This window comes from Rhinolophus sinicus, chromosome 4 (genome assembly GCF_057876585.1).
Source record: "Rhinolophus sinicus isolate RSI-liver-muscle chromosome 4, RSI-T2T, whole genome shotgun sequence".
NCBI classification, from domain to species: domain Eukaryota; kingdom Metazoa; phylum Chordata; class Mammalia; order Chiroptera; family Rhinolophidae; genus Rhinolophus; species Rhinolophus sinicus.
Window position 1 is genome coordinate 63,984,710 of NC_142504.1, and position 121,896 is coordinate 64,106,605.

General features: G+C 38.5%; 1 protein-coding gene across 2 annotated transcripts; it reads left to right on the forward strand.

Moving 5' to 3' along the window:
• The first annotated feature begins 28,909 nt into the window (after positions 1-28,909).
• PTPN2 (protein tyrosine phosphatase non-receptor type 2) lies at positions 28,910-119,683 on the forward strand. Of its 2 annotated transcripts, XM_019711366.3 has the most exons (10): positions 28,912-29,082; positions 54,916-55,006; positions 76,430-76,530; positions 87,822-87,920; positions 90,807-90,944; positions 98,649-98,858; positions 99,803-99,955; positions 106,044-106,225; positions 111,437-111,538; positions 119,315-119,683. In XM_019711366.3, exons 1-10 carry the CDS (start codon positions 29,014-29,016, stop codon positions 119,334-119,336), a joined length of 1,167 nt encoding a protein of 388 aa, XP_019566925.1. In that variant the 5' UTR covers positions 28,912-29,013; the 3' UTR covers positions 119,337-119,683. The 2 variants fall into 2 exon arrangements, with proteins under 2 accessions (XP_019566924.1, XP_019566925.1); XM_019711365.3 differs by lacking the exon at positions 119,315-119,683 and having other exon boundaries at positions 28,910-29,082; positions 111,437-111,786.
• Positions 119,684-121,896: the final 2,213 nt, after the last annotated feature.

The following is a 121,896-nucleotide window of genomic DNA, read 5'->3' on the forward strand; positions in this document are numbered from 1 at the left end:
ACCTAGTCTTTAGTCCTGGGCCGCTACCAGGTCATCCTGTCACAGAAGACTTTTTAAAAGTGGTGGACGCCCTAGAGGTGTTTACATGTCTGTCCCATGCCCACTCAGACTGCAGCCAAGGTGACTCACCTGTTCCCCAAGAAATAAATAGAAAGGAGCCTCACACCGAGTTTAGCAATGGGATTCCCCAACTAACAAAGAGGTCGGACTTTCGATTCCACCGGAAAGTAGCCTGGAAACATCAATTTCCAACTCTCAAGGGAGGGGATCCCCAAGAGGGTCTGGAGAGCTGCCGAGGGAAACCCATGGTGGTGGAGAGAAGGAGGTAGAGTTCACCTCCTGGGTTTTGGTACCAAAGTGTCCTGGTATAGAATTACCCCTGGTCATTTGCAAAATTGAAAGAATTCACGAGACTCTACAAAGGGAGAGAGCAAGAAAATGTTTATTGAAAGTCAGGCAGAGAGAGAGAGAGAGAGAGAGAGAGAGAGAGAGAGAGAGAGAGAGAGAGAGAGAGAGAGATTTCTGTTTGCAAGAGAAATAATGGCAAAAGGAGTTTGCCAGGGTAGAGTCTGTTAGGGATAGCTGCAGAGGGTTTCTGTTTAGCTGGGGTTTTGTTTTTCCATGCAGGATGTAGGGTGCTTGTCAGCTTGTCAGCTGGGGTCTGCTATCACAATTGTCTTCTCCTGGGAACTGTCCAGTTCCTATCTATGATGGGTGTTTGTTAGCTTCCAGGGGATTGCCATTGTGATTGAGAACTGTTCTGTTCCCACCTATGATGGATATAATGTGCTTGTCAGCTCGCAGGTGCAGTGCTAGCCAAGGGAGTCAGAACCAAGCAGTTAACTTTTAAGCTCGTTCCTACTAGCTCACAAGCTCTCTCCTGTTAATTCTTTGCCTGTCCCATCCTGCCAGCTCACAAGCCCGCTCCTATTAACTCTTTACTTGTCTCATCACTTCCTTCATGCATTACTCTGATTTTATGGAAATAAAATGAACATATGACTGGGGAATGTAAGGGTGAAACTTGGAAAATTAATGACTTAGTTAGGCTTAGTTAGCTTACAGCTTGATTCATCTCATAGCTTTCTGTTCACCTGTTTTCTCTTTGTTTTTCCCCCATCACTGTTCAATTTAATGATTCTGCTTCGTTCTCTTTCTTAAGACTATACATACCTTGTCGATCTAATTAATCAGCAGAGCAATAACCTGGAAAGAACAACTTCTCAATTCTCAGGCGCCTGGACACTGAGATCCATGGTTACAACTCCCTTGCAGTTTTTGCTAATGACGCATAAAACACTCCAGCTATGAGTGCTGAGTTCAAGATAACATTATGAAGCAGAGCAGGCCCCAGGAGGAGATTTCTCAACTGTCAGCAATGAAACTTACATGACTGACTCACACTTTTCTTCATTCTTTCCCCACCTGCCTGCCTGACTATAAAACCTCTTGATTATTCTCAGTTCAGGGAAGATGGTTTTTCTTGAACAGTAGTCTGCCATCTTTCCTAGCTGCCAGTGTCTAGAATGAAGAAAATGCCTTTTCTCCTCACAACTCTTATCGCTCGAGTTTTGAGTTTCATGCAACAAGTGGCACTGAATGTATGTTCGCTAACAGACCTACTAGAAGGCATTCATGAATTAGGAATTGCTTCCTTTGGCAGGCCCATATCTTCCTGGTTAGGAATAGATACAAATGGTAATATGATCTCTTGGAGACATTGCAGATTCTATCTCTAAGGTGGTAGCTGCCCAGCAAAGATCTTTAGACTCTGTGACCAAAGTTGTTGATAACAGAATATCCCTTGATTATCTTTAGCTGAGCAAAGAGGTGTCTGTGCTATGGCCAACACCATCTGCTGTACTTGGATCAACACTTCTGGAGAAGTCAAAACTCAGTTACACCGGGGCCGGCCCGGTGGATCAGGTGGTTGGAACTCCATGCTCCTAATGCTGAAGGGTGTCGGTTCGATTCCCACATGGGCCAGTGGGCTCTCAACCACAAGGTTGCCGGTTTGATTCCTTGACTCCCGCAAGGGATGGTGGGCTCTGCCCCCTGCAACCAAGATTGAACACAGCACCTTGAGCTGAGCTGCCACTGAGCTCCCAGATGTCTCAGTTGTTTGGAGCGCATCCTCTCAACCAGAAAGGTGCCAGTTTGATTCCTCGACTCCTACAATGGATGGTCGGCTGCGCCCCCTGCAACTAACAACAGCAACTGGACCTGGAGACGAGCTGCGCCCTCCACAACTAAGATTGAAAAGACAGCAACTTGACTTAGAAAAAGTCCTGGAAGTACACACTGTTCCCCAATAAAGTTCTGTTCCCCTTCCCCAATAAAATCTTAAAAACAAACACAAAAAAAAAACCACTCCGTTACATAAGATCATTGAGCAAGCCATTTAGCTTAAAAAGAATGACTCCTTCAATGAGATCTTTCTTTGATTGGTTTGCATCCTGGGTACTATGGTTCCAAAGTGCACTCCAAATATTGAAAGTTATCTTGCTTATAATTATCATAATAATCTCCCTGGCATTGTTGTATTCTCTCAAAAAGCTTTAAATGTTTATAGCCATTTACTGCCAAGCAAATGATCTCCCTAAGACTGGAACATCAAAAAGGGAACAAACAGAATTACTGATTTAAGAATTATGAACCTGGAACCATGTCCTTGTGAATGTCACAGAGATTAAGCAAAAATATCATGTCACACTGAGCATCAACAGAGCTACAGAGCAGTAGCTAAAAGTGACACTATTGCCTTAATTTTTTAATCACATCTCTCAGTTAAGCTGAGAGGTATGATCAAAAGAGTGGAATTGATATGGGCCAACAAGTAGTCCCCCCACTGAAACACTTTAAGTTTTCTTTCCTATAGAAATTTTAAGTTTCCATCTCCTTAAAGTTTCCTTTTTCCCCGTCCTTTAGATAATTACCCTAAAACTTGTGATTTACACTTGATTGTAATCATTGAAGTCTAATGTTCTTCCCAATCTGTTCTGGGCCCAGCTCCTGGACAATTGTCACCTGAATAACCGGTTAAGTGTCCACAGACTCCATAGAGCAGATGGATGTCCCATCACATAGCCACCTCACATGAATAGCTTCGAGCTCTGCTCTTTAAGAAATGTATTAATTGAAATTTATTTTTCCTCATTCAGGGCCTTGGGGATACAGAGGCTACCCCAGCAAGATTACCAATCCTAACCAGAGAATCCAACACGGTCTTCCAGGCAAGTCTCGAGACCTCTTCCTCTCATCTAAGATCAGACAGGGTGAGAGTTCCGTGAATCCCCCAGTAGGTAGGGACAGCTCTATGCCCCTGCCCAGCAGGAAGCAGACACAGAGGAAAAGACCTTCTGTCCCTCAACTTCCCATAGAGATTTTATGGGGATCCTGTCTCTCAAGGGGAAAACAAGGCAGTTAGAGATAGTCATCGGGTCTCTGCATTCTTGCATGTCCAACACAACTGACAGGATGTGACCACCCAAAAGATTTCCCTTCTCCACCTAGAACTTTCCCTTTTCATGGTAATTATCTACCCCTATGAAGAAACAAATGGGTACAAAATACCTAACTAGATTAAACCGGTCACTCACACCTGCGCAGTAAAGACACAATGACCTTCATTATACCTTCATTATAATATCATGTGTATGCCCAGGAGTTCATTAATATCATTATAACAGACTGAATTCTGGGAAGGAACATGTGCAGTTTAAAACGATGGGGTAATAGCCTCTTGTCAATCACAGATGTCAATCAAGTAACCCCATGTCCAGAAAGGAAAAGCCAATTCTAGAAAAAAAAAGGGATAAAAACTCCAAGTCCTCTCCAGTCAGTGTATCTTGAGCCTTGCCTTTGCTCGGGGCCAGCTCCAAACGCTTTGGAATGTACTTTTTCTCTTAATAATGCCACCTTGGGCCCTTGAGCCCCTTGGGCCTTTGAGCCTTGGAGTCTTTTGAACCCATCCTTTTGCTCAGCCTGCTCCAAACTCTTTGGATTGTACTTTCTCTTCGAATAATGGCCCTTGAGCCATTCTCTACTGCTCAGGTCCACTCTTATTTCTTTGGAGTGTACTATTATTACCTGAGAGCGGGCCTTCCTCGGCGCGGTGTCCAGGTTCTTTGTGCCTTGAGCAAAGAAATGATTGACACATGGTAATAAAGTGGTGAAAGAGTAGTTTATTAGAAGAGATAGTACACTCCAAAGAGTTTGGAGTGGACCCCGAGCAAAGGCAAGGCTCAAAAGGCACTGACTGGAAAGGGGAGGAGCTAAGATGGCAGAATAGAGGGGAGCTCTGCCAACTGCCTCCCAGGATCACACCAAAATTACAAATACTTTATACAACATTCAACCTCGGAATTCATTTGAACACTAGCTGAACAGAACCTCTAAACTAAGGATTTAAAGAAGGGGACACCACGTGGAGACTAGTAGGAGGACGGAGACATGAGGCAGGCTGACTCCAGGCCCACGGAGCAAGGACAAATCCTGCAAGAGGCTCCTCAGTGGCGGAGGCTTCCCCTGTTGGGCGAGGAACCCTCCGCCCCCATGTCGGGCTCCCCAGCCCAGAGTCCCTTTACCGGGAAGGAGAGTTCCACGACAGCTGGCAGTAGAAATCAGTGAGGACTCTCTTTGTTCAACTTGGTGGGGCTGAGAGCAACTAGAGAACCAGTCACCCTCCTGTGGAGCCAGCACACGGACTCGCTGGCTGGTGAGCACTCACCCGGTCCCTGGCAGAGGGAGTGACTCCGTGCGTGGGGGCCCAGGAATCCGCAGGGAAGGACTGAACTGAGCACCTGTGGCATGAGAGCTGGAGGTTTTGGGACCATTGTTCCCCCTGTGTGGAGCTTACACGTGAGTGGTATATAGGAGGGTGCCATCTTTTCAGGGTTAAGCCCTCCCATAGAGGTCAGGTTCAGGACCACATTGGTCTGGTGTGCGCGCATGCTGACTTGGGTCCAGGCTCTGCAGATGGCTTGTGTAGCAGTGCCAGGGTGGTGATTGTCTGTTGGGCTGCTCTGCCTGACCCACGGGCTGCTGATTGGGACAGGTAGAGACTGAGAGTTTTCCTGAGTGTTGGGCTGGGAACTGCGTGGCAGTGATCTGGCCAAGGCATTTGTGGTGACTTTGGGCAGGCTGGTTGCCTATGCAGGAGTGCATGCTGCTTGGACTTGGTGGGGGCCACTGACCACACCCAGTGGTGTCTTGGGGGCCTGCCCCGCCCATCTAGAACTGCGCTGCTGGGGACACCCTGGGCCCTGGTTCCTGGTCCCCACCTTCATAGGCCATAGCGGGTTTTTGCAGCAGCGGACACCCCGCAGCAAACTGTGGGGTGGGAATTTTTGGTGGTGAGCACACCCCCAGAGCCCACGGCAGCCAATTATGGGCAGCTCACTATAAGCCTGAGAGGGAGGCCAGTGCAGGAGGTGCTGGGTCCTTCCCCTCAACACAATTGGTGCAGAGTCGCCTGGAGACTCTCTATTGTTGAGCAAGTGGCCTGCAGATTAAAGTGGGCAGAGAACCTTTCTTTTTCTTTTTCTTATTTCTTTTTTGTTTTCTATTTTTTATTTTCTTTCTTTTGTTGTTGTTATTGTTGCTGTTGTTGTTTTTGGTTTTCTTTTTTCTTTTCTTGTAGTCCATCTCTTTTTTCTTACCCCCTCCCCTTTTTTATTATTGTTACTGTTTTTCCCTTTTTCATTTTATCCTTTTTTTCTTTTCTTTTCTTTCTCTTTCATCTTTTCTGTTCCTATTCGTTTTCTTTCATCTGTTTTCTTTTTGTTGTAGTTGTTTCCCAGGTTTGTTTATCTTGTTATTCTTTGGTTACTGTTTTTCGGTCTTGTTCTGCTGTTTTTGCCTCTTTTGTATATTGTTGTTTCTCCTGTCTGATAATTGTTTATCACGTTTTGGCAGGGGTGTATTTCTTTGTTGCTGTTGTTGGTTTGCCCAGCTTTGTTTTTGTTTTGAAAAGTGGACAAGGGCCTAGCACTGATTCAGGAGCTGAGACTACACCAAATTTGTAGAAACCACTGACCACAGCCTTTACCCATCTGTAACACCACCTCGCCCACCTACAGCTGCATTGTCAGGGTCACTCTGGGTGTCTGGGTGACTGAATCCACCCCCACAAACTGAAAAAGGTACAACAGCAGGTGGTCCGCAGAGTCCTGGGGTCATCTTCATGGTATTCAGCAACCCCAAACCTACACCACAGCCACCTGGGAGCAGCTCTTGGGAATTTGTGAGATTGAGGTGGAGGCTAGCTGTAGTGCCCTTGGGATGCTATACAAAGGGGTCACAGGCCACATATTGGTATAAGACCTGGATCTGCATTAACGTCTTAAAAACCACCAATCATGTCTCATAACTCATTTGAACTCCATCCTGCACAGCTAGTGCCACATTGCCGAGGTTACCCTGAACTCTGGGTCAAATAGCCAGGCACATGCTCCTAAAGAGCCTCTTTCAATAGTTGGACCTTACGGGCAACTGTAGGGTGGCAACAGGCCTAGGGGACTCTGGTTCTTTTGCTAAACTGCCTCAGGACCAATATTGGTGGCAGCCAGCCTCAATTCACAGAGATCACCCCTACATGACTCCAAGACCAGCACGGGCAGCATCCAATGGCATACAGCTCTGAGACACCTGTCAGGTAGCTACACCCCAGTAACAGACAGCGCTTAAACAGTCCTGGGTGGGAGCCTCGCCCAAGAGACACCGGAACCAATACACCCAGAAGCCAGTGACAGACCAAAGCAGAGTACTACCTGGTTGAACCTATAAGTGCACTCTCAAAGGAAATTTTCCACAGGCACAACAACCTGCAGGGGCCAAGCCTCCTCTGAGGGGATCAACCTTTACACAGCAGCTCATACACTGTGAGCAGTGCTAATTCTCCAGCTAATCAGCCTGAGGGTCAATCCCACCTCCAGACAAGCAATTAAAGATCAACTACAACAGCAACACCTTTGGAATACACAAGACAGAAGAATAGAGAGACTGTGCAATACAAATATAGAGGACACATACTACATGAGACCACCCAGCACTGACTGAGATGTAGGTGATCTACCTAATACATCGAAGCAACCACAAAGCGACAGCCAGAATAAGGAAACAAAGAAACATATCTCAAATTAAAGATCAGAAGAAACCTCTAGAAATGGAACTAAATGAAACAGAGGTATCCAATCTATCAGAGACAAAGTTTAGAACACTGATGATAAGAATGTTTAAGGAACTTAGTGAGGACATAAAGAAAGATAGAGAAATCATAAAAAGCAACCAATTAGAACTAAAGAATACAATAACTAAAAAGAAGAACACACTAAAAGACATCACCAGTAGAGTAGATAAAGCAGAGGATCGGATCAGCGATTTAGAGGACAACATAGCAGAAATCACAAAATCGGAACAACAAAAAGAAAAAAGATAAAAAGCAATGAAAATAGTTTAAGAGACTTGTGCGACAACATCAAGCACAACAACGAGCAATGTTCACATCATAGGAATACCAGAAGGAGAAAAAAAGGAACAAGGTATTGAGAACATATTTGAGGAAATAATGACCGAAAACTTCCTCACCCTGGTGAAGGAAATCAACATACAAGCCCAGGAAGTGCAGAGAGTTCCAAACAAGATGAACCCAAACAGGCCCACACCAAAACACATTATAGTTAAAATGGCAAAGGTTAAAGACAAAGAGAAAATCCTAAAAGCAGCAAGAGAAAGACAGCGGGTTACATACAAGAGGACTCCTATAAGACTATCAACTGATTTTTCTACAGAAACTCTGCAGGCCAGAAGGGAGTGGCAGGAAATATTCAAAGTGATGGAAAATGAAGGCCTACAACCAAGATTGCTCTACCCAGCAAAGCTATCACTTAAAATTGAAGGAGAGATAAATAGCTTCTCAGAAAAGAATAAGCTAAAGGAATTCATTACCACCAAACCAGCATTGCAGGAAGTGTTAAAAGGGCTTTTCTAAACAGAAGAAAGGGGAAAACAAACTAACAAACGAAGACCAGAAATATGAATAACAAAATGGCAATAAATATGTACCTATCAATAATCACTTTCAATGTGAATGGGCTAATCAAAAGACATAGAGTGGTGGAGTGGATAAGAAAACAGGACCCATGCACAAGCTGTTTACAAGAGACTCATCTCAGATCAAAAGACACACACAGATTGAAAGTAAAGGATGGAATAAGATATTTCACACAAATGAAATTGAGGAAAAAGATGGGGTAGCAATACTTATTTTAGACAAAATAGATTTTAAAATGAAGACTACAATAAAAGGCAAAGAAGGACACTAGATAACTATAAAAGGATCGATCCAACAAGAGGACATAACCCTGGTAAACATCTATGCACTCAACATAGGAGCTCCTAAATATATAAAACAGGTTATGACTGACATAAAGTCAGAGATCAACAGTAGCACGATCATAGTAGGGGACTTCAACACCCCATTGTCACCAATGGACAGATCCTCCAGACAGAAAATCAACACGGAAACAGTGGCCTTAATTGACATTTTAGACTAGTTGGATATAACTGATATTTTTAGAGCATGTCACCCCAAAGCTGCAGAATATACATTCTTCTCAAGTGCACATGGAACATTTTCCAAGATAGACCACATGCTGGGCCACAAAACAAGCTCAATAAATTTAAGAATCACATCAAGCGTCTTCTCTGACCACAATGCTATGAAACTAGAAATCAATTATAAGAAGAAATCCAGAAAACACACAAACACATGGAGGCTGAATAACATGTTACTAAATAGCAAGTGGGTCAATAATGAGATCAAGGAAGAACTAAAAAGATACCTCGAGATAAATGAAAATGAAAGCACAACTACCTAAAATCTATAGGATGCAGCGAAAGCAGTCCTAAGAGGGAAATTCATAGCAATGCAGGCCTATCTCAAGAAACAAGAAAAATCTCAAATCAACAGGGTATCTTTACATCTAAGGGAACTGGAAAAAGAACAGCAAAATAAGCCCAAAGGGAGTACAAGGAAGGGGATAATAAAGATCAGAGCAGAAATAAATTAAATAGAGACCCCCCCCCAAAAAAAAAAAACAACCCATAACAATATAAAAGATCAATGAATCCAAGAGCTGGTTTTTCAAGAAGATAAACAAAATTGACAAATCCTTAGCCAGACTCACCAAGAAAAAGAGAGAGAGGACCCAAATTAATAAAATCGGAAATGAAAGAGAAGTGAGAGCAGATAACATAGAAATACAGAAAATTTTAAGAAAATACTATGAGCAACTATATGCCAAGAAATTAGACAATCTGTAAGAAATGGAAATTTTTTCTAGAAGTATATAATCTTCCAAGACTGAGTCAAGAAGAAACAGAAACTCTGAACAGACCACAGTTCTGTTCTATCAAAGACATTGAATCAGTAATCAACAGGCTCCCAACAAGCAAAAGTCCTGGACCAGAAGTCTTCACTGGTGAATTTTATAAAACATTCAAAAAAGAATTAGCAGCTATTTTCCTCAAATTATTCCAAAAAATCCAGGAAGAGGGAAGGCTCCCAAACACATTTTATGATGCCACTGTTACTCTGATCCCAAACCCAGACAAAGACATTACAAAAAAAGAAAACTACAGGCCAATATCCCTAATGAACATAGACACAAAAATCCTCAACAAAATACTAGCAAACCGGATTCAGCAACACATTAAAAAGATCATATATCACAAACAAGTGGGATTCACTCCTGGTATATAAGTTTGGTTCAATATCCACAAATCAATTAATGTGATACACCACATTAACAAAATGAAAAATAAAAATCATATGATCATATCAATAGACTCAGAAAAAGCATTTGACAAAAATCCAGCAGCCATTTTTGATGAAAACTCTTAGCAAAGTGGAAATAGAAGGATCACATCTCAACATAATAAAGGCCATATATGACAAACCCCACAGTTAACATCTTACTCACCGAGGAAAGGCTTAAAATCAGGAAAAAGACAAGCCTGCCCACTTTCACCACTTTTATTCAACCCAGTACTGGAAGTTCTACCCACAGCAATCAGACAAGAAAAAGAAATGAAAGGTATCCAAATTGGAAAGGAGGAAGTAAAATTGTCTTTATATGCAGATGACATGATACTATATAGAGAGAACCCCAAAGACTCCATCAAAAAACATTTTTCCCCCTTTTTCTGCCCCCCCCCCACTCTGGTTCAAGCCGTTGTTTCTCAATCTAGTTGTGTAGGACATAGCTCCCTGACCCATGCTGGTATTATGAGCCTTGCCCTCCCACCTGGCTGAGGTAGTCGGTCACCGGTCATTGGTTGGCCGCTCACAGCAGTTCACTGCATCTCTCACTGGCTGCCGGCTGCTCACACTGGCCAAAAAACTATTAGAACTGATAAATGAATATAGTAAAGTAGCAGGATACAAAATTAATATTCAGAAATCAGTTGCATTTGTATACACTAATAATAAACTATGAGGAGAAATGAAGAAATCAATCCCATTTATAATTACTTCAAAAACAATAAAATACCCAGAAATAAATTTAACCAAAGATGTAAAAGACCTGTACTCAGAAAATTATAAGACACTGAAAAAAAAATCAAAGAAGATACAAATAAATGGAAACACATACCATATTCATGGATAGGAAGAAATAATATAGTTAAAATGACAATACCTACAGCAATATATAGATTCAATGAAATTCCTATGAAACTACCAATAACATTTTTCTCAAAAATAGAACATATAATCCTAAAATTTATGTGGAACCATAAAAGACCCCAAATATCCATGGTAATCTTGAGAAATAGGAACAAAGTGGGAGGTATCATGCTACACGTCATCAAGTCATATTAAAAGGCTATAGTAATCAAAACAGTATGATACTGGCATAAAGACAGACACATAGATCAATGGAACAGAATAGAGAGCCCAGAAATAAATCCATTCAACTATGGTCATTTAATCTATGACAAGGGAAGCAAGAATCTACATTGGCGTAAAGACAGTCTGTTTAATAAATGGTGTTGGGAAAACTGGACTGACACATGCAAAAAAATGAAACTGGACCACCATCCTTATGCTAAATATGAGAACAAATTTAAAATGAATTAAAGACTTAAATGTAAGACCTGAAACCATAAAACTCCTAGAAGAAAATATAGGGAGTAAATTTGCAGACATTACTCTGAGTAATATTTTTACTGATATATCCCCTCGGGCAAGGGAAGTAAAAGAAAAAAACAAATATATGGGATTACATCAAACTTAAGAGTTTTTTCACAATAAAGGAAGCCATCAATAAAACAAAAAGGCAGCAAACTGAATGGGAGAAGATAATTGTCAAAGATACATCTGATAAGGGGTTAATATCCAAATTATAAAACACTCATTCAGCTCAACACCAAAAAAACAAGCAACCCAATTAAAAAATGGGCAGAGAACGTGAAAAGACATTTCTCTAAAGAAGACATTTAGATGGCCAACAGACATGAAAAATATGCTCAACCTCGCTAATCATTAGCGAAATACAAATAAAAACCACAATGAGATACCACCTCACTCCAGTGAGGATGGCTATCATCAGTAAATCAACAAACAAGTGCTGGTGAAGTTGTGGAGAAAAGGAGACCCTGGTGCCCTGTTGGTGGGATTGCAGATTGGTGCAGCCACTATCAAAATCAGTATGGAGGCCATCTCAAAAAACTGAAAATGGAACTACCTTATGACCCAGGAATTCCACTCTTAGGTATCTGTCCAGAGAAATCCAAGATGCTAATTCGAAAAAATATATGCACCCCTATATTTATTGCAGCACTATTTACAAAAGCTAAAACTTGGAAACAACTGAAATACCCATTGGTAGATGATTGGATTAAGAAACTGTCGTACATTTATACAACGGAGTGTTACTCAGCTATAAAGAAGAATGAAATCTTACCATCTGCAATGATATGGATGGAGCTAGAGAACTGTGGGGACAGAGCCCCAGAAAGTAGTTTACAGGCTCTCGGCCTCACGTGGAGGAGTGCTGGCTCGGGTAGTAGATGGCCGTCAGCTGTAGCCAGTTAGCCAATTAGCCGCTAATATAACTGCTGCGGCTACGAAGGAGAGCCGAGGAGAGTAGAGGAGAGTGAAAGAGAGTCGTCGGTGGGTTGCAGACAAAACGGACAGCAGGTCGCACGTCCAGTGAACCCAGCCTCCAGTGAGACCGTAGTGGTATGACTCCCCTACCTATGGCTCCGTGGGTGTTCCTTTTTGGCCTCACCATATCCTGCGTTATGTGGGGAGCGGGACCAGAGACCCTGCAGGCCTCCCCGCACGACAAATGGCGCAGCGAGCAGGGTATGGCGCTGGCCAAGGCTCTCCGAGGGATGGTAGAGCAGTTTGTGCGTGTGAAAACGCAGTCTCAGGAAGCCCATGAGGAGCCGCGCCAGAGAGGGGGAGCACAGTCTGCCTGGGAGAGACGTGACCCCTCGGTGAATTGGTGGTCCTCTCGAGCCTCCGGATGGCATACCGCCCTGTTGGCCATAGCAGGCATTACCGGCTTTTTGGTGGGCTGCTGCTGTAGGCTCCGAGGGCTGTGGACATCTTACATCGAGGCCTCCACCCACTCAGACACCTGGCACGGTGAGCAAGATTCCGACCAGGTAGGAATGGCGTCTGACTCTGGGCAGGAGGATGTATGGCCCCCACACAGTGTGTGGTGTCCGGTGGCCACTGTTCTCAAGGGTTGGACCCCCAAGGAGGGGTGGGAGGACATGGACGGCTCTCCGGCCAGCGTGGAGAGGGCCCTGCAGGCTCTGGCTGAGCAGTTGCCAGAGGAGGAGAAGGCTACAGCCGGCCATGTGGGCTGGATGTTCCTCAAGGCCTTGAGTCTCAACACGGAAAATGTGCTTAATGAAGTGGCCCGGGTGCCTGACCAGGTGTCCCGGTTGGAAGCGCTGGAAGCCCGGGTCCGCCTGTTAGAACAGGGGCCCCACAGTGGAGACTCTGAGGCAGAGGCGGAGGAAGCAAGTGGAGACAATGTAGCTCCCAACCCCCAAGCCCGGCCAATCTTGAAGCAAAGGGTAAAACGTGAGCAACCTTTGGGCCCCAGGGGCGTTGCTGCCGGCAACCCAGCTGTGACTGAGTTCACTACCTACACCCCATACACTCCCACTGAGTTGCAGGAGCTGGGGAGGCAGTACAGACAGCGCCCTGGAGAGCCAGTCTCGGCTTGGCTGTTACGTTTATGGGATGAGGGAGCAGACAGCATTCTCTGCTCCCCAGGCGAGATGGAAAAGCTAGCCTTCGTGACAGTGCATCCATCCCTGCAACAAAGGTTACAAAACTGCCTTAGGTTGGCCAACAACCAAGGCAACCATTCTCTAATGGCGTGGCTCACGGCTGCGGTACGCACCGTATGGGAACAGGCTGGCGAGCTGCCAGACACTGTGAGTCAATGGCAGTCATATACAGAACTTACGCAAATAATCCGTGAAATGGGTATGAGACATGCTATTTTTAACCTCAACATGCAGGGCCCAGATGACGAGCTTTTTACTGCCAGCATGAGAGATCTGGTTTTGGACACTGCACCTGTGAGTGCTTTTGGATCCTTGGTTGCTATTCTTACACCGTATGTAGGGCGACGGATCCATGAAGTTACAACTGCCATGGCCACCCTAGGGGATGTTGAAAGCCGGAGGCGAAGGAAGTTAAGACAGGAGGTCCGCACAGTTGAGACCTGGAAGCCCAAACCAAAAGTAAAGGGGCGAGGTCGTGGGCCACAGAGAGTAACATGCGCACAGATGTGGCGTGATCTCGTGGCAGCAGGGGTCGATAGGAAGAAAATAGACCAGCAACCCAACGCACTCCTGCTTGAACTTTGGAAACAGTTGCGTCCGGAACAACAATTCCGGAGAAACATAAAGGAGGAGTCTGGCAAAGCGCGACCCGTGTCCCTCCAGGACTTCATGCAGCCGCTTGAGGCCGACTCCTTGCAGCTTGATTAGGGGTGGGGCCAAGGTACCCAGTCAGAGGGGACGAGCAGGGACCGGAGGCCCCACGTGGAACTGTCCATACATTGGTCCCCTTCGAATGTACAGAGGGTTTTGGCTCTAGTTGACACTGGTGCTGACTGCAGTCTCGTTTATGGGAACCCAGAACTGTTCCCCGGACCAGCAGTCTGCATTGATGGCTACGGGGGAAAAACTGTGACTGTGAAAGCCGTTTCCTTACCACTGGGTATAGGAAGGCTCCCTCCTCGTACCTACAAGGTTTATGTCTCCCCCGTTCCGGAATATATTCTAGGGGTGGACGTGCTACATGGCCTCAGCTTACAGACGTCGGTAGGAGAGTTCCGTCTCCGGATCCAGGTGGTGAAAGCGGTGACACGTGGGCATGCTCACCACCCTCCTCAAGCATTGCCACAGCCCTGGCGCGTGGTTACAGTGCGACAGTATCGCCTGCCAGGAGGACAGGAGGAGATCGGTCGTACAATATTGAAATTGGAGAAGGCACATATTGTGAGGCCAACGCACAGTCCCTTTAACTCCCCAGTATGGCCTGTCAAGAAGCCAGATGGGACCTGGCGAATGACTGTGGACTATAGGGAGTTAAATAAGGTGACGCCACCCTTGCACGCTGCAGTGCCTTCAATTCATGATTTAATGGATCGTCTGACTGTCCGCCTAGGGACATATCACTATGTAGTGGACTTGGCCAATGCTTTTTTCTCCATTGACATTGCTCCCGAGTGTCAAGAGCAGTTTGCTTTTACATGGGATGGGCGTCAGTGGACTTTTCAAGTCCTTCTGCAAGGATACTTGCACAGCCCCACTATCTGCCACGGGCTTGTGGCCCAGGATTTGGCACAGTGGGATCACCCATCCTCTGTGGCCTTGTTTCATTATGTTGATGACATTCTGTTAACCTCAGATTCTCTTTCTGATTTAGAGCAAGCAGCTCCCTCTCTTCTCCGCCACCTGAAGTCACGCGGCTGGGCGGTGAATGAGGAAAAAGTCCAAGGCCCTGGCTTATCCGTCAAGTTTTTGGGTGTTGTGTGGTCGGGTAAGACAAAGGTTATACCTGAGGTGATTATTGACAAAATGCAAGCCTTTCCCCGGCCAACCAAGGTCTCCCAACTGCAGACGTATTTGGGTCTGCTAGGATATTGGCGGGCGTTTGTACCCCATTTAGCACAAATGGCAAGGCCCTTGTACAATATGATAAAAAAGAGGACCTCATGGGATTGGACTGAGGCTATAGAGCAAGCCTTCGTTGCCACGAAACGGGCAGTGCAGCAGGCACAGGCTCTGCAAGTAGTGGACCCAGGCCGCCCATTTGAACTTGATGTTCATGTAACCCAAGAGGGGTATGGATGGGGCCTCTGGCAACGGCAGGAGCGTCTCCGGTTGCCAGTGGGATTTTGGTCCCAATTATGGAAAGGAGTGGAGGTTCGCTACTCTCTAATAGAGAAACAGCTGGCTGCTGTGTATGCAGCCCTAGTGGCCACAGAAGCCATCACAGGAACGGCACGCGTATTGGTTCGAACAACCTATCCTGTCCAGGGGTGGGTCCGTACATGGACCCAGGGACCCAAAATGGGGGTGGCACAGACCACCACCCTCACCAAGTGGGGTGCCTACTTGGAGCAACGTAGCACCCTTAGTGCAAGCCCTTTGAGCACAGAGCTACAACAGGTCCTGGGGCCTGTGGAGCTTGTAGCCCAGGCTGAGCCAAGTGCTCTGCCTAGAGGGGAGGACTTGGAGCCCTCGCCCTACAAAGAAGGACAGTCCCCAGTACCTGAGGATGCCTGGTTTACCGATGGTTCTAGCCGAGGGGCTGCAGCTGTTTGGACGGCTATTGGTGTGCAGCCCAAAACAGACACCATTTGGTTTGATACTGGGATGGGCCAGAGTAGCCAGTGGGCTGAATTACGGGCTGTATGGATGGTGATCAGCCACGAGCCTGGGCCCCTAGTTATTTGCACTGACAGCTGGGCGGTGTTCCGGGGCCTAACGCTGTGGCTGCCTACATGGAAACACCAAAACTGGTTGGTGGGACACCGTCCACTGTGGGGTCAAGCCATGTGGCAGGACCTCTGGGACCTAGGGCAGAAAAAGGAGGTGACCTTAATGCATGTCACAGGTCACTCCCCCTTAGTGTCCCCAGGTAATGATGAAGCAGACGCCCTAGCACGGGTACGATGGTTAGAGCGGGCTCCTGCCACTGATGTGGCCCATTGGCTGCATAGGAAATGACAGCACGCTGGAAGCCGAACCATGTGGCAGGTGAGCAGACGCTGGGGCCTGCCTTTGAAATGGCAGGAGATAGCAGATGCCTGCTATGACTGTGCCATCTGTGCCCAGGACAGCCCCCAAAGGCGGAGGCTCCCCTGGGAGACACAGCAGATTACGCGAGGGAGGGTGCCCCTCACTCGCTGGCAAGTGGATTACATTGGACCCCTGCCTAAGGCCCGCAATGCGATATATGCATTTACAGCAGTGGACACTGCTACGGGGTTGATGTTTGCTTGGCCCTGTCCGGCTGTGGATCAGCGGCACACAGTGGTCGCCCTTACACGACTGTGCACCCTCTATGGGTGCCCCCAAGTCATTGAAAGTAACAGGGGTACCCATTTTACGGGGCAAGAAGTGCAGCGCTGGGCTGCCAGGATGGACGTGCAATGGTTGTTTCACACCCCGTACAATCCGCAAGCAGCTGGCATGATTGAACGTTATAATGGTCTTTTGAAGCAAGGTCTCCGGGTGTCAAAACACCCTCCCACGATGCGTGACTGGGCCTCGTGGCTATGGGACGTCCTGAGAGTCCTGAATGAGAGACCACGGAAGGGAGGGCCCGCGCCAGTAGAAGCTCTGCTACATCGAACGGCCGCTCCCATTCAATTACAAGTTACCACCAGTGAGACTCTGTTAAAGTCAGGCTACGGCAGAAATGGGAACATTTTGCTGCCAGCACCCACATGCTTGAAAGCAGGGGAACGGCAGCAATGGACTTGGCCCTGGCAGGTCAAAAGCCCCCATTGTCGGTGGTTGGGTCTGATAGCCCCATGGGGGGCCGGTTTGACTCATGATTTGCAAGTGACGCCAGGGGTGGTGGCTGAGTGGCCACCGCAAGTGACTGTAGTATACAGAGGTCCCGATACCGGGATGATTTTGCGAGGAAACTATGTGCTCTCACTATGGCCTATTATGGGGTCCCCTGTTCTGTTACATGTTGAAACTATGCAAGGGACCCCAAGCACTGCCATAAAGGTTTGGTACCACAAACCGGGAAAGGTGCCAGTGGCAGCAACCCTCCTTTCCCAGGACAAGAAGCTGGCATGTATCCTCCCAGATGGAAGGGATTTGCCATTGTTGGTTCCTAAGACTACCGTTTCTTTTCGTCCATAGGTGTCAGTAGGATAATATGGCACAGGGACCCTCGCGGAAGATGCTTGTCACCTAGATTGTGAGGCGAGAACCTGTAGGGGTGGAGTGTGGGGACAGAGCCCCAGAAAGTAGTTACAGGCTCTCGGCCTCACGTGGAGGAGCGCTGGCTCGGGTAGTAGATGGCCGTCAGCTGTGGCTGATTGGCCGTCAGCTGTAGCCAGTTAGCCAATTAGCCGCTAATATAACTGCTGCGGCTACGAAGGAGAGTAGAGGAGAGTGAAAGAGAGTCGTCGGTGGGGTGCAGACAAAACGGACAGCAGGTCGCACGTCCAGTGAACCCAGCCTCCAGTGAGACCGTAGTGGTATGACTCCCCTACCTATGGCTCCGTGGGTGTTCCTTTTTGGCCTCACCATATCCTGCGTTATGTGGGGAGCGGGACCAGAGACCCTGCAGGCCTCCCCGCACGACAAGAACATTATGCTAAGTGAAATAAGTCAGTCAGAGAAAGATGAATACCATACGATCTAACTTATATGTGGAATCTAAAGATCTGAATAAATGAGCAAAGTAAACAGAAATAGTCTCAGAGATACAGAGGAAAAACTGTTATAATGATAGTGTGGGGACAGAGCCCCAGAGAGTAGTTTACAGGCTCTCGGCCTCACGTGAAGGGGTACTGGCTCGGGTGGTGAATGGCTGTCGGCTGTGGCTGATTGGCTGTCGGCTGTGGCCGGTTAGCCAATTGGCCGCTGGTATAACTGCTGCGACTACGGAGGATTGCCGAGGAGCCGAGCAGAGCCGAGCAGAGCCGAGCAGAGCCGAAGAGAGCGGAAGAGAGTGGAAGAGGAGAGCCAAGAGAGAGGAACAGAGGAGAGAGTGGAGAAGAGTCGTCGGTCAGTTGGTTGGTGGAAAAGCGGATGATAGGTCGGCGTCCGGTGGGCCCAGCCTCCAGTGAGACCGTGGTGGTATGGCTCCCCTACCTATGGCTCCATGGGTGTTCCTTGTTGGCCTCACCGTATCCTGCGTTCTTATGTGGGGAGCGGGACCAGAGACCCCGCATGCCATCCCGCACGACAGATAGTAATAAACTTTCGGGCATATGCATGATATTATAATGATGATATAATGAGGCCCAGGTGAAATGAAGTTTGTTGTGGCCTTTACTGCACAGGTGTGAGTGACCGGTTTAATCTAGTTGGGTATTTTGTACCCATTTGTTTCCTCATAGGGGTAGATAATTACCATGAAAAGGGGAAGTTCTGGGCAGAGACGGAAGGTCTTTTGGGCAGTCGCCTTCTGTCAGTTGTGTTGGATGTGCAAGAATGCAGAGACTCGATGCCTATCTCTAACTGCCTGCGTTGTTTTTCCCTTGAGAGACGGGATCCCCATAAAATCTCTATGGGATGTTAAAGGAGAGAAGTTCTTTTCTTCTGTATCTGCTTTCTGCTGGGCAGGGGCATAGAGCTGTCCCTATCTATTGGGGGATTCAAGGAACTCTCACCCTATCTGATCTCAGATGAGAGGAAGGGGTCTCAAAATCCACCTGGAAGAACGCATTGGCTCTTTTGGTTGGGACTGGTAAGCTTGCCGGGGTACCGTTTGTTCCCCAAGGACCATGAATGATGAAAGATAGAATTTAATTAATAAATTTAATAAAAGTGTTGACTTTAAAGAGCAGAACTCAAAGCTATGAATGTAAGGTGGCTACATGATAGAAAATCCATCAGCTCTATGGAGCTTGTGGCCACTTAACTGGTTATTCAGGTGGCAATAATTATCCAGGAACTAGGTCCGGAACAGGTTGGAAAGAACATTAGGCTTTATGATTATAATCAACAAGTATGAATTTCAAGTTTTAGGGCAATTATCTAAAGCAGAGGATAGGACATTTCTATGAATTAGGTTAAGAACAATCTATTGTCTACAATTAAGGAAAAAACTATTATAATCAGGAGTTATAAAGTTAAACCACTGGGGAAAAGAAAGTTTAGAATTTCTATAATAAAAGCCCTCTTCATTTGGCCTGTATCACTATGTCGTCTAATAAACTACTTTTTCACCACTTTATTTCTGCGTCTTGTTCAGTTCTTTGCTCGAGACACCAAGAACCTAGACACTGTGCCTAGGAGGGCCCACTCTCTGGTAACAGAATTGTTAAAGAGAAAAACACAGGCTCACATGGCATCACTTGTGTTAAAGCCCATGATACCAAACCTAGATTTAATACCTGATCTAATTTCTGTTTCAACCTCTCCCAGAAACATAGTCTGGAATTTTCTGGTCAACACCAAGGAGGTAATCTGTCGAGTCGGTCTTCTCCCTCCTCCATAGAAAGAAGAGGTAATCTACATGATAAAAACCCTTCCCCCTTCTTCCAGGCTAAAAAAATAATTTTTTCTTTTTGTGTGTGTGTTAATTGCTTCCTTACCCCACCCTTCTTCCTATAAACACCTTCCATTTTATACAACCCCTTGGAGCACCTTTCTAGTTGCTAGATGGGTATTGCCTGATTCATGAATGGCTTAATAAAGCCATTTAGATCTTTAGATTTACTCAGTTTTGTTTTGTAACAGCAGTTAAGTAGAGTTTGCCCTGAAAGAGGTATAAATTCCCAATATTATTCATTTAAGAGAAGAGGCGCTTCTTAGATAGGAAACTAAAATTCAAAAGGCAGGCCTTTTTCCAGTAAGAAGGATTCTAAACTGTTGCCATTTCTCATTCCCTTTGGTCTAGACTAGTGGTTCCCTACCAGTGGGCTGCTGAAGCTGAAGGGACCAAGACATTACTATGAATTCTGAATAACCAATCCACCAAGCATTGTCTGTAAAATGAATAAATATCTCATATTACTGTTATTTTAAAATACACAGGGCCACTTTTAAAAAAAATTAAAATTCATTTAAAAATAATTTCTAGGGGCGGCCGGTTAGCTCAGTTGATTAGAGCGCAATGCTCCTAACACCAGGGTTGCCGATTCGATCCCGGCATGGCCCAGTGTAAGCTGCGCCCTCCACAACTAGATTGAAACAACTACTTGACTTGGAGCTGATGGGTCCTGGAAAAACACACTTAAAATAAATAAAAGTTTTTAAATAATAATAATTTCTAAATACTAGAATTTGCTCATTCTGTATTTTCTCAAATACATAAAAAGTTCGTACATAAAAGTATAGCTACCATGTTTCCCCGAAAATAAGACCTAGCTGGACAATCAGGTCTAATGCGTCTTTTGGAGCAAAAATTAATATTAGACCCGGTCTTATTTTACTACAATACAAGACTGGGTCTTTATAATATATAATATAATATAATATAATATAATATAATATAATATAATATAATATAATACCAGGTCTTACATTAATTTTTGCTCAAAAAGACGCATTAGAGCTGATTGTCTGGCTAGGTCTTATTTTTGGGGAAACGGTACTATCAAGGGGACTCAACAATTAGGGGATTGACATAAGAACATTCAAACTTGTAGAGAACTTTTATAAAGTTTATTTATTTTATTTTTAAATTTGACCCTGATAACCTAAATATAAAATTTATTTGGGGACGGCCAGTTGGCTCAGTGGTGGGAGCGCAGTGCTCATAACACCAAGGTTGCGGGTTAGAGTCCCACATGGGCCAGTGAGCTACACCCTTCATAACTACATTGAAAACAATGACTTGACCTGGAGGTGATGGGTCCCGGAAAAACACACTGTTCCCCAATATTCCCCAATAAAAATTAAAAAGAAAAATTATTTGAACCAAACAAGATATACCTGAAAGCAATCTCAACAGACTGAAAAAAGTGCTCACAGAATGATGGTTTGCATCTTCTTTCATGCATTTGGAATTAAGGAGGGAACATAAGGAAGATACATGAAGATTGGAGAAACCAAAGCAGGGATTGGATCACAGGATAGTTAATAAAATTATGTGCTCTTTTTGTTGCAGATAAACAGGTTCTTGTTCATGCTTAAGGAAAGAATTGAAGGACACACTGAATAAGCCAAGCAGTCAAAGCTGAGCAAGCAGTGGATTTATTGGGGGGAAAAGGAGATAGTACACTCCCAAAATGACGGGAGCAGGCAAGCCAGAAGAGCAACTGCCTGAAGAACAAAGAAGCTTAGAATTTTATTAGAATGAGGGAGAAAAATATTCAAAATGTAGGGGTGGCTTTACAGGCATTTCAAAGTGAGTCCTTGCTGACTACTCCTTCCTCTTGGAAAGTGGGATTCCCCGGTCCTTACTTGGCCCTTGTCAGAACTGTCGTCGTGACACAGAGGTGGGGTTGGGGGTGGAGATTTATCCCTATGCCCAATACTAATGGTATTATAATCCATTGCAGTTAGCTCGAGTTCACCTTGAGGGGCAAGATGGTGTCCTGGGTCTGTTCTTGGTCACCAAAATCTAGTTTGGGCCGGAATGGTAGATGCAGCTTTTCTTATGAATTATCTCGTCTCCTTTCTTTGTCTCCCCTAACATCTTTCTTCCTTTTCTCCCCCTCTCTCCCAGCGGCCCTATTCTTTCTGCCTATGGTAACATCTTGAGGGTGGTCTGAAAAGAGGGTTGTTTTTTTTCCAGTTTTTTTCCCTTAAATATTTTAAAAAAGTTTTTTTCTTGAAAAGATGTGTTAACCCAGGTGCACAGAAAAAATGGAAGGACTTGCTTAAGGCAAAGATAAACCATTTACTCTTCCCTTCAGGGAAATACCCCCTCACCACCACCAACTTTGCTAAACTTGGAGGAAATCAGTTGATTTTAAGGGGGTAAATGAGTTGCCTTCATTTATAGAGCAGTATATACTTTCCGGTTGGAAAGCAATCTGATGAGCTGATTGATGCTACAATCATGAGGTAACCTGGGAGATACCATGCTTTTAATCTAAGTAATCAGTTTTGTTTAAGAAAAAAAACATGGGCCCAAAATGGTGTCACTCCTGTTAAAAGCCCATGATACCAAACCTAGATTTAATATCTGATCTAACTGCAGTTACAACTACTCCCAGAAACATAATCTTAATCAACCTGTATGGAATTTTCTGGTCAAGCACAGTCAGGTAATTGTCCCGTGGGCCCTCTCCATCCTCCATAGGAAGAAGAGTCAATCTATATAACAATAACTCCTCTTCTCCCATAGAAAGATGTCCCAGCCCTGAAATAATCCTTTTTCTTTCAGGCTCTTTTGCCCCACCCTTTTTCCTATAAATTCCTTCCATTTTGTACAACTGCTGTAAATGCCTTTCTAGTGGCTAGATGGGATAGTGCCTGATTCACGAGCCACTTAAAAAGCCAATTAGATCTTCTAATATGCTCAGTTGAATATTGTTTTTTCAAGTTTCAATGACATAATTTCAGAAACCAGGACAATCAGATTGTGGGGTATTTCTGGAGGCGTTTTCATCTACAGTAAGTCCTCACTTAACATCTTCAATAGGTTCTGTGACTTTAAGCGAAACAATGTATAACAAAACCAGTTGTACCATAAGGTAATTGATATAAACAAGACTTAATTTCTTATGGTACTTCATTCATCAACCTTACAACGAAACGATGTTGAATGAAACATTATTCAAGGATTTGCTGTATTCCTAAATTGCACTGTTTAAAGAAAAAGGCTGAATGACTGCTTGATATTCTGTTACTAAGACTTCTAGTTACCATCGCTTACTATTCTTTCTGATCAGTGTTTCCATTATTTTACATGTATGAGGACATTTCTTTGCCCCAAGTATTTTAATCCTCTCAGGCAGTTCTGTCCCATAGAACTTTGAAGATATATGTGTTGCCATACATTAACCACTAGCTACATGTGGCTATTGAACATTTAAAATGTGACTTGTGTCATCATCAGAAACTTCCAAACCCATAGAGAACTTTTATGAGTTTATTTGAACCAAACTGATGACATGCCAGGAAGGAAGATCTTGAATGCTCTGGAGAATGACAGTATTGCAGTTTCTTTTATACATTGGTATTAAGGAGAGAACTAAGGAAGATTACTTGTTGACAATATTATGTGCTCTTTTTTAAGATTTTTTATTGGGGGGTGGGAACAGGACTTTATTGGGGAACAGTGTGTACTTCCAGGACTTTTTTCCAAGTCAAGTTGTTGTCCTTTCAATCTTAGTTGTGGAGGGTGCCGCTCAGCTTCAAGTTGTTGTCCCTTCAGTCTTAGTTGTGGAGGGCGCAGCTCATCTCCAGGTCCAGTTACCATCTCCAGTTGCAGGGAGCATAGCCCACCATCCCCTGCGGGACTCGAACCAGCAACCTTGTGGTTGAGAGCCCACTGGCCCATGTGGGAATCGAACCGGCAGCCTTCAGAGTTAGGAGCATGGAGCTCCAACCGCCTGAGCCACCGGGCTGGCCCCTATTATGTGCTATTTTGAGAGTGGTGTAGGGGTTCAGAACGAGCCACCCCAAGATGTGCCTCAGTGGTATGTGGATTGTTTTGAGCTAAAGGAAATTTTAGCTTCAATCTCAAGAGAAATTTCTGCCCCTCCCTTTAATTACCTAGAAAAACTTGAATTAGGGGGTCTTCTCCATAATAAGAGATTGTCAGCAATAACTTTTTTTACCCCCCCCCCTCCATCTGGAAGGGAAAACTTTTATTTACTAAACATTTGCTCTTCTTATAATCCTGCATTGACCCTTTGAAGCTCCTCATTCCTAGCTCATTTCTAGCTCATTCCTAGCTCATTCCTAGCTCAGGATGTCTTATATGCCTTAAACCTCCTTTCTATCTCTGAAGCTCTCATGCAAGTGCGGTCTCCGCCTTTCTCATGTATGTGGGGTTCCTATACATATGTATATATTAAATTTGGTTATTTTCTCTTGCTAAGCTGTCTCATGTCTATTTGATTATTAGACCAGCCAGAAGAACTTTGAGGGTAAAGGAAAGTTTGTTCCTCCCCCACAGTGGTTATGCCTTTGAGGGTCTGAAAAAAGAGGATTAGTGTGGATTTCAAAGGTGTGTTAACCTAAATGCACAAGAACCGTGGACAGGGCTTGCTTAAGGCAAAGACAAACCTTTTTATAGGCCTGGGACATGACTAACAACCAGGACCTGCCCAGTTAGGAATTTTATGATTAGATAACCTTGTGAGCTTACTTTCAGTCCAATTTATTACAGAACCCCTTTTTTTGTTCACACCAGTGCAACTAAGCAAATAAAATTTTAATTTGTTAAAGAAAAAAATATTCATGATGCTTGTTGATGATGAGGTGAGGGAGACTTTATCCACGGGTGGAGGGGAACTACTGTTACAGTAGGTATAGTGAGATCGGGCTTGTTAAAAAACAAAATTTAACAAAATGGTGTCACTTGTGCTAAAGCCCAAGATACCAAACCCAGATTTAATACCTGACCTAATTGCTATTTCAACTGTTACTGGAGAGTGGGCCCTCCTTGGCACAGTGTCCAGGTTCTTGGCGTCTCGAGCAAAGAATTGAACGAGATACCGAGGTAAAGTAGTAAAAAAGCAGTTTATTAGAAGAGATAGTACACTCCGAGGAAATGGGAGTGGACCCGAGTAGTAGAGAATGGCTCAAGGGCACAAGGTGGCATTATTAGGAGAAAAAGTACACTCCAAAGGATTTGGAGCAGGCTGAGCAAAAGAAGAGGCTCAAAGGCCCAAAGGCTCAAAGGCCCGAAGGTGGCATTATTAGGAGAAAATTACACTCCAAAGGGTTGGGAGCAGGCCCCAAGCAAAGGCAAAGCTCAAGAGGCTCAAAAAAGAAAAAAGGGCCGGACTGGGGAGGACTTGGAGTTTTTATTCTTTTTTGTCTAAACTGGGCTGCTCCTCCCCCCCCCCCCCTGCGTAGGACCACTTGATTGACACCTGTGATTGACAAGAGGCTATTATTACCTCATCTTTTTAGAATGCATGTTCTTTCCCAGAACTCAGTCTGTTATAATGAACTTCCAGGTGTATGTATAATGATGGTATAATGAGGCCCAGGTGAAATGAAGGTCGTTGTGGCCTTTACTGCACAGGTGCAAATGACTGGTCTAATCTAGTTGGGTATTTTGTACCCATTTGTTCCTCACAGGGGTAGATAATTACAATGAAAAGGGGAAGTTTTGGACAGAGACGGGAGGGCTTCTGGGCAGTCGCAGCCTGTGGGTTGTGTTGGACACTCAGGAATGCAGCATCCCAATGTCTGTCTCTAACTGCCTGCCTTGTTTTCCTGTTGAGAGATGTGATCCCCATAAAATAAATCTCTATGGGAAGTTGAGGGACAGGGAGTCTTTTCTTCTGTATCCACTCCCTGCTGGGCAGGGGCATAGAACTGTCCCTACCTATTGGGGAATTCACAGAACTCTCGCCCTATCTGATCTTAGATATGAGGAAGGGGTCTTGAGTCCGCCTGGAAGACCATGTTGGCTTCTCTGGTTGTGGCTGGCAATCTTGCTGGGGTATCCTCTGTATCCCCATGGCCCCTAAATGAAGAAAAGTAGATTTTAATGTATAAATCCATTAGCTCTATAGAGCCTGTGGCCATTCAACCACTCATTCAGGTGGTGTCAGTTGTCCAGGAGCTGGGCCCAGAATGTGTTGGAAAGAACTTTAGGCTTCAATGATTACAATCTGCCTGAGGGAATGTTAAAACCTATTTGGTCTCTGGGATGGACTTATCCAAAAGTTAGGTACAGAATGGCTTGGGGAATGTTGAGAAGGAAGCAGGGGTTTTCTAGGATTCAGAAACTGATTAGAAGAGTGTCATGCGGGGTGGCCTGTGGGGTCTCAGCTCCCGCTCTCCACATAAGAATGCAGGATACGGTGAGGCCAGAAAGGAACACCCACGGAGCCATAGATAGGGCAGTCATACCACTATATTCTCGCTGGCGGCTGGGTTGGAGACACAGGAAGCAGGAGCCACACTATCCACAACCTGCTGTCCACTTCTCTGCAATCCGCAACCCACACTCCACCGTGTTAATTGCAATCCGTGCTTGCCAGCCACCATCTTCTTGCTAGCCCCTATTATTTCTGCTAGCGTAGCCACAGCAGTTATATTGGTGCCCAATGGCTCACTGGTTACAGCTGACGGCCAACTAGCCACAGCTGATGGCCATCCAATCACAGTTGATGGCCATTTACTACCTGAGCCAGCACCTTTCCACGTGAGGCCGAGAGCCTGGAAATTGCACTCCTGGCTCTGTCCCCACAAAGAGTAATCAAAACCAGGAGCTAAGGAGCTATGAAACTACATATGTATAGGGAAAAGGAGACTTAAAATTTTCTATAGTGAGGGAGCTCTCCCACATCACAGCCTCTTCCAGAAACATAATCAGAGCCTGGAATTTTCTGGTCAGTACCAATGAGAAGGAATTACCAATGAGGTAATCTGTCAAGTGAACCCTCTCCATCCCTACACCCCAGAAAGAAGAGGCAATCTGCATTATAAAAACCCTTGCCTTTCCCTTCATCCAGGAAAAAGATATCCTGGAGTGAAAATAATCCTTTCTTTTCTTTTAATAGCACCGTTGCTCCAATTTCCCTTCTGAAAAACCTTCCGTTTTGTACAACCCCTCAGAGAACCTTTCTAATTGCTAGATGGGATCCTGCCCAATTCATTAATTGTTTAATAAAGCCAATTTAGATCTTCAGATTTACTTAATTTTTAACAAACCCTTCACATTTCTTAAGGAGATATTATTGTGGGGACAGAGCCAGGAGTGCAGTTTCTAGGCTCTCGGCCTCACGTGGAAAGGTGCTGGCTCAGGTAGTAAATGGCCATCAACTGTGATTGGATGGCCATCAGCTGTGGCTAGTTGGCCGTCAGCTGTAACCAGTGAGCCATTGGCCACTAATATAACTGCCATGGCTACGCTAGCAGCAAATGGGGGGCTAGCAAGAAGATGGTGGCTGAGCTAGCAAGCGCGGATTGCAGTTTGGATGGCGGGTTGCGGACAGTGTGGCTCCTGCTTCCTGTGTCTCCAACCCAGCTGCCAGCAAGAATATAGTGGTATGACTCCCCTATCTATGGCTCCTTGGGTGTTCCTTTTTGGCCTCACCATATCCTGCGTTCTTATGTGGGGAGCGGGAGCTGAGACCCCGCAGGCCGCCCCGCATGACAGTTTGCTTCCTGTGTTTTGACCGGCTGCCATTGAGAAAATGTAAGCACCTTGACTGTGAGCTGCTGTTGTTCCAGCACGGTACCCTGAGAGGCCCAGAGAGAGTGGCAGTGCCCTGAGAAACCCTGGCTGAGTCCAGGAAGTCTGGCTTTGCCCAGAGAGAGTGGCAGTGCCCTAAGAGCCCTGGCTGAGTCCAGAAGGACTGGTGGTACCCTGAGAAACCCTGGCTGTGCCCAGAGACTGGCTGTGCCCAGGATATTGCATTCACCGCCAGGCTCCTCGCACAGGGCCCCTCGTGGAAGACACTTGTCACATAGATTGTGAGGCGAGACCCTGTAGGGGTGGAGTGTGGGGACAGAGCCAAGAGTGCAGTTTCCAGGTTCTCGGCCTCACGTGGAAAGTTGCTGGCTCAGGTAGTAAATGGCCATCAACTGTGATTGGATGGCCATCAGCTGTGGCTAGTTGGCCGTCAGCTGTAACCAGTGAGCCATTGGCCACTAATATAACTGCCGTGGCTACGCTAGCAGCAAATGGGGGCTAGCAAGAAAATGGTGACTGAACTAGCAAGCTCGGGTGGCAGTTAGCACAACAGATTGCAGTTAGTAAGCGGGGTTGGTTGGCAGAGAAGTGGACAGAAGATTGCAGATCGTGTGGATCCTGTTTCCTGTGTCTCCAACCCAGCTGCCAGTGAGACTATAGGGGTATGTACCCCCCTATCTATGGCTCTGTTGGTGTTCCTTTTTGGCCTCACCATGTCCTGTGTTCTTATGTGGGGAGCGGGACCAGAGACCCTGCATGACAATTATAAACACGAGTTCACCAACAATGAATTATCTTAATCTGAAGTGAGATGATTTCTGTAACCAGTGTGTTTGTTTGGTAAACGGTGATACGCTCTTTTTACACTTTTAAATTGTGTAACCTTTACTTAAGCTGTATTCTCCCTAATTCCAGGATAGGCTGCCTCTCCTTTTGCTATAATGATGTGTCAGAAAACCCCCAGGCATTAAATAGCTGGTATCAGGGCTGGTTTATATTCTCTGAAAAGGCTAAGAAATTTGTTCTAAAGTTGGGCACAGCCACTTAACTGAGGTAAGTGATGTTTAAAATAAAATAACGGGAAAGCAAAAAGGAAGGTTTTAGGGGACTTGCTTGGCCTGCTCCATTCATGTGAACCTCCTGTACTCCACATCCTCCCCGGGGCCATTTCTCTCGAGTCCAGCAGGCGGGCCGACTCCTGCCCAAGGATCTGGGACTACTGCCTCTGGAAGGGGTTCCCTTGGCTCCGCCCCTACCCACCTGGGCGCTCTCTGAACCACTCCTCCCGCAAGCGCCCCGCCCCGCCGCCGGACCCTGCGACGCGCCATTGGACGCGCTGACGTCATACGCTCCAGGTACTTTCCCCGCAGTCGGTCAGACTCGGCGTGGAGGCGGGGCGAGGCGCGCAGCGCGCATGCGCCACAGCGACAGCACGCTCCCCGGATCGTGCGGGGGCCTGAGCCTCTCCGCCGGCACAGGCTCCGCTCGCTCCAGCGGCCATGTCTACCACGGCCGAGCGGGAATTTGAGGAGCTGGATGCCCAGAATCGTTGGCAGCAGTTGTACTTGGTGAGTTGAGGGCTCGCGCGACAGCCGCTGTACTCCGCGGTGGACCCGGGCTCGCGCCCCCCGGTTCCCTCTAGCTTCCCCCGCCTCCCGCTCAGGGCGGAAGTGGCGGCGCGCAGGCCGCGTCAGGGCTGCGCCTGCGCCGACCGAATCTCTGGTCCCTTTTGAAAAAAAGACTTTAGATGGGGGGGTTCAGGGTGTGGGAAGGGGGGGGGCGCCCATCTTCAGCGCAAGCGCAGTGTTAGCTCTGGAATGTGGCGCTAACAGCGGCGCCTTGTGGCGGGCATAGTTCTGTTTCTCTGTCTGCGGGCATGGGGGCGGGGAACTCGAGTGGCCAAAAGGCGGGTGGGTGAGGGGATCGGTGAGGCCCGCAGGCGATCTGGGTGACCGCGGGAAGTGGTGAAATCGCAGGGGACCGTGGAGAGGGGCGGGGGCGGTGAGGCATTGGGGTCTCGCAGAGCCGGGCAACTGCCGCCTCGCGGTCGCTTTCCCGCCCCTGTGCCTGTCTTTGCCCGCGGACACTTTTTTTAGCAGGCTAGGTGTTTTGTGGCCGAGCCTGCCGTGACACCCATTTCCGAAGGTGCTGCCAGCTCTTGCCTTGGTTGTTGTGGGTGGTACCTGGGCCCCTCGAAATGGTAGTGCCTAAACCGTAGTGCTGACGAGAGCTCTTGGCGGATCAACACTGTTAATTATTTCAGAGCCCAGTGTCTCAGCGTGTGGGTTGTCTTCCACAAAGAGGTCCCAGGAACAAGCACCACCTAAATCAAAATAACCTTTGTCACCCCAGAAGGTGCTGTCATCCCCCCTCTCCATCCTATAGGCCACCACGGTCCTAGTTTTTTATCACCATAGAATAAACTTGCCTTGTTCTCGAACTCATGTAAATGGACTCATAGTTGAACTCTTGTGACTAGCTTCTTTAGCTCAACTAGAGAACCTTTTAATTCAAACAATTTGATTTTATCTCTTTTAAAATGACTTAATTGCCTGTTCCCTACTGTTTAATTATTAGCTTATTATTCCCAAGATTGAATTGAGTGGCTGTGAGTTAAATGCTGCTCCTGCTGTTCGCTTCACTGTACAGGAAAAGAAGGAAAAATAAAGGCTTTCCTGTAAATCTCGATGGGCCTGGGTTTTCCCCCATGCCATTTAATTAGATGACAGTAAAAAAGTTTTTTTTGTCACTATGTTCAGAATGTAACATTTTCCTCTTGAACCCATTAGCCGGTAGTAAATACCCTGGTTCACAGGGGTACAGAGTATGTTAGACTAGGGAACTAACTTTAAAGAATGCTGGTAAGGACTTTTCAAATTATAGAAAATTTGAACTGGAAGTTCTAGTAGGAATCTATGTGAGAGCCTGCCAGCTGTGACTTTTCCAGTTTTTTTTGTTTTTTTTTCTTAGTAGAGGCTACTGTCCAAGTTGTTAGTCATATGTACAAAATACATAATTTGAGAAGAGAAAGGTGAATGCTGCCAGTTAATTCATCTTAACATTTTGGTTAAGCGGTTTGATTGTGTGTGTGTGTGTGTGTGTGTGTTGGGGGGGATAGTATCCTTGAAAATTCAGTGAAAACTATAATCTTTCTCATAAAAAAAAATGCACTTACATATACTGAAAATTTCATATTTAGTTTCAGGGAGTTCAGAAAACCCTTCCATGGACTCCTGCCTAGGAATCCTTTAGAGGATTGGTCAATGCTCTTATTATTTTCTTCTTAATGGAAGAACAAGAGTATTAGTTTGGTCAGGTCAGGGGAGATCATGCAATGCACATTAGTGTTACAGTAAAAGTAGGTCACAAACCAAGAAAGTTAGTAATGGAAAGAAAACTTAGAAAGTTTAAGAGTGTTTTCTTTTGACTTGAGAGTATCCATATAGCCATTCTACCAATACATGCTGAGCACCCATGGAGTGCTAGCACCTGCTCTGGGTCTTAGACATTCAGCAGAGAACGTTAGTGACAAAGTTCCTGTTCTTTAGGACCTCACATTCTAGGACTTGTTCTCTTGAGGTCTTCATTGCAATTCATTCATTCACTCATAATGCATCTGTTATGTGCCAGTGTTAGACTGAGTTCCTGTTCTCAAGGATACAGCCTAGTGGGGAGTAGTAAATTGGTAAACAGATGAAAGTGTAAATGTAGTAAGTGCAATAGCTAGTGTTAAGCACAGGGTGCTTTATTTTCCCCAAAGGGGTGCACTGGGAGTTCTGGTGAAGCAAGTGTACGCTGCTCTTCTAAGACTCCCAACTTGATGGGATTGAGTGGGGAAAGGTAGCTAAAATGAAGCATGACTATGTGACTTCTCTACTTTCCCATTGCTGGTAATGTAAGTTTTAAACATCTCCTATGACTCACAACACCACAGGTCCTGCCTTCCTGTATTTCTTTCTTCTCTCTTTTCCACTAGGTTCTGTTCCTTTACATGTGCATGTCTGTTCTTCCCTTAGGCCTTTATAAAGGTAATTCTCTGCATTATCACAACTTTCCCCCTTTTGCTTAACTGCCTCCTACTCATCCCTGAAGTCTCACTTCCTTAGGGGATGCCTTCCTGACGCTCCCATACAGAGTATGACGTCTCCCCCCATATATTTATGTAGCATCCCATGACTTCCCCTTTCGTAGCAGTGCATTGAGTCTAATGTAGCAGCAGATTTTATTTAGGGAACACAATTTGCGTTTCGCAAACTACTTTTGCTTGAGTAGGGGAAAAGTGTTTAAGTGGGCTTTCTGCTTTGTATAGCACAACAGTGGGTGATATTTACGATAATGTTTGAGGAGAGTTGTGCTTTTTTGACAGTGCTAACTGGACTAGAAAAAGAAAGGCTTTACACGAGCAAAAACTAAATGTAACTAAAAGCTGGACTTGCTTAGTGGTATGACAACTTTTCATTTTATTGAAAGGCTTGCAGGAAAATGAATTTATTAGTTTGAGTCTGAAACTCTGGCCCCTTACTTCTTTTTACCTTCCTTAAACAGTTGCTTTTATAACAACATAACTTTTGATAATGGGAGGTTTCTTAGGAATGAATTATTAGGATTGAGCAAAACCGTTGATCATTTTGAGGTTTATCTTCTCCACGACCTCATCAGAGCTTCAGGCAGGCAGTGCCAATACCTTTCACAAAATCAGGCACCTAGTCGGCACTTGATAAATATTTGTTGAATAATGACTTCTTACCAAAGAATGGCGACTTGATACGTTTACATGATTGGGGAGGGTGGATAAGCATAAAGAGAGATTGGAGCGTGAAGAAGTAGGAGGGATGATTGTTGGAGCCAGAAACATCAGAAAGCAGGCACTGGTGGGAGCAAGAGAACACAGGTGGAAGAATTGGCCTCGAAAGGGCACAATTGGCAGAAGTGAGATTGCTGTAAAAGTCCAATTTGGTTGGACTGACTAATATTATTAATGTCATCTGACGTTAATTTTGGCTTTTTGCAGAATGTTCATGATTACTTTTTTGCCTTTCCTTTGGTCACTACTGATTGCTGTCTGAATCAGGCTGGGGCATGAGAAGGGCATAGAAAAGGAATGGAGTTTTGTAAGCCTGTCTGGAAACTGTAGGGAAATGGCAAAAAACTAAGTCATGGAATAATGTTTCTAGTACGTGGTGGCACAGAAAGAATTTGGTTGATTAATCAGAGTTTTGAAACCATGGAACTCTTAACTGACTGCTCATTTTTCTTTATTAGAAATTTGTAGTTCAAATATTGTGAGCGTAAGATCAATGTTTACCATTTGTGAGTCAGCTACTTTATAGAAGTTAACAAACTATTCTTCTAGTACTTACTGTGGTCAGCCAGTTAGGCAGGGTAAATCAAAGCTGTCTTATTCTAAAACACTTCCCTTCCAGTGTCTACTACATATTCTCCTACTATTGTTTAATCTTAGTGCTCAGTGCTTTTACATGGTTGCACAGTTTCTTGTATCACACCTTGGCTTTCCTTGAAAATCGCCTGCTTTCTCAGACCTTGGAGTCTGTTTATGTTGGATATATTCTGTGCATACCTTATCTATCTGGGAAACATCTTCAAGACTAACTGCAGTCTACCTGAGCAAAATTATATACTCTTCCTTCTCTGATTCCTGAGCTCTCTATATTCCTTTATTAGAGTTAATCACATTGATTTATTACTGTCTACTTGTCTAACTCCTTAAGTGTTACTTCATTTTTCTTTGTTTCCCCACCATCTGCCTGTAGTCCTGAGGCATGTTAGATGCCAGTAAGTATTCATTAAACAGTAGAATACCTCTCCGCTTTTAAATGTCAGCGCCTTGCTTTATTCCAAGCCCCTCATTCACAGTTGAGGAGATGCCTGTCCAACATGAGGTTATGACTTATGTAAGAGTGCCATATCCATTAATGACACAGCTGGGACCCAAATCTAGCCCTTGTGATTCTCATGTTAGCATTGTACTAATTCGCCAATGTGACTGTCTACATTTCTATCTTCTTATGAGCTACTTGAGATTAATGGCACTAAGGGAATCATTTAAATTTTTGATGGCAAGGAGTGAATGGAATGTGTTATAATAGGTAAGGGATCATTTTGGGACTGGAGGAGACCTTTAAAACAGTGTCTGGGATCGATGGGTCAGGCTGGAAAGGGATTTCCAAGTCTCCTGAAACTATGCTAAATTATATGTGTGTGTACACGTACCTGGGTATTTAGTTTCTAGGTGTTTCCATAGCTTTTTTGTCAGATTCTTACTAAATAGATCTCTGTGACTCTTCAAAAGGTAAGGACCATTGCTTTAAGGGAAAGGAGGCTTGGAAATGGTGCCCCAGTAGAGTATATATAACTAGAAATTACACTGTGTTTTGCCTTTGACATATGTTCTGTAGGTTACTGATATCTATAATGAAAATCCAGATAGTTGCATTTGTCCATTAGCCTGTCTGGCTTGCCTCTTGTTCAGTATCTTCAATATCTTGATTTTAACCAGAATGTCCAACAACCTTTTTTTATGGCTTCTCCCACATCACTGCTATTCACAGAATTCCTTATTCCCAGTTGGAGAAATATTATAGCCCTTGCAGTCTCCTGCTGTTCTGTGGTCTTGCCTGATCTCTTTGTTCTCTTACGCTGCTCACACTCTTCCAGAGAGCAAACTAGAAATATGGACAAATAAGATACAGAAAGACAAAATTAAAATTAACAAGCATGTTTTTCACTTTCTGAAATAAGCACACATTATTTTGCCCTGGAAATTATCTAGATTCTCTATGTTCTCTGTTTCCTGTGGTAATTCCACTTAGTGCTTCATTAAAGTCATTATTTCTTGTTGGAAAGCTCTTAGGGGCAGAGAATAGTTAAACCAACTAGTGAATTAGAACTTTTGGTAACACTCTCCATTACTTTGGATAATGGTGAGTAGCCGTATGCTAAGTCAGTTTAGTATATAAAATTTTAAAACAGCAGCTGGTAACAGGAAGAGAGACAGTCAGCAGGTTAATTTTAAAGACTATAAATTCTGACTTTACTGTTCTTAGTAGAATATAAACTTTTCTGTTATGTTCTTAATTGGAATGTTCTACCTTGCTAGGTAGTTGTCTGAAATAGCTATTAAAAATGAATGTAGTGATATTTTAGATGTATTTAATGTAGTTAATGTTCTATTTATGGGAGAGTAGTAGCAATGGGTCAGGAAGCTGTTTTGACTTAACAGTGAAATCTTTGTTTTTAAAATCATAGACACCTTTTGACACTTAAGATGAAACTGTGAAAGCGAGAAATGTCCACATACACAAAATCCTCCAAAATTTAGTGGTTTTGTCATTTCAGGGATTTCATAGGTCCCCTAAGTGGTTGGGGTTGATGACCTCCAGGAAAGAAATCCTGGTCAAGAAACTGATTTAAGATTCGATGGTTTTTATCAATGGACTTCTGGTATCTTTTTCAATGTAGTAGTTTGATGTTTGTTTGTTTGATTGTTTTAATGTGCTCTTATTCCTTTCACAATCCAGAATGGCTGATTTAATGTGCTCTTTGTTCTATCAGTTTTATTTGGTCACGTAACTTATCATTTGTAACTTTGATTCAAACCGCTTTCATTCCTCTGAAGAAAATGTTATACTGAATTATTTTGTTTCTTTCACTATGTTTAAACAGTTTTATGCTATGAAAGCTATCAGTTCCTCTTAACAATTTATTATTAAGTGCTTCTAGGAATTCTTTAGGTGGGTTGGAGTAAGGTTGTATGGCTCCTAGAGTGTGCACCCCTCTGTTCCTAGTCAAGGGCTGGTATGCTGGGATAACTTTAGAAAATTGCAATCACTCCTTGACAGTCGGAATTGTTTCTGCACTGATTTATGTTTTAACCAGTGAACTTATAAAACATAGGTTCTCATTTCAAATCTTAAAGATTTTATTCTTTAAATCTATTACTGTAGTAGGAATTCCATTAATCTCTATTACTGTAACTTAATTTCCATCATTGTCAGGGTGAAATGGTTATTTTATAATATTTTGTTATATAATATCAAATAATACTTTTGCACTTGGTACATAGCTTTGTTCTATGTAGTCTACAGAAAACTTTATATCCTTGTACTATGGAATATTCTACCTTTAACTGTTGTGATGGAGCAGCAAATAAGAATTAGGAAATTGGAAAAGAGTAATCTTAATCTTACAAGAAAAAAGCAGGGCTTTAAGATAATCCCTGCTAATCTTTAAGATAATCTTTAAGATAAGCATTGATAGATTTTCTACTTATGGGAGAACATAACCTAAATTTCTTATTTTAAATGTAATGTCCCTAAGTGAATACTGAATTATATGATTGTTAAGCATTTGCTTTCTTTTATTAGTCAAATGTTTATGCATATACTCTGTACAAAGATTGTGGAAGGCATACTTCCACAATATTTGGCATACTTCAAAGAACGTTATTTTAGTGTGTTTAGTCTTGGTTGTAGCCCTTAAAATGCCTATCGCAGGTTGGGGAGATAAAATTCCTGGTGCGGTAAGTTCTGTGCATCACACTTCTCTTTGAGAAGCTCTCATCTTTCAGGAAGAGAGTTTAACAAGAATTAAATAACTAATCTTGAATGAGCTCTTAGTATGTAGAGTCTGTGTTTTAAGAAATAAATAAATTGGTTAGAATTACATGAACATAGCAAAACTTAAAACAGTGCAGAAGGGTATGTAGTAGGAAATAAGTTACTGCCCCCGTTCTCCCTAGTGTCTTTATTTCTATAGGCCATCACTATAACCAGTTTCTTGTGTATCTTTCCAGAGATACTTGATCCATATATAAATTGTCCCCCACCTGCCTATTTGCTTTTTGCTCAACCCATGGTCCAGATGACTTTCTCCTAGGTTTTTCTTACAGAAGTCGTATAGTTTTTAGTTCTTTAGCTCTATTATCTATTTTGAGTTACTTTTTATGTATGTTGTGTGGTAAGGGTCAAAGTTCATTGGTTTTTTGCATTTTGATACTGTTTTCCCAGCATGATTATTAAAAAATTATCCTTTCCTTACTGAATTATCTTGGCACCTCTGTCAAAAATCAACCATTCCCTTTTACAATAAATATTATTTTACATTTTTGTATCTGCATTTCAAATTTTGTGCCTGTAGGTTTATATTTTATCTCTCTTCAATTCTAAACCTTAACAACTTCCATCATTTAAAAATCACAGTGTGGACTGGCTCTAGATAATCTACGGGAATAAAAGTTAGAAACCATATCATAATTTTGGGAATTGGAAAGTATACTTGGAACTTGGACTTCAACTTTTTGTTTTAAGTAAAATTATATTCTATTGTACTATGTGCACTGAGAATTTATTTTTAATTTATATTAGTATTTTCTGTGTTTAATATGCTGGAAATTAGAGAAACCCAATACATATTCCATCTCATAATATATTCAACATGTACCGAATTTTAATATAAGACCAGGTATAATATAATATAATATAACCGGGTCTTATATAATGTAAGACCAGGTCTTATATTAATTTTTGCTCCAAAAGACGCAATAGAGCTGATGGTCTGGCTAGGTCTTCTTATTTTCGGGGAAACACGGTACTATATTGGAAATCCTTCCATATAGATCTCATGTGTTCGTATTAACAGTTATATAGTGTTCGTTATTTAATCATTCATCTGTAATGATATGTAGGTTATTTCTAGTCCTTAGCTATATAAACAATGCTGTAATGAATAACCTTACAAAGAAGTTGTGTCAGTGTACACGTCCACCAATAGTGTAAGTGCCTGTTTCCCTATACCTTCACCAACCCAGTTATATTATCAAACTTTTGATCTTTGTCTGAAAGGTGAAAAATAGTCTTACTGTAATAACTTTGTAATTCTTTCATTATGAATGAAGTTGAACAACTTCTCTTATTTTTAAAAGCCATTTGTTTTTTTCTTTATTGGTATGTAGGAGGAGCTCTTTACATATTATGGATGTTAAGCCTTTCTTGTGTATTGCAAATATTTTTTCAATTTATTGATTATCTTTTGACCTTATTTATGGTATTTTCTATCAATCTCTGTGTTATGGGCCCAGCACTCTTCCACTGCGCTACTCTGCAACGGGATATTTATGGTATATTTTATGTAGAAAATTTAAATTTTTATGAAGTCAAATTAATCAGTCTTTTCTTATTTTTTTGTGCCATGGCTTAGAAAGTCCTTCTCTAGTCTATGATTACAAAAATTTTTCTCAATGTTTTCTTTATACAGCATTATGGTTTCATTTCTTTAATGTTAAAATCATTGCTCAACTAGGACTTTTATTTTGGTATAAGGAATGAGATAGACATCCAATTAAATGATTTTTGTGATATATATAGCAAAGCTTGACATTTTAACCATTTTTAAGTGTACAATTCAATATCATTGATTCCATTTGCAGTGTTGTGCAACTATCACCACTATTTCCAAAACCCTTTCAGCACCCCAAACAGAAATTCTGTACCCATTAAGCAATAACTCCCTCCCCCAGCCCCTGGTTTCCTCTACTCTACTTTACGTCTCTAAAGATTTTGCCTATTCTAGGTACCTCATACAAGTGGAATCATACACTATTTGTCCCTTTGTGTCTGGCTTATTTCACTTGTATATTGTTGTTAAGGTTGACACATGTTGTAGCCTATATCAGCTTAATTTTTTTTATGGCTAATATTTTTTTGTATGTATATATCACATGTTGTTTTATCTATTCACCTATTAATGGACACTTGGGTTATTTTTCCCTTTTCACTATTGTGGAAAATGCTGCTGTGAACATTGGTATGCAAATATCCATTGGAGCCCCTGATTTTAATTCTTTTGGATTTGGACCTAGAAGTGGAATGGCTGGATAATGTGATACTATGTTTAGCTTTTTGAGGAACTACTAAATTGTTTTCTAGAGTGGCTGCAGCATTTTACATTCCCACCAGCAATGTTCTAGGATTCTGATTTCTTCACATGCTCACTAACACTTGTTATTTTCCATTTAAAAAAAATTATAGTCATGCCAGTAGGTGTGAAGTGGTACCTCATTGTGATTTAGATTTGCATTTCCCTATTATTAAGGATGTTGAGTATCTTTTTCTTCTGCTTATTGACCATTTGTGTATCTTTGGAGAAATGTCTATTCAAGTCCTTTGCCTTTTTTTGTTTTTATTGAGACTTTTTTTTAGTACAGTTGTAGGTTCACGGCAAAATTGAAGGGAAGATACAGAGATTTCCTGTGTACCCCCACACGTGCATAGCCTCCCCCATTATTAAAAACCCCCACCAGAGTGGTACATTTATTAAAATTTACGAACCTACTCATACACTGACACAGCATAATCACCTAAAGTCCATAGTTTACCTTGTGGTTGACTCTTGGTGGCATACATTCTATGGGTTTGGACAAATGTACGTATATTCATAATTACGGCACCATACAGAGTAATTTGTTTCACTGCCCAAAAAATCCTCTGTGGTCCGCCTTTTCATTCTTCCCTCCCATCCCTCAATCTGTGGCAACCACTGATCTTTATACTGTCTCCATAGATTTGCCTTTTCCAGAATGTTGTATAGTATGTAGCTTTTTTAGGTTGGCTTCTTTTACTTAGTAATATGCATTTAACAGTCCTTCATGTCTTTTCATGGCTTGATAGCTCATTTCTTTTTGGTACTGAATAAGTATTTCATTGTCTAGATGTACCACAGTTGATCCATTCACCTGCTGAGGGATAGATATCTTGGTTGCTTTCAAGTTTTGGCAATTATGAATAAAGCTGCTATAAATATCTGGGTGCACGTTTTTGTGTGGACATAAGTTTTCAACTCCTTTGGGTAAATACCAAAGAGTGTGATTGCTGGATCACATGGTAAGATATTTTTAGTTTTGTAAGAAACTCAAATTGTCTTCCAAAGTGGCTATACCATTTTTCATTCCCATCAGCAATGAATGAGAGTTGCTGTTGCTCCACATCCTCACCAGCATTTGGTGTTATCAGTGTTCTGGATTTTGGCCATTCTGATAAGTGTCTTGCCTAATTTTTTATTGTTTTTGTCCTTTCATTGTTGAATTGTAGGAGTTATTTATATATTCTGGTTATTAATCCTTTGTCATATATATGATATGCCAATTTTTTTCCAATTTGTGGTTTTTCTTTTCACTGTATAGTGTCTTTTGATGCACAGTTTTTAATTTTGATGAAGTCTAATTTATTTTTTTTGCCACCTGTGCTTTTGGTGTCATAATTTAACAAACCATTGCCAAATCCAAGATCATGAAGATTTGCAATCCCTATGTTTTCTTGTAAGACTGTTATAGTTTTAACTCTTACATTTAGGTCTTTGATCCATTTTCAGTTAATTTTTGTATATGATATATGGTAAAGGTCCAACTTTGCTTTATGGTAAAGGTCCAACTTTGTTATTTTGCATGTAGATATCCAGTTTTCCCAACACTGTTGAAAAGACTGCCGTTTCCACATTGAATGACCTTGGCCCCCCTGTCAAAAATAAGTTGAATGTAGATCTAAGGGTTTATTTCTGAACGTTGTGATATTCCATTGATCTGTATGTCTTTATGCCATACCACACTGATTTGATTACTGTAGCTTTTTAGTAAGTTTTATAATCGGGAAGAGTGAGTCTTCCAACTTTGTTAATTATTTTTTGAGAGTGTTTTGACTATTCAAGGTCCCTTGAAATTGTATATGAATTTCAGGATGAGATTTTCATTTCATCCAAAATTTTTACTGGAATTTTGATAGGGATTACATTGAATCAGTATATAGCCTTGGGTGATTTTGTCATCTTAATATTAAGTCTTTCAATTCATGAACACAAGATATCTTTCTGTTTATTTAGGTTGTCTTTAATTTCTTTCAGCAGTATTTTGTAGTTTTCAGTGTACAATTCTTTCACCTTGGTTAAGTTTATCCTTAAGTATTTTATTCTTTTTGATTTTATTATAAATGGGATTGTTTTCTTAATTTCCTCTTTTGGATTGTTCATTGCTAGTGTATGGAAATACAACTGATTTTTGCGTGTTAATTTCTTTGTTTTGCAACTTTGCTGGATTTATTTACTAGCTCTAACAGTTTTTGTGTATGGATTCTTTATAGTTTTCCTACATATAAGGTCATGTAATTTGTGAATAGAGATAGTTGAACAACTTCCTTTCCAATTTGGATGCCTATTTTTTTGCCTAATTGCTCTGGCTAGAACTTCCAGTACTGTGTTAAATAGAACTGGTAAAGTGGGAATCTATCCTTGTCTTGTCCATGACCAATTAATTTTTTCCCTCAATAACTGTGTGCTTTTATCATATTGTTGAATAATCCATCCTTCCTCCCCTTGTCCCCCCATTTATAATGCTATTTTTGTAATTTGGAGAATTCCTATATGTGTGTTAGGTAAATCAAGCATGAATAGTGCCTGCGTAATCTGACCTCTCTGTACCTGTTCATCCTCATTTCTTGCATTTCCCTCTCATGGACCACAAGTCTTGTGTTGCTTATACTTCTTGCAAGACATCAGTTATTCGTTCTTTCATTCATTTTTTATGTACTTTCACATATTTGTGACTTTGTACAAGCTGCTTGGATCCATCTTTTCCTACTTGTTTATATGGCATACTCCTTCTTGTTCATTCTTCAGGTCTATTCATGAACTGTGCTCTTCACTCCCTTAGGCGAAAATAAGTCCTCTTCCTGTGTTCACTTTAAATGTGAGCATACTTTTTTTATGGCACTTATTATACTGGCTCCTTGAGTCTCAAGGAAAAGTCAGAGGTCTGATTTTAAAAAGAAAGTCATCAGACAATTGTACACATAGGTGTAAAAGCTATAGTAAGAATAGTTATGGAAAATGAGAAATAGATTTAATTTTTCAGGTCCTTAATCCCATGCAGTAGAACCTTTTTTGTTTTATTTATCATTGAAATGACTGAAACACAGTGATAAAAAAATCTGCATTATTATTTAACATCAGAGAAGGGTCCTAACCTGCATATTTGAGGTTTAGGAGATTTTGGTAGTAAACAGTGTGAGCATCTACAAAAGCTTGGGTAAGGGCTGATGCCTGTATTTTCTTTCTGGAAAGAAGAACAAACAAATATTAGACACATGAAAAACTCATCACTACAAAAAATGAGACTAATTGGATCATTTATAGCTTGTGAAATACTGAGGGTGCCAAAAAAATGTATACAAGTGGCTACTTTGGTCAATGTTGCTCAAACAGTAGTTCGCCGTGATCAGAAGTGTCTGGATGCTGATGGTAACCACTTTGAGCACCTCTTGTTGCTGAAGTCAAACATGACTTGTACTCATCTTTGTTATCGGTATATATTGAGTATTACAATTTTAATACAGTTTTTCTTAAAATGTGTATACATTTTTTTGGCATCCTCTGTAGTAGTACGAGAAATAGAGAATACTGGAATCCAGATTCCTAAAATGGTAAGAGCAGGATATAAAAATCAACTGAGAATTAAGAACTTGAAGAGTTCTGAAAGCTATAAAACGTAATTGTTAAAAGATTTAGGACTCACTATCAAAATAGATATTGCAGAATACCAAGTTAGCTTGAGAAAACTCAGAATTCAGGAAAAATATTTTAATAATTTTATGAAGAGTATTTAAACCACATGACAGTCTCAAATCTCTGTGATAAGAGTTCCTGGAAGAACAGGAAACTGAGATGAACTAGTGGAAGACTATCTCTGACCTAAAGAAAGTCTTGAAGTTCAAGATCAAAGGGAACGTAGGGGACTAAGAATGTATTTATAAAGCATGGAACACTGATGAATTTTCTTTTTTGTTTTTTTATAATTTTACAGTTTATCAAGAGTTTTAACATAGTTTATCATATCTTCACAACAACCCTATGAAATATATTACTTTTTTTTTTTTAATTAAAGTTCATTGGAGTGACAACTGTGTAAAGTTACATAGGTTTCAGGTGCATAACTCTGCAATACATCATCTATATATCCCATTGTGTGTTCACCACCCAGAGTCAGTTCTCTTTCCATCACCATATATTTGATACCTCTTACCCTCATCTACCACCCTCCTCCCCCCTTACCCTCTGGTAACCACTAAACTATTGTCTGTATCTATGTGTTTTTGTTCACTCATTTGTTTGTCTTGTTATTTTGTTGTTTTCAGTTTTATATACCACATATCAGTGAAATCATATGGTTCTGTACTTTTCTGATTTATTTCACTTAGCATAATAATCTCAAGATCTATCCGTGAATTTTCTAAGTACTCAAGATAAAGACAAAACACTACACTGCAGAAACAATAGTGATCTTTAGAGAAGAACAAATCAGATTTGCTCTAATATTGAATGCCTGAAGATAATGGAGTCATGTCACCCAAGTAATGAGAGAAATGGAATAGGTATAGGAAGTGGGTTTGCCAATAAAGCCAAGTAAAATGTAGAGTTAATGCTAAATAATTACATGGTTGTGAACCTTACTGCAAATGTTAAGAACTATTTTTGAAATAATTGAAAATGTAAAAGAAAATATGGATCCAAATTTTAGATTATTTTAAGAAAATATGGGGGGTTGGGCTGTAGGAAGAGGGAAGTAAAATCTGGCACAGTTCCCATATTAATAGGTGCTTTTCATGTGCAAAAGAAAGAAACTAGACTGCTGCCTGTCCTATGCACCAAAATTAACTCAAAATGGATCAAAGACCTAAATATAAGACCTTAATTGCAAAGAAGAAAACACCGGTAATAAGCTTATGGACCTTGGTCTTAGTGAGGATTTTATGAATTTGGCTTCAAAGGTAAGGGAAGTAAAAACAAAAATAAATGAAAGGGACTATATTAAACTAAAAAGCTACTGCACAGCAAAAGAAACCATTAACAAAACAGAGGCAACCATCTGAGTGGGAGAAGAGTTTTGCAAACAATGCCTCTGATAAGGGGCTGATATGTAAAGAACTCATACAACTCAACAACAACAAAACAACAATCCAGTTAAAAAATGGACGGAGGACCTGATCAGGCTCTTCTCCTAAGAAGACATACAAATGGTCAACAGATATATGAAAAAATACTCAACTTCACTAGCTATTAGGGAAATGCAAATCAAAACCACAATGAGATGTGTCACCTCACACCTGTTAGAATGGCTATTACCAACAAGACAAGTAATAACAAGTGTTGGAGTGGTTGTGGAGAAAAAGGAACCCTCATTCACTGCTGGTGGGAATGTAAATTGGTACAGTATTATGTAAAACAATATGGAGGCTCCTCAAAAAATTAAGAATAGGGGGCCAGCCCAGTGGCTCAGGTGATTGGAGCTCCGTGCTCCTAACTCCGAAGTCTGCTGGTAGGCTGCCGGTTCGATTCCCACATGGGCCAGTGGGCTCTCAACCACAAGGTTGCCGGTTTAACTCCTGGAGTCCCGCAAGGGATGGTGGGCTCCGCCCCCTGCAACTAATGATTGAACACGGCACCTTGAGCTAAGCTGCCTCCCGGATGGCTCAGTTGGTTGGAGCTTGGGCTCTCAACCTCAAGGTTGCCAGTTCAATTTCCTGCAAGGGATGGTGGGCACCACCCCCTGCAACTAATGATTGAACATGGCACCTTGAGCTGAGCTGCACCCTCCACAACTAAGATTGAAAAGACAACTTGGAAAAAATCCTGGAAAAATACACACTGTTCCCCAATAAGATCCTGTTCCCCTTCCCCAATAAAATCTAAAAAAAAAAAAATGCACTTATAAAAAAAAAAAATTAAGAATAGAATTACCATATGATCCAGCAATCCCTCTTCTGGTTATCTACCCCAAAAATCTGAAAACATTTATTCATAAAGATATATGTACCCTTATATTCATTGCAGCATTATTCACGGTGTCCAAGACATGGAAACAACTGAAGTGTTCTTTGATAGATGATTGGGTAAAGATGATGTGGTATGTATACAATGGAATATTACTCAGCCATAAGAAATGGTGAAATACTGCCATTGGCACCAACATGAATAGATCTTGAGATTATCACACAAAGTGAATAAGTCAGAAAAAGTCAAGAGCCATATGATTTCACTCGTGGGATATGAAACTGAAAGTAACAAATGAAAAGACAATAAAAAACTCATACACACAGACAAGTTTAGTGGTTACCAGAGGGTAAGGGGGGAGGCGTAGAGGTAGAAGAAGGTAAAGGATGTCAAATATATGGTGATGGAAGGAGATTTGACTATGGGTGGAGAACACACAATGCAATATATAAATGGCATATTATAAAATTGTACATTTGCCTATATAATTTTATATAAATTTAATAAAAAATAGTGCTTTTTTGCATTAGTTAAAAAATACAAGTTCAAACATGGTTTTACAAAATTTTAAGACTAATCCTCATTAGAATAGAAACTGTATTTATTACTAGAGAGAAGGGGAAACAAACAACTTGATTAATTAATACAGCAAAAATAAAAACGGGAAAAGGAAATAAGGAAGCATAATGTATAGAAAACAGCAATCTTTATTAATCACTTCTGGGTGAAAGAAGAAATCAATACATACTGCCATTAGAGACACTCTAGAAAATAATGAGATGACAGTATTATAAACAGGATTTGGCCAGTTTTTAAAGCAAGAAAAGTAATGAATTAAGCATTTCATTCAAGCTAGGAAAATAACAGTGAAATGAAAGCTTTAGAAGGACTGATTGAATACAAATGAAAGGCAGAAATAAATGACTTAAACCACCCCTTCTCCTTCGAATGGGCAGTTCAATTTGACTTACAGTCCCAAGATTCTCATGTATCATCAACAGATATTATATAGAAATTTAATATAAAAGACCGTTCCCAAATTTATTCTGGGAATATAAAGATGGTCAATATGAGAGACTGTAATACTATGATTAATCCTAATTGGTTAAAGGAGAAAAAAAAAACATACACATATCAGTCAAAATAGCAACAAAAATTTTTCAATACTTAAGAATAAACTTAAGAAATCTGTCAGGTTTACTTAAATTAAAAAAAAAAAAAAACAAGGAAGACTTAAATGGAAGAGTTGGTATAGTAAAGATGTCAGTTCTCCCTAAATTGACATGTAATTGAAAAAAAAATTAGCCTAAAGAAGATTTAAATTTAAGGTTCATCTGAAAGAGTAAACACCGCAGAAAAAAACAAGGCAACTTTTGAGAACAAAGTAAAAAGGACTTTAGTCCAACTGGCAAAGCCTCGCCCCTAACCTTTCTTGAGAAATACTTGCAAAATATGCTCATGATCCAAGAGTTCCATTTTTAAAGGGTTATCAAGAAATACTTTGAAATGTATATGTAAGGTCATACTTAAGGATATTCATCACATCGTTTTTAAAACTTGTGAAGTTTTGGAAATCTAATTGTCTAGGGCAAAATAAATTATGGTATATTTTGGTACAGAACCTGTAACAAAAGGTTCTTGATTCAGAGTCATTAAAAATGATGGGGTGTATTGACAGGAAAAAATAACCATGCTATTTTAAGAGATTAAAGCAGGCATATAAACAGTATGCCTGTGTAGTTCATTCTTATTAAAGTTTATTTTTTTAAAACTTTTATTTATTTTAAGTGTGTTTTTCCAGGACCCATCAGCTTCAAGTCAAGTAGTTTCAATCTAGTTGTGAAGGGTGCAGCTCAGGGTGGCCCATGTGGGGATCGCACTAAACCAGCAACCTTGTTGTTAAGAGCACTGTGCTCTAACCAACTGAGCTAACCGGCCACCACTAATGTTTATTTTAAAGTATATATTAATGTCTACTTATCATAAAGTAAAAAGTCCAAAAAATTTAAGTTATCTCTGAATTGTGTGGTGTAGTGGATGATTTTCTTTTTTGCTGATCTATGTAGAGTCCTAAGTTCTGACAATGAATATATATTAAAAAGTAAATACATTTTTTTCTCTTATAGCAAATCACATATAAAAACTCAAAGTAAAGCACTTGGTGGCCACTTAGAATAGAGACAAACAACTGTATTCATTTTGATAATCCCCTAAGGCTGTAATTATGTTATTGCCTAGTAGATGATTGTGTGTGATGACTCTTGAAAAGGTTAAATGACATTTCCTATGTTCATGTTTTAGGAAACAAATATGTAATGCATTTTAGAAATATTGTCATTAAAATTTAAATATTTTGCACTTTTAAAACTATCAGTTACTTGGAAATTTTACTTTTGAAAGAATACCTGGGGCCGCTGGTTAGCTCAGTTGGTTAGAGCATGGAGCTCCTAACAACAAGGTTGCCAGTTCGATCCCCACATGGGCCACTGTGAGCTGCACCCTCCACAACTAGATTGAAACAACTACTTGACTTGGAGCTGATGGGTCCTGGAAAAACACACTTAAATAAAAAAAAGTTTAAAAAGATGAATAGGGGCAGCCTGGTGGCTCAGGGGGTTGGAGCGCTGTGCTCCTAACGCCGAAGGCTGCTGGGTCGATTCCCACATGGGCCAGTGAGTTGTGCCCTCTACAGCTAAGACTGTGAACAAAGGCTCTCCCTGGAGTTGGGCTGCTGTGAACAGCTGTAGGTCGTTGTGAGCTGCTGTGAGTGGCTGACCAACCACCGGTGACCACTGCCTCAGCCAGGTAGAGCGCAAGGCTCATAATACCAGTATGGGCCAGGGAGCTGTGTCCTACAACTAGACCGAGAAACAATGGCTTAAAAAAAACGGGGTGGGGTGGGGTGGGGTGGGGTGGGGTGGGGACAATAAAATAAAATTAATTAATTAAAAGACCTTTAAAAAGTTTATATTAAAAAAGAATACCTGATAAGGCTAGGTGAGTGAAATCTTAGTCCGTTAGGGTTAACAAGATTGTAAAAGAAATTTTCAGTTACTTAAGAGACTAACATTTTATAGGCATATTCATTTAAAACTAAATGTTTACATTTTCAAATATATAACTTAAATCATAAAGATATTTAGCAGAAAATATTTGCTTATTTCACTTCCAGTAACTATAATGAAAATTTTCAAAGAGCTTGTAATTCACGCTATTTGTAACGCTGTTAGTTTATAAGAACTGTCTCCATAAGAAATACATATTAAACACTGCCTGGTCTTACATTTAAGAATTTCTCATTCTCTTAATCTTACAAAGTAAGGAGGTTTTAAAACTATATTTTCCCTTTTTGTCCAAAATATGTTACTGTTTTATATCCAGGAAAGTAAACTTTTTGATGAGTTAAATGGTTTTATATGGGGCTTGTAAAAACTTGCCATTCAAGCTCTATCAAAAATATGAACCGTAGTTTGCCATTTATTGCTGTGAATGGCATTCAAGGATTCATCAAGAATAGGTGATTATTGCTTATGAAATGAAGAGTAGCTGGATGCTACACAAGAAAGTGTCATATTCTTGCATTTCAGCCTAGCATTATTTGAGCCTCAGCAAATTTGTTTCTCTAGTACATAGTCAGTTTTCCTTACTTCAAACCATGTCAAAATAAATTTGAAGACAGATTAAATGTCATGTGTATAAAACTATTAAAGAGATGAAATAATAGGAGAAAGTAAATACGTTGAAAGTAAATATGTTCAGAATTTAAAATTATTATCTACTGATTGGAGATAAATGATAAGGCCATTGGTTGGAGTGGATTGTTTTATAATGTTCTAAAAATTAGGGTTCATAGAAAAGGAGGCGATGGGCAATCTTACTTAATCTTACTTAAGTGTCAACTCACATGGGTATATAAATTTCTAATACAGCCAAGGAGCTAAATGAATTTTTCTCCCAAATACCAAATAGTGGCTTAGTTGTTTGTATTGGTTTGTTATTCCTTTGTAATTATCATGTTATCATTCCAAGAGATTATATGAATTTATGCTACTACTGACATGAGTACCTGTTTTTTAAATGGCTGCATAATATTCAATTGTATGTACCACAATTTATTCAACCAAGTTTTTTCCCTGTCATTGGACATTTAGGTTATTTCTGTTCTTACAACATTCTAAATAACTCTGTGTAAGGTATGTTTGTGCATGAGTTACTTACATTCTGGATCATTGTCACTAAAAAAACAATTATTGAGTTATTCTTAGTTTTGATTTTGTGGGAAAATCATATAAAAATAAATTGGATTTTTAAAAATTTTGGTTAAATTATTTTTTTAAAACAAAGATCCTTCCCACTTAAATTTAACTTTAATTAAAGGTAAGAGTTGGTATTAGATTAGAACAGTGGTTCTCAACTGTGTGTTGGTGGGGGCATACTTGTTTTGGATTTTGCTGCCCAGGGACACTTGGCAATGCCTGAAGAGACTTGGTTGTCACAGCTGGGAGGAGGGACACTACTGACATCTAATGAGTAGAGGCCAGGGATGCTCCTGTTAAACATCCTGTGATGCACAGGACAGCCCCCACAACTAAGATATCAGTAGTGCTGAGGTGGAGAAACCTTGATTAGCAGGTTTTACTGCTGACTGGGAACATTCTTGATGTGATATTTAGGGCCTCTAGAAAACTGGGTCCTCTCTGCTATAGGAGGGGAATGTTTTAGCATCAGAACATCAGTAGAGGCTTATTTTGCCAAATATGGTAGAGCTAGGGAATAATTTAATGCCTGCTTCTCAAAGTGAAGAAACACCATGTATTTTATTGCTTACATAAAATGCTTGTAAAATTATTATTTTTTGTTGGGTATTCCTGAAAATCCGTCCTTAGTGTCAGATCTAGTTGTTGAGATTTGGCTATATTGTGTGAATTAGAGACCTGCATTTAGCTACATGGCAAAGAAAGTCAAGCAATATCTGACTTAACAAATAGGGGCTTATTTTCTCTTGTAATAATTCTGGAGATTGGAGTCTCCAGAGTTGTTAACTGTGGCTCCATGATGTCATGGATGACCTATTCTCCTCTATTTCTGCTTAGCCTTCCTTAGACTATGCTTTTTACCTTGTGGTCATAGGATAGCTCCTGCCCATTCCTATCCCTCACTCCCCACATCAAAACCTGTATTCTGGGCAGGCAAAAGTGAGGACACTGGTCAACTGAGCCAGCCCTTTCTATGAAAGCTTTCCTGCAGCCCAGCCCAGTGATTTCTGCTTTTTCCCATTGGCCAGAACTGTGTACCATGACCATTCTTAGCTGTCCAGGAGGCTGGGCAATACAGGTTTTCAGTTGGGCTTATTGTTCAGTCAGTAAATAAAATCAGAAACCTTTAGTGAGAAAGAATAGATATTGGAATAGGCAACTAATATGTACCTCTGGACCTGCTTTTAAAGTATTGGGTGTTCTCGTCTTTCTAAATGCACCGAAATTAGTGAAAGGTAAAGGAGAACAAATAATAACATTGGAGATTTGAGAGATCATACTTTGTAGAGTTATTTCGTTTTTGGTAATTAACCGAGTAAACAAAATGTTTCTTAACTCCAAGGACTTGGCTGTTTTAAGATGTTTTGTAAATTAAAATCTTCCCTACCCCTATACTTGGGCCCTACTCTATTTTAACTTATTTTTTCTTTGCAATATCAATTATTATTTGTTTCTTTAGGATAAAAATTGGAATCAGCAACTGACAGTGGACTTAAATGTGGAAAATAGGTGTATATGTATAATAGAAGTATTGAAGAAGGGCTGGTATGATGGAGGGAGTCATACCATCTTTGCCCATTGTTAATTTTTTTTAAATTGTAATTCTTTGTATATTCTGGATATTAATCTCTTATCAAGTATTTGATTTGCCACTATTTTTTCCCACCCCATGGGTCACACCAACCTTTTGATGTGATTTAAAAACTGTATGTTAGCATTAGGACTGATATTATACTGGTATTTATTAGTATTTTAGCTAGTTTATTTTAAAGTAATATATGAACGAAAGACTATATGAATATGTGGTTTAAAATTCAAATGGCACAAAAGGTCTCCAATAAAAAGCAATTAAAAGGACAAAAGGTTACTTTGGAAAGAATGAAAGAGGGGCAGGGATAGGGAAAAGCCTTTAACTGTATCTGATATGTTTTATTCTTTGCCTAAGAAAAGCGATTGGAAGCAGATATGCCAAAAGTGGTAATACATGTTTAATCCCACTAGTGGGAACATGGGTGTCACATTATGGATATTTTTCTGTTTGAAGTATTTCATAATTGAAATATTTTTTAGTTACATAAATTTCTATCCTTCTCTAGATGTCTGGTTCCCCCAGTCTTCATCCCCAGAAGTTAGTAATTTCTTGTCTCCTTCTATAATTACTCATTGTATTCTCAGGCATATTTATGTTTGAGTGGAGTTTCCCTCCCTCCCTGAAATGGGACATACTAAACATATCCTTTGTACCTTTTATTCACTAGGCAGTATATCTTTGAGATTGTTTCATATCTGTGTATTTTCATGGTTCCTATGTATTCCACTGCACTAGTGCATTATAACTCATATCACCAGTTCACTCCTGAAAGACATTTAGATTGTTGCCAATTTTTCACTATTATGCAGAGTGAACATCCTTGTGTATAAATCTTTGCACATAGGTATGTGACTATATGTGATTTAAATTTCTGGCAGTGAAATTGGTGGTCAAATTTATGATCTTACCAAATTGTTCTCGGAAAAAACATTGTGCCAATGTATATTCCCTCAGTAATGTATGAGTATCTGCACTCTCTCTCTCACCTACTTAGTGTTATCAGAATTTTTTATTCTTGTCAATCTGTTTTTTCTGCACTTGATGCAGAAGAACTGTCAACAGATGGTGCAGCCACTATGGAAAACAGTATGGATGGTCCTCAAAAAATTAAACATAGATCTACATTATGACCCAGCAATTCCACTCCTGGGTATTTGTCCAAAGAAATGCAACATTAATTCTAAAAAATATATGCACCCTTATATTTATTGCAGTGCTATTCACAATAGCCAAGATTTGGAAAAAACTGAAATGCCCATTAATAGGCGATTGGATAAAGAAACTGAGGTACATTTATACAATGGAGTATTACTTGGCCATAAAAAAGAATGAAATCTTACCATTTGCAATATGAATATGATGCTAAGTGAAATAAGTTAGACTGACAAAGACAAATACCGTATGATCTCACTTATATGTGGAATCTAAAGAACAGAATAAATGAGCAAACAAAACAGAAATAGACTCAGAGATATAGGGAAAAAACATGGATGGGAATAGGGGAGAAGATGAAGGGATTGGAAAGTACAAATTGGTAGTCAAAATATAGTCACGGGGATATGAAATACAGTATGGGGAATATAATCAATAATGTTGTAAGGATTATGTACTTATCAGGGGGTACTGGACTTATCAGGGATCACGTCATAGACTCTGTAGATGCCTGACCACTGCGCTATACACCTGAAGCTGAAGTAGAATAATATTGAATGTCATCTATAATTAAATATATGGTTTTTTTCCCACAGGATGTAAAGTAAAGCATAGGGAATATAGTCAATGGTATTGTAACAGCTATATACAATGTCAGAGGGGTAGTAGATTTGCAGGGGTTACCACTTTGTGAGGGGTGTAAATGTCTGTTACGTAGCTTTGTACACCTGAAACTAATAAAAGGTAATAAAATCTGTCAACAGAAAAATGTATGTGTTAATTACTTTAAATTAATATTTTTCTTTTATATCAGTTACCAATTTGCAGTATATTAAAATTACCTATACCTTGCAGTGTTTTAGCTCTACATAGAGTGTTTGAGGTTTTGCAAACAAATATAAGCCTAGACCTGAATTTTAATTTTACATATACTTTTTTTTTTTAATTTTTTATTGGGGAATATTGGGGAGCAGTGTGTTTTTCCAGGATCTATCAGCTCCAAGTCAAGTTGTTGTTTTCAGTCTAGTTGTGGAGGGCTGGCAACCTTGGTGTTATGAGCACTGCGCTGTAACCAACTGAGCCAACCAGCCACCCAACATATATAATTTATTATTTGACATTATAAAACGTTTAATGTGTGGAAATGGTTGAAGCTTTTTTCTCTTTTCAGCCGGTAACAATAATTTGTTATAATATGCTTTCATGGAAAAATATTTGAAACTGAAAGATACTATTTCTGACTTATATGATGAGGCTGGTGTAATTTTGATACTAAAACTGAATAAATTGTATGATAAAAAAATATTAGGGCCGTCCCGGTGGCTCAGGTGGTTGGAGCTCCGTGCTCCTAATGCCGAAGGCTGTCGGTTCAATTCCCACATGGGCCAGTGGGCTCTCAACCACAAGGTTGCCGGTTCCACTCCTCAACTACTGCAAGGGATGGTGGGCTCCACCCCCTGCAACTAAGATTGAACAGGGCACCTTGAGCTGAGTTGCCGCTGAGCTCCCAGATGTCTCAGTTGTTTGGAGCGTGTCCTCTCAACCACAAAGGTGCCGGTTCATCTCCCGCAGGGGATGGTGGGCTGCGCCCCCTGCAATTAACAACAGGCAAGTGGACCTGGAGCTGAGCTGCGCCCTCCACAACTCAGACTGAAAGGACAACTTGACTTGGAATAAGTCCTGGAAGTACACACTGTTCCCCAATAAAGTCCTGTTCCCCTTCCCCAATAAAATCTTTAAAAAAAAAAAAAATATCAGCAGTCAGTTCAACTTAAAAATACAGATGCACATATTTTAAATAAAATAGTGCTGGTACATCCAGACAATGAAATGTTATTCAGCCCTAAAAAGAAACAAGCTAATCAAACCATGAGAAGATGTGGAGAAACATTAAATGCATATTAGTAAGTGAAAATCTATTACTGTAATTCAACATATTACCAGATTAAAGGAGAAAAGCTATATGATCATCTCCATGAATGCAGGGGAAAACATTGAATGAAATTCAGTACCCATTCTTGATGAAAAATGTTTAGCAAACTAGAATTTTTTTTGTAAATTTGAAACTAGAAATTAAAGAGATATCTTGAACAGCGTATCTCCTAGAAAGCTAAAGCAGTATTACCTTTAATGGTTAAACTTTAGAAGCAGTTCTTTCAAAATCAGGGGAAAAAATATTTCTATTTGACATTGAATAGGAGGTCCTAGTCAGTGCAGTTAGATAAGGCAAAGAAATACAAGGTATGAATAAATAAGAAATATGAAGTATAAGGAAGAGACAGAAGTATCACTGCTGATACTGTAAACTTCACAGAATTATCACTGCTGATACTGAGAAGTTCAGAACCAGCTAAAAAATGTTCCAAAGGTCAGCAAGATTGCTGGATGTAACCTTAGCATTAAAAAGTCAACAGTAGCAATTGTTACATGTGTACAGTGTGTATTTCTGTTTGTGTATGGCAGATTGCATTTTCCAAAATGACTGTACCAACATGTTGCATCCCACTTGCTTTGCAAAATGTGAATGAGATTCCTCCCATTGAGAGGTAGTCTGTGTTACCTTCTCTTGCACCTTGGAAAGCCCAATGTTAAAAATATGAACTAGAAATTTACCATTCTGGGGCTGGTAAGGGTGGTGGCAGGCAAGACAGTGGGGAACCCACAGTAAGGGTGTTCAGTAAGAAATGAATAATTTATGCTTTATATCTGGTGCTTAACTTTTAAAATGCTTTTTCCTCATGTGGTAAATAGTATGAGCAAGAGCACAAATTAATTTTTGCTGTTAATGCATACTTTTTTGGGTTATGTTTCTGTTTTTACTTGAATTCTTAGAATTACATTTCATTTGGGAGAAAAAAACCTGGCCATATATACACCAAGTAGCTGAGTGCCTAGTCAGGGATCCCCTCACAGAATTTGTTCTCTGGTGGATTGGAATACAGAGAATTGGAATAAGGGTCCTAAAATGAGCATCAGGCCTACACTTGTTGCTAAATATTTATAACTCTAGAAATAAAATTTGAGGATATTTCTGGCCTCAAAATAAAATAAAAGTTATAGGGCATGAAGCTAAATAAGTAGGTTAAACTTTTTAGATAGAAACTCTAAAATATAGGTAGATATTATTAAGAGAATTTAGTCAGAAATTTCAGTATGATATAGTAGTTAATCTTAGGTACTCCATGGCATTAATTTTGTGTTACCTAAAGTGTTTAATGTTGCTTGTAGGTGTTGAATATAGAATGGCAGGCAATAAATATATCAAGAGCAGAGACTTTGGTTCCTGAAGGACTGAGCTCGATTCAGTCCTGGGGTCTGCTGCTTACTAGCGTTGTGACCTTTGTCAGATTGTTTAACCTCTTATAGCCTGTCATCCCTCACATATAAAATGGGGAAGGTAATCGTTCCCATTGGTGTGAGAATTGAATGAGATAAACTAGATAGTATGCTTTGCATAGTATTTGGCATATCATAAGTGCTCAATAAATGTTATTTTATACTGGCTGGGAAAATATCTGTTTTGCTATATAAAATTTAAGAAGAATATTGAAATATATTTTTGTTACTTTAAGGAAATTCGCAATGAGTCCCATGACTATCCTCATAGAGTGGCCAAGTTTCCAGAAAACAGAAATCGAAACAGATACAGAGATGTAAGCCCATGTAAGTACTTGTGGGTTTGTGTTCATATGTATGTTTGTTGGTTTATTTAAGGAGGCAGGATACAGTGAAAGAAAAGGTTTGGTGTCAGGGTTAATAAGTACAGTAATTTTTTTCATATTAACTTAATGTACATTCTTGAAAGAAAACTTTGAAGGCATAGAATAGTAGAAGGAAGGAAAACTGTCCATAATTATTTCATCCACACAGCCACCATTATTTTGATGTATTTCCTACCAATTTTTTGTATGTATAATTTTTCTTTTAAAATAATTGTAGTCACGTATGTGTGTATGTGTAGTCATATATATATATATATATATATATATATATATATACTTTCCACATTATTCCATAGCCTTTGTTAATATTACTTAAAATATTTATTGATGTATTGTTTGTTTTCCCCAAAATTACAAAAGTAGTATGTACTTATTGTAGAAAACTTCTAAAATATAGAAATGTGTAAAGGAAAAAAACCCCACGATTTAAAAACAAATAAAAATTTGGGGGTTTATATTCTTTTGATATTTTTTCTGTATAAGCATAAATTCAAAATTAGAATCTTGCACATACTAATTTGTAGCTCTTTTCCTACGTAGCAATACATTGTAAACATTTTCCTATCATAATCACTCTTTTTAATGGCACTAATAGTGCCTTTTGATATGCTATTCTTTTATGTAACAGTTCCTCTTTAGATTCCCATGTGTACACACACACACACACACACACACACACACACACAATTTTATGAATAATTGTAATATCAGGGCTTTTTAAATGTGTTCATCATTAGGTGATTTTATTTTCATTCTAATTGATACCACTTGTTCAGATATTAAATTGGGCTGTGTTACTACTCCATAATGTTTCCCCATGTTTGATTTTAGTCGGCTAAACAGGTATTCTCTTTATGGCTGCTTGTTAATAGAAATTTTTTAAAAACTATTGAATCCTTTGCATTTTGATTTCTGCTCATTCGTGGTTTCTCCCTCTAGTTGATGAGGGTATCGTGCTAGATGCCAAGGCTTCTTGTATAGGCTGAATAATCTTAACTCTGCTCAAGGCCACAGACATACCTTTATAGACATTGTATTCCTTGTTAGGTGGGTGTGGATATACCACTGAAAATCTATCAATTACTAGGGAAAACGTGCATACTTTTATTTTTGTATGAACAGAATGGTTTTTATGTTGATCAAGTACATTGACATGAAGAGTGTATTGGCTGATTTTGGACAAATCAAATAAGAAGTAATTTCTTAGTGTTTATTATAAATTGCTTATTAAATGTTATGTTTCTTTTACTTTTTTCCTTGCCAACTAGAAGTGTTTGTAAAGATTAGTAGCTGGAAGAGAGTGGTTTTCCATTCTATTTCAGTTGTAGCACACTTGAAGATATGACAAACTTCCTCTGAAACCTGTGGCTCACTATGGCAATAGTTCTGGTATAAGTGTGTGTTTGGGGAATGGAGGTATGGGCAGTAGTTCTAACACTTAGGTACCCTTTCACTACCACCTCCACCCCCCAAATTTTTGGCTGAGAATCACTGAACTAGAGAGACTGATTCTCTAGTGTTTGCCATGAGTTTTGAAGACAATATTTTCCAATTGTACACCTTGCTTTGTTGCTTTTAATTAAAAAGAACAACTTTTTATTTTGATAATTCTAGATTTGCGTGTAGTTGTAAGAAATAATACTGAGATCTTGTATACCCTTCATCTGATTTCCCCCAGTGGTAACATCTTGCATAACTATAGTAAGGTACACAACCAGAAAATCGACATTGATACAATCTATCCAGTTTTACATGAACTCATTTATGGATGTGTTTAGTTCAGTGCAGTTATATCACATGTGTGATTTGTGTGATCGCCATCTCAGTCCGAGTATAGACCATTGGAATGGTTCCATCACAAGGTCCCTCCTACTATCCTTGAATGGCCACAGCCACCTTGCTCCTTTACTCTATCCCTCAGCCCCGTGTTGTGTTTAATTTTTACATATCTGTTGTAATTGCAATCATTGGTTGTGAATAGCTACATTTGCATCCCCTCATTAGTTTTATCAAATTGCTCTAAATGGAGGAATTTTTGAAATGGAACTGATGTATTTGTTGTCAGCTTCAGTCTAGGCTTAGTTATAGTTAAGTTCTGTTTACTGTGTGGCTGTATTTTTTAATTACCTCACAAATGATCTGGTTATTTCTGGCATTATGAACTTTTAGTTATTTTAGGAGTTGCTCATAATAAATAATTTTAAATTTTGTTGAATGGAGACAATTTTTTTAAACTTGGAAACATGAATTATGCCTGTAATAATTTTTTAAAAGGCCATGAACACAAATGTTTTCAGCTACTGTAAGAGTTACCTAAAGCCACACTTTATTTTCCTCTTCTCTGTATTCTTTGTAACAGAAATCAACACACTTTTAAATATAATTGTTTAACCGTTATAAAAATAACGGAAAGATTATTTGAGACTATGAAATCTATGTACAAGTAAGTCAGGCTTTTTAAAAAAACAAAACAGGCTTCTTTTATTTAAAACAAGGATAAGGTTTCTAGGCATCTTAAAATGAAAGTGCATTGTTAGGCTTATATTAAATTACTTTTCCAAAATGATGGCCATCACAGTCACCTAGAACATGTTTATTGTGCCCTCTAATTTACCCAATAAAGCTCTTGAGATTTTCATTCTCAGTTTGAAGAGTCTAAGAAAGGTATTCAGCATGTACATTCTTGACAACTGTTAACCACAGCTCAAGTTGCTATAGAAAATTTCAATACATTTCCTCAATTTCTTCCATGGCTAATTTTGTTTTTGATAATTATAGGAGAGAATGTTTTAAGGGAAGAGCCTTTCCCCCTTAGATGCTAGTGTAACATGTAAAATTTAATGGTACAAGGTTTCTTTTTGGGGTGGTAAAAATGTTCTAAAATTGGATTGTGGTGATGGTTGCATAACTCTGAATATACTAAAAACTATTGAATTGTATACTTTAAATGGGTGTGTTTTATGGATGTGAATTATATATCAATAAAATTGTTAAAATTAAAAAAAATTGGAACTGAGACATTTGCAACTTAAATTTCTCTCAAATATATGTCAGTAAAACTCTTGTGATTTTTCTTCTAAGTGTTAAACTTATATAACTGACAGCCTGTTGTTTATCTCCAGTTGAAGGCTGCAAGGAGACCTCTGTCCATGTTCTACATATCAACCTTGATTCATACTCATTAGCTCGGGCTCTTCTTCCTGTATGCCTTCTCAGGAAGAGAGCCGTTCACCTTGTGTCAGTACCTGGTATTAGGAAAAGGTGTTTCTTCCTTGGAGGAGATGCTGCTGTGTGCCTTCTTTTGCCACCTGGCCTCCCCTGCTGCCTTTATTCCACAGGGTCCCCTGGAGCTACACTGCTGTGAGCGTGCCAGGCAGTGAGTGAATCCTCTCCCCACCTCTTTGTCCTAGTTGAAGCCTGACTCTCCCCTGAGTAAAATGTCTTTCTATTTTCTCAGGTGGAGGCTGCTCATTACTATTTCCCATGTAACCAGAGCGTTCGTAGTCTAAGCCATTATTCTTCAATTTACAAATTACAATGATTTCCTCTAAGGCTGAGGCTGTCCAGACACATCACATTACCACTCTTGGATCTATCCTTTCCCAACTTCATAGTCAGTCCCTGTCTTGCAGCCCCTTCTCACATGTTTGCTGTAGGCTTGAGTGCTGAGGATGTTATTCACTACCTTTCTCTTTGCCCTCCTCTTCCCTCAATACGTTCTTCGTCTTGGGTGATGTCATGTCTCTGGGAGAGAACCACATGATGCTAGATCTCAAGACCTCTTCAGCTCTCATCCTTCAGTGAGTTTCAACCCAGAAATCTTAAATGCTACTACTTTGAGGGCTACTTTCTATCTTTCCAGATCTTTGACTTCATTAAGATCTTTAGGTCTTTGACTTTTGCATTTATTGTAGTACATTCCTTCCCTACTCTCATTATTTAATAACTTTCTTACATTCTTACATATTAAAAAAGTAATCTCTGTGGATCTTTAATTCTATCCCCCTTGTGAAACCCCAACCCTGGAATAGTCATTCAACTTCTCTAACCTTTGGGTTACGGTGTGTGTGCCTTGGGTAGCTCCTGTATTAGCTGGGCTTGGTGTTGCCTTGCTGTCCTACATACATACCTTTACTAATCCCACTGCCATTCTATTCTGGTTCTTCCCTGAGTAAACCCCCTCTCATTCCCCATCCTCTCCCTCTCACCACTCTCATACTGTGATGTTGCCTTCAATTCTGCAGGAAAAAAATTTATATTAGAAAATAACTCTTCAACTTCATGTTCTACCACCTGGAAACTTATTTCTGTTTGCACTCATCTTTTCCTGAAGTCCCAGGAGAAAAGCCTTCCCTCCTTCATCCTAGCTTTGTATCCTGATTCCTCATTCGTCCTCATGGACCTTACTGTCCGCTATCACCACTCTTTGTGTCTTCAACCTCTTTTCTCTAGTAACTCTTTTCCTGTACTATATAAATGTGCTCCAATATTTTTCTATCTCAACCCTCAGATCTCACCTCCGTCCCTACATACCCTGTCACCTATACAGACACATGCACTTGCATGGCATGCACATACACATGTACACAGAATCTTAAAAGAATACACCGAACGATTTGTCCTTCTGTCCTTATCACCTGTGGATTCTTCAGCCCATGATTCCACCCCAACCTCCCCACTGGAACTTTTATTCTAAGGTACTATTGGGTTACTAGTTTTCAAATGAAATGAGGGACTCTTCGTTGGTTTCTTATCCCTCTGACTTTTGACGTTGTTAACAATTTCTCCCTTTCTTAGCTGTATTTTTCCTAATTTTGCTGCTATTGCTTCTGTGGCTGATCACCCATTCTCAGAGCTTCTCTTCCTCAGTCTGCCTTTGTCTTCTTCAGGGTCTGTCAGTCTCCCTCTCCTTCTCTTTCCAAGATTTGTGTGAATGATCTCATCTTCTATGCATTCAGTTACCATCTCTCTGCTTGTGACCCTAAATCTCATCTGCAGCCTAGGTCTTCTTAGCTATAGACCCATTTATGCAAGTCACCCATCTTTGTCTGGGTGTCCTACAGCCACCTCAGACTCACTATGTGTAGACACTGAGCTAGCATTCCTTTCCCACATAATCCATTGATTCCAACCCTAAAACCTACTCTTGTCACATTATTCCCCATGGTTCCATTATTCACGCATTTGCTACAGCTGGAAACTCAGACTTCTCTCTCCTTCAGCTCCCATGTCTAGTTAGTAACTAAGTAATTATAATTCTATTTCCACAATATATTTGACATCTGTTCTATACTCTGTTCATACTGCCTTGGTTCAGGCCCATACTACTTTCCTGGGTGATTACAATAGCCTTTTGACTAGTGTTCGTGTCCCACTTCAGTAGTATTCTATTCCCACTTCAATCTATTCCAGCATAATCTTTGTATAATGCACTCCCCTCTCCAATAGTGCTCCACAAGTTTTATGAAGAGTTAAAGTTTTTTAGCATTATCGTACATAGCCTTTTTGGAACTGACCCTTTACACACCTTTCAAGTTTTTCTAGCCATTTTCCTATAAATTAATTCATTTTGGTAAAACTGAATCACTTGGAGTTCTCCCAGTGTCTTGAATATGTCATTCCCTTTTTGGAATACTCTTCCTCTGACCTACTTCAATCAAAGCCCTCTTCCTCCAAATATCATCTCAGCCACCACTTTCCCATGGGTGTTATTCTCACACAGTAGAGGTGGTCATGGAAGTGGTCCAGACTCTCTTTCACTAAATCCAAATGGGCCCAGGAATGTGTATTTTTAAAAGCTCTCATGATGTACCTTTCCTGATGGAGAGTCATTATATCACTTTAAAATGTATTTCTGTACATAGTATTTTTAGTTGTTGGTTTGGTTCAGAAAACATGTATTGAAAACCAGCTACATGTATGACAGTAGGCTATGCCCTGAGAATACCATAAATATATGCACTCTGCCCTTTAAAAAGTTACAGCAAAGTGGAGGGGATACATACTACCTACTGTGTTGTATAAACATGAGATATGACACTGTTTTGGAGCTAAGAGGCACTTAGCTCTGCCTAAAACATTAGGAATGGCTTTTAAGAGGATAAATGGTAGCCAGCTAGGTAGATAAAGGGGAACCAAAAAGGAATTGTTTTTTCAAATTCAGAGTCCCTGATATTTTCTACACATAGATTCAGTAGGTTTGGAAATCTATATTTTTAAAGTGTTTTTCATGATTCTTACATACATAACTTGACACCAGTCCTTAGACTGACATATAGAAACTGACAGTTTACATAGCGCATCCCTTACTGCTACAAAACAGAGAGATTCTCAGTAAACATACTTTTTAAATAAGTTGCTAGGTATGGAGGAAATAAGACTTCCAGGCTTCTTCTGCCCTCCCCCTCCTAAAAAAAAACCAAAATACTCAGCAGATGGCAAAGCTATTCTGATTACAAATGCCAGTATCAGCTCTGAGATTTTATTCACCTAATAAAATAGCTTCAAGCTATATTAAGCAAAAATAAATAGAATTGTTAGAAGAAATTGACAAATCCATATCTGTGGACTTCTTAGTAAGACAAAATATTAGTAAAGAAATAGAAGATTTGAACCACACAATTAAGCTTAATGTAATAATAAAAATACACAGATCTTTATATCCAACATTAGAGAACCCACATTCTTTTAGGATTTCCTGGAATATTTATAAAAATCGGACCATCAACTAGACTGTAAAGTAAATCCTAACAATTTAAGAATTGCTGTCTTATAGGCCATGTTCTTTTACTGTATACAATTAAATTACAGATCGCTACCGTGTTTCCCCGAAAATAAGACTGAATCTTATATTAATTTTTGCTCCAAAAGATGCGTTAGTGCTGATTGTCCGGCTAGGTCTTATTTTCGGGGAAACACGATATTTACACATGTTAGAATAGATGCTATTTTATTATAAATTACTTTCCATTTTTCTTTGCTATTTCAGTTGGGGCATTATTGATGTTCAAAAAATTATAGTTTATCTCTAAATAGTAGGGGTATTAAAGATATCATTAAGTTTCCCCTGCTCTCTCCCTCAATAATTTCAATCTACAAGTCCTTGGTGTTTCGGTCCCACATGTGGAAGGCATGTAAGTAAGTGTGGTGTCCTAGAAGGAGGGGCCTGTGTTTGAAGAGTCAAGGAAAGCTAGAGTGAACCCTGTGATGTTGGAGTGGAATTAGTGTATTAGCATGTGAACACATGGTTTTCAGTGAATATAGTTGTACAGATACATAGAGATAATAGGTGTGTGTATATACATATATTTCTTTGCCCTGACCACTGAGAGTCTTGTGAACGATGACAGCCTAATAGCATTGTGCATACCTAGCTTTTGATATACAAATTGTATTCTTCACTAAAGAAAACAGGCCTCCTTGGAAAAATGGCTGATTCCAGGGTTGTGGCAAGGAAAATATAAGAATAGTTTGGAATGTCTTGTAGTCCCAGAAAGTAAGGACATACTCAAGAAATGATGAGGACATGTCAGAATGACAGCGAAACCAGCTTGAAGCCCACTGGCCAAATCTGGGGTTAATTTGAGCCTTGAAATAAATGACTATAACCTACTGAATAAAATAGGAATCCATAAGTTTATACTGATATAAAGAAACAAATTAAATGGGGAGATAGAAAAAGATACACCTTAGTGTAGGATGGCAACTAATCCATGTTGAAATAGATATTAAATTTGGTGTGTGAGAATTTGATGAGAAACAAGATTCTTACATAGTCTTAAAGTGTCCCCTCTACAAAATGCTTACCAAATACAAGATGGGAATAGTAACTGCACAGTGGAGAAGTCTGGCAGACACCAACTTTAAACAAGTGATGATGACCAATAATACAATATACCACATTGAAATCCAGAACCACCCCATAGATGCGCTGAGCACAGAGCATCTCTCTGCTGAACCTGCCAAAAGTGTACAGTGAATGAGTATTCATGGGGAAATATCAGGCAATCAAAGGGATTGTCACTCTATAATCTTTAAAATGTTATAAAAACCATTCCCAGGAAAGACTAAAGAATGGTTTCAGGTTGAAGGAGACTAAAGAAATATGACATCTAAATACAACATGTGATCCCATATTGCATCCTTTTGTTTAAAGGACATCTAGGTTAGTAAAGCATCACTGTTAATTTTATGATTCTTTTTTTATTAGTTTCAGGTATACAAAGCAACGTAATAGACATTTAAACCCCTCATAAAGTGATAACCCACTCCCCTCAAGCTTTTACAATACCATCGACTATCTTCCCTATGTTGTACTCCACATCCCGTGACTATATATACCTATATATTTAGTTATAGTTGACATTCAGTATTATTCTACTTTAGCTTTTCAGGTGTATAGCACGTTGGTCAGGAATCTATACAATCTATGACGTGATCCCCCTGATAAGTCCAGTGCCCATCTGACACCTTACATGATCTTTACAACATTGTTGATTATATTCCCCATACTGTATTAACTATCAACATATTTCTTAATGCCTTCACCTTTTTCACCCTGCCCCCAACCCCATTCCCATCTATCACCCTGATAGACCTAGTACCTATCTGGCACCTTACCTAGTTATTACAATATTGTTGACTATATTCCTTATGCTATAACCTACATCCCCATGTCTACTGTATAACACCCAATTTGTTCTTAATCCCTTCCCCTTTCACCTGTCCTTAACCCACCTCCCATCTTAAGTCCCTCTAAGAGTCCTTGTAATACTGGTTTGGTGGTGATGAACTCCTTCAGCTTTTTCTTGTCTGGGAAGCTCTCTATCTGTCCTTCAATTGTAAATGACAGCCTTGCTAGGTAGAGCAATCTTGGTTGTATGTTGTTGCTTTTCATCACTTGGAGTATTTCCTGCCACTCCCTTCTTGCCTGCAAAGTTTCTGTTGAGAAATCAGCTGACAGTCTTATAGGGGCTCCCTTGTAGGTAACTAACTGCTTTTGTCTTGCTGCTTTTAAGATTCTCTCTTTGTATTTAACCTTTGGCATTTGAATTATGATGTGTCTTGGTGTTGGCCTCTTTGGGTTTATCTTGTTTGGGATTCTCTGTGCTTCCTGAGCTTGTATGTCCATTTCCTTCACCAGGTTAGGGAAGTTTTCTGTCGTCATTTCTTCAAATAGGTTTTCAATTCCTTGCTCTCTCTCTTCTTCTGGTACCCCTATAATGTGAATGTTGGTATGCTTGATATTGTCCCAGAGGCCCCTTAAACTCTCCTCAATTTTTTGGATTCTTTTTTCTTTTTGCTGTTCTGAATTTTACTATCTAATGATACCATAGATCCATAAAATGATACACAATGAAAGCAACAAACACAATATACTGTACTGTAAAAGCAATAATAAACAAACACAATGTAAAAACAGTACTGTAGATGATAAAAATGAAAATTAATTTTTTCTTACCTGCCATGATGATAGTCATGGTTTGGATGGGGGTCCCCTTCAGTAATCACAATAGGTGACTGTTCTTCAGATATTCTGTGGTCCTCTTCCAGAATTGCAATAGGCAAGTGTTGTTCAGGTGTTCTGTGGTCCTCTTCCATAATCACTGTAGGTGATTCCTCTCCTGCCATTCCTTCCCTTGATCTTTTTACACCACTGACACCTGGTTTAGACTCAGTGGATCTTTTCCTCACTAAAAGTTTTTTAATTGACATTTGCTTTTTCCAATGTTTTAAAATTTGTCTGATGTGAGACATAGCGTTATCATTCAGAGTGTTAGTGGCATGACTTATAGAAGCTTCATCAGGGTGATTTTTTTTCAACAAAAATTTGCACTTCAACCCATTTTGCACACATTTCTTTGATCAGTGCAGTAGAAACACTTTCTCTTCCCTCCCCCTCTGAAGACAATTCCTCAGTTGCCGTCTGTTGCTGCTCCGTCAGAATGTTTTGAAGTTCTTCTGTGGTGAGTTCAGTCTGTGGTCTTCTACTAACTCCTCCACATCATCACTACTCACTTCCAAGCACATGGACTTTCCCAGAGACACAACATCCTCAACAATAGGAGCATCCTCTTCAACATCCTCAAATACATGTTCAGGGACAGCGTCTGGCCACAGTTTCTTCCATGCTGACTTCATTGTTCTGTGAGACACAACCCTCCATGCTTTGTCTATGAGACGTAAGCAACATAGGATATTGAAATGATTCTTCCAGATCTCTCTGAGGGTTAGCTCTGTGTCCAAAGTCACCTCAAAGCACATTTGGAGCAGTGCTTTGGTGTAAAGCTTCTTAAAATTAGATATGACCTGCTGGTCCATGGGCTAGATGAGAGGAGTCGTGTTGGGGGGCAAAACCTTTACATTGATAAAACTGAACTCTTCCATCAACTCATCCTCCAAGCCTGGGGAGTGAGCTGGAGCATTATCCATAACAAGAAGGCACTTCATTGGAAGACTTTTGTCTTGGAGGTATTTTTTTACACTTGGCCCGAACACTTCATGAACCCACTCAATAAAAAATTGTCTGGTTACCCAAGCTTTGCTGTTTGCCCTCCACGTCACGTGCAATTTGCTTTTTATGACACTGTTTTTCTTAAATACCCTGGGGTTCTCAGAATGGTAGATGAGCAAAGGCTTCAACTTAAAATCCCCACTTGCATTCCCACAAAATAAAAGGGTTAGCCTGTCTTTCATGGGCTTGTGTCCTGGCAATGATTTCTCCTCCTTTGTTATGTAGGTCCTCTTTGGCATTTTCTTCCAAAAGAGGCCTGTCTCATCACAGTTGAAAACTTGTTTGGGAAGGAAACCCTCTGCCATGCCTCTACATAATCTTTAAATTCCAAAACAAATTGGTCAGCATCTTCTTTGTTAGCACTGGCAGCTTCACCATGTCTCACCCCATCGTGTATGCCACTTCTCCTCTTAAACTTTTCAAACCACCATCTACTTGCCTTGAAAATATCACTCTTAGCACTTGTTCCAGGGGTGTTTTTGATGAGGTCAGCATGAAAATGTAAAGCTTTTTCACAAATTGTGCTCTCAGAAATACTGTCACCGGCCAACTATTTTTCATTTACACATGTGAAAAGCAATTTTCCCACGTCTTCAATTGTCTGTGTTCTTTGTCTTGTAAGTGTTTTAACACCTCTTGCAACATTAGCTCCTTTAATGGCTTCTTTATTTTTTAAGATGGTACAAATTGTAGATTTGACAGTACCAAACTGCTTTGCCAGATCACATACAAGGACACCACTCTCATGTTTGGAAATAATTTCCTTCTTCACCTCTATTGTTGTTCTGTTAATGATTCTCTTGGCTTTGCAGCTTTTATCCATTTCTCACAGCAAAGGGTGATTAGCAGAGGGCGCCTGAGATGACATGAACACAGATTGATTGCACACAGTCATAAAGATGAAAGTTTAAGAGGAGAAGAGGCTACTTAGATTAGATGAACACAGATTTATGCACTGGGTTCCACACAGGCACAAAACCAAATTGGTTGCAAGAGTGCTCTTGAGATGAGATGAGCACAGCTTGATCGCACAGTCACCAAATAGGCCCAAATATCATCTCCGTGTTGCACAGGTGCTCAGGACTCAACAGCTGACAGCTAGGCCTCAGGATCTTGCACTCAGCGGAAGTCGAGTGACATGTTCGACTTCCGAGGTGTGTTCGAAAACCGACGCATTTACTTCCAGGTTTATGGCGTCGACATTCATAAACCAAAATGTTTGTCAATGGAGACGTTCGAAAACCGAGGTACTACTGTACTAGTAATGAACATGTGGGAACGAAGATTAAAAACACAATGCCATTTTATAGTTGCTCTAGGAAAATGAAATCTTTTGGAATAAATCTCACAAGACATGTATAGGACCTATATGTTGAAATAAACAAAACACTAATACCGTGTTTCCCCGAAAATAAGACCTAGCTGGACCATCAGCTCTAATGTGTCTTTTGGAGCATTTTGGAGCAAAAATTCAGACCCGGTATTATATTATCTTATATTACATTATATTATATAAGACCAGGTCTTATATTTATTTTTGCTCCAAGAGACGCATTAGAGCTGATGGCCCAGCTAGGTCTTATTTTCGGGGAAAACACAGTAAGAGAAAGCCAAGGAGATCTAAAGAAATGGAGAGAGATGCCATGTTCATGGATTGGAAGTCTCACATAGTGAAGATGTCAGTTCTCCCAAAATTGTTGTATAGGTTTAACACAATTCTTATCAAAATCTCAGGAAGATGTTTTCATATATATAAACAAGTTTATTCTTAAATTTGCTGTTTGCCCTCCACATCACATGCAATTTGGGTGGAAAGGCAAAGGAACTAAGATAAAATAGCTAAAACAATTCCGAAAAAGAGTACAATGAGGAGGAATCACTGCCCAATTTCAAGACTTACAGTTGACCCTTGAACAGCACAAGTTTCAACTGCACAGGTCCACTTATATGCAGTTTTTTCCCAATAAAATACTGTAAATGTATTTTTTTATTAAAATGTATTGGGGTGACAATGGTTAGTAAAATTACATAGGTGTCACGTGTACAATTCTGTATTACATCATCTATGTATCACATTGTGTGTTCACCACCCAAAGTCAGTTTTCCTTCCATCACCATATACTTGACCCCTTTTACCCTCTTCTACCACCTCCCTACATCCTTGTCAATGTATTTTTTATTCCTTATGTTTCTCTTAATAACATTTTCTTTTCCTTAGCTTACTTTATTGTAAGAATTCAATATATAATACTTGTACAAAATATGTGTTAATTGTTATCGGTAAGGCTTTCGGTCAACAGTAGGCTATTAGTAGTTAACTTTGGGGGAGTCGAAAGTTATATGCAGATTTTTGACTGAGCAGGGAGGATCGGCACCCGTAACCCCCACATTGTTCAAGGGTCAATTGTACTGTATAATTATAGTTATCAAGGCAATGTGGGGAAAAAAAAAGACAATGTGGTGTCGATAGTGGGTTAGAAACATAGATTGGTGAAACAGAATAGAGAACCAAGAAATAGACTCATACAAGTACAGTGAACTGATTTTTGACAAAGGTGCTAAGCATTTTAATGGTGGAAGGACAGTCTTTTCAATAGTTGGTATTGGAGCAACTGGACATTTACGGGGAAAAAAATGAATCTCAACCTAAACCTGACACTATACAAAAATTAACTTAAAGTAGACCATAGACTTAACGTAAAGTGTAAAGTATAAAACTTTTAGAAGAGAACAGGAGAAAATTCAGGACCTAAGGCTAGGTGAAGAATTGTTAACATTACAACAAAAGCACAATTCAGAAAAGAAAAAAAATCAGTAAATTGGACTAAACAAAATTAAACACTTTTGGTCTGTGAAAAGATCCTGTTAAGAGGATGAAAAGACAAGGAGAAAATATTTATAAATCACAAAGAATTCATATCTAGAATATATACAGAACTCTCAAAATTGAACAGTAAAAAACCAGTCTAGTTGGGGGATGGGCAAAAGATTATGAACACAGATAGCAGATAAGCACATAGGCATATAAAAAACATCATTAACCATTAGGGGAACATCATTAACTATTAGGGAAATGCAAATTAAAAACTTGATGGTGAGAGATCACTACACACCTACTAAAACAGCTAAAATAATGAGGCCGCAGTACTCACAGAAAGATTTGAGGATGCAGAGAAACTGTATCTCATACAAGGCTAGTGAGAACGGAAAATGGTTATGGCCACTCTGAAAAATAGTTTGGCAGTTTCTTAAAAAACTAAAAATAGACTTACCTTATACAACCCAGTCATTGCACTCCTGGACATATATCGCAGAGAAATACAATCTCATGTCCACACAGATATGTGTACAGCTTTGTTTGTAATAGCCCCAAATTGGAAACAACTCAAATGTCTTTCAGTGGTTAGCAAATTGTGGTATATTCACACCATAGAATACTGTACTCATTAATAAAAAAACAGACTATTGACACACGCAACAACTTGGATCTCAAAGGACTCATGCTAAGTAAAAAAATCCAATGTCCAAAGGTATTGTATGATTCCATTTATATAGCATTCTTGCAGTGATACAATTGTAGAGGTGGAGAGTTGCATAGGTGTTAGGGGAAGAGTGTGGTGACTAAAGGGGGAGCACAGAGGATCTTTGTGGTGATGCAACAGGTCTGTAACTTGATTGTGGTGGTTACATGAATCTACACATCATAAAATTGCCTACAAGTGCACACATACACACACATAAACGAGTGCCTGTAAAACAGGAAATTGGAACAAGGTCTGTGGGTTATACCAGAATCTTTCCTGGTCTCATTTGATGGCCTTCTTGAATTGGGTACTGGGCAGGGCCCTGCGCTAGGTAGTGGGAATACAAGGTGAACATGACGGTTGCCGGTCACAAAGAGCTCAACCCTAGCAAAGAAGGCTGCAAGTGGCTGCCACCCACTGAGTGGGCTGAATGGATCAAAATCTTGCCATAACAGTAGCCTTTAACATAGGCCCATAGTGTAGTCAGAGCTCATCACTTGGGAAGCTCTCCTGTAAAGTACTTATGCTGGAGACTGGAGTGAGGATCAGAAGTGTACAGGAAGAGTTCTTCAAGTCATGGGGGAAACATGGCACATCTTCCAGGACCATCAGTTATATTCAGAATTGGAGGGGGGTAGGTTGGTTGTTTATGTATTGAAATACAGATACATAATGAAGTAGAATTTTTGTATTCCTGTAAATTTTTAAAATAAAATAGGACTTTTACAGGAATTTTGCACTTGATACTTTTAGGGTATTAATGAGGGTCAGTTAGTGAAAATATTAATAATTGAGAAGGATGGATCCAGTCTAGCCATTTTATTTTACAGGCAAGAAACCTGAGACCCCAGGGGCACTAGTGATTTGGCTGTTATAGGTCATAGTGTGTAAGTGGCTTGGATACTAGTAACGTTTCTTGGTTGCTGTTTTCTGTGTCTGTAAGTCACTTATGCTGGTAGAGCCAGAGCAGACTTCAGAACCCACAATTTTAGGTGCCTTTAGCCTCTCCTCACCCATTTTCTTCCATCTGTACCACAGGATTCCAGTTATCTATACTAAAAAGTCCTGAAGCTTCCTTTCTTCTTTTTTGCTGAATTAGGTTTCCTCTTCAAGTCAGTTAACATAGTTTCATCTGCTTATGTTTCACAATGTTTAATAGTGACTTGTTATTCTGACAAAATTGTACCACAGCTTAACAACTTGATTATGAACATTTTCTAAAATTCATTATATAAACAATGCTTGAACATTTGCCAACCTAAATCGTTATAACACTGTACTAGGTAGGTACTATGAGAAAATGAAAGTAGAAACCCTTTTCTCTGATAGTCAAATTTAGGACGTGAGGCTAATGAAATAAGACTAATGAATCAGTATAGGATTTCTCAACTCTGAACCTAAATTGCAAGCTGCTTTGCTTCCCTTTGTTTACTGGGCTCAAACCACATTCTTTGTGTTCCTCAGACACTTTAGACATAACCCACCTTAGGGCATTCGCTCTTCTCTGTGCATATCTATCCATATTATGGACCTCCTCCAAATCTTTCCTTAAATGTCACTGTCTCAATAAGGCCCACCCTGACCACCCTATTTAGAATTACAACCTGCCCACCTCCCCAGCACAACTTGACTCTGCTCTTTTTTTCTCATAGCACTTATAACTGTATAACATATACTAATCTACTTAGTTGTTTTGGTTATTGTTATCTCCCGTTCTGAGAAGGCAAGCTCCACAAGGGTATGGATGGGTTCCAAGTGACTAGACCAGCACTTGGAAAGTAGAAGATATTAAATATTAAATAAGTATTTGGTTTGCATGGTGTCCCATGGACTTTTGGATGTAAAGAAAGTAACAGTCTTTACCCCAATTCCCTCTACCCTCAATTTTTAAGATTCTGTCTCTCCTTGAAAGAGAGATTCTGAGTTTCAAGGAGAATGGTGAGATGCTTAATGATTACTAAGCTGGAGCTTAGTATGTCTTATTTTATACACTCTACAAAGAGGAAAGGTGGCCACATTCCAGACTACATTAATGAATTTTACCCATTTTATAAGGACACTTCCCAGGTGTTCTTTTCATTGCAGAGAGACTTGGGAATAATTAAAGAGGCCCTTTTTAGTGTGAAGATATATGGAAACCATTTAATCAATTGACATTCTCCTATCAAGTTTAGGAACTTGAAATCATGATGGATTGAAAGAGATCGAAGTCATCAAAAACAGTCAACCTATTGTTTGTAAAAGGCCGAACCTACCAGATGACTCCAAAACAACATACACTTTATTAACAAGTCCATGATGGTGGGTACCTGGGAAATGCTTTGTTAGTAATGCTTTCCATTCTCACTGCCACTGCTTGGTTCAGTACTCATCTCTTCTTCATTAAATTGTTAGTGTGTCAGTGTATTAAGATGTCTTCCTCCTTGTTTCAGCCTATCCTCAACACTGCTAGTAGTTTTCTTGAAAATCAGACATGGTTGTGTCAGTCCTGTAAAGCGCTTCACTGAGGTTGCCTGTGCCTGCAGCCCAACACATAAGGTCCTTAGAGCCCAGCTTCAACATATTTTGGGACTTCTCTCTTGTCCACCCAGCTCTTTGACCTTTCTGAATTTGCCAGTCCTTCACAATCTGCCATTTCCTTTTATTCCTCTTTATGTGCGCTCCTTCCGCTGGAATTTATCCTTTCTTTCACCTAGGTAACAAAGCCTGCTCATGTCACTAGGCATACTCAGGCAGGCATCGGTTTGTTAGCTTTCTTCCCACAACACAATGCAATAAAGTACAGTACTGGGAGTTATTACTTAATCGATTTTTTTTTTCTTGTAAAAAGCTTTAAACAAATAATGTCCCTGTTGTCTGGCTCCCAAAATATATTTGTTAACGGAAAATTGTGTGTGAGTGTTGAAGGTATTAAATACAAAGAACACAGTGGGGGGTTCCATCAAAGAGGCTGTATAGAGAAATTAGGTCATAGGCTGGACCTTCAAGGAAGTGAGATTGTGTGACAAGCGATGAAGATAGAAATCATACCTGAGGTGAAGAATAGTGTGAACGGCAATACAGAAGGAGCTCTAGGTGTGCAGAAAGGATGGTAAAGGAACCGGCTTGGATGTGTCCAAGAGAGACCATGTAGTATGGGAAATATGTAGTCTCTTAAGTCACACAAATCTAGGTTTGAATCTGCTCTTGTGCTTCTCTAGTATGTTATCTTAGGCTAATGACTGCCCCGAGTGTCAGTAAAATGAGCATAATACCAACTTCATTGAGTTGTGAGGATTGAGAAGGGTCAGTAAGGTGTGTCATCAAGTACCTGACACATCATAGGCAACTAAAGAAACAATCCTATACAGTGGTGGTATTTGGTTATGTATGTGGTCAGTAAAGGAACCATTCATCAAATAAAGTTTTCTTTGCAGAGTAAACTAAGGTTTGTTTTTCTTCTGTGTTAATATGGTAGTGCTGTGGCGACTTGGGTTTTAGTTCTAGCTTTGCTTTTGGCTCATTGCTTGATTTATGAGAGAAAATTCATATTATTGCCTCAAGTATTTTACGTGTAGGATTGAAGAGGGTTGACTCATCTATATAATGCTTTGTGTTCTTGGCAGGGAAGTACCACAAAAGTATGAACATCAGTGTTTAAAAACTTACTGTTTCCCCCCATGGTTGAGAATAGAAGAAAGGGGGAAAGTCTGTTATGTTAATGCTGTATTGATGAAGTCAGTCTTCTCTTTGCCCAATTTATGTTAATTATTCTTGATCTTTGCCTTAGTGTGAACTGTTGAGGGTGGTTATGATGAATGTGAATCCTCCATCCTATTTAACCTGGAAGATTTTCCAAAAGGAAGTATCTTTACAATAGTGATAAACTAGGTGGAACCAGAGGAGCGGGGTGTTAAGGGGGAAAAAAATGCTTATTGTAATAGGATTGAAAGAGGAAGCAAATCTGTATTGTCAGCTCAGGCCACAGTTAGAGCTAGTCGTTTCTTGACAGATGAAACCATTTCTCAGAAAACATACTGTTTGAGGGTGGGAGGTGAGGGAATCTTCATCAGAAGTTTAATTTTTATCCAATTTACAAGGTACAGTTCTACTGAGTATTGCATTTCTTCATGCACTCAGTGTCAAGAATTAAGAGCAGATGACACTCCTATAGAACAAAGTATATATTGCTGATAGTTCTGCTGTTGGTGTTATTAGATGTTGAAAAATAAGATCTCCTGTGAAATGTGGTTTGGTTGCTTTTGTGGTGTATCATGCAATACAGTTTTAACCATCATCATTTTTTTCCCTTTGCTGGATCCTTTAAAAGATAGGAAAGAAGGAGATAACCATAAAGTACTGTGAGCCTTGGGACTTACTTATAGCTCAAAGGTTATGGGCCTCTGTCATTTTGATAATCTCATTTCAGAGGTTCCTAAGCAGAGTAAACTGTGGGAGAGAAGAAAAAGCGTGTGTGTATATGTGTGTGTGTGTCTGTGTTTTAATTAAGAAGTCAAAAGTTTGGTTTGGAATGAACAGTTCACGTATTTTGGGCTAACTGTTAGTAATGGGTCAGTAAAAGGAGACATTTGACTCTCAGTTGTAAGGGAATGACCTATGTCCACGCTCACAGATATTTTAACCCAGACGTTAAATTATTTTTAATTGGAGAAGAGGCGTTGTTCCTTTTTGTTATCTTTGCTAGAGAATATAAATCATAAAATCACAGTTTCTCATAAAAGAGCTTTGATAGTTTAAATTCCTGAAATGTATATACTTAGCTATCTTTGTGGATAGTTTTAAAGTGATATGTTTTATTTAATACCGGAAACTCTTATATTTTTTTGTCTACACAGATTCTCTTCTGAATCAAAATACACTTTTTAAGTTTTTATTAATCATCTTAATAGAACAGAAGAAATAAAATAAATATCTAATGATGTTGGTGTATTTCAAAGTTTTGTTTTTAATCAGTCTTAAGGAGAAAATATGAGTAGGTTCAGCCAAAACTCTATAGGCAGTTCTAAATAGCTATAGAGTTTTCCAAAGGATTACCTTCCTTTTTCAGTCTTATCTGCTAACAAAATTAAAAAATAAGTTTTTTTCCTAAGAAAATTCAGTGTTCCTTTGCTTCTACTGTCTCTATGTGAATAAATGTAAGAGAAGCAGGGCCACTGCCTGGGGCCAGGCTCTGCATGACCATGTCAGGTAGCACCCTGCTCCCCATTAGTCAGACACCGGAGTAGACCTGCGCTTCAACAGTGTGTGATTCCAGTGTGATTAATGAATTAGAGTGACACCTGGTATAGATTCTAAAGCAAAGGGAAAATAACAGTAAATTCAGAGTCCTATGGGCAGGGTATCAAATACTCTTAAACACAAACTGCTGAAGGTCTTTCTCTAGGCTTATTCCCTCCATAGCTGTGGAAGGGCCTGGGATGATGGCATGCAGGATAACTGAATTCCCAGCACCGTGGAGAGGAACTTCCCAGTGTTTTTTTGTTGTTGTTTTTTATGGTTTCTTGCTTCTGTTGGCTAAATGGGTTTTTTCTGTTGTTGTGCAATAGATATGGTTAACCTTTGGGGTTTGTGTTCTTTTCTGCGATTACAACATGAGGAAATACATTCCTTTTGTGTTATATTTTAGGGATTCTGTAACATTCTAAAAACATGCATTATTCCCCTGATATGTGTTATCTAGGAGAGAGTTGGTCTTTATTTTTTATTAATTAGGTAGCTGACCTTTTTACTACTTCACATAATATAACAGTTAAAGGGTGATTAAACTGTTAAAAAAAGTGATTGTTTAAAAAAAAGTGCTTGTTGACATCATCTTTCCGAGAACACTAGTGTAAGTAATTTACTATAACAAGATCTTAGTTTTTCCTGTTAGCAAATGACATGTAATATTTACAGAGGTCTTGGGTTCACTCCAGCAGAAACATCTCCAATGAATTGATGTGTGAAACTAAAGCCATTTAATGTTTTCTTTAATATGGACATAATGTAAACAATTTTTTTTTTAGTTTAAAAGTAGGGAGAGAATGGATATTTAGTATAGATTTCCTTAAGTGAAGCAGCTTATAATAGAATGTGTCCTCCAAAGTTAAATATCAAACGTGTTCAGTTTATAATTCAGTTATATGCTTCTGATAGTTGTGTATTTAGTATTCTAAGTTAATGTTAATTATGTTCTTATGCATGTGCTTTCTCTCCTTGTGTCATGCTTCTCCTCCTTTCCCATCAAAATGATAACAAGGTAAAGTTTTGTACTCCACATGTTTCAATTAGCATAAATTCTAAATCTATGATTTTTACTTTAAAAAACTAGAAATATATTTATACTATTATAACACAAGTAATGAAGCATCTTCAGTTATCTTTTGAAGAATTGGAATATTCCAACTGTATTTAGGTATTTTTAGCATTTAATCTATCATTAAGTACCAAAAAAATTATTTAAATATACGGTAGTCCTCCCTTTATCCATGGTTTCTTTGAGGTTTCAGTTACCCATGGTCAACCCTGATCAGAAAATATTAAATGGAAAATTCCAGAAACAAACAGTTCCTAAGTTTTAAATTGTGTACGTTCCTGAGTAGCGTGATGAAATTTCATGCCATTCCGCTCCACCCTACCCAAGAAGTGACTCATCCTTTTGTCCAGCATCTCCACAATGTAGATGCTACCCACTATATTGTTATAATTGTTCTATTATTAGTTATTGTTAATCTCTCAGTGTCCCTATTTTATAAAATAAACTTTACTATAGGTGTGTGTGTATAGGAAAAAACATACTATATATAGAGTTCAGTACTATCTGCAGTTTCAGGCATCCACTGGGGGAACTTGAAACATATCCTCAATAGATAATTGGGGACTACTGTAGTTGAATGCAGATCTATTGAGGAATGAAGAAAATGAAATGCAATTACTGTGGAAATCTAGTCTCATCTGTTTGAGGCCAATTGTTTTTTTGCTTGTTTGTTTGTTTGTTTGGACCTATCAAGTTGTAGGCACCAAGAATCTAAATGATCCTTTTACTTTTAGGAAGGCAGCTGCTTTATTTCTTTTACTATATTTTACATCCTGGTTGGTTTTTCTAGTTACAGTCGCTAATCTATAAACAAAGGCACTTTTCCTTCCAACACCACAGTAACAAACAAAAGGATTACATTTTTGTACTTCCTTTTAAAAAGAATAATTTGAGATTCGACTCAACTCTCCTGTGGTGCTAATTTATTTTTTCTTTGTTTCTCCTAATATTTTATAAATACCTAAAACAGTAATATTAAAAAGAAATTACAAGTTTGAAATGACAGTTATGGCTTATCATTGTCTTTTTCAGATGATCACAGTCGTGTTAAACTACAGAATGCTGAAAATGATTATATTAATGCCAGCTTAGTTGACATAGAAGAGGCACAAAGAAGTTACATCTTAACACAGGCAAGTGGTGTGATGTGGAGCAGATGCCTGACAATGCAGTTTCTGTGATTGGTCTGCTTTAAAACACAACCGAAAGTATGTCTTGACTTCTTTGGGAAATGAAATGCTATTTCAGTTTCTTCTGTTATTATGTAATGAATGAATTGTAGACATAATGTTTTGCAGCTTTGCATATTTAAGGTGAAAGTAAAGTTATTTTTAATGTTATACATTCCATAAAGGAACATTTTTTTAATGAAATAATTTAGGCCGGTTCTTTTCAGGCAAATGATCTTCCTTTGTATTTGATACAAAGCCTTTGTTAATATTTTGTTAACTTCTTCCATTTCTCTTCACATAACCTGTATTATATAACCAGCGACTCTTTGAAAGCTTTTCTCTACCCCCCTCTCTGGCATATATTTTCTGAGAGTACAGATGCCCTAGATGGTGTCTGGCCTTTCTTCAGGGCAGAGTGAGGATGCTAAGACCAGCTGCCCAGAGGACTGACTAGGAGACCAGAGAGAGCCTGGCAGTTCCTTTTGGCATTCTGCCTGATTGCTTCTTGACACATTGGCCACACCCATATTCCAGCACTGCTTTTCTTCCATTCTGAGATAATAGAAATTATTTTGGTTTATCTGCACCAGCTACCCTTTATTTATCAAATAACAGAGACTTAATTAACACTGATGTCATTTCCCTCCGTTAATGATTTTTTTTTTTTAAAGATTTTATTGGGAGAGAGGAACACAACTTTATTGGGGAACAATGTGTTTTTTCCCAGTACCCATCAGCTCCAAGTCAAGTTGTTGTCCTTTCAATCTTAGTTGTGGAGGGTGCAGCTCAGCTCCAAGTCCAGCCACCGTTGTTCAATCTTAGTTGCAGGGGGCACAGCTCACCATCCCTTGCGGGAGTCGAGCTGGCAACCTTGTGGTTGAGAGCATGCGCTCTAACCAACTGAGCCATCCGGCCTCCTGGGAGCTCAGCAGCAGCTCAGCTGCAGCTCATTAATTTCATTCTAGTTGCAGAGGGCATAGCTCGCTGGCCCATGTGGGAATCAAACCGGCAGCCTTGTTGCCCAGAGCTTGCACTCTAACCAACTGAGCCACCCGTCTGCCCCCAGTTAACGATTTAAATACTCAAAAGATAAGTTGTATATTCATAATACTGAGATTTTTAAAAACCAATTTGAATCAGACTATGGAAAAAAGATACTCAGAGAAATGTAACTCTGAGCTATTAGACTATTTCTAATTCACAGGAACTGAAAATTATTTTACTTGAAGTAAAACATTTCCTGTAAATCAAAAAGAAAAAAAAGAAACAATCTGTGGAAAAAAAACTGGTAAAGAACATAAATTCAGAATTCAAAGAAAAAAAAAGTGGACAGTATACATATAAAAAAATCTTCAGACTTCCGGAAAAATGGCGGAGTGAGGTGAGCCTCTGTAAAGCTCCCCTGGAATTTACAAAGAATCGAACAACAAAAACTCCACAAAGGACTCCCTGCACAGCAGACAAGCAACACGAACAGACCCACTACCGACTGAAATCACCTACAGGTGGGAGATTCGCGCGAGTGGAGGGAGGAGGAAAGGGAGAAGCGCGCGGAGACGGAGCCACGCGGGCGCAGGACGCAGACCTAGCTCAGTGCGCCGAGCTCGCTGCTTCCCGGAACTACCGCAGCTGCGGGAGAGGGAAGAACTCGGACTGCTAGGGCTCCACCAGGGCTCCACAGGGCTGAGGGGACAGCATATAACACGGCTGAACCCAACGCTCACGGCAGAGACCTCGGAGAAAAGACTGAGGGAAAAAGGCTGAAAACGGTGGTTTAAGCCCGCACTGCCGAGCAGAGAACGGAGCCTTAGGCACTGAGACTAGCCGCCCCCTCCCTCCCCTCCTAGAGCTTGCCCCGCCCCCACCTGCCCGGTGCTAGAAGCGAAACAGTAGCAGTGTCAGATCAAAACAACAGAAAATTTGCTGTTTTGAGATCTGTGGCCCACAGACACAAATTCACAGCCCAACTAGTTCCAGCAAAGGGGAGAGAGCAGTGGAAGCACGACCGGCTGTGGTGGTGGTCGCCGCCATTGCTCTGGGCCACCTCTCACAACTCACCCCGCCCCTGACCCCACCTATTTGGGCGGATCCCTGCAGGAGTAAACAGAACTGCTGAAATATACGGGCTCTGAATCAGCAGCTGGAAGAGCTTTCGAACATCAAAAGCTCTCCGCATACCCACCGGGACACTGCGCCCTGTGACCTAGACGAACTTAACAGAGGAGAAGCCCGTCTCCCAGGGAATCCCCCCATTGCATGAGAAGTTGGAATAGTGCAGAGAAAACATAGCACTACTGTGTGGGAGAAGAAAAATAAGTTGCAGTTGGAGAAATAATAAAACATTCTACCAACAAGTACTGGCAAACAAAAGAAAGACCGCTTTCTATCAACCTGTTGCAGAAGTCACTCCTGTAGATGTCTAGGAAGAGAAATAGTAAACCAGTAATCGCCATGAATAACCAAGGCAACAAGATAGCTCAGAAAGAAAGTGAAAAATCTCCAGAGAAGGCACTTAAAGATACAGAAATATGTGACTTAAATGACAGAGAATTCAAGATTGCAGTTCTGAAAAAACTCAACGAGATACAAGAAAACACAGATAGGTAGTTAAAGGAACTCAGAAACTCAATCAAAGAACAGCATGAGCATTTTACGAAAGAGATTGAAATCTTAAAAAAGAACCAAATAGAATTTCTGGAAATTAAGAACTCAATAGAAGAAATTAAGAATGAAATAACCAGCTTAGGTAGTAGAGTTGACCAGATGGAGCAAAGAATCAGTGACATCGAAGATAGAAACCTGGAAATGACACAAATTGAAGAAGAAAGAGACTTGAGACTTAAAAGAAATGAAAGAACTCTACAAGAACTTTCTGACTCCATCAGAAAGAGCAATATAAGAATAATGGGCATACCAGAAGGAGAAGAAAGAGAGAAGGGAACAGAGAATATATTCAAATAAATTGTCGATGAGAACTTCCCAAATTTGTGGACAGAACTGGACCCTCGAATCCAAGAAGCAAATAGAACACCTAGTTACCTCAATCCCAACAGACCTTCTCCAAGGCACATTGTATTGAAGCTGTCTAAAATCAACGACAAAGAAAGAATCCTCAAGGCACCCAGGGAAAAGAAGACGGTAACCTACAAAGGAAAGCCCATTAGATTATCATCAGATTTTTCAGCAGAAACTCTACAAGCCAGGAGGGAGTGGAACCAAATATTCAAACTATTGAAAGAGAGAAACCATGAGCCAAGAATAATATATCCAGCAAAGATATCCTTTAGATATGAAGGAGGAATAAAGACCTTTCCAGACATACAGAAGCTGAGGGAATTTTCTAATACACGACCTGCACTACAAGAAATACTAAAGGAGGCCATTCGACCACCATCAACAGGGACAATTTGTGGCAAACAAAACTCAAAAAGGGGGAGAGTAAAGGCCTGAACCGGAATATGGGAATGGAGAAAGTAAGCGTGCTGAAGAAAATGGAATACTCTAAATATCAAACTTTCTTTTACATAAACTTAAGGGTAACCACTCAAAATAAATCCAGAATTGAAATACATACTGAAATAAAAAAAGAAACAGAGGGAAACATCATAGAATACCACCACACAGAAATAATAGACAACAACAAAAAGGCAAAGAAACAATGGAGACACAACCTTACCAGAAAACTAAGGATAGAATGACAGGAAATCCTCACATATCAATAATTACTCTAAATGTAAATGGACTGAACTCACCAATAAAAAGGCACAGAGTAGCAGATTGGATAAAAAAACTAAACCCAACCATATGCTGTCTCCAAGAGACACATCTCAGCTACAAGGACAAGCATAGACTCAAAGTGAAAGGGTGGAAACTGACACTCCAAGCAAATGGTACCCAGAGAAAATCAGGTGTAGCCATAATGATATCAGATGAAACAGACTTCAAGGTGAAAAAGATAACAAGAGACAAAGATGGACATTTCATAATGGTGAAGGGGACTGTACAACAAGAAGACATAACAGTCATCAATATTTATGCCCCCAATCAGGGAGCACCGAAATACACCAAGCAACTACTAACAGAACTAAAGGGAGAAATTGACCAAAACACAATTATACTAGGGGACTTAAATACATCATTGACAGCTATGGATAGATCATCCAAACAGAAAATAAATAACGAAATAGTAGCCCTAAATGACACATTAGATGAAATGGACATAATTGACATTTATAGAGCACTTCATCCTAAAACTTCAGACTATACATTCTTTTCTAGTGTACATGGAACATTCTCAAGGATAGACCATATATTGGGACATAAAATCAGTCTCAACAAGTTTAAGAAGATTGAAATCATACCATGCATATTCTCTGATCACAAGGCTTTGAAATTGGATATCAACTGTAAAAAGAAAGCGGGGAAAAACACAAATACATGGAGACTAAACAACATACTTTTAAAGAAGGACTGGGTCAAAGAAGAAATTAGAGGAGAGATCAAAAGATACATAGAAAGAAATGACAATGAAAATACATCCTACCAAAATTTTTGGGATGCAGCGAAAGCAGTTTTAAGAGGGAAATTTATCTCATTACAGGCCTATCTCAAGAAACAAGAAAACTCCCAAATAAATAACCTCATGTTACACCTTAAAGAACTAGAAAAAGAAGAACAAGTAAAACCCAAGGTCAGCAGAAGAAAGGAAATAACAAAAATTAGAGCAGAACTAAATGAAATAGAGAACAAAAAGACAATAGAAAAAATTAATATGACAAAGAGCTGGTTCTTTGAAAAGATTAACAAAATTGACAAACCCTTGGCTAGACTTACTAAGATAAAAAGAGAGAAGACACTGATTAACAAAATCAGAAACGTAAAAGGGGAAGTTATCACGGACACCACAGAAATACAAAGGATCATCCAAGAATACTATGAAGGACTATATGCCACCAAATTCAACAACCTAGAAGAAATGGACAAGTTCTTAGAAACATACAGCCTTCCAAGGCTGAACCATGAAGAACTGGAAAATCTAAACAGACCGATCACCAGTAACGAAATTGAATCAGTCATCCAAAACCTTCCCAAAAGCAAAAGTCCGGGACCAGATGGCTTCACTAGTGAATTCTACCAAACCTTCAAAGAGGATCTAATACCAATTCTGCACAAACTCTTCCAAAAAATTGAAGAAGAGACAGTACTCCCTAACTCATTTTATGAGGCCAACATTACCCTGATACCAAAACCTGGTAAGGACAGCACAAAAAAAGAAAACTACAGACCAATATCTCTAATGAATACCGATGCAAAAATCCTAAATAAAATTCTAGCAAATCGAATACAACAATGCATTAAAAAGATTATTCATCACGACCAAGTGGGGTTCATCCCCGGGGCACAAGGATGGTTCAACATACGCAAATCCATCAATGTGATACATCACATAAACAAAATAAAGGACAAAAATCATATGATTATATCAATTGATGCAGAAAAAGCATTTGACAAGATACAACACCCATTTATGATTAAAACACTTAATAAAATGGGTATAGAAGGAAAATACCTTAACATAATAAAGGCCATATATGACAAACCCTCTGCTAATCTCATAATTAATGGAGAAAAACTGAAGCCCTTTGCTCTACGTTCAGGAACACGACAGGGATGTCCCCTATCACCTCTGCTTTTCAACATAGTGTTGGAAGTCCTTGCCAGAGCAATCAGGCAAGAGAAAGAAATAAAAGGCATCCAAATTGGGAATGAAGAAGTTAAATTATCACTCTTTGCAGATGACATGATGCTATATATAGAAAACCCTAAAGACTCCACCAAAAAGCTATTAGAAACAATCAACGAATACAGTAAAGTTGCCGGCTACAAAATCAACGCACAAAAGTCCATTGCCTTCCTATATACTAACAATGAAATCTCAGAAAAAGAAATACAAAAAACAATTCCTTTTGCAATTGCAGCAAAAAGAATAAAATACCCGGAATAAACTTAACCAAGGATGTGAAAGACCTATATGCTGAAAACTATAAGACATTTTTGAAAGAAATCGAAGAAGACACAAAGAAATGGAAAGACATTCCGTGCTCATGGATTGGAAGAATCAACATAGTTAAAATGGCCATATTACCCAAAGCAATATACAGATTCAATGCAATCCCCATCAAAATCCCAATGGCATATTTTAAAGAAATAGAACAAAAAATCATCAGATTTGTTTGGAACCACAAAAGACCCCGAATAGCCAAAGCAATCTTAAGGAAAAAGAACAATAATGGAGGTATCACACTTCCTGACTTTGGCTTGTACTACAGGGCTACAATAATCAAAACAGCATGGTATTGGCAGAAAAACAGACACATAGACCAATGGAATAGAATTGAGAACCCAGAAATAAAACCACATAAATATGGACAGATAATTTTTGACAAAGAAGCTAAAAGCATACAATGGAGCAAAGACAGCCTCTTCAATAAATGGTGCTGGGAGAATTGGATAGCCACGTGCAAAAGAATGAAACTGGACTGCTATTTGTCACCATGTACCAAAGTTAATTCAAAATGGATCAAAGACTTAAGCATAAGACCCGACACAATAAACTTCATAGAAGAAAACATAGGTACTAAACTTATGGACCTTGGGTTCAAAGAGCATTTTATGAACTTGACTCCAAAGGCAATGGAAGTAAAAGCTAAAATAAACAAATGGGACTATATGAAACTTAAAAGCTTCTGCACAGCAAAAGAAACCATTGACAAAATAAAGAGGCCACCAACTGAATGGGAGAAGATTTTTGCAAACAGTGCCTCCGATAAAGCGCTAGTATCCAGAATATACAAGGAACTCATGCAACTCAACAACAAAAAAACAAACAACCCAATTGAAAAATGGGCAGAGGACTTGAAGAGACATTTCTCCAAAGAGGACATACAAATGGCAAATAGACATATGAAAAAATGCTCAACATCACTAATCATCAGAGAAATGCAAATCAAAACCACAATGAGATATCACCTCACCCCAGTCAGAATGGCTATCATCAACAAGACAAACAATAACAAATGTTGGAGAGGCTGTGGAGAAAAAGGAACCCTCATACACTGTTGGTGGGAATGCAGACTGGTGCAGCCGTTATGGAAGGCAGTGTGGAGGTTTCTCAAAGAATTACGAATAGAATTGCCATATGACCCAGCAATCCCTCTTCTGGGTATCTACCCAAAAAATCTGAAAACATTTAGAGATAAAGACACGTGTGCTCCAATGTTCATTGCAGCTTTGTTTACGGTGGCCAAGACATGGAAACAACCAAAATGTCCTTCGATAGATGAATGGATAAAGAAGTTGTGGTATATATACACAATGGAATACTATTCGGCAGTAAGAAAAGATGATATAGGAACATTTGTGACAACATGGATGGATCTTGAGAGAGTAATGCTGAGCGAAACAAGTCAGACAGAAAAAGCAGAGAACCATGTGATTTCACTGATATGTGGTATATAAACCAATAACAACAAAAGAACAAGACATACAAATGAGAAACAGAAACTCATAGACACAGACAATAGTTTAGTGGTTGCCAGAGGGTAAGGGGGGCGGGGGGTGGCGGGTGGGAGATGAGGGTAAGGGGGATCGAATATATGGTGATGGAAGGAGAACTGACTCTGGGTGATGAACACACAATGGGATTTATAGATGATGTAATACAGAATTGTACACCTGAAATCTATGTAATTTTACTAACAATTGTCACCCCAATAAATTTAATTAAAAAAAAAAAAAATCTTCAATGTTTTTAGTAATTAGGGAATATAAATTTAAACCATCAATGAGTTATCACCTGTTAGAACAGCAGAGACTTAAAAGTTTATAATACTCACTGGTCAGATATGTACAGACATAAAGATATATGTGAGGGTGCTTATTTTAATAGCATAGGACAAGAAATAATAGGACTGAAATGGTCCGTAAGGGACTGGCTAAATAAATTATACGTATACCATTAATACTGGTTGTTTTTGGGAACTGGGAATAGAGACTTAATTTGCCATTTGCTGCCTTTTTGTAATATTTGAAGTTTTTCTTAAGAGCATTAATGATGTTTTTAATAAACCCCATTTTTAGAGTAAAAAAATGTACTTTCTATTTGGAAAAACTATAATGTTAAAAAACAGAAAAGAATTAAAAAGAAAAGAATAATTATTCTAGATCTTTATCAGAACCCTTTCTATTTTTTTTTCCTGCTCTCATTTAGTGTTTTTTCATTGTTTTTTTCCCGTCATCTTAGTCCTTAAAAATGTAGGTGTTTCTCAAGATTCTGGTTTCGGGTTTTTTTAATCCCCTTCCAGTCTACACTCATGACTTCAGCTCTCTGGAACTATATTTTGAACCTTTGTGTTTTAAGAGGGAGTGATGCAAACTTTGGAATTACAGTATCCTCAAATCCTGGTCCCACTACTTCACTGGATATTCATTCATCAGATTTATTGAGTATTTACTTTGTGGCAGGCATTGTTCAAATAAAACAGGCGTTAATAAAAATCCTGCCATTATAAACTTTATATCCTAGTGGGAAGTAAAATTAATAACTGCAAACAATTTTGTAACCTTTTCTTGTATTTTACATGTTTCCTATAGTTTCAGCCTTATGATAACCTTCTGTGGTAAATACTGTTACTATCTGTATGTTATACGTGGGGAATCATCTGAGGAGATGCAGGGATATTAAATAACTTTACCAAGGTCCTACAAGTCAGATGAGGCCTGAATTTGAAGCCACAGTCTCCACAGGATTCATGGTTTATGCTCTTAATCATTCAATTCCATTACCTTAAAATTGCTATGTGACCTTGGACAAGTTACTTAACTCCTCAATCCTATGTCTGTATTAGTGCAATATATATGTTACCTATAGAACAATGTTGAGAGTAACTCGTATAGTGCCTGTTGCTATGGTAAGCACTCCATGGATTATTTGTTGTGACATTTGTTACTGCTTTTTATTAGTAGCAGTAATAATGTTATTAATGTTAATAATATTCCTTTTATAAAACACTGCAAATCCCATCACGATAAGGAAAATGCCTGATTAATACCCTGATGATTGTGTTTAAACCTCCTGTCGCAGTTGGTCTGTTTCTTTGTGTTCTGACAGAACCCCTTCACTTATTTCGAGCATGAGACCTCAGAAACCTATCTTTAGCTTTTTGCCCCACTTCTTCCACCTCCCCCAGGCTGAGACAGTCGGTCGCCAGTTGTTGATGAGCCACTCACAGCGGGTCCACCGCTCATGACGGCACACGGTAGCCCATAGCACCTCACGCTGGCTGCCAGCCACAGCTGCTCACGCTCGCCCATGGCAGCACTCAGCAGCCCTCGGCAGCCCTGCTCCAGGGAGAGCTGTTGTTCACAATCTTAGCTGTAGAGGGCGCAGCTCACTGGCCCATGTGGGAATCGAACCGGCGACCTTGACTCTAGGAGCGCAGTGTTCCAACTGCCTGAGCCATTGGGCTGGCCCCGGCTTTTCTGAATTCCTCCCCTATATTTTCCAGGTCTCTACTGGATATTTTTACCCCAGATGACCCAATGACATTACAAATTTCACATTTTCTTTAACTCTTGTTTTTGTTTTTGTTTTCTTTTTACTTTTTTTTGGTTAACCTATTTTTACCAAGTTTTTTTTTTTCACACTCATTTTTCTATTTTTTTTCATCTGGGTTAAAGTTATTCTTATTATCTACCAAACCCTTTGCTTTCTTTTGCTGTCCCTGCCCTTTTTCAGATCTCTGTTAAATTTTATGTGTACTAATACAGCAGTTTTGTAACTTATTTCCTTGCCCATCAATCCATCTTTAACAATGCCACTAGAATTGTTTTTATAACACACAAATTTAATCATATCACTTTACTTCTTAAATAAAGTTTAGTGAGTGTTTCCTGAATTGAAGACCCATCACACTCTACAGGTGTAGTTTTCTATTGCATACTTCCACTTCGCTCTCACCAATCTATTTGTCTTTTCTGGGATGTGCCTTAAACTTGCATGTGACTTGCTGTGGGGACAGAGCCAGGAGTGCAGTTTCCAGACTCTTTGCCTCACGTGGAAAGGTGCTGGCTCAGGTAGTAAATGGCCATCAACTGTGATTGGATGGCCATCAGCTGTGGCTAGTTGGCCGTCAGCTGTAACCAGTGAGCCATTGGCCACTAATATAACTGCTGTGGCTACACTAGCAGCAAATGGGGGATAGCAAGAAGATGGTGGCTGAGCTAGCAGGAGCGGATTGCAGTTAGCATGGCAGAGTGCGGGTTGTGGATTGCAGAGAAGTGGACAGCAGGTTGTGGATAGTGTGGCTCCTGTTTCCTATGTCTCCAACCCAGCCGCCAGCGAGAATATAGTGGTATGACTCCCCTATTTATGGCTCCGTGGATGTTCCTTTTTGGCCTCACCGTATCCTGCGTTCTTGTGTGGGGAGTGGGAGCTGAGACGCCGCCTGACGCCCTGCATGACACCTGCTATGCTTAGAATGGCCCTGACCTCCTTCTCACCCTTCTCCTACCTGTCCCTGTGTCAGTGCCCTCCTCATATTAAGACTTTGCTGTAATAGCCTTCTTACTCCCAAAGATCTGATGGTTTACCCCTTACTCTTGTGGCACTGATGTGTTTCAGTTTAAGTGGAAGGAAGAGCTGAGAGATAAACCCTGGGCCCCTTTTAGAACCATTAACAGAAAATGGGGTGGCAGGGGCAGGGTGGTAGAGCACGTGCACACACAACAAGGAGTGATTTCACAGGTGAATGGATACATCCATTTTTTTTAGCTGAAACAAAACGTATTCACTTTACTAAGGATTTATTCATTGCTCTTTTGTTTTGTAAGTGGATCAAGCAGTAGATAATACATGTTGAGTGAGAACAGTATCCTCAAACATTAGGTTGCAGTTTCTCTGGATTCCCAGTAGATGTCTAGTATTTTCATTCCCCAGCCCTCAACTCTGAAAGCCACCTGATGGCCTGAAAAATTCCTTTTCTGCCTAAGTAAATAAAAGTCGGTTTTAATCATTTATAACTGATAATCCTAACTAATACAGACATATTTTTTAATCAAGTGGATTTAAAGTCTTAATTTACTTACTATGATCCAATACATTGTTCTCAAACCAGAAGTATACTTGAAGGAATTTTCCTTGAGTTTTACTCCATACCCTTTCTCTTACCTACTTTTTCTTTGCTGTTTTACAGGGTCCACTTCCTAATACAGCTTGTCATTTCTGGCTCATGGTTTGGCAGCAAAAGACCAAAGCAGTTGTCATGCTAAACCGAGTTGTAGAGAAAGAATCGGTGAGTAAGACTTAATGTTTGCATCTTACTGTACTGCTTGTGATCATTAGCTCATAAATGTTTTCATATTTCTTTTGGGATATTCATTCATTAGTTTTGACCTGTAATTACTAAAGGCTAGTAGTGGTCAGGGTGTTTCTGACCCAAAGAACTAATGTATCCTTTTTCCATTATTACCTTAAATATTTAAGTAACAGTTGCAGACCACTACCCTCCAAGATATAAATATGATGGAACTAATACTGACAAGTAGTGATACACTGACATTTCGAGCCCCTAAGCTTTGTTAGAATCCTTACAATTTATTATTATAAAAATAGTCTTGGAAATTTTGTAAAATATCAGTGACATGATTTTTTAATCTTTAGAAATTATCATTGGCTCTTCAGTCATTAGACAGTAAGTATAGGAAAAATTTTGAAATTTGAAGTATAATCTAAACAGTGTTAATTAGTGGTATAACTTTGGTTAAGTCTTAACTTCTGTAGCTTTAGGTTCCTTTTCTGTCAAACAAGCAAATTGGAAAGGATTATCATTAAAGTCTCTTTCAGCCTTAAGATCTTGGATTGTTCTTCTTCAGATTCCTGATTTTTACTTTTCTTTAAATTTATAGTTGCTGGTTTTTAATGGTGATGAAATTTTTCCCATTTATTTCTAATCTGAAGTGGTAGTAATGTACCAGAATGTCCAACAGTCTTTTACAGTTTTTCATGGTTTCCAGTATGATTTAAAAATTAAGTGATGATGACATTGTCAGTTTGAACAGTTTCAGCAGCATTGCAAACTAGATGATTTTTCTAAGTTTCACCCCTCACTTTGGAATATTATTACTGTATTAATAAGATAAGATTGCCACCAGAAACTAGAGTGGCTGGATCTAGATGCTTAATAAGATTCACGTTTTAATTATTTTGGGCTGATTACTTTATAGGTGGTGGTGTGTTTATCAGGAGCCCTATGATGATCTTTCTCTTTATGATGTTAGCCATTGTTCGTCAGTCCTTAGTTCCTTAATTAATTAGGGGTTACAAAATAGTGATATTTCAGTTTTATCATTCCTTCTTGAGATTTTGTTGGACCATATCTACAAAAAAATTTCCCAGTCTAGTTAGTTGACCACTTTTATAAAAAAAGCGGTTTTCAAAACAGGGCTTATTCCCTAGTGTCCTCAACAGGTGATCAATTAAGTTTCTTTGGTGTCGGAGAGGGATATGAGGGGATCAATTATTATGAACTCATAGATTTAAACATACTTTTTGTTTTCACTCCATTGTAGTTACTATCCTTATTAGTAGTCAAATTGTCCCTACATTAGCTAGCAGGAATCTCTTCAAGTTGGACCCAAAGTCCTTTTAACACAAACCTGAGAGTCTTTAATAGCATCTTCTATCTGGAATAACTACATAATGAGGGCTCATCTTAAACTCTTCATAAAATCAGCCATTTCTTTAAGGAAGCTGGCTACTGGATTGGTCATTGTTTTTATAGTTTTTCAGTAAACAGAGCTAGGAAAAAATATGTTTGTGTGTTAAAATAATGATACCTCAAGAGTTCATACTGGTATTTCCAATTCAAAGTCAAATGAACATCTTATTTCCTTTATAAATGACTTGTTCTTTTCACCTAGGCTACCTAAAGGATTTTTTTCCCTTCAAATTCCATTAATTTTACCCAAATATGTCTTAGTGTTGGTCACTTGGGGTGAGTTTTGCCAGGTGCTTAGTGTACTCTTTCAACATGTTATTTCAAATATTTTTTTCTTTTTTAAAGAAAAATTTATTGAATCATACTTTTAATATTTATTTTGTTCCCTTGCATGTTTGGTATTCTTTGCCTTCTCCTATTTATACATATGCTAGATTTTCTTTGCCTATTTTTATATTTGTCACAATGTCTTCCTAATCCTATTTGTCACTGTCTTCATTTCTTTTTTAAAAAAATTACCTCCTTTTCCTCTTTTTCTGTTAAGGCATTATCCTGTTTATTACTGCCTCTGTTCTCTAATTAGTCTTTTCTGAAATGATGTGTTTTCTTATTTCTAATTCATTTCTGTCTTCTATCCCTTCATTTCTGAGTTGCTCTGATCTCATTTATGCTTTCACTTCTTGCATCATTTTTGAAATGTCTTAACACCTTTTGAAGTAGTAGCTCATAGTATTCATTTGTTGTAGAGCTATATGTGTTGTTTGTTATTTGTAGCCATTTGTGATTTAGAAAAGGAGAAATGGCCATATTTTACAAGCATCTTTTTTTGGTGTTTTTTCCTAATAAAATGACTTTAATTTACCATGCCTCAGTCTGCTGGCTTCATAATTTGTCTTTTGGGAATATGCATTTATTGTCACAAATATGTATTTCATGTCAGTAGTTCGGCCACAATGTAACAACTCTAGGTAAAGGGGACTTATCTTCTGGTTCTTTCCACTGCCTTAATTTTAGTAAGTAAATATGCAGGTTATTTCTAGATATATAATATTTAGTAGCAGACTCACAGGTATTTATGGAAAATACTTGTAAAATAAAGCCTTTTCAATACTGTTTGAAGATAAGATTCGTGCAAGAGTTTGATACTTTTGGAAACAGTGAATGTCAGCATGATATTAAAATATAGGTTATCATGCTTTAGAGATGACAAATTCATTTTTACTTTATGAACATATCTGTATATGGCTTTTTTAGTGTATAAGTTACAGGAACATTTCACAAAACTGCTTTTATAGAATGTCAATATAATTAAAATAAACATCAAATATGGTGTGACTGTTCTTAGATTTGGGTAGTTGAAAAAAAATAGCATGTATATGTGGTTTGTTTGTTTTTTTTCCAACTTTTTATGGTTTCATAATGTCTATATACTAAAAAAAAAATACATATTCTTAAATTTAGGTTAAATGTGCACAGTACTGGCCAACAAAAGACGACCGAGAGATGCTGTTTAAAGAAACAGGATTCAGTGTGAAGTTCTTGTCAGAAGATGTGAAGTCATATTATACAGTACATCTACTGCAATTAGAAAATATAAATGTAAGAATTTTCATGCCCAAAAGATTGGACTTTATATGATGATTTTAAGAATTACTCTGTTATTAGATTGTTTTTTAAAATTACAGTTGACATACAGTATTATATTACTTTCAGGTGTTCTTTGTTTCTAAGTTTGAAGTTTAGGGCAGCTTATACATTTTGATAATATACAATAGTATGTAGTCATAACCATTTGTTTTTAGATTGTGTTCCTCTTTGAGGTAGCTCTCTAAGGCCTCTCAGGAAATCCTAAAAATTAAGAATATTAAAGTTTAGGTTGAAATTTAAGATTGAAAATAATTTATTAAAATTGAGGATTACGAGAGATGGCTTTAGAATCAGGCCTACCTGGAATCAAATCCCAGCTCTGCTACATAGTAGAAGTGTCCTTGGGATCGGTTGCTCAACCTCCCTAAGCCTGTCCTCATCTGTAAAATGGAGATAATACCTTGTGGAGATCAAATGAAGAGTGTCTGCAAAGCACCTGAGGGCGAGGAAGGACCCAATAAACAACAGTTCCTGGTACTTAACCACTGTTCAGAGTAGCAAGCTGGTTAAGAAAATAACTTACTGGAATGTTGTTAATTCAAGTTATTCACCACACAGAAATTTGTCCTTATTGAATTGGGGAAAATGGTGCGTATGGTCTCACGAACATATAGTTGAATTTTCTCCAGAAATGTAAGAACTGTGCTTTGATACTTGGTTGAGATACATGTACGTGTTGTTAATCTGGGGGTAAAGACATTTCTCTCCTTTACCTCTTTTGCCTTCTTTATGTTGTAATTAGAATAACTAGAAAATATGAAATGAGAGTGATACTGAAATGCTACTAGAAACTAGGAAAACTAGAAAATAGGAAAATGTTTGTTTGCCAAAACATGGCTTTAGGTATGGAATGCATCTAGTCTATAAAGCAAGATAACTGTTTTAGTTAACCATTAAGTAGATTAAGCGATTAATATGATTATTAATTTAAAAAAAGCTCTATAGAGAACAGAAGGGATATACATAAAAGTACTTTTTAGATCTGTAGAATTATCTTTTATGGCTGATCTCTTGGAACACCTCTGTTTTTATTGCCTGCTGTAAGCACAGGTGCATACTAGGTGCTTAAGATCTAGCTTCCCATGACCTCCATAATTAAGCTTATTATGTGATCTCTTTAGGTCATCTAAGAAGGCCTAGGGTTGGGAATTATAATGCTTAGAGTTACGTATAAATTTTCCTTAACTGTGTTTTATCTGCACCAACTGTTCATTTACATAAGTCTTAAGCTGCACTGAGCTACATCACCAGCTATTTGATACTGGATTTACATTGCTTATTCCCAGAAATAGAACTGCATTTTCATAAAATTCTCATGGTTCTCTGAATCATCTTCTCTTGGTATTTATCCCAGGTACCTCATCTACTTACAGCCTTAAAATTGATTTAGATGGAGAAGGGCATAGATGTTTTTCTGTTTCCGAAACCTAATTGAGAATTGATTATACCTCAAATAATAATGAAATAGAATGATTTCTGTATTTTGTTTATCAGTTTGCAAAGCACTTTTTTTAAAAACAAATAATGGATCTTTTTTTTTAAGTTTTTTGTTTTTTTTTTAATTGAGGAAGGGGAACAGGACTTTATTGGGGAACAGTGTGTACTTCCAGGCCTTTTTTTTTTTTTCCCCCAAGTCAAGTTGTTGTCCTTTCAGTCTTAGTTGTGGAGGGCACAACTCAGCTCCAGGTCCAGTTGCCGTTTTCTAGTTGCAGGGGGCACAGCCCACCATCCCTTGCTGGAGTCGAACCGGCAACCTTGTGGTTGAGAAGACTCATTCCAGCCATCTGAGCCATCCGGGAGCTCAGCAGCAGCTCAGCTCAAGGTGCCCTGTTCAATCTTAGTTGCAGGGGGTGGAGCCCACCATCCCTTGCGGGACTCGAGGGATTGAACTGGCAACCTTGTGGTTGAGAGCCCACTGGCCCATGTGGGAATCGAACCGGCAGCCTTCAGAGTTAGGAGCACGGAGCTCTAACCGCCTGAGCCACCGGGCCTGCCCCTGCAAAGCACTTTTCACATACATATCATTTGACCCACAGTCTTCATCACCATATATTTGATCCCCTTTACCCACATCTACCACTCCCCTCCTCACTTAGATTTTTGGTTCTAAAGCATCTTTTTGAAACTGAGGTCACCATGTGAGCTGGCCAACCAGTATGTTTTAGTTTCTAGTAGCTGTGTAATTTCTTACTGGCCTGAGTTCAGAGTCTACCATAATTAAATAGCAACAGTTTATTTATGTTTTACTTTACAATCTTTAGGAAGAACTAGAAATGTTAGAAGAATAAAGTAGCATTTCAGTATGAGAGTCAGAATTCCATTTGGTTAAATATTTAGACTCTGGAACCAGATTGCTTGAGTTTAAATCACAGCTCTACCACTCCTGGCTGTGCGAATGGTCCCATTACTTAACCTCTGTGCCTTAATTTTCTCATCTACAAAGTGAGGGTAATGATGTACCTACCTCATAGGGTTGTTACTAGGATCAAGTGAATTAATACTATAACAGTGCTTACGACTAAATGCAGGATCCACAATTATTAGCTTTAGTTGTCTATATCTGTTTCCTTTGTAATGTTAATAAATTGGGAAGGACTGCAAGAGCCAGGGCAATTGAAAATAACAAGTTGAGGGAGAAAGAAATAACAAGGAGAGAAGGTGATGATGAAGTAGGGAGTGATAGCCAACCTCACCTGCAGATCTTTGCTGGGATTCCTGAGCTGCAGAGAAGCAGTTGGCTTCTGAAGGAGTCTAGCTTGTATCTATTCACAGATCTAGGGCCAGAGCTGTCTGTGCAGACCCTGCTTTTTTACAGAATTTTTGTCTAATGGAGCAGTAAAACTACATACCAGCAGTCCTTTCTAGTGTCTTGATTAGAGCTAAGAGTTTGAACTTTTGCCCCTGAATGAAGAGATTCCATCTCTGCTTTTAAAGTGGCCCTTTATGTTTATCGAGTTCCAGGAATACTGTTGTAATGCTCACTGCTTTCTGTTTCTCTGTCCCTGTAGATATGCCCAAAACAGGATGAGTGCCTAATTATTATGAAGCTCAGCTGGGATTTGAGTCAATATAGCTTAAAGGGTTTATCCCACCTGGAATGTTGTCTCTTTATAGCCTACCCATCTTTCAGGTGCTACCACCTTGTGCCCCATTTCTTACTTAGGTCTTTCTTAATGTATCTGGGACACATTCATTTCTAACATGATATTCTCTCCATAATTTTAATTTTAACATTTTACTGACTTGTTCAATACTTACATATGTATATATTTTGACTCCATAACAAGATTTTCTACTCCTCATGGGCAGGGTCCTTACCTGTTGCTTTTGAACTCTCCTCTGCTGTTGCACTGAGTACATTGTTAATCACACTACACCTGGGTTATTCTAAAACACAGGCATGGTACGTCCACCATGCTTTTAAAAATCCTCCTGTGGCCAGTGCAGAAGTCTGTGACCCACCCCATCCTGGTCCTTTCCTCTGTGTCTGCCTCATCTCTTTCAGGCACTCAGGATTTGTTCTTGCTAAGAGACTTAGACTTTCTCAAGTAGGTTGTTCCTGGAGGGCCCATGCCTCTGTATATTGCTTTTTTCTTTGCTTAGAATGAAAGACCCATGCCTAGCTATTCCTGTCACTTTCCTCTCCAGATCTGGTGAGTTAATTAATCTTTTCAAAATAAATTACAGTAAGTAAACACTAAACATGGACAGCATAATGATCCTGGCAAAAATTAATTAGAGACTGAACTAAGTCAGTGACAATGAGGGTACAGATTTCATATATCAAATCTGTATTTAGGAGGTATGGTTGACAAATTTTGCTATTCTTCACGTGTAGAAGAAATAGTAAGTGAAGAGATTGAAAATGCAGAGTTTTACAACTGATTGGAGCTTATTCAGGGTGACAATAAAGGCCATTAGTGAGTATAATATTTTCAGAAATAGCTAGTGTCTGTTAAGCATTTATCATGTGCAAGCATATGTTAGGCACTTTACATTCATTATTTTATTCCTCACAATAACTTTATAAGGTTAGGACAATTTTTAACCCCATTTACAGATGACAAAATTGGGGCTTATGAATGTCTTTTGGAAACATAATCTTGGTAGCTTCTATATATGCCTAAAAGTGTAAAAATAATTAGGCCTGGAGGCATAAAGCTGTATAGGTTTTTATAATATTAGAAAATCTATACTCTTGTGTATATTGATGATAAAAATAATAGTTAACTTGAATGGCTTTAGACAGCATACACTTAAATTGCCATAAGCCTAACAACTCCCTGTTGTCTTATACCTACTCAACTCAGAGATTATCTTCTTGGCCTCCATATATAATGAGCTTTATATCCTTAGTCAAAGACTTTAAATTTAGAATTCTCCTTCAAAAATGTAAATGAGATTTTTGCCTTAAAAAGAACGGTGAACCACTGACATTTTGTGTAGAGTCTAGTATACATAATTGTTGTGTCCCGCACCACAAGGGTTGTGGGGAGAGAGGAGGGCGGCGCAGGGTTAAGAAAAGACAGTAGCTGAATAGAGTTAAGCAGGGCCGAATTGGGCCTACGCATTAGCTTTTATTAGGTGAGGATAAAGCTTATCAATCTCAAGATCTGTGAATCCTATACATCATAATAGGAAACTGATTCAAGCCAATCACCCTTGCCTGCAGACAGCTGAATGGTAAGTCCCAGGATGTATGTACTGCCCCAAGGGACAAAACTTTATACATATGAATAGATGGAGAGCACATCATTGAGTCTCTTCCCTTGCAGGATGTGGGAAGGAATGCAGCCACAGAGGCAGAGGCTCTCCTTAGCCAGGGGAACGTGGGGGGCTGTGCCCACCTCTATGAACCCCGTGGATTCTCCTGTTGGTCCTCACTCGACTGCACGGGGGCTTCAGTTGTGTCCCCCATGGGGAATTTTACTCATCATTGGCTGACCAGCCATCTTTCTGGGGCCAAACAGGGAGACATAAAGTGCAAACACAAAGGTGAAGCAAAGTCCCTGAAAGGATCCGTCTCACAGACTTCTCCTTGCTTTAGGGGCAGGTATGAGGAGACAGACAGGTAGGCTGCTGCGTGGCTACACATAATGCAACTTTTTGCAAAGAAACTTGGTAGGCATGTATGGAGCAGCTAGAGAAGGGGACAGCTATGCAATTGTGGATGTAACCTGGGTGTGTGTTGGCGTGAGGTGCAGCAGTGGGAAAGAGATGGGAGGTACCTATTGGGCATCACAGAAGGAGAACTCATGTGACTTAGGAGAAGGAAAGGGTGCTTCCACAGTTTTGAAATAAGGAGTTTGTCAAATATTGTAAAGTCTAAATGTGGAGCTTGTTTGGTATAAAGATGAATTTTGTTTTAGCTCTCCATCCTTGGGCAACCTTTTTTACCTCTCATTTTTTTTCCAGCATGAAAAAGAGGGAGCGGAGGTCCAATTATGTAAACATTTATTTTATACCGTAGAGTGAACATATGGCTCTTATTGCTTCATGTAGTCTTTTGGGAGTTACATGATTTTATGTTTTTAGTCTGTTCTGGTAGTGGAAGAAAAAGACTGTTTTTCAAAAATCTATTAATGAGGAAGACTGTATTATACAAATAGTCGTGAGTATTTCTGGGAACTGGCTTTGTGTATCCCAGACAGCGTGACCTGAATTTGAAAAAAATGAATAAACAAGGGACCACTAGTCTTGAGCCAAAATCATACAAGCAAAGAAAAAGCAAGCAATTGCTCAGGACTGTAGGGTAACCATAGGTTTTGAGCCAGGAGGTGATGCAATAATTGAGCATACAACCACAGAGGAATACTGGGCCACACCCTAAAGAGCGCACACAGCTCACATGCAAGCAGGGTCCTGGGGCCACCTCCCACTGGAATCTTAGACCCCATTTAAAGGAAAAGGAGACTTTGAGTTGACTGTACCTTTAAGCTAATCAAGAACCAGCCTCTTTATCCCATTCTTATCTTGGTATTATGTTGTTACCTGTCCACTTATGACTTTGTAAAGCCTTCTTAGTTTGGAATGTTTTATATATCTTTTTTTAACACAGTAAATTTAATTCCCTTTTTACATACAGTAAGATACAATCTGTTTGGTATATAGTTCTATGAGTTTTAACAGTGCATTCAGTTGTGTAACACCCCCCCTGCCATCAAGATATATAACAGTTCTAATACCACTAATCTCCATCCTTGTTTTCTCATGCTCTTTGTGTATAGTCATGTCTACTCCCTACTCCCAGATTGTCGAGTAAGTGCGATCATACAGTATGTATCTTTCAGAGACTGGCTTCTTTCACTTAGCATACTTAATTTGGAATTTAAAAGGAAATGTTTTGAAATATAGTCATCATAATGATCATTTCAATTAGTGATAGGGAAATCTCGTACCTTCAGTGTATTGAGAACCTATGGATCATGTATATTTGGAATTATGAAAACTGGATGTTAGGAAAAATTAGTTACTAAAACTATATTATAAAAAATGTTTAAATATACTTTTTAAATTCTTGTATGTGTTTTATCAATGCTATACCTGATATAACTGAGTCTGGGACTTAGGACTCTATAATGAAAAATGAAAAAGGGATGTCAAGTAAGTGCAATCAAAAGCAGGATACTTATAACCATGAAAAATACCGTGTTTTTTTATGTTGCTTCTATGGCTTCGCCCTCAAAAAAAGTCTTATAATAAAATGAAAAACTGTGCAAAGGCATGTTAGAGGATTACTTCTTCATTTACAGAAATGAAGAATATAAGGCACAGAAGTGCTTCTTGGGTCAGAAGGCAATTGGCAAAAGCTAAAGAACATTTTCATAATTAGTTAGTCAGAAATATAAGATCATCAGGAATATCCAGGAAGTGATAGTGAATGCCAGGCAGGATTTAAGAGACAGGAAATATTTAGTATGTTGGTAAACCATTTTAGCACATCAGCAGAGGCATAGAAACAGTTTTATGATTGGAAATTATTACCATGGGGAAAAGCAGCAATTAGAAGAGAAATTTCAATTAAAAATGTAAAGATTGTTTTTTTAAATCAATTCTTGAATTGTTCCTCTGTGCCAGTATAGCAGAATCTAAAAGATAACTCATAGAATGGGAAAGATTATATCTGAAATAATTTTGGAATTCTTAAAAAGGAAACTATTAAAGAATGTAAAATTATACTGGAAATATATGGAAAAAAGGAAAAAACATCCATTTATCATGTAGGAATTAAAGAAAATATTGGCAACACACATGGTACAAGTTAGCAGTTAAGAATCCAAGTGCTACACCAGACTGCTTCTTCAAATCCTGGCTCTGCCATTTCTAAATGTGTGACCTTGAATAAATTACTTAACCTTGTGTCTCAGTTTTGTCATCTGGAAAATGGCCTTTAACAGGATTGTTGTATCATTAATACAGAAAGCTTAGAACATGCCTGCAAGCTAATGTGTTAGCTTTTGCTAATATATTCTAAATTCTCCTAAAGGAAATCTTCCAAACTTGTGTAAATGCTTATTAAAAACCAAAGAGGAAAATCATGGTACAAAAAGTCCATGGGATTAAAAGCATTACACAAAACACAAAATCTTTCTGAAGTGGTTTTTAAAAAGAAAAAAAAGTAGAATTAACTTTTTCCCCTTTATTTTTACATTTTAGAGTGGTGAAACCAGAACAATATCTCACTTTCATTATACTACCTGGCCAGATTTTGGAGTCCCCGAATCACCAGCTTCATTTCTGAATTTCTTATTTAAAGTGAGAGAATCTGGTTCCTTGAATCCTGAACATGGGCCTGCAGTGATCCACTGTAGTGCAGGCATTGGGCGATCAGGCACCTTTTCTCTAGTCGATACCTGTCTTGTTCTGGTAAGTGCTTCTTATGATCTAATTTTAGCCTTGTCTACTTTTGGTATTCCCACTGGCAAAAATTAGCTCTAATGTCAGTATCCCAGAACTGTGTTTTTCAAACTTAAACTTCTGCCTTCTTTTGGAAAAACCTAAAAATCTCGTTTATACTCTTTAATTAGGGTATAGGAATCGTTAAATCTTAACACATCTACTGTATTTACCACTCTGCCTATGTATAGTACTTTAATCAAAAATTGGATTGTTACATTAAAATAAACTTTGACATGTTTAAAATTCTGTGTATTTTGTTAGTGGTGAATATTAAAGATGGATTGTGTTTGTGCTCGTTCCCTGCCAAATGTAACTCCAACAACTTTTTTGCTTTTTCAGTTGCGGAGGGGGTTGTGGTGGTTTTAATAACAGATCAGTAGTCCAGGGCGGGTGCAGTGGCTCAGCAGTATCATTGTGGACGTAGACCCTTTCTGTCTTCCTTCTCTACCATGTCCATATGGCTGCTGTGCACAGAAATGGAGGTGGAAGGGCCCTGGACAAAAAGATTTACTCCTGCCAAGACTGTAAAAAAAAAAAAAAAAAAAAAAAAAGGCACGGATCTCAGTGGATTTATCCTTACATTAAGCCAGAACTGGTCATAAATCCTTCCTTAGACCAAACACTGGCCAAAGTGAATTAGAGGTACTGTGATTGGTTTGGAATGAATTGTGAATCAGCTAAAGGACCAGACGTCCTCCGTCTACTACTTGAACAGTTGAGGTGTGGGGAGAATGGGTGTTTTGGGATGGTGGTTTTGGACATAAAGTTACAGCTTTGGTGGTAAATTATCCTTGTTCTTGAGGAGGAACGCAACACGTAGCAAAACTGTTAGCAAGTATCCTGTATTGCTTCTCTTTCCTGGGCTCTGTGAACAAAAGGATTGAATAATTTTCTTTCTACTTTTCTTGTAGATGGAAAAAGGAGATGATATTAACATTAAACAACTGTTACTGAATATGAGAAAATATCGAATGGGACTTATTCAGACACCAGATCAACTCCGATTTTCATATATGACTATAATAGAAGGAGCAAAGTTTATAAAAGGAGATTCAAACATACAGGTAAACCTTTTTAGGGGAAAAATAATACTTGTGTAATAAATACAATTAGTATCAAATAACTCCTTGCCATTTAAGCACTTAATGTTTCCCTTCGAAAACATATTTACATTAATGTGGTAAATCCAGCTGGCCATCTTAAAATTATAAAATTTAAGCTCACTTCCTCATATATACCTCAGCCTCATGTGAAATCCTTTCTGTTACTCAGAAGCCCTACTGGGAACAAGATTTCATTCAAGAAAGTGAAATTTTCGTTTAAGATGGGTTTATCCATTTAATCATTAAAATAAACCAAAAATTGTAGGTATTTTTACCCCATTAAAAACTTGACCTGGGATTATAGAATACTTAGTTTATATAATAGATACTTTATAACAAGGAGCAGCTTGAGTACTTACAACAGACATGAAATTCCAGTAGAATGTTACATTTTCTCAGGTTGATGGCTTTATTCTCAAAGATAGTCTTACTCCACATTTGCAAAAGCAAAGTTTAAAGACTGATTATCAGAGTTGTGTTATATAGTACTAACGTGAAATGTACAATAGAAACACAGAAGCAACAATTGATCCCCATTTCTTCTCTGATCTAATCACATAGTATTGGGCAAAAGTTGATAAAATCTCTTTATGTTTCTCTTTTATGAACACATTTACTAGCTCTGTAATATCTGTGATTACTAGCTAAAACAATAATTTTTTTTTTTTTTAAGGAGGGTGCAGCTCACAGTGGCCCATGCGTGGATCAAACCGGCAACCTTGGTGTTATTAGCACCATGCTCTAGCCAACTGAGCTAACTGGCCACCCAAGAATATTCTTTATAAGCCTTTTATAACTTAGGTCAGAATCTATCGTAATGGAATTAAGTATAAGTAGTTAAGTGTTACGTATTTCAAAAGCATATTAAAATATTCTTAAGCAATTCTATTTATCAGTAGCTAAAAACTTTTCTTGTTCTGATCATTAATGTTATTTGAACTAAATATTTAAGACAACTACTGATCAATACAGTTTTTAAGTTTCGTTGAAAAGGTTTTTTTTTTCAAATCTTTAAACAGCATTAAGAATATTTAAAAAAAAAAAAAATTATGTAAGTGTGGTTTTCCAGGACCCATCAGCTCCAAGTCAAGTAGTTATTTTAGTCTAGTTGTGGAGGGCACAGCTTACAGTGGCCCATGTGGGGATCGAACCAGCAACCTTGTTGTTAAGAGCACCACGCCTTAACCGACTGAGCCCCCGGCCACCCCTAAGAATAATTTTTATTGAAGAGAAACATTAGGTTACTCAGTGCCATCAGTCAGTAAAATAGTGTGTAGAAGATTAAGCTCCACAGAAGTCAGACCCTACTTCAGAAGTCAGACTTTAAACACATTGGATTTGCTTGGCAGTGAACAGTGATTTAGAAGTAAAAGTTACCTCAAATGTTTTAAGATTAGGAAAATGTCTCTCTTCTTTTTATCTCAGTGAGCTTCCACCACTTTAAATCTGGAATTTGAAAAAAGTTAAATAGTTACACTAAAATTTTTCCACCTACTTTTGTAGCTTCCCTAGTGGCCGTTATTTCCTGGTTGTTCTCACAGACTAATTGCAGGGAAAGTATGCTATCCTTTGGATAGTATCCCTACCTACACTTTAAATTTTTTTCAAACTTTGTTTTTTTAGTTTTAGACTATATATGAACTTTGAGGATCTTTATGAAATACTGTGAATTTGTTTTATTATAAAAATAATTAGTATATGTTGAATTATAAAAGAATTCACAGAATATGGAAGTATGTCATGTACAAAGTGGAAGTCCTCGTTAACTCATCTACCCCAAAGTTGTAATCCTTTTGGTGTGTATGTATTCTTCCAGGAATGTGTATTTATGTATATGGATTTGTTTATTTTACATAGATATTTTTCTCCTCCTAGAACTCCACTGTCCGACTCTATAGCCGTTAACACAGCACTACTGAGTACAGGTTTCCATGCTATGTGAAAGTAGAGCATTCCTGTGAAACCTTTTGTAAGCCAATTTGGCGTAAAAAGAAGAAGCAATCACACATTAATTTGTATGGAAACATTTTGAGCATTCCCAGACCCAAAAAATAACCCACCAAACCATACAAAATAACACATAAAACCTAAAATAACACTAACATACAGTAAAAGCAGTGCCACTTTTGCTGCTTAGGGTGTACACTGCCTATAGCCACTCACTGCAAAACAAACACTGAATGCTATTTTCATAAAAGTGAAAATCCTCTTCGGATTTTTTTTCAGTAAACAGAAACAAGTACTGATGTAGGTATTTCATAATAGTGAAGTGGCGTAATACAAATTTTTGAAAAGTGGGGAGGAAGGGTATGTGTATTGGAAATATGGTTGGTCTGAATTGAGATCTGCTTAAAATGTAAAATAACACACCAGATTTTGAAGATTAAATACAGGGAGAAAAAGTAAAATATCTCAATAATTTAAAAAATATTAATTATATGTTCAAATGGCGATATTTTTATGTATTGAGTAAAATAAAGCATTGTTAAAATTCAGCTTTTTTTTTAACATGGCTACTATAATTTTAAAATTATACATGTGGCTCACATATTTCATTGGATAGTGCTGAACTAGAACCTTAACTTAGAATAGAAATCTAAGAAAAGTAAAGTTCTCTGAAACCTTAAATCTTAAAACTTCACTGTTACAAAGATCTAAATTTACTTTTTATGTGTAGAAACCCCAAACTGCATAAATATAACTGTAGCCCATTGAAGGTATCCCTTTTGACATAAACAGATGTGAGAGCCAATTTATGAAACTTTTATTTCTCTTCATCTAATTCCTCCTCTTTGCTCTAGTTTTTAGGAAAAATTAATATTTGTAAGAAGAATGAAGGAATCTTCTTTTTAGTGAGCATGATGGCTGTGGGTGGGGGACAGGGGATATTTCCTGAACCTGTGTATCTCCAGAGAACTGTCTTTTTATTGGCACCCGACCCATGTAATTCTTCATTTCTGGTACTTTCTCCTAAAAGGGGACATCTGTTTTCACCTTCAGTCTTAATTTAGATTTTTATGATGCTAGTGATATTTTTATTATTGCAAACAGTTTTAAGTGAAGGTCTCTGGCATATGTGGACATAAAGTGATTTAGAACCTGTTGGGACAGGAGAACTGTTAATATTCACATCTAAAGTATATATGAAATCAGTAAATATCTCTCCTATCCCAACAGGTTCTATAATTATAATAACAGCACATATTCACTTATAGAAATCTCCAATGACCTTGACCTACCTAGATTAATATGGATAACTTTTAGTTGTCTCTCATAATGATATCATTTATCTTACATCTTTCTTGGCATAAAGTCAGACATAAATACACAATGTAGTTGCTGATATTACCGCATACTTATTAGCACACTCCCAGTATCAGTGATGACAGTAAACCTCGCAGAGTCACTAATCTAGTTTGGCAGTTCAGAATTGGTCTTGTAAGATTTCTAGCTGGTAGTTTGACACTACTAATAAAGTATTAAGTGAATGATATACTTTCAATGAATTACAGTGGGTTTCAAGTTTAATCATATCACTTCTCTGAGGAGCTTTCTTCGGTGAGAAATGGGTAGGATTGCAGAGAGTGGATGGGGTCTTATTGCTCAGTAGCACGTGGCACGCTGGCGTGTGGTTCAACATGAGTATAGAGTTAGAAAGATGAAAAACTGTCCATCTAGATAGCTGTACTTCCGGCCTCAGAATGAGAGCTTGGACAAGGTTGTAGCTAAGTGCAGTATTGATTCCTTGGTTTCCCCAGTCAGTACTGACAAGCCAAGACAGGTGATACTGGAGTGCCTGCTTAGTTGAGTGAGTTTGCTGCCAGAAAATGGCAAAATAATGTTGCCTTTTTTTTTTTTTTTTAATTCACTAGCATTAAATCTCTCTTTCGCTGTCCCCCACCTTTGCTGAGTGCTTTCCTTGTTGACATATTCTGAATTTGTTGCATATGCTGGGACGTGGTCCAGTAAGACTTGATTTTTGGCATCATCAGTTTATTGACATTGTTTGAGTTTTGTCCAAGTATAAGGCCAAGTTGCTGTAACTAGGTCTTGGTAAAGGATGGAAACTTCATAAATTGACCAGCATAAATTCTGGAGACAACATTTTTACTGGGTGTTTTCTTAAACTATATGGTGTCTGAAATTGATGAACTTTTTACTGGGGGGTTATTCACAAGGGATTATAGGCTAGTTAACCCAAACTACCTGAGTTAAAATTCTGGTCCTACTGTTCACTAGCTGTGTAGCCTTGGGCAAATTACTTCAACTCTCTCAACCCATCTCATCTGTAAAAAGGGTATTATAATGATAATAATAGTGGTACCTACCTCCAGTGGTTCTTGTGAGGATTAAGAACTAGTACATTTGAAGCATTAGAACAGTGTGGGATGTAGTGAGTGCTTAGTAAGTATCTTGTTTCCCCACTTGCATCTTCTTCAATATAAAAACAAATGCTATTTGGACTAAGTAACAAAAATTGAAAACAGGGAAGAAAGCAAAATGACAGCCATCTAAAGTGAAAACATCTTACTTTTATGTTTCATTATAGTAGTTGCTCAACTGTTGGCAAAATATTCTTTCTGGATGTGGCTTAAGTTTACTTAGGTCCTTGCTCAGGAGAGTTCAGTTCCACCTCAGTTGTTTCTGAAATGAAGTTAGAGACCTCTTGCCTTGAGGTCTGCTTCCTTTCTGAGCTTGTCTCAGTCCAGCTCTACGTGCTCTCACCTTCTAGCCAGCATATTGACCAGCATAAATTCTGGAGACAACATTCACTGTCTTCCAAATATAACAAATTAGAGAATTTTACATTCTATAAGTTTCCTGTGAATCAACCACTATAAAACAGACATTAATATGCAACTTAATAAAATAGACACATATAAGAAAGATGGACTGTAGTAAAATGCCTTTTTCTTTTTACTTCCTCTGTTGTATGATAATGACAAGCTAGAAACTAGTTTATCAGTGTATCAATAAACTTATCAGGGATTTTTTAAAATCAAAATATACAAGCATTGTTTTTAGCAATGCCATTTTGCACTAAAGTAACTCCAGGAATGAGCTTTTCATAATTCCAGAAAAGTGTAAGTTGCACTATTAACATTTCTGTTCAAATCATTAAAATCCTGAGACAATAAGCTATAGAGTTCCTTATTCATTAGATTCGAGACTCCATCCTGCCATGATAAGATCTTCAAAGAACCACCCGTCTATGCCAGCCATTTTATGCCAGTGTCAGAGTTATAAATAATCCAAACCATTGGCTCTCTCTGCTGCCTCCTTTATTACTTTTGTTATTGGCAAGGAGATAGATAGTTGTGTTCCCAGCCCTTACGGACTTGAGAGCCAGTGGTCCTCTGTGTTGAGGTTGTACTTGCCGCCTTCTCTCTCTCTGCACCTCTTCTTCCTCTCCCTCTCTCTCTAGGGATGGTGGCAGTGAGGGCAAAACAAAGCAAAACAAATTAATTGACGTTTGCTAGATGTGATGCTAGGCCTTTTCACATGTCATCTTATTAATCACAACAGGCTTCCAGGGTAGGTGTTGACATTCCTGTTTCATAGATGAAGAAAATGTAATTTCTCTTCATCATGGTCTAAATCCTGCCTGTTTTGAAGTCCAGACATGCTAGAGTTTTCCCTAACGCGGAGGTGGGCTAGCTGCCTGGCACTACTTAGTACTTATGGTAAGGACAACCAAATTAAAGTCCTGGCATCATGGGGACCTGCTTGGAGATCTCACCGTAGGTTCTGCATTCGATTAGACAATGGCAGTGACAAAGGAGATACACTAGATCACATTTAAATGCCATCTTGGTCATCGTTTCCAGTGTTACATACCTCTGGATCTAGGAGGCCAGCAAAATCTGGCTTTAGCTAAAATCTTCCTACTATGACTAATATTTTAGTGAGATCTTTTTTCATTCATCTGTTTGCATCACGGGGTTTTCTTAAAGTTAACTATTGAATTTCAGTTCATAAATTCTTTTAATATTAAGGAAAACCAAAATTTTAGTGTTTGCATTTGTTTTTATTTCTCTTCCTTACCTAGAAACAGTGGAAAGAACTTTCTAAAGAAGACTTATGTCCTGCTTTTGATCATTCACCAAACAAAATAATGACTGAAAAATACAATGGGAACAGGATAGGACTTGAGGAAGAAAAACTGACAGGTGACAGATATACAGGACTATCCTCTAAAACACAGGATACTGTGGAGGAGAACAGTGAGAGGTAAGAATAACATTCTTGAAAAGACAAGACTTTATTTTAAAATGGTTAGTAGATGTGAACTAATATAGGCCCTTTGTTTATCGAATTAATGTACCCTTTATTACGTAAGGGTATTTTAAGTAGTATATGATGACATTAATTTTAAAGACCTTTTATTCTATTAAGAGGCCAATATTTATAGACAGATACCAGTTGGAAAATGGTTTAACAAAATAACTAATTGAGTACAAAGTTAACAAAATAACTAATTGAGTACATATAATTAAATGGTAAAATACATAGTATGGTACCGAAAATAAATGGTATGAATACCTGCTGTTTGTAGAATTATGTAGTGTTCATAGTATAGTTATAATGTATTTGTAATATGCCTTTAATAAAACTATGAAATGTTTATTGAATATTAAAACTTTATTGCATTACTGGAAGAGGAAAACCTTTTTTTCCCGAAAAAAATCATATGAAATGCATTTCTGTACCTTTTGAGTTACAGAAATGTGTAAACTATTAAAGTTTTTAAATTTAAAAAGTTACATTTCTGAGACTAATTATCTCACATATTCTGAGGTGTGAGTCACTTAGTAAAGTAAATGAGCTCTTTTACTGCCTCTCTTGTATCTGAATGACCTTTTTCTTTTTGTCAAATACGCTTTTTATTGGGGGGAAATCTTATGTTGTAATTACATCTTTTATATTGAGATCTTGAGATGTGCTGTGAAAATCATTAAGGTCTCCTATATATATGGCTTCACTTTCATATTTCCCCAATATAAAAATTACCTGAATTTTATAAAAGGTAACATTGCAATACATAGCATATGTGTTATTATATATTATATTGAAGAGTTTATTATGACTTAGCAGTGCTGTTCCTTATTTATGGCTTTTGAGGTTTTAGACTACAAGTTAAAGCATAAAGTTGTTTATTTTTCCCTTCTTTCACCTTAAATATTTATATCAAGATATAGTATTGTTTTAAATTACCTTATCTCTTTTAGTAATAAGATTCTCAGGTTCCTGGTGTTGTAGTTTTGACTCGTATTACTTGGAGAATTTAATAGAAAACAGGCTTGATGATAGATAGAATTGGTGCCCATAGCATTTCAGTGGTGTTGAGTTTTAATCTTTAAGGACACAGGCCAACCATATTAACAGTTGCAGCAAGGTAAATCACTCACCCAAGTTTGACAGTACAGAGTAGATCAATAAAACCACTCAGGAGTTATAGAGTGACTGCAGAAGGTGGTTTTCAGAGGTGAGGGGGCAGTGTATGCATATGTTGTGTTCTTCCTTCGGGATAGCCGTAGCCAGAGCCTGTTTGAAAGCAAACGGAGGGTCCTCATGGGAAAGTAAGGATTGTGAGCGGAGGGGACTAATTGAGGGAGCAAGGTTATAGAAAAGTGAAGAAGCATAAAATAAAGATTACCCTGAAAATTTTTGTTGTTCAGTCCTAGTAAATTTTAATACTGATCTACAGCTTTGCATTAGAGATGCTAATAAGATAAATCAAAATTTTATTGAAAGGATTTCAGTTTCAAAGGAATGAAACACAATACTTTCTTCATTTTCATTATTAAATATCCTCCAAATCAGTGTTTTTTTATATTAAAGATCACATTCCCATAGTCATGAAATCTACTTAGTTATAAAAAACATTTTTAAAATAATAGAATACATAAAATAGAAATCAGAATTAAATTACAAAATAAAATAGGTCAGAGCACACAAATAGTAACTAAGTATTTTAACATTTTTATATATGTACATGTTATGTAAATTATATAGATAGTGTACATATTTAAAAGTGTGTTTGTGTGGGATTACTCTGTTGAGATGGTAAGATATTTCTTGCTGTAGGTTGCCATCAAGGTTTGAAAGCCAGTGTTCTCAATTATAGTACAACCCATAAACCCAGATGACTGAGAGTGGTGAACAGTTTGGATAAGTGAAAGATTATTTGGATCCTTCCCCAGTGAATTTGCATAGTGTAAATGACACCTGTTGAGACATGTATCGGCAGGAGCCTGCTGTGTGTGCCACTCCACCATGAAGAATTTCACATGTTCTTTCATAGGCAGGGATCCACAGGAGGCATTCCCTGCCAGTTTATGGCCTACATTGTATAAACATATAGGAAAACCTGGCCAGGTCCCACTTGGCATATTGTATTACATAGACCCAATTTCCTTAGGCCTACTTTAAAAAAATGTTATTGAATCATAAATTGAGAATAGTCCTTACTTCTCTGGAATTGCATTCTTAAACTAAGTAATGGCATCCCTTGGTACTTGTATTCATTCCATTCCTGAAAACATATGTATAGTACATTTTTGGAAAGCCGGAGGCTTTGTTTTGTTATTTCAAATGGGAAAATTTGTGTGTTCTCAGCCCAATCAAAACCATAACCAATTCTCCCCAAATCATAAAAATCCTCTTAAACACCTAGAGAACAAAGTATTTAAAGTATAATTATATAATCATGTAACACTCAGTGAACTCATTAGGTTTATATGGTAAATGACAATTGTTTTCTACGCTGCAATGTTAGAGATTCCATCAAAATTGAAACCTGGTTGTTGATGGCCCCAGGTTCCTGGCAGAAGTAAATATAGGGACCTATGAAAGGCTATCCCCTTGGGTCAGAGCTCTGTATTTTTACATATTTTATGTATGTTTTGCCTACACTTGAATACAAGTTAAATTTTTTCACTGACAGGTACTCACATATTTGTTATAGTGAATTTTCAATTCAGAGAGTGAATTCTGGGTAACAATTTTTGCAAGTCATTATAGCAGATGTTCAGGTTGACAGACAACCAAAGATACCTGTGTTTATAATAAATAAAAGTGGAAAAGACATTAGAAATCACTACAGGGCATACAGAGATAAGCAAAATAAAGTCTCCAAGTTGCTAATATATTATAAAACAAGAACCCAAATTAACAAATTATTTACTATTAGTTAATTACCATAAGATAAAGAATAGAAGGGTTCTAAGAGAAGAGGGAGAGTTGAAGAATAGAATTGAAATGAGAGGACCAGGAGAAGAAAACGTTTCTAGTTTAGAGGGTAACAGATTCAGATAAAAGCAAAAACCGTTTGGACAAGAACAGAGTTGTACACAGCAGAAAAATATTAGAAAGTTTTTGCGTGGACATATATTTTCAGCTCTCCTGGGTATATACCTAGGAGGGCAATTACTGGGTCATATGGTAACTCTATGCTTAAAATTTTAGGAACTGCCAAATAGTTTTCCACAGCAGCTACATCCTTTTACATTCCCACCAACAATGTCCAAAGAAAGTTCCAAAAGTCCAAAGAAATTTAACGTTGATAAAATAACATATAGTCTATATTCAAATTTCTCTAGCTGTCAAAAATCCACATAACTTTATTGAGATATAATTTGCATACCATAAATTTCATTCATTTGAAGTGTACACAATTCTATGGATCTAGTATATTTAGAGAGTTGTGTAACCATCGCCATAATCTAACTTTGGAACATTTTCATGACTCCAATCTCTATCGCCATTTAAAAAAATAATTCAAGATCTGATTGAGAAAAAAAAAAAAAAAGATCTGATTGAGGACCATGTTATTTGGTAACATGATTCTTTAGTCTACTTTAATCTGGAACTGTTTGCCACTTTTTTTTTCCTGGCTTGACAGTGGCATTCTTGCAGCTTCTAAATTTGTTACCGTTTCGAATGCCCCACAATATGGATTATTCTGTTTCTCTATTATTAAATTCAGATTAAATATTTTGGCTAAGAAAAAAGTTGGCTCTTAATGCAGTAGAAGACACTGAAAAGGTACTCAAGATATTTGATCAAGCTGTGTGATCAGAGCTATGCTTTAGGGAAATTACTGTGGTGATGTTTAATTTGGAGGCAGGGAAACTGGTTAGGTTTTTGCTGTAATACTGGCAGTAGTAACTTACATGTTGCCATTAGCCATTCTTTCTTATGTAGTCCTAGGACCATGTATTTTGGGATTTAAGGAAACAAAAATTCTATTTTGAATAGGAAAAGGGGAGTTAGAAATATATATATAGAAAAACAGAGCAAAACAGAATATCTTATAGAAATATTAAGTTAATAGCTTTTATTAGGGGCCTTTGTCAAAAATCAAATGTAAACACAACAGGATCAGATGCTAGGGGACTCGCTTGTCTTCCCACTATTGCTGGCTGGTTAACAAAGAAAGAAAACAGACAGTCACCAGTTCACATTTCAAAAAAGACAATAGGAATGAAAAAGGATCTCTCAAATATATTCATGATTCATTTGTTTCAAGAGCACTAAATCATTGCCTTCCAGTGCTCCACTCCTGCTTGGTTTACTCTTAATGTCCTACTAATAATGCACAACTCAAAGACAACTTGAGTTTATATCTTAATTGTTTTTTCAAAAACTGGATATTTAAAGACTGGATAAAAGTAAATGTGAAGCAGCGTGTTTTAAATTGCTCCAGTTGTATACTTGAGCAAAGTATGAAGGATCCTGCTATCTGGAATATATTTACATCACCTTTGTAATACCCATAGCCTATGGAATACTATTCAGCCATAAGAAAAGATGAAATAGTGCCATTTGCGACAACATGGATGGATCTTGAGATTATTATGCTAAGCGAAGTAAGTCAGATAGAAAAAGTCAAGAGCCATGTGATTTCACTGATAATGTGGGATATAAAACTGAAAGCAACAAAGGAACAAGACAAAGAAACAAAATCTCATAGACACAGGCAACAGTTTAGTCATTACCAGAGGGTACGGGGGAGAGGGTGGTAGATGAGGGAAAATGGGGTCAAATACATGGTGATGGAAGGAGAACTGACTCGGGGTGGTAAACAATGTGATATATAGATGATGTATTACAGAATTATACACTTGAAACCTATGTAATTTTACTAACCATTGTAACCCCAATAAATTTTAATTAAAAAAAAAAGAAACCACCATGCTTATTTTCAGGTCCTACTAAAAGTGTTTATTAATATAAAACTATTATCAGAAATTGTCACTGAATTATCAGAATACATCTCCAAGCCATTTAGAATATTGAGGCTTTTTTCCTTCTTTTTTTGCAATATTTGAATGAGTTGAAAAATGTATGGGGGGTTAGATATTTGAGCTCACGTCCATCCTCTATATTAGAGTAATTAAGTCCTGCCAAGCACTTCCTTTTATTTGTTTTTATTCATAGTGTTCTACGGAAACGAATTCGAGAAGACAGAAAAGCTAACACGGCTCAGAAGGTGCAGCAGATGAAACAGAGGCTAAATGAGACTGAACGAAAAAGGAAAAGGTGGTTATATTGGCAACCTATTCTCACTAAGATGGGGTTTGTGTCAGTCATTTTGATTGGTGCTTTTGTTGGCTGGACACTGTTTTTTCAGCAAAATGTCCTATAAATAAACAATTTTGCCCAGCAAGCTGCTGCACTAGTAGCTGACAGTGTTGCGTTAATATCAAGGGTTTGTCTATTAGCAAACTCCTCATAACCCAAAAATGGAGCGGTAGAATAGACACCAACCAGGTAAATGATATATTCAGTCCTCAGCCCTACATCTCAGGGCACTGCCCCCAAACTGTAAACGGCTATCTAAAATAAAGACTTTAATACCTGTTAAAAACTGGTACATTTTGGAACTGTATTCATACATGTTAAACGTAATATTTCACCCGATCAGATTGAGAAATCCTTTGTCACAAGGATTTGTTTTTGAGGCTATCTGGATTTTAACCTGCACTTGATATAAGCAATAAATATCTGGTTTTATCTACATTATTACTGGAAAGAAAATGACCTTTAAATAATGCGTGTAATGTATAATGTACTATTGACGTGGGCATCAACATTTTATATTCTTAACCGTTTCAAGGTAAATATATTTTATAAGTATCTATTTAATCTTTTGTAGTTAAATGTACTTTTTTAAAAAGCTCAATTTGAAAAATCTGTTACCATAAAAAATAAATTGTATGTTGATTTATTTGTACTGGATACATTTTCATAAGGAGAAGTTTGATAAGAGCAGTTAGAACTCTGAATAAGCATTTTCTACTACATATTTGCATTTGTTTTATGTTTTACAGTTTTCCCAATTTTAAAAAGAAAAAGAAACAAAAATTTTCCCTAAAAATATCTTTGAAAGAAAATCTACTTACTGGCATAGTCAGGTAACAGTTGGTCAAGACTTTGTAAACAATTGGTTTCTGTAAAGCCCATTATTAATACTGTTTATTTTTCATGAAAATTGAATATAACTACTCTAATTTATAATTGGGGTAAATCATGATTTAGGAAATAAAAATAAGGAGCAGCATTTTACTATCCATGATTTCAGTTTACTAGACTGAAGTTTTGAAGTAAAATTTTTTTCAAGTTCTTTCTACATCAATAAATAGTATGATGATGTACAAGCCTCATATTGTCCCTTTAACTTCTTAATGGGTATTTTAAAAGTATATTATTTAATTAATTTAACTGCTCGTTTGAATGCTAGCTTTCTTCAGATCCCAACATTCCAATAAGTGCTTAGCTTGTTTAACTTAATAGTTGTCATAAATTTAATTGCTGAAATAATGAAATCACATTATTTCAGTGGTTTTCAAACTATGCTCGTTGGGTTCCTAAGGGATCACCAAGAGGTGTTAGGGAGGACTCCAAGCTATCGACTTGGGCTTTGAACCAGACCACCTCGCCTTCATTTATTTTATAGACTGCATAAGATTTCTGCATGAGGTTTAATTATTTAGCAGGTCAGTTGTAATTTAAAAAACAGTTTGAAAACCATTGGTATAGATGTTTTTAATTGACTTGAGTGTCCTTGAATGTGTTAAATTATGCTGCAAGTATGAAAGAGGATGTAGGTGGTACTACATATTAAATAAACTTGTGCCTGTGTCCTAATTCAGTATTATTGTGTCCTGTAACGTTTAAATGGAGAGGAGGTAAGAGGGACATTTTCTTATGTCTGTCTGCATTACACCTGTGTTCGGGCGCCAAGACCTTTATGTGTAAGGTCACTATTGGTTTAAAATCTTTCTTTCCAATTTGCCTGGGTTTGCATTTGCTAAAATACAGGATATTATTCTGCAAGTCAAATATGGATAGACGCTATTAAATTTCTAATTGAAGATAGCCTTGCTTTAAACAAAAAGGTAAAGACTTCTTAGAGAAACGATGCTGATAATGAAGCACATCGCCCCTCCGCGTGGTGGGTGTGCTTCCCTGGATTCACTCTTGCAGCTTTGCTTTTTGTCTGCCTTCTGTCCTTCTGGGTGGTATTTGTTGTAACATTTTTAATCATAGTGTAGTAAACATTTGTTGATGAACTTCTGCAATGGTTAGTCATCTTACCTCTTCCAAGCAGATCCTTGAGGATAGTATGTTAAGTTTTTACCAGTAATAATATTTTTGGTGGGTGCCATGTACTAATTATTGAAAAGATACGGCAACGTGCTGTGGTGCCTATTATCATCATCCTGATCCTTTATTAAATGAGGTGTTCTAGTCACAGAGAGGAACCAGAACTGGCTCCTGCCTGCTCAGGTAACAGCCAGAGGAAAAAGTTAGCAATTCTTGATGGGTTCTACATCTTTACAAAACTTGTGTATCCTTAGGTCTTCATAATATTTTCTAATTATAACAAATTTTAAAGTCAGTTGTGTAGTTTGACTTTACTGAGGTAATATTTTTTAATAGGTTAAGGAAGAAAAAAAAGGTTTTTTTAAAAGCCAGAGGCTTTATTATTGACATTAACAAAAGGATATTTACATTGATATCTAGTTCATGTGTTTTTATATCTATCCCTGCACTAAACTGACAGCAACCTTGGATTTAACGCCATCTTCTCTGGCTACACAAGCTGGTTACACACATTTCCAAGTTTAGCCGAGTATTTTATGCTGTCCTACTACTGATTTTTATTTATACTTGCACATATATGTAAAAATATAATTCTCCATATTTAGTTTATCCATATGTAAAAATTAAAATAAGACTGTTTGCCTGAATTCTTAAAGGGTTAAAAAATGTAATATACAAGTGCATAGGGAACTTTAGAACAATATAAAGACAATTTTTGATGTTCAGAGGATTTTTTATATATGTAAATTTTATTGGGGAACATTAGGGAACAGTGTTTCTCCAGGCCTATCAGCTCCAAGTCGTTGTCCTTCAATCTGGTTGTGGAGGGTGCAGCTCAGCTCCAAGTTCAGTCGCCGTTTTCAATCTTCAGTTACAGGGGACACAGCTCACCATCCCATGCAGGAATTGAACCAGCAACCTTGTTAAAGACTCGCTGTCTAACAGGATAGCCGCCCCTCCAGAAGCTCAGCAGCAGCTTGTTGTCTTCAATTTAGTTGTGGAGGGTGCAGCTCACTGGCCCATGTGTGAATTGAACCGGCAACCCTATTGTTCAGAGCTTGTGCTCTAACCAACTGAGCCACCCGGCCACCCCGTTCAGAGGATATTTTATATATTTGCTCTGTCCTTTTCCTTTTTTATCTTTTTTGTCCATTTCTGTATGTATGAATATTTTTTACCAAGGAAAGAGAAATGAAATTTAAAAAAAAAAAAACTTGTTTATTAAAAAAAAAAAAATAGATCTGCTTAACAGGTATGTCAGATGAAAGAGTTTTAACTCTTAATTTTTTGTGCTTGTCCCTTTGTTTTAAATAAACTAGAATTAATGGTGTGATTCAAAAACTACATATTGGTTTAAAAAGTAGTTTATGACATGGAGCAGTCCTCCAGTTTTAGTACCAATTCCTTCTTTGCTTTCAGCAGCAATTCATAGTGATGGTTGCTGCCATTTATTGATTGTTTACTGTGTGCCAGGCACTGTGCCGAGCACTTTCTATATATTATCCTTTCTAAGCCTCACAAGTTTGAGGTATGTAAGTATTGTTATTATTAAGCCATAATCAGCCTGAGACTTGACATTTCCACGTTCATTTATGGTGCTATCATTGAAAAGTCTCAAAGAAAGACTTACCTTCTGGAAGTCATATCCCTCTTAGAAAAATATCTCTGATTAGATTCTATATAGAATACACACAGGCCAGAACCTGATTATATTAGAAATATTTTTATTAACCATTATACACTCTATTTTAATGAGTACGTCTTTCTCCAAAGTGCCTGCCTGGTTATTGTACAGATTTTTAAATCTAGTTGTCATTGATTTTTACTTTTAGATACAAATATTACAGAGATTTTTTTTAATGTAGTCTATTATAAGTCTAATGCCATTATGTATATCATCCATTTCTTCCTGTGTTCAGGAAGAGTCTAGGAGTCACTCCTTCTGTCAACATTGATTGCCCACCCCACCCCCCAGCGGGTCCATGTGGGTTTGTCAGTGGGGTAGAGAATGTGGATCTCCTAATGTGCTGCATGGTATAGCAGAGTTTGAAGGGTGGCTGAGGTCAGAACTTGGAGCAGCGATCCCAATCTGGAACTAAGTATATACCAGAAATGTCTGTTCTGTGTTCTCGTTTCTACATTAACAGTTAATTAAGTCTCTTACTTTAAGATACCCTTGTTTGGCTTTGACTTACTTAGATGATAGGGGCACAAAATCTTATAAAATTTTGAAAATTAGAAACATAGTAATTTTCCACATAATAAAATTACATTCTCCTGTCTTAAAATAGAGGTCTTGGTTGGTCATTCTTTGGATGATTTATTCCGGAAGCGACCTGTTTCTTTCATCTTTTTCTCTAGTTCATGTGTTTGGATTTGATTCAATTTTTCTTATACCTATCTTCAAAGCACTGTTTATGGGACAACACCAACTGCTCCTACAACAGTGGATATGTTAGAAATTGCAACCATCTCTTCCATTGAATATGTATAAGTAATAACATGCCTTGGTGGGAAGAAACTCAGGTTGTGTAAGCTCCGTACTGCCTCTTCTACCCAGGAATCCTCAGTGCAGATACTGCTATCCACTTACTGGCTATATTCCATGTACCCAGCCATAATGTAGTCATTTCATTATTCATCACTTGGGAATTGAACAATTTAAGCTTCTAAGATCTGAACATTTTATGCTACCCACTTTGATAGGCAGTGTTCTAAAGAAAAAACCATTTTCTAGGAAAATGGTATGAATTTGGCTATCTCAGTTTTGCCTTAGCAGTAGGAATTTTCTCCATATTCACCACATTCAGAGTGCTCCAAGAACAGCATTGAGCAATTCTACACAAATGTTTTTCTCTCAGCACTCTGCAGAGAAACGGTTATCTCCTTTTGCTACTGGATTCTGGGAACTTCATTGGGGAGAATTTTTCCTCACTGTCACTGCCGATCCTTTTCTCTTGTTGTATGCCATTTACTCCATCACAGAGTATTGCCAGGTATAAGCAGTGAATCAGACAAGAAGCCACTGCTTGGTTTGAGAGGCTTTGTCTTTATTAGTAACAACCTGACAATAAAAACAATTTTAAAAAGCTCTGACAATCACTGTGCAGTCCATTGGGAGGATGGAAAGTTCAATCTTTTGAATTCTTTATATTTTGGTTATATAATTTAGAGTGGAATATGGAAATTATAGGATTTAGTGAGGGTATTACTTATAGAGTCGACAACTGTCTGGTTTTCTAGTACCTAGTATGTTTTCGGTAGGCTGTAAGGAGAATTGTATAGGATTTTTTTTTTTTTTCTTTAGAGAGACCATTTCTTAAAGAAGAACATCAGTTCTTTATTCTAATTTGGCGTAGATGTTTTAGACTCATGCAATATATCAGTTTACTCTAAACAAAAGTTATTTTGAGTTTGGTAAATTCAGGAGAGGGAAACTAGGTAAGTTAATTTTGTTTATAAGGCAATGCTTTGCTCACCTTAGAGAAGTTTTTGTTATTTTTCAATAAAATATTAGTGTGAATATCTGGTGGCAAAAAGTATTTTGGGTGCACTTTTGACTTCTTGTTAAGTCAGGTGTGGAGCCAGCTTAGGAATGTTTTTCTCTGCCTGTAAAAGCCACACCTCTTACCCATCCCAGCATTAGGATTCTTGGCAGTGTGTGAGGGCCACTTCTCCAAAGAAAGTGCCTAGCAGGGCAAATTCCACTTGATTTGTTCGAACCCATTTTACTTTTGCCTTGTTAAATAAAATGGCAAAAAATGATTGAGGTGAACATATTTTTTTCCTAAAATGAAACCCATTTGTCTTTTCAGTCTTGCAAATAAACAGTCTTTTAAAATAGTTAAGACTACCAATGATTTCATCTTATTTTCTTATTTCCCAGAATAATACAAAGAAAAAAATAAGTGAATCTTTAAAAACCTGTCAAATGTTAGTTGGAAATTAACACATGGAAATTTTAGTTGTTGTAAGTGGCCTTTCATCCTTGGTAAATGTGTCTTTAACACCGTGCTAGGGAAGGCAACATTGTAATGAACAGGTCTGCCAGTTAGTTTAAATACGTAACCTAAATTTAACCCGGTAACACCTTTTCTAGATACATCGTGCTATCCTAATTTTCAGAATAAGAAAACTGTGTCAAAGGATAAGTAACTTGCCCAAAATTGCACAGCTAATACATGACAGAGCTGAGATTCAAACTCCAGTCTGTAGAATTCCAAAACTTCAGACCTCATACATTTTCCAGTATGTCACACTGATTCTGTTTTTATGCAGTATTTAAACCAAATATTTAAATTGGAAAACATTAGACAACTACTTTTACCTGTTAAAAATTAAAATAACCCTCTATTTCTTAAGTGAAACAAAGATTTTTCCGTCTAAAAAATTTAGTGACACGGTTTGCACTACCTACCACTGGACCAGAACATCAGAATGTTCTCCAAACTATTATTTTGTTTACTTTGATTGGTTGGATTAGGTTTCTTTTAATGAATAGTTTTCTGTATGCGTGGGAAATAAATATGTATTTTACAGTAGTCAGAATCATTAATAACCTTTCCTTCAGCCACTTGGGTTCAGGGTTTTATAGATCCTGCATTAAGCAGCCCACAGACATCTAATGAGAACAATTTCTTGATTATTTGACATGTCTCTATCAGAGCTGGAAAATCAGAGAAAAGGGTATTCAGAACACTCAGGTGCTTGGTACTGTTATTCTTTACTTCAGTAAGGAGCCAGTATTCAGGAAAAAGCTCAATTCATAGTATTTGGGGATTTTTGACTAAATGTTTTGGCTAAATATATGGATATGATTTATATTTCCTGTTTATATATGTGGAGATACAATAATGGCGAGTATTTAGATTATGGGGTTATTTTGTCATAGTGAGGGAAGTTGGGGGAAGAATGGAAATACCATTTACCTCCTCAAACGTTCGGCTATTTGCAAATATTGTGAAAATAACATCAGAAACTCAACTGCCCTTAAAATAGTTATTTCATTTGTCTATCGCTTGTTTAAACTCTCATTTATCTTTACTTTTGGCATTAAAATACAATAAATCTGTCAATTACCTATGTCTGTGTTTTCTTTTATATTGATAGTAACTAAATTGTGTCACTTCCATTCTGTGTTGCTATAATCATTAGTATTATCCTTCAGGACAAAAAGCATGCTGGTAACAGTCCTTGATTTAAAGATATAAGCCAACTTTATGTTCAAACATTACGCTCACAATATTTTTAGCAGTATGATACAGTGGAGGTCCAAATTGGACTAGACTTTTGAATTGAATGCCAAAGTATTGGTAAGTCTTAGCATATACCGTATAATCTTGCTAAACTGTTGTGGATACATTTTTTTAAACCTGTCTGTCTGTCAGTATCTCACATGGAGGTCATTTCTTGAGTATACAGGATGACCTACAAAATTCATAATTAGTAATTCTTGAAAAATAATATGAGTTATGGTGCTTTAACGTGAGTCTACCACACACCACCAATTCTGTCTGAAAATTGAGCACTTAAGCAGTTTTACCAAGATGACAGTGAAGCACTTAGTGTGGTTGAATGTGATATGTTGGAATGTTTTTTGGTTGCCTTTTTTAGTTCATTGTTAGTCCTTTTATGTTTGTGTGTATCTGTGTACGTCTGTGTGTTTGGTAAATATGAATTGAATAGATGACTTCTTATTTTATGTTTTAGGCCAAGATTGACAGACACCTAAATATTCATGACTTGAGAATATTCTACAGCTATAAATTTTGAACCATTGATGTGCAAAGCAAGACCTGAAGCCCACTCTGGAAACTAAAGTGAGGCTTGATAAATCTGTAGATTGCCTCACACATGTCTGTTTACAAAGTAAACTTTACATCCAGGGAATGAAGAGCACCACCAGCAGAAGACTTTGCAGAATCCTCTAATTTGATGTATTGTTAAGTTTTTTAATGCGTGTATGAAATGTGGAAAGATGTAAAAGAAATAAATTAGGAGAGACTACTTTGTATTGTACTGCCATTCCCACTGTATTTTTATACTTTTTGGCAGCATTAAATATTTTTATTAAATAGACTGTGTTGGTTTGTGTGCATTATCTTAGGGCAGTTCTGTTTCAAATGATGTTTTAAGGATTTACTCTCAATTTTTTATAACAATTGGCATTTAAATTGAAATTGGTTCATAACGCTGGTCACTTGCTTCTTAAGATTTTTTTTTTTTAGTTGCCCCTCAGTAATCTATTAATATAGGTTAGGTGAAAACAACAAAAGAAAAGTTACCGTGTTTCCCTGAAAATAAGACCTAGCCGAGCAATCAGCTCTAATGCGTCTTCTGGAGCAAAAATTAATATAAGACCCGGTCTTATTTTACTATAATATAAGACCAGGTCTTATATAATGTAATATATAATATAATACCGGGTCTTATATTATTTTTTAATTTATTTTACTATAATATAATTTTTTATTTTACTATAAGACAGGGTATAATATAAATAATGTAATACCGGGTCTTATATTAATTTTTGCTTCAAAAGACACATTATAATTGATTGTATGGCTAGGTCTTATTTTTGGGGAAACACAGTATTTCTTTTGTTGCTTGGAAAAATACCAATGTGGATAGTGGTATTAATTTCAAGGAAGTACAACTCAATGCAGTTTTTAAAAATCACAGTGTTATTGTTGTGTTAGATGTTGTGCTTTCCCCCAAACATTTCCTGTTATAAAGAGACCAAAGATTTCCTTCCTGAGTGAGGCTTTTGACTTCTTCACCATTAATTTTCCAACTAAGCAATGGGTTTGGGCTATGTATTCAGTCAGTTGTCAGGTAATTGGTGATATTCTTGTTTTCCAAAGATACTCAAGCCTCTGCATCACACAGACATCCCCTTAACGGTATAACAACTCAGTTGTTTTGCACATTGAAAGTTTTACACTGTTCATTGAATATGTCTATTTCATCTTTAAAAATTTACGAACTCACATTGTTTTTCAGGGGTTTTTGGTCTATTTTAGGAGTAAGCAAACTATTATCCCTGCTAAATCTATCCTAAAGAATGCATGGAAAGTTTATTGTACCCCAAAGGAGTGTAGCAAAGATAATCCTCGCATTGTGTTAGCAAAGCTTTAAAGCGTTATCTGCATTCAATTACGTATTTCCTCACTTCCCATGTTTACCCCGTTATTTTAGGAGCAAGCAGACTATTATCCCTGCTAAATATATATATATATATTCATCCAGTATTTCACTTTCTGTGACCTTATCTTGTATCATTCCAGAAATGACCCAGAAAAGTCATCTTAACTCATACTGTAGCCAAATGCAGTTGACACGCTTCAATTCTACCTTATATGTCTTGACAGTGATATTAAGAACTCCTTTTCTGAAGCTTTCTTTTTAGACTTAGACCTCCCTCTGGATTTTCTTCATCTCAGTCTTTTGCCTGACTCACGCACGCACTCTCTCTTTTGTTTTTGGTAGGAATACAACATGAAATCTACCCTCTTTACCAAATTTTTAAGTGTACACAATTGTTGTATAGTTACAGTGTTGTACAGCAGATCTCTAGAGCATTTTCATCTGGCTTAACTGAAATTTTACGCTTATTGATTAGTAACTCCTATTTTTCCCTCCCCCCAGACCCAGCATTCCACTCTTTGATTTTATTAGACTGTTTTAGATACTTTACATATAAATGGAATCATCTAGTATTTTGCTTTCTGTGACTAGCTTGTTTCACTTAGTATAGTATTCTTAAGGTTCACCCATATTCACATACTACATAATTTCCTTTTTTAATGCTGAATAGTATTCTATTATACGTATATACCACATTGTCCATTCATCTGTCTATGGACTTTCAGGTTGTTTCCACATCTGGACTATTGTGAATTGTGCTGCAGTGAACATAGGAGTGCTGATACCTCTTAGAGATACTGATTTCAATTCTTTGGGATAAATACCCAGAAATCGGATCGCTAAATCATGTGGTAGTTTTTAATTTTTTGAGATACCTCCATTCTGTTTTTCATAAGAGCTGTATCATTTTACAGTCTCACCAACAGAGTGCAAAAGTTCGAATTTCTCCACATGCTCACCAACACTTTTTTTTTTATAATAGCCATCCTGACATTAAAAAGTGATATCTCATTGTAGTTTTTGTTGGCTTTTCCTGATAACTAGTGGTGATGAGTATTTTTTCATACATTTGTATGTCTGTTTTGGAAAAATGTCTATTCATGTTTTTGGGCCTTTAATGGGTTAATAGCTTTTACTGTTGTGGA

Bases quoted from the DNA above. Each gene is read 5' to 3' on its own strand.
- PTPN2 (XM_019711365.3), top strand. From the start codon at position 29,014: ATGTCTACCACGGCCGAGCGGGAATTTGAGGAGCTGGATGCCCAGAAT. The intron at 55,007-76,429 runs GTAAGTACTTGT...TGTCTTTTTCAG, and splicing joins ATACAGAGATGTAAGCCCAT to ATGATCACAGTCGTGTTAAA. The intron at 90,945-98,648 runs GTAAGAATTTTC...TTTACATTTTAG, and splicing joins TGCAATTAGAAAATATAAAT to AGTGGTGAAACCAGAACAAT.